Raw genomic sequence first — 144,179 nt, forward strand, 5'->3', positions numbered from 1 at the left:
CTGTTAAATATTGAGGTGCTAACTGTGTTTGTGTACAGGGAATTCCAGCCAAGACAGTGTACAGCTACGGAGGAGTTTGTGCTCCATGCATCAGAGGCCATATGTTGCCATTTCACACCAAGGGAGGGATTAAGTAAAAGAGAGCGAGAGGGAGAGTGTGTGAATGCATGCATGCATACATACTGTATTTACATGCGTGTGTGTGTATTTGTATTTACTGTATTTGTGGGTGTGTGTGTGTATTTACTGTATGTGTGGGTGTGTGTGTGTGTGTGTGTGTATGTGTGTGTGTATGTGTGTATTTACTGTATGTGTGGGTGTGTGTGTATTTATACATGTGTGTCTGTGCACGCATGCTTGCATACTGTGTGGTTCTGTGTGTGTTCATCAGATAGGGGTCATTCATTATATAAGAGGCTGAGGAGCTGACTGCCAGATGGGAGAGGTCGGACCGGCCGTGGTGACTGAATGAGGATGTGGTCTGGATTGCCTCTGCCCCGTGTCTGCTTACAGTGGCTGAGGTTTCACTGAGCTGTAAGGCCCATGCTTTATTCATACAGCTCGTACACGCCAGCCACTCGCAGAGAGGAAGGGCTAGCTTGCTGCTGTTGGCTGGTCGGTTCTTAGAGGCCCTCTGGGGAGTCTGGACCTGGGCTATAGACCTTGGACCTGACTGCTGATGAGGATAGAGAGAAGTGATGGAGGGAGGGAAGGGTTTGGATCCACGTGTCAGGGGTAGTAATTCACCTCTTTATTTAATTGGAGTTAGCTGAGACGGATAGTGTGAGAATGGACAGGGCATGTTTGCTTGTCGTAAGGGGGAGGGGTTTGACAGATGATTGACAGGTGAGGATGTTAATGCCTGGGAATCGATCTCTCTTCACAGAGGTCAGGTAATGTTGAGTGGTTGTGAAGAGCAGATAGTATAGGCTAACAAAGGTAACACTTTATTTGGATAGTCCATCTGTAGACGTGCTACAGACTATCAGTAACATTTCAACTAACTATCTACTAACCCTTACCCTAACCCTTATTCTAACCCTAGCTCTAAAGCCCTTACCCTAACCCTAACCCTTATTCTAACCCTAGCTCTAAAGCCCTTACCCTAACCCTAACCCTTATTCTAACCCTAACCTTAGCAAGCAGTTGCGTTATCAACAGACAGTTTATTGACAGTATGACCATCTGTAGAGCATCTAGAGATGAAACATCCAGACTATCCAAATAAAGTAAGTGTAACAGGCTGACTACACCGTGTGCGCGAGCGTTGCAAAATACATTTCAAAATCGATTTTATTCAATTATTGCACCCACTGTTCTCGCGCGCCAAACGATCGTCTGCGTTGCCAAGGGCTAAAATAGAAGTCAGTTCTATTTCTGACGCAGATCATGCTGTAAGTCCTGCCTCTCCCATCTCCGCATTGGTTTATAGAAGCAGGTACCCACGTGCCATCCCCTCATTGGTTATACCCACGTGGGTGACTGAAAGACGAACGAGGTTGGTGGCGGTAGCGCACCTAATTTATGAAAGATGCCAATTGCAATATAAAGTCAAGAGAAGAAAAAGCCTAGAAGGAGGAGAGATGACTAGAAATGATTCAGCTGACAATTTTATGTGTGGATGAATTGTCAAAGTAGAGGACCTTGTGCATTTCAGGTAAAATAACAACTCCCAGGACAAATTAGCTAGCAACAGCAAGCTAGCAAAATAGGACAAATAAGCTAGCAAGTGCAAGCTAGCATGCAAAATTACCATAAATGTTTGATGCTTTTCGACCTGTCCACAAATGAATGTAATTGGTTACATTTGTTTTGATATTTTAACCTGCGTGTCGTGAACGTGTTTGGTGTGGGGGGACAAAATACATTTATGCACGATGGCGCACGCGCGCAGCCGGTTTGGGTTCCGTGTTACATACATGCTAATAAAAGCTAACACTAGTCCACTAACACATACTAATGGAATGGTTTACGTAACATGCAAAAAAATTGATTTTAATTATATTGTGACAAGAAAAAGTATGTGAACCCTTTATGAATTACCTGGATTTCTGCATAAATTGGTCATAAAATTTGATCTGACCATCATCTAAGTCACAACAATAGACACACATGGTGTGCTTAAACTAATAACACACAAATTGTCTATATTGAATACATAATAAAAAAATTCACAGTGTAGGTTGGAAAACATATATGAATCCCTAGACTAATGACTTCTCCAAAAGCTAATTGAAGTCAGGAGTCAGCTAACCTGGAGTCCAATCAATGAGATGAGATTGGAGATGTTGGTTAGAGTTGCCCTGCCCTATACAAAACACTCACAAAATTTGAGTTTGCTACTCACAAGAAGCATTGCCTGATGTGATCCATGCCTCAAACAAAATAGATCTCAGAAGACCTAAGATTAAGAATTGTTGACCTGCATAAAACTGGAAATGGTTACAAAGTATCTCTAAAAGCCTTGATGTTCATCAGTCCAAGGTAAAATAAATTGTCTATAAATGGAGAAAGTTCAGCACTGTTGCTACTCTCCCTAGGACTGGCCATCCTGCAAAGATGACTGCAAGAGCACAGTGCAGAATGCTCAATGAGGTTAAGAAGAATCCTAGAGTGTCAGCTAAAGACTTCCAGAAATCTCTGGAACATGCTAACATCTCTGTTGACAAGTCTAAGATACGTAAAACACTAAACAAGAATGGTGTTCATGGGAGAACACCACGGAAGAAGCCACTGCTGTCTGAAGTTTGCAAAAGAGCACCTGGATGTTCCACAGCGCTACTGGCAAAATATTTTGTGGACAGATTAAACTAAAGTGGAGTTGTTTGCAAAGGAACACACAACACTATGTGTGGAGAAAAAAAGGCACAGCACACCAACATGAAAACCTCATCCCAACTGTGAAGTATGGTGGAGGGAGCATTATGGTTTGGGTCTGCTTTGCTGCCTCAGGGCCTGGACAGTTTGCAATCATCGACGGAAAAATGAATTCCCAAGTTTATCCAGACTTTTTACAGGAGAATGTAAGGCTATCTGTCTGCCAATTGAAGGTCAACAGAAGTTGGGTGATGCAACAGGACAACGACCCAAAACACAGAAGTAAATCAACAACAGAATGGCTTCAACAGAAGAAAATACACCTTCTGGTCTGGCCCAGTCAGAGTCCTGACCTCAACCCGATTGAGATGCAGTGGCATGACCTCAAGAGAGCAGTTCACACCAGACATCACAAGAATATTTCTGAACTGAAACAGTTTTGTAAAGAGGAATGTTCAAAAATTCCTCCTGACCGTTGTGCAGGTCTGAGCCGCAACTACAGAAAACATTTGGTTGAGGTTATTGCTTCCAAAGGAGGGTCAACCAGTTATTAAATCCAAGGGATCGAATACTTTTTCCACCCTGCACTGTGAATGTTTACACGTTGTGTTCAATAAAGACATGAAAATGTATAATTGTATAATAATAATAATGTATAATAATAATTGTATAATTGTTTAAGCACACTGTGTGTGTCTATTGTTGTGACTGAGATGAGGGTCAGATCTAATTTGATTACTAATTTATGCAGAAATCCAGGTCATTCCAAAGGGTTCACATACTTCTCCTTGCCACTGTAATCATTGTCATTCTAATTTCTCCTCGATACATCTTCAATACGTTTTAATTTAATCTAGATCCTGAACATACAAATGAAAACAGCCATTAATTAACCCAGTCCAATTGCAAAAAACTCTAGCCATATCAATCTCCCTCATCTGGAAAAGTAAGAATAAAGGGACAGAAAGGTCAAGAGGCATAACACTGAAATGACCCTTTATCCTCTAACAGTGTGGTCTGAAATGACTCCTCATCCTCTAACAGCGTGGTCTGAAATGGCTCTTCATCCTCTAACAGTGTGGTCTGAAATGACTCTTCATCCTCTAACAGGGTGGTCTGAAATGACTTTTCATCCTCTAACAGCGTGGTCTGAAATGACTCTTTATCCTCAAACAGTGTGGTCTGAAATGACTCTTCATCCTCTAACAGTGTGGTCTGAAATTACTCTTTATCGTCTAACAGCGTGGTCTGAAATGACTCTTTATCCTCTAACAGCGTGGTCTGAAATGACTCTTTATCCTCTCTAAGAGCGTGGTCTGAAATGACTCTTTATCCTCTAACAGCGTGGTCTGAAATGACTCTTTATCCTCTAACAGCGTGGTCTGAAATGACTCTTTATCCTCTCTAAGAGCGTGGTCTGAAATGACTCTTTATCCTCTCTAAGAGCGTGGTCTGAAATGACTCTTTCTCCTCTAACAGCGTAGTCTGAAATGACTCTTCATCCTCTAACAGCGTGGTCTGAAATTACTCTTTATCCTCTAACAGCGTGGTCTGAAATGACTCTTTATCCTCTAACAGCGTGGTCTGAAATTACTCTTTATCCTCTAACAGCGTGGTCTGAAATGACTCTTTATCCTCTCTAAGAGCACTACTGCTCTCCTATTCTAAACCTGGCTGCCCGACCTGGCCTATCACCTGTCTGTCAGAGCCCCAGGACAGCTAACAGAGCCAGTCGGAGCGGAGAGCGGGAGATAAGCCACATCCACACTGAGTATTAATCCTGCCCTGTTTTACATTGTCAAAGCCCTCGTGTTTGAACAGTGCTGTTGTCTTCCTGTGTTTGCTCATTTAGGAACAAACATTTGCCTGCCGCCGCAAACAAGCTCTCACAGGGAACGGAGGTTATTAATAGGATAATTAAGCAGACGGTAATGAGCTGGATTACGGCTAATTATGACAAGATTTGTTTTGGCATTTGTCTGAGCGAGGAGCCCAGTGAAGTGTTAAAGTCAACGTAGGAGTTCATTACGCCCATGTGTGTGCACCTGAGTGATCACAGGAGGAGGAGGGGGGGGGGGGGGGCAGTGTGTGAGCAGAGATAACAGGACGTGGATACTGGCAGGGGCATGGGTGACACCCTGGGGGGACAGTGCCAGGCCAGAGACCGAGGTCCTCGTGCCATCCAGCTCCAACCTGGGGCGCTGCCATTGTGTGAGGCTGCCAGTACTGCCACGCAGTTCTACCTTTTACATCTGTGCCCTGTTTGTCACATTCAATTACAGTTTGACTCATTGGACTGGACAAAGTGGACTGATTACCTACTACTGACTGCCAAGACACAGTAGCATTACTTGGTATGATGATTTACAATCAGGAGTGAGGTGAAGTATTGCCACTGCTTTACTGACTGTGCCAATGAGTTTGATAGGCTTTCTCTGAATGACACTCTGGATGATCAGATCATTGTAATGGATGTCCATTAATACCTCTGCTTTTCTTAAACCCTCTCAAATGGACCTCTGACCGTTAACCTCTTTGATAGATGGTAAACAGATTATACATCTGCCTTTATAAAGTGGAAGGACCTAATGTGTTGCTCCACTCTGGCTTCTATTTCCCTCTACATCAAGTGGCTGTGTTTTAATGGGATCCGTGTAAACAGCTAATTTGAAGGAGATTAAATTGAAATCATTTACCATCTGACGTGTTCGGCGCAATCTGGAGCGAGGAGGGTTGTGTCAGGAAGCGTTTCCGTCAAGTAAACAAACAGGCAGTCAGGGAATTATTGGAGCAGCTTTACTCTGCAGCTGCTCGCCCCCCACTGCGCTACCAAATAGATATTTCTCCGTTACTTGACACTGCAGCCAAAACTTTAACGGCAAAAAAAATCCCCCTAAATGGATTTGTCGAGTGGTTTTTGCTTTCAGCCCCCCCCCCCCCCCCCCCCCCCCCCCCCCCTCCCATAGAAATCATTGATATGGCATCTCGCAAAGAAGAAGACACTAACTACAGTAGATGAATGCAGTACAGGGCTAAATACATCTACTGTATATCTGCTACTGACGGGTTTCTCTGCCCTGAAATATGACCCGTGACATCACAGCGACGGCATGTCGTCAATCTCATTTATTAGGAGCTGAAAGTGTAATTCTGTAGGAGAAAAAATGCTTTAAGCTGAAATATGTGATGGTGGAAAATGTGCCAGCGCAGTAGGGAAGGAATCTTAATGCATTTGCAGTTAAATCCCAGACGACACACACATCCCCCATTAAAGCGCTCTGTTCGCTCCTGCAGCTCTCGATAAGACAGCTAAGTCTGGGATTTAAAGCTTTGGCTTATCGTCATCTTTGCACCGCGCGCTCTCTCCGCAAAGTGCAGTGAACATGGGCCAGAAATGTGCAGTATTTGGAAGGGTTGGAGGAAGAAGGGAGGTGGAGAAGGGAGGTGGAGAAGGGCAGATGAGAATAAATACATTAATCTGAAGCCCGTCTGTTCCAAAACAGGTGGATTTAAATCCAGCTCAATCAAAGACTGGTTTGCATGTAAAACCTGAGGTATTTACCAACAAATCCCACAGTGTGTGTGTGTGTGTGTGATTGTCTGTGACAATACACTAACAAACACACACACATGTTGTCATTCATGCGTTCTTGGACACACACAAACAGAACAGGAGCCGCGTTATATAACAGGACTTTTCATTTACTTAAAAAAGAAAAAGATGAGATTATGGAGAAAGCTCATTTCCTGCTAAACTTGGACTCCGGTTTCCCAAATAAAATTGCTTTTATTCTTCGCAACATGTGTTCCTGAAGATTAAGGGCTGTAATCTTACAAGGCTTAATAAGACTGTGTGTGTAGAGTTCAGGCTGAAACAGAACATGTGGAACGAGCCTCGCTCCGCTCTAACCGACGACTATAATCCTGTTTATTAAATTATAAAGAACCTTAAAGGATAAAGAATATTGAGCAGAGGATTTAAATGATTCAGGCTCTTTTTTCTTCCTTATTGCGAGTTATTTGATGGCACTGGATGATGTTCACGTATCACAGCGGCGAGGGACTGTGACAGAGTAGATGTTTTTACACAAATGGAGCTCTCTTCTAACACAAACATGCATTACGTTTGGGATCAGGCTGCACTTGATCAAATGCTTAGGAATTAAGGGTAAAGCATAGCGGGTGTCTGCTAGCAATCCTCTGAAGTGTCACTGATCCTGATGTTATAATGACTCTTACAGTGCAACATAAGAAGCGAAATAACTATGTGACATGATCCCCGTCGTACTCACCAATGATAGAGCATTTTAAAGAGATGTAAAAAAAAATAATAATTCAATGTCACTTCAGAAGGAGACATGTATTTTGGGGCTAAATGATGTTTTATGTAATAAATGATCACTAAAGGAGTAATAGATCAACATTAGTGGGAAATGATGGTTCATTGAAAATCCTCCCTCTCCCACAGCTACCTCATTATCATAATTCAACTATGCAAATCTAAACCTTATACTGAATGTGGAGAATATTAAAAATAGATTTTTTTTAGTTTTTGGTAGTATTAACATGTCTCTTTTCTTGATGTTTAGCATATCAGTCATGCCTGAGTGATGTACTACAAAGCAGAATCAATTAGTGAGACAACTAACTTGCCTGAATATTCAGATTTTTTTGTTGTTGCTTTATCTTGGGAAAGATAAACTTGAAATGGGCAAGTTCTAATTGACTCAACAACCAGAAACACATACAGTGCCTTTGCAAAGTATTCAGATCCCATGACTTTTTCCACATTTTGTTACGTTACAGCCTTATTCTAAATAAATAAAAATCCTCAGCATTATACACACAATACCGCATAATGACAAAGCAAAAACAGTTTTAAAAAAACAACATTTTTGCAACTCTATTAAAAAAAAGAAGATAAATACCCTATTAACATAAGTATTCAGACCCTTTGCTATGAGACTTGAAATTGAGCTCAGGTACATCCTGTATCCAGGGATAATCCTTGAGATGTTTCTACAACTTGATTGGAGTCCATCTGTGGTAAATTCAATTGATTGGACATGATTTAGAAAGAAACACACCTGTCTATATAAGGTTCCACAGTTGACACTGCATGTCAGAGCAAAAACCATGCCATGAGGTTGAAGGAATTGTCCTAAGAGCTCAGAGATAGGATTGTGTCGAGGCACTGATATGGGGAAGGGTACCAAACCATTTATGCAACATTGCAAGTCCCCTAGAACACAGTGGCCTCCATCATTCTTAAATGGAAGAAGTTTGGAACCACCAAGACAATTCCTAGTGTTCGGCCAAACTCAGGGAGGTGACCAAGAACCCAATGGTCACTCTGACAGAGCTCCAGAGTTCCTCTGTGGAGATGGGACAACCTTCCAGAAGGACAACCATCTCTAAAGCAATCCACCAATCAGGCCTTTATGGTAGAATGGCCAGACAGAAGCCACTCCTCAGTAAAAGGCATATGACAGCCCGCTGGGAGTTTGCCTAAAGGCAACTAAAGACTCTGACCATGAAAAACAATTCTCTGGTCTGATGAAACCAAGATTCAACTCTTTGGCCTGAATGCCAAGTGTCACGTCTGGAGGAAACCTGGCACCATCGCTACGGTGAAGCATGGTGGTAGCAGCATCATGCTGTGGGGATGTTTTTCAGTGGCAAGGGACTGGGAGACTAGTCTAGATCAAGGCTAAGATGAACGGAGCAAAGTACAGAAAGATCCTTGATGAAAACCTGCTCCAGAGCGCTCAGGACCGCAGACTGGGGCGAAGGATCACCTTCCAGGACAAAGGACCCTAAGCACACAGCCAAGACAACGCAGGACTGGCTTCGGGACAAGGCTCTGAATGTCCATGAGTGACCCAGCCAGAGCCCGGACTTAAACCCAATCTAACATCTCTGGAGAGACTTTAAAATAGCTCTGCAGCAAAGCTCCCCATCCAACCTGACAGAGCTTGAGAGGATCTGCAGAGAAGGATAGGAGAAACTCCCCAAATACAGGTGTGCCAAGCTTGTAGCATCATACCCAAGAAGAAACGAGGCTGTAATCGCTGCCAAAGGTGCTTCAACTAAGTACTGAGTAAAGGGTTTGAATACTTATATTTCAGGTTATTTTGCTAGGTCATTAAGGAGTATTACGTGTAGATTGATGACATAAAAAATGTAATAAATCATTTTTAGATTACGGCTGTAACCTACCAAAGTGTAGAAAAAGTCAAGGGGTCTGAATACTTTCCGAAGGCAATGTATCTAAGTTAAACTTTCTTAACGCACCAGAAATTCAATAGTTATTTCCGGTTGTTCATTAAAGTTAGCTTGCTAACTAATTGATCCTGCTTTGTAGTATACCCCTCTCTAGTCCGTTAGTCACACCCATCTGCATTAGCCCAACACAAACAACCAACACCTAGCAGTAGCATCTTTAGCATACCCTGAACAAGGTCTCTGGGACATCTTTTCACCCAAGGATCTCATGTGTGAACTAACTTCATCATGGGGTTGTTAAACTTGTCTCCCTAGCAGATAGTATGTAGTTTAAAAGTCTAAAACACAGATTTAAACAGATTAGCATTACTACGAGTTAGTGGTGTGGAGTTGTGAACTGCCGTGTCACCAAAAAGTTATACTGAGCTATTGGCTAAGAGGATTTGGCTAGCTAATCCACATCAAAAGACATACCATGTGAATTACATCCTGACACAGATTATTTTAGCCCGGATTAGGACTCCGACTGGGGGGGCTGAATCTTGTAATGTCTTGCCTAAGGCGAGGTTGAATATGCACACAAAAACATAATATGAAATCAGTCAACCTTGTTAATTTAATCTGTTGGCATGTTTGTGCCCCTGTGGTATAACCTATATTGGAAGCATCTTTTCCTATAGAAAGACCTGAGGGACGTATCATATTTTACATCAACAGTACACACTATGATTAACAAGAGCAGACAGCCTGTTCAAAACAGAGAGAGGCAGCCAGAGAGATACACAACTCCCCCGTACACACAACAACCACCAGCACTCCCAAACACAGAGTCAGCATTAGGGTGCTGCTATTCCCTTTCAGAGTCTGTCCCCCTCTAGTCCTCAGCTTTGCTTTTATGTTTTCACCGTCAAGACAAGTGTGCCTCTGAGGCAGCAGCTGCTACCAGTAAGAGTTGTAATACCCAGCTTTGTGTTGAGATGTCAGAGCATGGTGCTGTCTGTCCTATTGGTATGGGAGGGGGGGCACTAGCCTACATTTTTAAAGAGTTTTTCTCCCTGCATGTTCTAAACAAACTGGTCTGTATGTGTCCCTGGCCCAGAAAGGCTTCAAAGAGCTGGGGTCTTCAGGGAGTAACAGCAGGATGGAGACCAGCAGTAGTTATTTAGCCCTGCATTTCAGACCAGCGCTAGGCGGGCTGCTTGTAGAGTCTGCACGTGTTCCTGTCTATACTGTATGGAATACAAAATGAATGGAGTGTCTCTGTTCAGAATACAAAGCAGTTGCCATGTCTTTCTCCTAATGTTTCGTGGACTGTGATATTCGTACAGGCATCAACTCCTGACTACTATGGGAATGAAAGCAGAATGCTGTATAGAGGGTTTCAGGCCATTTTGGATATCCACAGCACTACATGGTAATGTAGTGTAATCAGCATCTTCTACCCTGCATACTGTACAGATGTAGGATCATAATCTGACCCGTATTGTCCTAGATAATCCGGCAGCAACAGGACTAGAACGTTTAGTCCAAAACGTTGCATGATTGGTGGTTACGCTATCAGTTGGCCAAAAGTAGGCAACATGAAAAGTGTGGTACATTTAACGACACCTGCGAAGGTAAAAAAAAACACGCCCTGTTAAGAACTCTTTTTATTTTTTAAAAATATTTTATTATATATATTGACTTTCAATGTTAGTGCAGGTTTTCAGTGAATTTATGTAAATCGTGGAGCTCATCTGTATTTCCTGCGGCGCAGAAAAATTCTCAGCAAACAAATGAAGACCCTACACCGGCGTAGGTATCTAAACCTTAGAAGCGCTATATATTATATTATATACTGTATGTATATCTCGGTATTGGCATAAACATACACACCTACTTCCAACTCACAACAACCCCCATGTTCACCCAGTAGGAGCATATCAATGTCCTATTTCCATTGTAACCCACATCCATCTTGGAGGAGAGCGACTGCGTGCGGAGATGTTCAGTGCTGACTGAGCATGGGAGACAAAAGGACAGGTAATCCTCCAGGATGATTCACTCACTCGTTCTTTTCCTCCTTCTCTAGCTCCCTGGAAAAACACAAGAGAGGGAGACTTGGAAGAGAGAACATCAAAGAGAAGAACAAGTGGCCCGGGATTTTGTGTGCGTTTTATAGACAGACTGTTTTATATAGGAGCGAGAAAGAGAGAGCTGATTAACGAGAGCGAGAGAGAGAAACAGAGAGATTGTGTTTGAGAGAGAAAGAGAGAGAGGAGAGAGAGAGAGAGAGAGAGGAGAGAGAAAGAGAGAGAGGAGAGAGAGAGAGAGGAGAGAGAAAGAGAGGAGAGAGAGAGAGAGCTAAGAGAGAAGAGAGAGAGAGTGAGAAGAGAGAGAGAAGATAGGAGAGAGAGAGAGATAGAGCAAGGAGATAGAGAGAGAGAGGAGAGAGAGAAAGAGAGGAGAGAGAGATAGAGCAAGGAGATAGAGAGAGAGGAGAAAGAAAGAGAGGAGAGAGAGAGGAGAGAGAGAAAGAGAGGAGAGAGAGCAAAGAGAGAGAGCGAGGAGATATATATATATATGAGAGAGAGAAATAAAGAGAGAAGGAACAGGCCAGATACAGTAGCACCATTGAAGTGTATCAGACTGGCAGGGCTCGGTGAGCTGCAGTGGGTCCACAGGAACTACCAATCATCACACGGTTCCAACCCTGCTGCCTCAGGTGTACTGCCTCTTCCTGTTTGAAGGAGCTGGCTGGGTTTAGTGAGTGGCTGACCGCGGGAGGCTACCTAGCATTAGCGATGAGCCTTGACAGTGGCAAGCCTAGGTAAATGACTGACATGTGGTGTGGGAGCTGTGGAGATGATAGGGTCTGTTGGAAAACGCACACATTTAAATACATACATGCACACATACCGCGCACAAACAGACACCCGTTTGTACAAGTAATCAAGTTGAAATCAGGATAAAAATAAATAATTATGCATGATAAATCCCACAGCCCCCCCACCTCCCTGAAGGAGAAAAAAATGTATATCACCCTACCATACTTTTTTTTCGCTAGCCCCCTTTGCCTTTACATTACTCACACGGACTTTGGGGATAGCTGATTTATTGAGGAAAGGTTTACTTACTGTGACTGTGAGCTGTGGTTATCGTACGTAGCTATCTGAAGATGAATCCTGTAAGTCACTCAGGATAAGAGTGTAGACCTGCTAAATGACTAGAACGTTGTTTTTAATTACACATGCATGTGCACACACCCGCATCTGAACACACGCCAACCCACCTACCCCCACACACACAGAGACACACACAGACACACACTCCCACCTCGGTACAAAGCAGGCTGGTGAGTGACAGTTCAATTCTTCCTTGAGGAGTTTGGCAAACTACTCTGCACACTGTGCTGTCAAACTCCATTAAACATGGGCTCAGGAAGAGAGGCACAAAAAAAGGGGATTTGAAGAAAAGTATGATTTGTGACCAGAGTGGTGTCGTGATAAATGAGTTTCAAATTGCACTTGATCTTTTAGGCAGGTTAGCGTTTTTCATCATGAATGTTGTTCTGGAGGCGGCTCTGCAGAGTGGTCACTAGCTGACAGACACAGTCATAAAATCTGATTTCAAACTTAACCCTAAACCTAACCTTAATCACACTGCTAACCAGCATGCCTAACCCTTACCTTAAAAAGCAGAGAGGGGGTTTTCCTCAGGTTAGAAGCTGAGGGGTTTGAGGCAGAGAGGTGGTTTTTTTCAGGATAGAAGCTGAGTGGTGTGAGGCAGAGAGGTGGTTTTCCTCAGGTTAGAAGATGAGTGGTTTGAGGCAGAGAGGGGGTTTTCCTCAGGCTAGAAGCTGAGTGGTTTGAGGCAGAGAGGGGGTTTTCCTCAGGTTAGAAGATGAGTGGTTTGAGGCAGAGAGGTGGTTTTCCTCAGGCTAGAAGATGAGTGGTTTGAGGCAGAGAGGTGGTTTTCCTCAGGTTAGAAGATGAGTGGTTTGAGGCAGAGAGGTGGTTTTCCTCAGGTTAGAAGATGAGTGGTTTGAGGCAGAGAGGGGGTTTTCCTCAGGTTAGAAGATGAGTGGTTTGAGGCAGAGAGGTGGTTTTCTTCAGGTTAGAAGCTGAGTGGTTTGAGGCAGAGATGTGTTTTTTTTCAGGCTAGAAGCTGAGTGGTTTGAGGTGTGCTACTGCCATACCTCTCGTTGAGGTGATCCCTAGACACGATGCAGTCTAACACCTTGCCATCTCACCCCCAACACACTTACACACACAAACACACACATTGCGTTGAGAGACTGCCAGACACTCTGACACATGCGCACGGACACATACGCACCCACAACCAGAAACACACCTTTAATTGCTTTGCAGTGGGTGTTCCAGTGAGGTCTGTCAAGGCGTCAGACAGGTGTTGTAGCACAGGGATCAAAGCTTCAGACAACCAGGGAATTACCACCAGGCTGCTCACACACACACACACATACATACACACACCTACACACCTACACACACACCGGACCAACCAGCCTAAGCTCCTGAGAAGCCTCTGTCAATAGAAGATAAAGAACTCTCTCACCTCTGTGTGTGTGTGTGTGTGTGTGTGTGTGTGTGTGTGTGTGTGTGTGTGTGTGTGTGTGTGTGTGTGTGTGTGTGTGTGTAGGTGTCTGTGTAGGTGTGTGTGTGTGTGTGTGTGTGTGTGTAGGTGTAGGTGTAGGTGTGCGTGCGTGTGTGTGTGAGAGAGAGCGTAAAGGAGAGAGAGCAAAAGAAAGAGCTAGAGTAAACTTCTCCTCCACCTGTCCACACACCACACATCTATTCAAATCCAGCCAACTCCTCTCTTGTGGGGGAGAAAACCCCATGTCTGGCAATAGAACAGCAAATGTCTGGGTGGTGTACTGTACAAACAATCTGTTGTTCATCTCCGGCTTCCTAGTTTAAACGGTCTCTTGGAGCTTTGCATCCCAATACCATTCTCCCTCCCCACTCCTCCTCTCCTCTCCTCTCCTCTCCTCTCCTCTCCTCTCCTCTCCTCTCCCCTCCGCTCCCCTCCTCCTCCTCTCTCTCCTCTCCTCTCCTCTCCTCTCCTCTCCTCTCCTCTCCTCTCCCCTCCCCTCTCCTCCTTCTCCCTCTCCCTGCTGGACACTCTTGGCCCGCATCCCAAGAGGAAGTCGGTAAGATGTAAATATGTTCTTCCACAGATGGAACAGTAGTAGGAACAAGGACCGTCTAAGTGCTCTTATGGGCCTAGGTTGTGTTCTGACTCCCACGGCTCCCCAAGTTCTGCTACCCCAGCTGGTTTTCTATTGTGTTTCTGGGATCTTCACGATCCTCTGACGGAGAATGGAAGCTTGGCGCTGAATGATATACTCAACTCAACCTCCAAAGCAAATGGCGATATTTACAGCGGCTGCAGGCAGAAAATTATAGAGTGCAGTGGACGGCTCATAATAATGGCTTGAACGGAGAAAATGGCACTTCATATACCATTCGACTTATGCCACTCCAGCCATTACCACGAGCCAGTCCTCCCCAATTAAGGTTTAGAACCAGGAACAGATATACCCCTTGGTTCACAACAGACCTGACTGCCATTGACCAGCACAAAAACATCCTGTGGCGTTTTGCATTAGCATCAAATAGCCCCTGTGATATACAACTTTTCAGGGAAGTTAGGAACCAATATACACAGGCAGTTAGGAAAGCAAAGGCTAGCTATTTCAAACAGAAATTTGCATCCTGTAGCACAAACTCTAAAACGTTTCAATAAGCATTTTTCTACAGCTGGCCATGCTTTCCACCTGGCTAACCCTACCCCGGTCAACAGCCCTGCACCCCCCACAGCAACTTGCCCAAGCCTCCCCCATTTCTCTTTCACCCAAATCCAGATATCTGATGTTCTGAAAGAGCTGCAAAATCTGGAGCCCTACAAATCAGCCGGGCTAGACAATCTCAACCCTCTCTTTTTAAAATTATCCACCGAAATTGTTGCAACCCCTATTACTAGCCTGTTCAACCTCTCTTTTGTGTCGTCTGAGATGCCCAAAGATTGGAAAGCTGCCGCGGTCATCCCCCTCTTCAAAGGGGGAGACAGTCTAGACGCAAACTGCTACAGACCTTTGAAAGCCAAGTTAACAAACCGATCACCGACCATTTCAAATCCCACCGTACCTTCTCCGCTATGCAATCTGGTTTCCGAGCTGGTCATGGGTGCACCTCAGCAACGCTCAAGGTCCTAAACGATATCAGAACCGCCATCGATAAGAGACATTACTGTGCAGCTGTATTCATCAATCTGGCCAAGGCCTTCGACTCTGTCAATCACCACATTCTTATCGGCAGACTCAACAGCCTTGGTTTCTCAAATGACTGCCTCACCTGGTTCACCAACTACTTCTCTGATAGAGTTCAGTGTGTCAAATCGGAGGGCATGTTGTCCGGACCTCTGACAGTCTCTATGGGTGTGCCACAGGATTCAATTCTCTGGCCGACTCTTTTTTCTGTATACATCAATGATGTTGCTCTTGCTGCTGTTGAGTCTCTGATCCACCTCTACGCAGACAACACCATTTTGTATACCTCTGGCCCTTCGTTGGACCCTGTGTTAACTAACCTCCAGACAAGCTTCAATGCCATACAAGTCTCCTTCCATGGCCTCCAACTGCTCTTAAATGCGAGTAAAACTAAATGCATGCTCTTCAACCGATCACTGCCCACACCTGCTCGCCCGTCCAGCATCACTACTCTGGACTGTTCTCACTTGGAATGTGTGGACAACTACAAATACCTGGGTGTCTGGTTAGACTGTAAACTCTCCTTCCAAACTCACATTAAGCATCTCAGATCCAAAACTAAATCTAGAATCGGTTTCCTATATCGCAACAAAGCATCCTTCACTCATGCTGCCAAACATTCCTTCATAAAACTGACTATCCTACCGACTATCCTCGACTTCGGAGATGTCATCTACAAAATAGCCTCCAACACTCTACTCAGCAAATTGGATGCAGTCTATCACAGTGCCATCCGTTTTGTCACCAAGGCCCCATATACCACCCACCACTGCAACCTGTATGCTCTCGTTGGCTGGCCATCGCTTCATATTCGTCGACAAACCCACTGGCTCCAGGACATCTATGTCTTTGCTAGGTAAAGCCCTGCCTTATCTCAGCTCCCTGTTCACCAAAGCAGCACCCACCCGTAGCACTACGAGTGGGTGCTGCAATGGTGACCAGTGAGTTGAGATAAGGCGGGGCTTTACCTAGCAGAGACTTGGTCAGGTCGCAGTTGTAAACGAGAACTTGTTCTCAACTAGCCTACCTGGTTAAATAAAGGTGAAATAAATACAAATAAATAAAATAAGGTGCCACCAACCTCCTGTGATGGAGTGTGTTGCCCTTTTATTTAGAGATTATTGGGTCTGTATATACAGCTCATGGGGTCTTGGTAAATATCATGTCTATCGTCCTCACAGTAACAGGTACAGCACTAGTTAAGTTGGGAGGCACAGAGAGAAAAGAAGACAGAGGGAGAGATAAAGAGATGAAAAGGAGAGAGGGAGAGAGAGTGACATTGGATCCTGATTAGATGTATTGTGTTGGAGTCATTCACTACCTGATGATTCCGTTATGACGTTGGTGATGTTGTTTGATCTGTGGGATCTAGAATGCAAACTGAAAAGGTGCTGGTCTGTCTCATTTGCATAGATAGCAGATGACAGATGGTTCCGAAGAGAGTGGTGCGTAAACGGTTACTAAACACCCTGGGAGATATCTGACACAGACATCTGTTATAGACACACACACTTCCTTCTCTTCTCTTCTCTTCTCTCACACACACACACACACACACACTCCGACAGACTGCCCCCCCCAGCCCCCACACACACCTTCCCCACCCCTCACGTCCAATCTCTCCCCTCTGGTTTCCATGGCTGCCGCCTGCTCCCACCGGGACACATCAATCATCTGTAAATTAGCCCCGTTCTCATGAGACGGGAGACCATAATGACATCATCACCCCCACTGCTACCACACAGAGACATTATCTCCATTGGTAGGAGCTGTGTTGTTAGGGGTATGAGAAAGGGAGATGTCATCCTCCTTAGATACATTGTCTAAATGTTGCACAAAGGTTGTCTGAAGGTTGTTAAAAGTGCATAGTCACTTCAGCATGCCTTTATCTACCTCAAATAACTTGTATCCCTGCACATTGATCTGGTACTGGTACTCCTTGTATATGGCTCCACATTGATCTGGTACTGGTACTCCCTGAATATAGCTCCACATTAATCTGGTACTGGTACTCCCTGTATATAGCTCCATATTGATCTGGTACTGGTACTCCCTGTATATAGCTCCACATTGATCTGGTACTGGTACTCCTTGTATATGGCTCCACATTAATCTGGTACTGGTACTCCCTGTATATAGCTCCATATTGATCTGGTACTGGTACTCCCTGTATATAGCTCCATATTGATCTGGTACTGGTACTCCCTGTATATAGCTCCACATTGATCTGGTACTGGTACTCCCTGTATATAGCTCCACATTGATCTGGTACTGGTACTCCTTGTATATGGCTCCACATTAATCTGGTACTGGTACTCCCTGTATATAGCTCCACATTGACCTGGTACTGGTAATTCCTGTATATAGACTCACATTGATCTGGTACTGGTACTCCCTGTATATAGCTCCACATTGATCTGGTACTGGTACTCCTTGTATATGGCTCCACATTGATCTGGTACTGGTACTCCCTGTATATAGCTCCACATTGATCTGGTACTGGTACTCCCTGTATATGGCTCCACATTGATCTGGTACTGGTACTCCCTGTATATGGCTCCACATTGATCTGGTACTGGTACTCCCTGTATATGGCTCCACATTGATCTGGTACTGGTACTCCCTGTATATGGCTCCACATTGATCTGGTACTGGTACTCCCTGTATATGGCTCCACATTGATCTGGTACTGGTACTCCCTGTATATAGCTCCACATTGATCTGGTACTGGTACTCCCTGTATATGGCTCCACATTGATCTGGTACTGGTACTCCCTGTATATGGCTCCACATTGATCTGGTACTGGTACTCCCTGTATACAGCTCCACATTGATCTGGTACTGGTACTTCCTGTATATACCTCCACATTGATCTGGTACTGGTACTCCCTGTATATGGCTCCACATTGATCTGGTACTGGTACTCCCTGTATATAGCTCCACATTGATCTGGTACTGGTACTTCCTGTATATACCTCCACATTGATCTGGTACTGGTACTCCCTGTATATGGCTCCACATTGATCTGGTACTGGTACTCCTTGTATATGGCTCCACATTGATCTGGTACTGGTACTCCCTGTATATGGCTCCACATTGATCTGGTACTGGTACTTCCTGTATATAGCCTCACATTGATCTGATACTGGTACTCCCTGTATATGGCTCCACATTGATCTGGTACTGGTACTTCCTGTATATGGCTCAACATTGATCTGGTACTGGTAATTCCTGTATATGGCTCCACATTGATCTGGTACTGGTACTTCCTGTATATGGCTCAACATTGATCTGGTACTGGTACTTCCTGTATATAGCTCCACATTGATCTGATACTGGTACTCCCTGTATATGGCTCCACATTGATCTGGTACTGGTACTTCCTGTATATGGCTCAACATTGATCTGGTACTGGTAATTCCTGTATATGGCTCCACATTGATCTGGTACTGGTACTTCATGTATATAGCTCCACATTGATCTGGTACTGGTACTTCCTGTATATAGTTCCACATTGATCTAGTACTTCCTGTATATGGCTCAACATTGATCTGGTACTGGTACTTCATGTATATAGCTCCACATTGATCTGATACTGGTACTTCATGTATATAGCCTCACATTGATCTGGTACTGGTACTTCCTGTATATGGCTCCACATTGATCTGGTACTGGTACTTCATGTATATAGCCTCACATTGATCTGGTACTGGTACTTCCTGTATATGGCTCCACATTGATCTGGTACTGGTACTCACTGTATATGGCTCCACATTGATCTGGTACTGGTCCTTCCTGTATATGGCTTCACATTGATCTGGTACTGGTACTCCCTGTATATAGCTCCACATTGATCTGGTACTGGTACTTCCTGTATATAGCTGCACATTGATCTGGTACTGGTACTTCCTGTATGTAGCTCCATATTGATCTGGTACTGGTACTTCCTGTATATAGTTCCACATTGGTCTGGTACAGGTACTTCCTGTATATAGCTCCACATTGATCGGGTACTGGTACTCCCTGTATATACTGTAGCTCCAGTCTTGTGTATTTCATTCCTGTTGTGTCACTATTTTTATTGCGTCGTTGGGAAGGGCTCGTTAGTAAGCATTTCATGGTAAAGTCTACACCTGTTGCATTAATTACATGTTATTGGTGTTCCCGTAAGGCCTTTGAATATGTGATTGGTGTGAGACCATAAAAGTGTTGCTTTTGTGGTTTGGGTGCAGCAGACATTGGGACGGTGACATCACTGTAAGAGACAAGGCTACTACTAGCAAGGGATAGCTAACCCCGCCTACACTAGGGTCCATAGGGCTAGCTAGCCTCATCTACACTAGGGTCTATATGGCTAACTAGCCCCATCTACACTAGGGTCTATACGGCTAGCTAGCCCCATCTACACTAGGGTCTATACGGCTAGCTAGCCCCATCTACACTAGGGTCTATACGGCTAGCTAGCCCCATCTACACTGGGGTCTATATGGCTAGCTAGCCCCATCTACACTGGGGTCTATATGGCTAGCTAGCCCCATCTACACTGGGGTCTATATGGCTAGCTAGCCCCAATTACACTAGGGTCTATATGGCTAGCTAGCCCCATCTACACTAGGGTCTATATGGCTAACTAGCCCCATCTACACTAGGGTCTATATGGCTAGCTAGCCCCATCTACACTGGGGTCTATATGGCTAGCTAGCCCCATCTACACTAGGGTCCATAGAAGGGTCCATAGAATATCATAGGAGGTGTAGATAGAGGTGGAGGTAGGTTAAGGGTACTGGGGTGAAAAGGTTACAGTATGATAGGTGATGGTAGACTAGACAGGGTAGGGCCGTCCATCTCCTAACACAACTCCAATCAGGCCTGGAAATCACAAAGCACATTAGCTGAATGGGGTCATAATGGGGTCATAATGGTGTCATGAGAGGTAGATACGCATAATCACTCATGACTTACACATACACAGGAATGCTGCCATGAATCCATCCATACAAATGTGCACACACATAAACAGATGTACACACATGAATGCACGCAAATACACACACACCCGCGTAACCACGTGCACATACACAGACATGCATACAGTATGCAATAAACACACATACATGCACACACCAATTCCAGTGACTGTTCAGTGGTGAATGGATGACCTTTCACCTCTAACCATCCAATTCCCCCCACTCAAAGAAACTGTCCCAGTTCCAGCAAGGCCCTTTCCCATCCCACATCTGTCTGTCACCATGCTCCTCTTTCCTGCACTAAAACCCTGAGCTGGAGCCACTCCACCAGACAGACGGTCTTACTGGCAGATTATCAGGCCAGTCTAGGCTGGGGACGTTTGAAAGGGCATTTCAGTCTGCTCATCAGGTCCAGAGTATCATCCGGGATTGGTGAGTACTAAACTCTGGGTATTAGTGCAGGACTGGGCTCTAAATACAGGCTGCTAGTCTCGCTAGCGCTACCTATTGAATGCTGTAGTAAACTGTAGTACATATATACTGTAGAGTACTATATTTTATCAAAATGACTAAACAATTTTGATAAACGTGTCTGCAACGAATTCCTAAGCATATTTCAGTCCAATTGAATTTCCTCTGGACATTTCCCTCTCTGACAAGGCTGTGGTGGACAAGGCCGCTGGTGTTACACTACATTTGGTTCCACCTTGATTCGTTTAATTACAGGACCCTGCAGACGGTCCAGAGAGGTGCCATCTGTGGGGAGGCTAGGGAAGCAGAGCTGCTCTCTGGAGGGGGGGGGGGGGGACAGAACCAGGGATTTGGCCAGTTCTCTGGTTCTCTTTTTCATCACAAAGTCTTTGTTTATGTAGAAACAGTGGTGAGCCCTTTACCCCCAGATTACACCCTACTGGGTGGATAGAGAGAGCTGGCCAGAACCAGGCTGGGAATGGGCCTGGGGCCAGCTAGACTATACTCAGGTCAGAGAGGGGAGGAATGAGAGGAGGGAGAGGGGAGGAAGGGAAAGAGGAGAGAGAGAGAGAGAGTGAGAGTGAGAGTGAGAGGAGAGAGAGAGGACTATAGTTTGACCTATAGGTGCAGGCCCAGTCCCTCCAGACAAAAGGCTTGAATTAATGGGTCAGTGTTGTTATTGCTGGTTTGACACTGACTAGGTCTAACTCTAAAATGCAGGCCCGGTATGAATGTAATTCATTGATGAAAATAATTTAATCATCACACACACATTGCTATTCATTATGTGGAAAGCATTGTGTACACACAAACACACACACTCTCTCCCATCCAAAACTTCAGTCTGGGACTGTGGTTGCAGACGTTAATCCGAATCCATCTCATAACTGACATTTTCAATTACATCACAAACAAACTAATTGATGGCCCATAGATTTCCCGACCAATAGCTCCACTAAAAAGAGTAGTCTGTCTCGGTGGAACGCCTGCCAGGGAGAAGAACACTAGATCAGACACGTCAAGGTCGGGATTTGGTTAATGAGGAATGCCTGGCTGCATAATTGAATGGGCTGAGGGCTATTGACTGCTGGAGCAAATGGGCTTAAAGAGCAGCCCATCATTTTGAAAAATCCTCCCCCGGTACATAATCACACGCCGCTGCCACCGCTGTGCTTTCTGGGTAATTTATACATAGGCGTCTGATACCCTTCACTTTCCAATGCAGTGCGCTAATCTAAAGCGTCAATGGAGAGGGGGCTATCTGTGTGCGCGTGCGTGCGTGTGAGCCTTTCAAACCTGCAGCCATGCATGTGTGTGTGTGTGTGTGTGTGAGAGAGAGAGAGCCTTTTAAACCTGCAGCCATGCGTGTGTGTGTGTGTGTGTGTGTGAGCCTTTCAAACCTGCAGCCATGCGTGTGTGCGTGTGTGTGTGTGTGCGTGCGTGTGTGTGTGTGTGTGCGTGGTGTGTGTGTGTGTGTGTGTGTGTGTGTGTGTGTGCGGTGTGTGTGTGTGTGTGCGGTGTGTGCGTGTGCGTGTGCGTGTGTGTGAGAGAGAGAGAGCCTTTTAAACCTGCAGCCATGTGTGAAAAGGATTTCTCTGGGTGAGATGATGACTCCACTCCTCCATATGCATTGAAATCAAACATTTCCCCCAAACCTGCTTTTACACAGCGGTCATGGCTTCACGCTATACAGACGTTTCTTCAAGAAAACGCTTTCTTCGTGTCTGAATGTACCCAGGAATACCGTTTCTCTGTCTGTTTTATCTGTTTGCCTGGAGCAGCTCGACAGACCTGACACAAGACTAACATGTCTGTGTTCATTTCACACATTACGCTGTCTTATCTAAGGCACGGCTTCTCCAGTTGTTTTCATATAGCTGCACAGAGCGAGAGAGGGGATAAGACGGTCGACCAAGGGTGGTGTTCCTTAGATTCCTCTACTGATGTCACTGTCTCATTTCAGCATCAAGGTGTGGGGGGGGGGGGGTGTAAATGGAACATAATTCCCTTTTTTCTGCACTTTTCTCTCCACCCGTATTCTGACCTTGAATTTAAGCACGTTTGGGGGCGGAGATTGAATAAATTAAAGTGTGGCGGAGGTGTGTCTACAGATACGCCCTATTCTGACCTTGACTTAATTCCCTCATAATTCCAGCACTTTTACTCTCCAGGACACTATGAATAAGGTCTAGCGAACCTGCCTGTTCCAAGTGGGGGAAAGCAACTACTTCATTTATTTCTATAGACATAACACCATTCTGCACTGTAATTTACAACTTGATAAGAGCGATTGATAAGAGCTGGGTAAATGAGTCATCTGTATGGATAAGGGAATTGTAAATATAAATGACAATTGTTTTATTTTACATTATAATCGCTGGAGACAAATGTGAAACCAGTCATATGGCCGCAAACTGAAGCATATCAACATATCAACTTTCCCACAGTAAAGTTCATGAAATGCTATGCCATTATGCAGTATTTAAATTGCACGGCCTTTTAACCTGCAGGGATGGGCACTCTCGAATGTCTTAATTATAGGCCACCCCGACTTTCTCTAATTCCTATCATGTTAAATATTAGTCACTATCAGTATCGACCGTCAGTAGCCCTAGTAACCACACATATTAGTTCCCTTCACTTGGTATAGCCTACATTATCATTCCATTTAAATACATTGTTTGCTTACCTTCATTTGCTTCCTCTGTAAACACCGTCACGGCCATGTGGTTGTTGCTGAGGATCATTAGTAACAGTTGATAATATATACTTTTTAATTACAGGAAGACTAATTAAATCATTATGGAGCTGAACGCAGACCAAGCTTTAACAGTTTGAACCAATACTTGGCCATGTCATCACACAGTTCCATGGTTAGTGGAGGCAATAGATGAGAGTACTGGTGTACTATTGTACACTGTTTTCCCTGTTATAAACCAGTGGCGATTTTAACATTTAAATCTTGGTGGGGCAAACTCCCCCCAACATTTTTTGTTATTGATGCATGCCAGCAAATTCACTACACAATACAACACTCAACAATACATGAATTGCACTGTAATGGTGACAAACAGTGGCCACAAGCTGTTAGGCCTACATGAAGCTGTATCCAGCAGCATACAAGACATTTTTGGACTCATCCTGTTATGTCGTGTTCAATTTAACAGGAAGGTGGCGCAGGGGGCCTTCATGGGCAAATTTTGTCATCAAACTTTGTCATCAAAGTCTGTCATTCTCTGGATTTATGGTGCTTTCAAGACAACTGGGAACTCAGAACAAAAGAAGGTTGAATCGTGACGTTAGTGATCTTCAGGTCGGAGCTCTAGAAAGAGGACCGAGTTCCCAAATTGTTATTCTGAGTTGGATGATTGTTCAAAGTGTATTTTCCCAGTTGGAGCTTGTTTTTTTCAGAGTTCACAGTTGTCTTGAACTCACTGAAGTCTGAGATTTCCCAGTTCCGAGTTTCCAGTTGTTTTGAAAGCGACAGAAGTCATGCTGGATTGACAGCATGGCCAATGTTGAATGTTTATCCTTTTAAGCTTGGAAAAGAGACCCTTAAACCCAGACTTGGACCACACATCCACTCCACTAAATAGCAGGCTAGTGATTGCTTTGCAATGTTTGCAGTTAGTCACTGATTCCTTCTTAACCACTCATTTGCAATTTACAACTTGTTGTGTAATGTTTATTTCCAATGGCCGATGAGCACCGATGTGATTAATCTATAATTTCTCTTCATGACAAGGATTTGCCAGTAGATTGTCGACTTGATTCATGATGATGACTGCTGGCTTGCTAGCTAAGATTATGAAAGTATGATGTTGGCATTATCAGTCCAATCAAAACTACTGTAGATATATCGTGATTTGACGTCATTTTATCTGTGGTCAATCACTTTGAGCCTTCTTGGATGGGCACTTCTTATGTAACTCTATGGCAGCACCCAAGGGGCTTGAATTTTTTAGCTCTCCCCATAGATTTTGCGGCAACGTAGTGTCCCCCTGAGTGACAGAACACTGAGCCAATCACGGCACAACCAGAGAAAATGACCAACCCCTACTCTCCGTATTTTCCGCAGGCTGCTCCACCACCACAGAAAGCACTGAGCTAGGCTGAAACACCTGCATTTTGGAGCTTCCTTACTCAAGAAAACAAAAAAGAGACCATGTTGGTATACAGCTTTATTAACGCAATTATACAGAATATATATATTTTTTTACATAGTTTGCAAACTGATATGTGACATGCATTAAATTTAGGGATAGCCCCCTTTTTTCAATTTGCACCTAAAATGACATACCCAAATCTAATTGCCTGTAGCTCAGGCCCTGAAGCAAGGATATGCATATACAGTCATGGCCAAAAGTTTTGAGAATGACAAATATTAATTTCCAAAGTTTGCTGCTTCAGTGTCTTTAGATATTTTTGTCAGATGTTACTATGGAATACTGAAGTATAATTACAAGCATTTCATAAGTGTCCAAAGCTTTTATTGACAATTACATGAAGTTGATGCAAAGAGTCAATATCTGCAGTGTTGACCCTTCTTTTTCAAGATCCTGACTGATGGCAGCCCATTCTTGCATAATCAATGCTTGGAGTTTGTCAGAATTTGTGGGTTTTTGTTTGTCCACCCGCCTCTTGAGGATTGACCACAAGTTCTCAATGGGATTAAGGTCTGGGGAATTTCCTGGCCATGGACCCAAAATATCGATGTTTTGTTCCCCGAGCCACTTAGTTATCACTTTTGCCTTATGGCAATGTGCTCCATCATGCTGGAAAAGGCATTGTCCGTCACCAAACTGTTCCTGAATGGTTTGGAGAAGTTGCTCTGTGTTGGTACCATTCTTTATTCATGGATGTGTTCTTAGGCAAAATTGTGAGTGAGCCCACTCCCTTGGCTGAGAAGCAACCCCACACATGAATGGTCTCAGGATGCTTTACTGTTGGCATGACACAGGACTGATGGTAGCGCTCACCTTGTCTTCTCCTCACAAGCTTTTTTCCAGATGACCCAAACAATCAGAAAGGGGATTCATCAGAGAAAATGACTTTACCCCAGTCCTCAGCAGTCCAATCCCTGTACCTTTTGCAGAATATCAGTCTGTCCCTGATGTTTTTCCTGGAGAGAATAGGCTTCTTTGCTGCCCTTCTTGACACCAGGCCATCCTCCAAAAGTCTTCTCCTCACACCTGCCTGCTGCCATTCCTGAGCAAGCTCTGTACTGGTGGTGCCCTGTCCCGCAGCTGAATCAACTTTAGGAGATGGTCCTGGCACTTGCTGGACTTTCTTGGGCGCCCTGAAGCCTTCTTCACAACAATTGAACCGCTCTCCTTGAAGTTCTTGATGATCCGATAAATGGTTGATTTAGGTGCCATCTTACTGGCAGCATCTTTGAAATGCAACAGAAAGGTCCCGAATCTAGCCATTGTAATTCCGATGGTGTCCACAAGCAGTGTATGTGCAAAGTTTCAGACGGATAACTTGAAGTATGAGCAAACTACATGACATTTAGTATGAAGTCACACAGGTACATTTGGGCAAATCTTGAAGGAGACATTACATTCACATTACATTTTTCTGCAAGAATATTGTCAAATCTGTATACTTGGACTTTGATTTAGCTTTCCAGTATTAGTAGCCATATTATAAGTTCAACATTTGCAAAACACCCAGTTTTCATAATTTCATAACTTTCCATATTCTTATAAATTTGGTCCAAAAGGAAAAGGCTTGCTGTCGCACAAGGTTAGCAGCTACATTTTGCGACAGATACAGGGAACTCCAGCTTTACTCCTGTAAAGCCCATCTCATTGGCTATCTAGCTAGCTTTGTTTGACCCCGATTGGTGGTTATTTGACAAAGTTACAGTTGATCAAGTGAAGACCGCCCACGTTATCGGCGTGCCATGAAGGCATCGCTCTCTGACCAAATTTGGTGTCCTATAGGATATACTACACCCCTAATGATATAGTGATGTCTGGTTACGTTCTAGGATCTCTGAGGAAAACATATGAACGTGATTTTACTGGTTGAAACAATGTTTAGGGTTAGATTTCAGATTCCTTTCATTGCAAATTGAACGAGTGGAAATACAAAATCGATTGTGAATGCTATAGGGACCTTTTTAGGATATGAAAAGGATTTTATCTAACAAAACGACACTTTATGTTATCTCTGGGACCCTTTGGATGATAAATCAGAGCAAGATTTCAGAATGTAAGTACACATTTCAACTTCAGAGGTGAATTTATCAAACCTATCGCTGTGAAAAAGTGTTTTGTTGGAGCTCTCCTCAAACAATAGCATGGCATTTTTCACAGTAATAGCTACTGTAAATTGGACAGTGCAGTTATATTAACAAGAATTTAAGCTTTCAGACGAAGAATAAGTTACAGGTCTGTGAGAGCCAGATATCTTGCTTGTTTGTAGGTAACCAAAACTTATTTTCCACCATAATTTGCAAATAAATTAATTAATAATCCTACAATGTGATTTTCTGGAAGAAAAAAAATCTCATTTTGTCTGTCATAGTTGAAGTGTACCTATGATGAAAATTACAGGCCTCTCATCTTAAGTGGGAGAACTTGCACAATTGGTGGCTGACTAAATACTTTTTTTGCCCCACTGTATATTCTAGTGTCTGTCTACAAAATTCGAAGAAAATTGTATACCATATTTAATGGGATGGCTTGAGATAAATGTACAGGGCAGAGGTAGCCTAGCATTTAAAACAAGACTCCCTAAATTCTATCAGGATAAAGATTGTGCTACCAGGGCTGGTAAAACCCTGGATCATTGTTATTCTAACTTCCGCGACGCATATAAGGCCCTCCCCCGCCCTCCTTTCAGAAAAGCTGACCACGACTCCATTTTGTTGCTTCCAGCCTACAGACAGAAACTAAAACAAGAAGCTCCCGCGCTTAGGTCTGTTCAATGCTGGTCCGAGCAATCTGATTCCACACTTCAAGACTGCTTTGATCACGTGGATTGGGATATGTTCCGCATTGCGTCCAACAACAACATTGACGAATACGCTGATTCGGTGAGCGAGGTCAGTAGAAAGTGCATCGGCGATGCTATACCCACAGCAACGATTAAAACATTCCCAAACCAGAAACCGTGGATTGATGGCAGCATTCGCGCGAAACTGAAAGCGCGAACCACTGCTTTTAATCAGGTCAAGGTGACCGGAAACATGACCGAATACAAACAGTGTAGCTATTCCCTCCGCATGGCAATCAAACAAGCTAAGTGTCCGTATGGGGAAAAAGAAGAGTCACAATTCAACGGCTCAGACACAAGAGGTATGTGGCAGGGTCTACAGTCAATCACGGATTACAAAAAGAAAACCAGCCCCGTCGCAGACCAGGATGTCTTGCTCCCAGACAGACTAAATAACTTTTTTGCTCGCTTTGAGGACAATACAGTGCTACTGACACGGCCCGCTACCAAAACGTGCGGGCTCTCCTTCACTGCAGCCGACTTGAGTAAAACATTTAACCCTCACAAGGCTGCAGGCCCAGACAGCTTCCCCAGCCGCGTCCTCAGAGCATGCGCAGACCAGCTGGCTGGTGTGTTATCGGACATATTCAATCAATCCTTATCCCAGTCTGCTGTTCCCGCATGCTTCAAGAGGGCCACCATTGTCCCTGTTCCCAAGAAAGCGAAGGTAACTGAGCTAAACGACTACCGCCCCGTAGCACTCACTTCCATCATCATGAAGTGCTTTGAGAGACTAGTCAAGGACCATATCACCTCCACCCTACCTGACACCCTAGACCCACTCCAATTTGCTTAGCGCCCCAATAGGTCCAGACGACGCAATCTCAACCACACTGCACACTGCCCTAACCCATCTGGACAAGAGGAATACCTATGTGAGAATGCTGTTCATTGACAACAGCTCAGCATTTAACACCATAGTACCCTCCAAACTCATCATCAAGCTCGAGACCCTGGGTCTCGACCCTGCCCTGTGCAACTGGGTACTGGAATTCCTGACGGGCCGCACCCAGGTGGTGAGGGTAGGTAACATCTCCACCCCGCTGATCCTCAAAACTGGGGGCCCCACAAGGGTGCGTTCTGAGCCCTCTCCTGTACTCCCTGTTCACCCACGACTGCGTGGCCATGCACGCCTCCAACTCAATCATCCAGTTTGCGGACGACACTACAGTGGTAGGCTTGATTACCAACAACGACGAGACGGCCTACAGGGAGGAGGTGAGGGCCCTCGGAGTGTGGTGTCAGGAAAATAACCTCACACTCAATGTCAACAAAACAAAGGAGAAGATTGTGGACTTCAGGAAACAGCAGAGGGAACACCCCCCTATCCACATCGACGGGACAGTAGTGAAGAGAGTAGTAAGTCTTAAGTTCCTCGGCGTACACATCACGGACAAACTGAACCTCAGGAGGCTGAAGAAATTTGGCTCGTCACCAAAAGCACTCAAAAACTTCTACAGATGCACAATTGAGAGCATCCTGTCGGGCTGTATCACCGCCTGGTATGGCAACTGCTCCGCCCACAACCGTAAGGCTCTCCAGAGTGTAGTGAGGTCTGCACAACGCATCACCAGGGGCAAACTACCTGCCCTCCAGGACCCCTACACCACCCGATGTCACAGGAAGGCCATAAAGATCATCAAGGACAACAACCTCCCGAGCCACTGCGTGTTCACCCCGCTATCATCCAGAAGGCGAGGTCAGTACAGGTGCATCAAAGCAGGGACCATAAGACTGTTAAACAGCCACCACTAATATTGAGTGGCTGCTGCCAACATACTGACTCAACTCCAGCCACTTTAATAATGGAAATTGATGTAAAAATGTATCACTAGCCACTTTAAACAATGCCACTTAATATAATGTTTACATACCCTACATTACTCATCTCATATGTATATACTGTACTCTATCATCTACTGCATCTTGCCATCTTTATGTAATACATGTATCACTAGCCACTTTAAACTCATCTCATATGTCAGCATCGCCTACACATGGACCCAGACTGGGTCTCATATGTATATACTGTACTTTATACCATCTACTGTATATTGCCTATGCCATTCTGTACCATCACTCATTCATATATCTTTATGTACATATTCTTTATGCTTTTACACTTGTGTATAAGGTAGTAGTTGTGGAATTGTTAGGTTAGATTACTCGTTGGTTATTACTGCATTGTCGGAACTAGAAGCACAAGCATTTCACTAGACTCGCATTAACATCTGTTAACCATGTGTATGTGACAAATCAAATTTGATTTGATTTGAAGATAAACGAAAAGTCTCTGGTTAAAATAAAATAATCTGGTTCGAATCCCCGAGCCGACTAAGCAAAAAATAAAATAATAATTAAATATATATATATATATCTATATTTTTTTTAATCGGTCAATGTGCCCTTGAGCAGGGCTCTTAACCCTAATTGCTCCTGTCAGTCACTCTGGATCAGAGCATCTGCTAAATGACTAACATGAAGATGTACTGTAAACCCTAATTAATGAAAATGTGGTTGAATAAAATGTATTCAGAGCAGCAGGTAGCCACACCTGCAGAACATATTATGCGACTGAATAAGGTCTGAATACCAAATACTGAGTCCGTAGGAAAGTCTGAATTGGCCCCCAATTGATCAGGAGCAAAGACTATTTTTTAGCTGCATCGTCTTCATAAGATCCTCAAAAGGTTTTACAGCTGCACCATCGAGAGCATCCTGACGGGTTGCATCACTGCCTGGTATGGCAACTGCTCGGCCTACGACCGCAAGGCACTACAGAGAGTAATGCGTACGGCCCAGTACATTACCGGGGCCAAGATTTCTGCCATCCAGGACCTCTATACCAGGCGGTGTCAGAGGAAGGCCCTAAAAATTGTCAGACTCTAGCCACCCTAGTCATAGACTATTCTCTCTGCTTCAGCAAGCGGTACCAGAGCGCCAAGTCTAGGCCCAAGAGGCTTCTAAACACCTTCTACCCCCAAGCCATAAGACTCCTGAACAGCTAATCAAATGGCTACCCAAACTATTTTCAACCCCCCCCCCTCCACACTGCTGCTACTCTCTGTTATTAACTATGCATAGCCACCTTAATAACCCTACCTGCATGTACATAATATTACCTCAATTACCGGTAATTACCTCAATGCACATCGACTCTCTTCCGGTACACCCTGTATATAGCCCCACTGTTGCTAATTACTGCTGCTCCTTAATTATTTGTTTTTCTTATCTCTTACTTTTTGTGGTGTATTTTCTTAAAACTGCATTGTTGGTTAAGGGCTTCATAATAATGACACCAGGTGTAGATAGCAATGATATGCTATCTGCATCTGGTGTTGAGAGTAGTATCATACTATTTGCCTTGAATAGAATATGTTTCAGTGTTAGTAATGTAATGTTGAGTTTCTTGGGCAGCCATTAAAATGTATGTAGGTCGAGAAAGATTTATGTCGTCTCGGAGATGAAGGCTGTGTCAGGTGACCACGTATCATTAGGTGAAAGGTGAGACACTTGCTTGACACGACTCCAAAATGGCGTCTGTATGTCCTACTACTCTTGCTCTACGCACCACGAGAGATTGTATCTCAACACGATCAACAATCTAGAAATATCCTTCCCAGAAAATGATGGAAACATTAGGATGGCACAGGACAGTACAGGATGCCTGTCTAGAAACATAAGTACCACACAACTGAAAGTAAAACAACAGGATAGCTATGTGCTAATTTACTGGCCGGTTTAGCAATTAGCTTCAGTGATATTGATACACATAACATGAAGCCTCTTTCACAAGGCCTACATTGCAGTATTCTTACTGGACCCTATGATCACTCGGCTACGCATGCCTCTCCCTAATGTCAATATGCCTTGTCTATTGCTGTTTTGGTTAGTCATTTTTGTCTTATTTCACTGTAGAGCCTCCAGCCCTGCTCAATATGCCTTAGCTAGCCCTTATGTTCCACCCCCCACACCGCAACTGGCTTAAATGGGGCCTCTAGAGACAAAATCTCTCTCATCATCACTCAATGCCTAGGCTTACCTCCACTGGGCTCACATCCTACCATACCCATGTCTGTACATTGTGCCTTGAATCTATTCTTCCGCGCCCAGAAACCTGCTCCTTTTACTCCCTGTTCCAAACGCACTAGACGACCAGTTCTTTTAGCCGTACTCTTATCCTACTCCTCCTCTGTTCCTCTGGTGGTGTAGTGGCTAACCCAGGCCCTGTAGCCCCCAGCATTACTCCCATTCCCCAGGGGCTCTCATTGGTTGACTTCTGTAACCGTAAAAGCATTGGTTTCATGCATGTTAACATTAGAAGCCTCCTCCCTAAATTAGTTTTATTCACTGCTTTAGCACGCTCCGCCAACCCGGATGTCCTAGCTGTGTCTGAATCCTGGCTTTGGAAGGCCACCAAAAATCTTGACATTTCCATCCCTAACTATGACATTTTCCGACAAAATAGAACTGCCAAAGGGGGCGGAGTTGCAATCTACTGCAGAGATAGCCTGCAGAATTCTGTCATACTATCCAGGTCTGTGCCCAAACAATTTGAGCTTCTACTTTTAAAAACCCACCTTTCCAATATGAATTGATCGAACGTTTTGGGACACTGTAAAGTTCATGGAGAATAAGAGCACCTCCTCCCAGCTGCCCACTGCACTGAGGACAGGAAACACTGTCACCACCGATAAATCAACTATAATCAATCATTTCAATAAGCATTGAACCGCCATTGATAAAAGACAGTACTGTGCAGCCATCTTCATCGACCTGGCAAAGGCCTTCGACTCTATCAATCACCACATTCTTATCGACAGACTCAATAGTTGGCTTCTCAAATGACTGCCTCGTCTGGTTCACCAACTACTTCGTAGACAGAGTTCAGTGTGTCAAATCGGAGGGCCTGTTGTCCAGACCTCTGGCAGTCTCTATGGGGGTGCCACAGGGTTCAATTCTCGGGGCAACTCTTATCTCTGTATATATCAATGATGTCGCTCTTGCTGCTGGTGATTCTCTGATCCACCTCTACGCAGACGACACCATTATTTATACATCTGGCCCTTCTTTGGACACCGTGCTAACAAACCTCCAAACAAGCTTCAACGCCATACAACTCTCCTTCCGTGGCCTCCAACTGCTTTTAAATGCTAGTAAAACTAAGTGAATGCTCTTCAACCGATCGCTGCACGCACCCGCCCGTCTAGCATTACTCCTCTGGACGGTTCTGACTTAGAATATGTGGACAACTACAAATACCTAGGTGTCTGGTTAGACTGTAAACTCTCCTTCCAGACTCACATTAAACATCTCCAATCCAAAATGAAATCTAGAATCGGCTTCCTATTTCGCAACAAAGCCTCTTTCACTCATGCCGCCTAACATACCCTCATAAATCTGACTATCCTACCGATCCTTGACTTCGGCGATGTCATTTACAAAATGGCCCCCAACACTCTACTCAGCAAACTGGATGTAGTCGATCACAGTGCCATCCATTTTATCACCAAAGTCCCATATGCTACCCACCACTGCGAACTGTATGCTCTCGTTGGCTGGCCCTCACTACATATCTGTCGCCAAACACACTGGCTCCAGGACATCTATAAGTCTTTGCTAGGTAAAGCCCTGCCTTATCTCAGCTCACTGGTCACCATAGCAACACCCACCCTTAGAACACGCTCCAGCAGGTATATTGCACTGGTCATCCCCAACACTTCATTTGGCCGCCTTTCCTTCCAGTTCTCTGCTGCCAATGACTGGAAGGAATTGCAAAAATCTCTGAAGCTGGAGTCTCATATCTCCCTCTCTAAATTTAAGGATCAGCTGTCTGAGCAGCTTACTTACTACAGCTTACACTGTACCTGAACACAGCGAATCTGTAAATAGTACACCCAACTACCTCATCCCTATAGTGTTACTTACCCTCTTGCTCTTTTGCACTCCAGTATCTCTACTTACACATCATCATCTGCATATCTACCACTCCAGTATTAATGCTAAATTGCAATTATTTTCGACTCTAGGGCCTATTTATTGCCTACCTCCCTACTCTTCTACATTTGCACACACTGTACATATATTTTTATTTTATTTTGTGTTATTGACTGTACGTTTGTTTATGTGTAACTCTGTTGTTTTTGTCGCACTGCTTTGCTTAATCTTGGCCAGGTCGCAGTTGTAAATAAGAACTTGTTCTTAACTGGCCTACCTGGTTAAATAAAGGTGAAATAAATAAATATCATGAATCATAACTGTTCCTATCAGTGTATTGAGACTACATAGTAAAGACAACCTTTTGTTTAGTGTCATGATAGTTCATGTCATATCTCATGTCATTGTGATGTAGGCCTCATGACCAATATCTGCAATAACGCACCAACCCTTATTCCCTTAGCAATAACTTTCAGATTACTGCCTCACAAAACCTCACAACAATTGCCATATTGATGTAGACACATAGAAAGTCTCTGAGCTGGTGTTGAAAGCTAGCTCTACCTTTCCTCACCTCTTCATCTCCTCTGCTACCTAATCTAAGGGGCTAAGTCTCTCGCTCCACTCCGCCTGGCCCTTAATGCCCAGGGGAGAGAGAGAGAGGTGGCACACCCCTGCTCCGACCGCTGCCCTCCCCACTTCTCAGACACAGCAAAGCAACTCCAAGTGGCCTGTAGCCCCCTAATCCTCCTATGTAATTACAGCCAGCTCCTTCAGACAGTGGGCAATCTCCTGTTGGGTGAGGGAAGGGAGGGATGGAGGGAGGAAGGGAGAGGAATTAGATTAGAAGGCCTATCAGTTTTATGAAGTGTTTCCTTATCTGGGCTAAAGACGGCTAAACAGTGCGGGCGGGATTGAGGAAAGGTGCATGCATGCACATGTACACACACAAGCATACACTACTACCACTGCTGCTACTACTACTACTGATAGTATTGGTAGTACTACTGCTGCTACTACTACTACTACTGATAGTATTAGTAGTACTAATACTAATCATACTACTACTACTGGTACTACTACTACTACTGATAGTATTGGTAGTACTACTACTAATCATACTACTACTACTACTGGTACTGCTACTGCTACTATTGGTTCTACTACTACTGCTGCTACTATTGGTACTATTACAATTGGCACTACTACTACTATTGGTACCACTACTACTACTACTACTACTATTGGTACCACTACTACTAGTAATTGGTACTACTACTGCTACTACTACTACAACTACTACTACTACTGGTATTACTACTACTACTCCTACTACTATTACTACTCCTATTACTCCTCCTCCTCTTCCTCCTACTACTACTACTATTGGTACTACTACTACTCCTACGACTACTACTACTCCTACTACTATTGGTATTACTACTACTCCTACTATTGGTACTACTACTACTCCTACTACTATTGGTATTACTACTACTCCTACTATTGGTACTACTACTACTCCTACTACTATTGGTATTACTACTACTCCTACTACTATTGGTATTACTACTACTCCTACTATTGGTATTACTACTACTCCTATTGGTACTACTACTACTACTATTGGTACTGCTAACCATACTTCTACTACTACTGGTACTACTACTACTGGTACTATTGGTACTACTACCACTACTATTGATACTACTGCTACGACCACTACTACTATTGGTACTACTACTACTACAAGTGGTATTACTACTACTACTCCTACTCTTGGTATTACTACTACTACTACTACTACTACTACTACTACTGGTACTACTCCTACTACTACTGGTAGTAGGACTCCTACTGGTAGTACTACTCCTACAATCACTACTACCAACTACTACTACTACACAAACACAACTACACAGACACCATAACTCAGACATAACTGCCACTTATAGAAAAAAAAAACTGATGAGAATAAAGATGAAAATCAATTAAATGACAGGAATGAAGCGCTTGGCCGCTAGTGGAAGGCAGAATGCTTTCAATGACTCTGATTGACCGATAACGGCTGTAAATCAAAACCTTTTCATCTCCCACCATTTATTCTTCCATTTATCTGCTTCACTCGTGGGGCGTCCCATTGGTCCCAATCACCCACCCATCCCTGAAGACTCCAGTGGGAATAGAAAAGGGCTTAAGTAAACAGAGGGAACAAATGAGGTCTGTGACGGCTCGACAGTCGCTGCCTCCCTCCGCCTAATCAGCCAGGACCCACGGCTGCCCGTCTGAATGCCTGGCCTTTGTCACCGCCTGAATAGGGGCTAAATATCCCCTGAAATCAGAGCTTGGCGGCTCACTGAATGTATACACCGAAGCTAAGGGGCCTTTCACATGCAAATGGCAGTTGGTTTGGATTTTTTTTCTCCCTCTATGGCCGCTGTCGAACAATGGCTCCACACCAAGGGTCAGCAGATGAAAAAAGGTGAAATGAGGCATTATTTGGGCTTCTCGTCTCTTTGGTCCTTTATTTGGCCTTAATTGTCAACAGGTTTTTAGTCCTCAATCCTTCCTGCTTGTTTCTTCTGCCTCTGTGTGTTTTTGAAGGGATGAGAACCAGATGGTGTCCCTTGAACTGGTGTGTAGCGCCACAGAGAGGGGCTTAGCCAGGGAGTAATGCTCCGTCGGTTGTTTGTTTCTGTTGACGAGGCCTGTGCTCCTCCGCTGCCGTCTCATTAGGCCTAAAGCACCAATTAATTTCCCTTTGTTCTAGTTAAATGGCTGACTCCTGAAACACAGCCTGGCTGACAGGGTGGCTGATGGTATACTCCCTGCCTCTGTAACCCCCCCCCCCCCCCCACCACCACCACCACCCCCGCTCACTCCAGCGACATGGATTAAAGTGCCAATCGAGCAGCCCTTGAACAAAGAGCGAGAAAGTGAGGTAGGGAAAAATAGAGCGAATGAGGGAGGGCTAGTGGGAAAGCGAGAAACAGAAAGAGAAGGAGGTAAAGTGGGAGAGTTCTTCAGAGTGAGAAAGAGAGAGAGAGAGAGAGAGCTCCCTGACAAAAGCCTCTATTAATTTGGAGCCGGCCCCTTTTCAGCAGGCATGGAAAGCAGCTCATTAACTACTCGCAAACTTGGAGGCCTCAAGGCCAGCAGGCCCCAGCGTCAAGGGCCCTTCAACCAGCAAAGGTTGCAATCACCCAGAGCAACAGACACAGGCAGACTGAAAGCACACCACTTCACCCCCTGATAATCATAATAAAAACAATGGAAGAAGAAATCAAATAGACAAATAAGACAGGGGAAAATAAGACTAGAAAAAAACTCTATAAAAGACCAGGAACCGAAGACAGCAATTTTCTATTGAAGTGTGCTCAAAGAACGAAAAAACGAAAGAAGCCATTTTGCTCTGGCAGCACTCCATTATATGGGAGCAAACTGCCATTACAAGCAGGTTTGTATGGGAAGCTCATAATATCCTGAGATTGGTAGTTTGCTCGGGGAAAAGGAGGCTATACAATTTGCTGCAGCCTTGAAGAATCCTTGACTACCTCTTGACGATTTACAAGGGAATTGTCAGAACATTGGCTTTTGTCTGGCTGAGACACGGGGGCAATTACCTGGGCCTGCCGCAATGCTTCCCTTCGCTTTAGTCTCAGCGCTGAGAGGTTGAGAGCACAATGTCGAAGGTTATTCCATTCCTAGGCTCTATCAAGGCGGAATCTTTATTTTTGTTTCGTCAAAGCGATAGAGACTAGACCATGGTCTGACAGCTAGTTTCTTTCTCTCCAAGACTGGCTGTCAGAATGACAATTATGTCTTGTAATGTCATTTTTATGAAAGAGATCCATTTGAGAGAACGGTTCTCTTTCACTGTCATCGGGGGCAGGTTTTTGTCGTCTTGACCCGAGGAAAGAAAGAAAATGTGATCGACAGACAGGCTTTTAAAGGACTTAGCTAGCTCTTTAGAAAAAGTCTTACAATTAGACAAAGTCTTGACTTGAGTTCAGCACTTTACAAGGCTTATAGCATGCACAACTCTCCGTAACAATAGCTCCATTGTAAATGGAGATACTTCTCAATCTCAGTGTATTATAGTAGATTATTGTCAACATATCCTTGAGGTATTGATACAGAAAGTATGTCTCTGTTGTCCACTGAGGAGAGGCATTTCAATTTACTCTCTTCAATAGACTTCCTTCGCCAGTTGTAAAGCTGCACTATACACACATTTACTGAGAGGGACGAACTCTTCAATCACTGCTACTGAAAAGATACACATCATCATATATAGCTGCAAATAACAAAATAAGATAACACTTTATTAATAGGAATCTGACAAAATGTCTGTCTTGATGATGGTGGAAGATAACAAGGATACCAGTAAGAACACAGCAAGATGATGAGGGTTTTCATCATGAAACTGACTGACAGCCATGACACTTCAAGTCTCTTGGAGCCGGTTGCACCAGTGGGTTGTACGTGGGTTGTACGTGGGTTGTACGTGGTTTGTAAGTGGGTTGTATGTGGGTTGTAAGTGGGTTGTACGTGGGTTGTAAGTGGGTTGTAAGTGGGTTGTACGTGGGTTGTACGTGGGTTGCACCAGTGGGTTGCACCAGTAGGTTGTAAGTGGGTTGTAAGTGGGTTGTAAGTGGGTTGTAAGTGGGTTGTAAGTGGGTTGTAAGCCTACGTCCGACGTCTGTGCTCTGCGCCGGACCTGAAAAGAATAGCTGTTGCATCAGCAGGGAGTTAGCCCTTCGATGAGCGACGACGGGGCCTAGATTCTACGCCAAGTAGGGAGCAGGTATACGGTGTTAAATTAGCATGATATGCAGAGAAAATAATAGCAATCTATATTTTCAAAGGGATGCGAGTCTCGCGTTCATATTTCACAACCTCCGTGGGGTTTTCGAGTTACCTATGCGCGAGTCAATAGCGAAATAAAACAAGTGATTTATGCTACATTATAGCACGCTAAATGTGTCGGATAGGATAATATCAGCTACATGATAGCATGCTAAATGTGTCGGATCGGATAATATCAGCTACATGATAGCATGCTAAATGTGTCTGATCGGATAATATCAGCTACATGATAGCATGCTAAATGTGTCTGATCGGATAATATCAGCTACATTATAGCACGCTAAATGTGTCTGATCGAATAATATCAGCTACATGATAGCATGCTAAATGTGTCTGATCGGATAATATCAGCTACATGATAGCATGCTAAATGTGTCGGATCGGATAATATCAGCTACATGATAACATGCTAAATGTGTCTGATCGGATAATATCAGCTACATGATAGCATGCTAAATGTGTCTGATCGAATAATATCAGCTACATGATAGCATGCTAAATGTGTCTGATCGGATAATATCAGCTACATGATAGCATGCTAATAAATGTGTCGGATCGGATATTAGCAGCTACACTTCTAGCACGCTAAGCATCACATCTCATGACTTATGCTCATGCTTATGTCGGACTTTGCTACGAGTAGTCTTAGTTTTGGTTGGTGCAAAGTCGGACGTAGCTACACCCAACCTAGAGTTTAAGACCAACTTTTTTACACCCAACTGTTGCAACCGGCTCCTGGGTTGCTATGTTGTCTACATGTTGTAAGGATGTTTATAGTTTGTTACAGTATTGTTGCCAGCTCAAAGCACGGTTAGAGGGGGTGCTTCTGATGACGACTCCACTCTGTATCTTTCAATTGTTCAAGGACACAGCTCGGATAACACTTGGGAGAAAAGCACACACACACACGCACACACACACACACACACACACACACACACATTAGCCATCAGCACCTTCCCAGTCTACCCAGATCCTCCACCATCAGCACCTTCCCAGTCTACCCAGATTCTCCACCATCAGCACCTTCTCAGTCTACCCAGATTCTCCACCATCAGCACCTGTGTGCACACAGACACACGGTGGTTTAATTGAGTGTGTAAATAGTGTTTCTTCTCTAATTCTCTCTAACGATCTAGGCAGTCTAAAGCAAGCGAGCACAGAGGAATATCTCCAGGGGACAGACTTGATCCATTGACAACGATCCAGAACCTTTACTATTGATTTGTAATGAGCCACTGGTTTTCACTCTACTCGCTCTACTTCAGTTTAAATGTGCTGAGTTTGTGTTATGCGTGTGTGTGTGTGCGCGCGCTTGTGTGTGTGTGTGTGTGTGTGTGCACGCTTGTGTGTGTGTGCGCTTGTGTTGTGTGTGTGTGTGTGTGTGCACGCTTGTGTGTGTGTTTGTCTGCCGTTCTCTCATATCCAAATACTTAATTGCTGCACCAGGGGCAGGAAGTCATTAAAACATTTCGGTTTGTTGCCATGGCTGACGGCTGACGCTTATGCCTAATTGGATGAGAGCTGAGTGGCACATTTGAATGTGTTTGCTCTCATTTGCATATTTAGCTAGGGAAATGGGACTGGGAGAAAACCACAAGTTGTGGCAAGATGACAATCAACACATCCTTGTAGCCAATCAGACCCACAGTGCTTTCCCTATGCACGCATATATTTCCACATTATTCCGTGTCTAACTCATCACATAGTAAAATAAGCACCACCCGAGAGCTCTATTTCCATACTATAGAAAGTTATGGCAATGGCTGATATTGAAAAGGAACCTATTCAACGACAGAAATGGCAAACACAACAGAAAACAAATCTACCTATAGGAGAAAGCATTTCCCCCCTTAGCTAGAACCAAGTAGTTTTCCCAACCACATAATCTGAACAGGACAGACTCCAGGCCTGTACACCTAGTGTCTAAAGTTAGTCTGTACAGCTAGTGTCTAGAATTATAGTCTATACAGCTAGTGTCTAGAATTATAGTCTGTACAGCTAGTGTCTACAATTATAGTCTGTACAGCTAGTGTCTAGAATTATAGTCTATACAGCTAGTGTCTAGAGTTATAGTCTGTACAGCTAGTGTCTAGAATTATAGTCTATACAGCTAGTGTCTAGAATTATAGTCTGTACAGCTAGTGTCTAGAGTTATAGTCTGCACAGCTAGGGTCTAGAGTTATAGTCTGTAAAGCTAGTGTCTATTTATAGTCTGTAAAGCTAGTGTCTAGTTATAGTCTGTACAGCTAGTGTCTATTTATAGTCTGTAAAGCTAGTGTCTAGTTATAGTCTGTACAGCTAGGGTCTAGAGTTATAGTCTGTACAGCTAGTGTCTAGAATTATAGTCTGCACAGCTAGGGTCTAGAATTATAGTCTGTACAGCTAGTGTCTATTTATAGTCTGTACAGCTAGGGTATAGATATAGTCTGTACAGCTAGTGTCTAGTTATAGTCTGTACAGCAAGTGTCTAGTTATAGTCTGTACAGCTAGTGTCTAGTTATAGTCTGTACAGCTAGTGTCTAGTTATAGTCTGTACAGCTAGTGTCTAGAGTTATAGTCTGTACAGCTAGTGTCTAGAGTTATAGTCTGTACAGCTAGGGTCTAGTTATAGTCTGTACAACGAGGGTCTAGAGTTATAGTCTGTACAGCTAGTGTCTAGAGTTATAGTCTGTACAGCTAGGGTCTAGTTATAGTCTGTACAACTAGGGTCTAGTTATATTCTGTACAACTAGGGTCTAGTTATAGTCTTTACCGTTAGGGCCCAAAGTTTTTCCTGGTCAGGTCACATGACAGCTAACTCACTCCCTTCACTTATGGGTGACCTCTTATGAGCTGACTCCAGAGCAGTCTCACCCAAACTCAGGTCTCATTAGCATAGGGGGATTTTCCATTGTTCGATTCTGATCCTAGATCAGCCTTCGCTGCCTCCCGAGCCATCCAGCATTAGAGTTAATCCAGCCTTATTTGTCCCTGCTTCAGAGTCACAATGTTGTCTTATTAGCCTTCCTATAGTGGATCTGTACACCAGCTGGGCTTGTGTACTGGGAGCAAATGGCTCATATGGATGAGCCACAGCTTGTATCCACAACAGCCTCCCGATCACACAATGACAATGGAGCATATTAGCTTTTAGCTGCTAGCTGGCTTCTGTGGGGCATGTATTGAAGTTAGTCAAATAGAAGAGGATTATTCCCTCTTGGTTGGAGGAGATGTTGAACACGGCCATGTATTACTGTGGCTGGATATTGGCTTTGAATAATAAATTGGATGTGGAGAATCCTGCGGCTATGGAATCCTGACCTGTTCACCGGACGTGCTACCTGTCCCAGACGTATTATTTGACCATGCTGGTCATTTATGAACATTTGAACATCTTGGCCATGTTCTGTTATAATTTCCACCCGGCACAGCCAGAAGAGGACTGGCCACCCCTCATAGCCTGGTCCTTCTCTAGGTTTCTTCCTAGGTTTTGGCCTTTCTAGGGAGTTTTTCCTAACCAACGTGCTTCAACTGTATTGCTTACTGTTTGAGGTTTTAGGCTGTTTTTTCTCTCTCTCTCTCGCTCTCTGCCTCTATCTTTCTGCCTCTCTCTCTCTCTTCTGCCTCTCTCTCTCTTCTGCCTCTCTCTCTCCTAATTCAATTGACTTTATTGACATGGCAAGTTCATTATTACTTACATTGTCAAAGTATACATATCGAAAAATAAAAATATATATTTATACATATACATAATATATGAAAAACTTTGGGCCCATACAGTGGGGCAAAAAAGTATTTAGTCAGCCACCAATTGTGCAAGTTCTCCCACTTAAAAAGATGAGAGAGGCCTGTAATTTTCATCATAGGTACACTTCAACTATGACAGACAAAATGAGAAAAAAAATCCAGAAAATCACATTGTAGGATTTTTTATGAATTTATTTGCAAATTATGGTGGAAAATAAGTATTTGGTCAATAACAAAAGTTTATCTCAATACTTTGTTATATACCCTTTGTTGGCAATGACAGAGGTCAAACGTTTTCTGTAAGTCTTCACAAGGTTTTCACACACTATAGCTGGTATTTTGGCCCATTCCTCCATGCAGATCTCCTCTAGAGCAGTGATATTTTGGGGCTGTTGCTGGGCAACACGGACTTTCAACTCCCTCCAAAGACTTTCTATGGGGTTGAGATCTGGAGACTGGCTAGGCCACTCCAGGACCTTGAAATGCTTCTTACGTAGCCACTCCTTCGTTGCCCGGGCGGTGTGTTTGTGATCATTGTCATGCTGAAAGACCCAGCCACGTTTCATCTTCAATGCCCTTGCTGATGGAAGGAGGTTTTCACTCAAAATGTCACGATACATGGCCCCATTCATTCTTTCCTTTACACGGATCAGTCATCCTGGTCCCTTTGCAGAAAAACAGCCCCAAAGCATTATGTTTCCACCCCCATGCTTCACAGTAGGTATGGTGTTCTTTGGATGCAACTCAGCATTCTTTGTCCTCCAAACACGACGAGTTGAGTTTTTACCAAAAAGTTATATTTTGGTTTCATCTGACTATATGACATTCTCCCAATCTTCTTCTGGATCATCCAAATGCTCTCTAGCAAACTTCAGGCGGGCCTGGACATGTACTGGCTTAAGCAGGGGGACACGTCTGGCACTGCAGGATTTGAGTCCCTGGCGGCGTAGTGTGTACTTTGGTCCCAGCTCTCTGCAGGTCATTCACTAGGTCCCCCCGTGTGGTTTTGGGATTTTTTTGTGATCCTTTTGACCCCACGGGGTGAGATCTTGCGTGGAGCCCCAGATCGAGGGAGATTATCAGTGGTCTTCTATATCTTCCATTTCCTAATACTTGCTCCCACAGTTGATTTCTTCAAACCAAGCTGCTTACCTATTGCAGATTCAGTCTTCCCAGACTGGTGCAGGTCTACAATTTTGTTTCTGGTGTCCTTTGACAGCTCTTCGGTCTTGGCCATAGTGGAGTTTGGAGTGTGACTGTTTGAGGTTGTGGACAGGTGTCTTTTATACTGATAACATGTTCAAACAGGTGCCATTAATACATGTAACGAGTGGAGAACAGAGGAGGTCTGTGAGTTACAGGTCTGTGAGAGCCAGAAATCTTGCTTGTTTGTAGGTGACCAAATACTTATTTTCCACCATAATTTGCAAATAAATTCATTAATAATCCTACAATGTGATTTTCTGGATTTTTTTTCTTCTCATTTTGTCTGTCATAGTTGAAGTGTACCTATGGTGAAAATTCCAGGCCTCTCATCTTTTTAAGTGGAAGAATTTGCACAATTGGTGGCTGACTAAATACTTTTTTGCCCCACTGTATATATATATATATATAAAAATATATATAACTAAATGGTGGGACCGAAAGCTATAATAATAGTAGTAGTGGACATGGGATTACCATTAAAAACAACTACAACAACAATATATTAAAGCTCTCTCGCTCCCTCTTCCGCCTCTCTCTCCCTCTCCCGCCTCTCTCTCGCTCTCTCCCGCCTCTCTCTCGCTCTCTCCCGCCTCTCTCTCGCTCTCTCCCGCCTCTCTCTCGCTCTCTCCCGCTTCTCTCTCCCTCTTCCGCCTGCCTCTCGCTCTCTCCCTCTCCCGCCTCTCGCTCTCTCCCTCTCCCTCCTGCCTCTCGCTGTCTCCCTCTCCCTCCTGCCTCTCGCACTCTCCCTCTCCCGCCTCTCGCTCTCTCCCTCTCCCGCCTCTCGCTCTCTCCCTCTCCAGCCTCTCGCTCTCCCGCCTCTCGCTCTCTCCCTCTCCCGCCTCTCGCTCTCTCCCTCTCCCGCCTCTCGCTCTCTCCCTCTCCCGCCTCTCGCTCTCTCCCTCTCCCGCCTCTCGCTCTCTCCCTCTCCCGCCTCTCGCTCTCTCCCTCTCTCGCTCTCTCCCTCTCCCGCCTCTCGCTCTCTCCCACTCCCTCTCCCGCCTCTCGCTCTCTCCCTCTCCCGCCTCTCGCTCTCTCCCTCTCCCGCCTCTCGCTCTCTCCCTCTCCCGCCTCTCGCTCTCTCCCTCTCCCGCCTCTCGCTCTCTCCCTCTCCCGCCTCTCGCTCTCTCCCTCTCGCTCTCTCCCTCTCCCGCCTCTCGCTCTCTCCCTCTCCCGCCTCTCGCTCTCTCCCTCTCCCGCCTCTCGCTCTCTCCCTCTCCCGCCTCTCGCTCTCTCCCTCTCCCGCCTCTCGCTCTCTCCATCTCCCGCCTCTCTCTCTCTCCCTCTCCCGCCTCTCGTTCGCTCCCTCTCCCGCCTCTCGTTCGCTCCCTCTCCCGCCTCTGCCTCTCGCTCTCTCCCGCCTCTGCCTCTCTCTCTCTCTTCTGCCTCTCGCTCTCTCCCGCCTCTGCCTCTCGCTCTCTCCCGCCTCTGCCTCTCGCTCTCTCCCGCCTCTGCCTCTCGCTCTCTCCCGCCTCTGCCTCTCGCTCTCTCCCGCCTCTGCCTCTCGCTCTCTCCCGCCTCTGCCTCTCGCTCTCTCCCGCCTCTGCCTCTCGCTCTCTCCCGCCTCTGCCTCTCGCTCTCTCCCGCCTCTGCCTCTCGCTCTCTCCCGCCTCTGCCTCTCGCTCTCTCCCGCCTCTGCCTCTCGCTCTCTCCCGCCTCTGCCTCTCGCTCTCTCCCGCCTCTGCCTCTCGCTCTCTCCCGCCTCTGCCTCTCGCTCTCTCCCGCCTCTGCCTCTCGCTCTCTCCCGCCTCTGCCTCTCGCTCTCTCCCGCCTCTGCCTCTCGCTCTCTCCCGCCTCTGCCTCTCGCTCTCTGCCGCCTCTGCCTCTCGCTCTCTGCCGCCTCTGCCTCTCGCTCTCTGCCGCCTCTGCCTCTCGCTCTCTGCCGCCTCTGCCTCTCGCTCTCTGCCGCCTCTGCCTCTCGCTCTCTGCCGCCTCTGCCTCTCGCTCTCTCCCGCCTCTCGCTCTCTCCCGCCTCTCGCTCTCTCCCGCCTCTCGCTCTCTCCCGCCTCTCGCTCTCTCCCGCCTCTCGCTCTCTCCCGCCTCTCGCTCTCTCCCGCCTCTCGCTCTCTCCCGCCTCTCGCTCTCTCCCGCCTCTCGCTCTCTCCCGCCTCTCGCTCTCTCCCGCCTCTCGCTCTCTCCCGCCTCTCGCTCTCTCCCGCCTCTCGCTCTCTCCCGCCTCTCGCTCTCTCCCGCCTCTCGCTCTCTCCCGCCTCTCGCTCTCTCCCGCCTCTCGCTCTCTCCCGCCTCTGCCTCTCGCTCTCTCCCGCCTCTGCCTCTCGCTCTCTCCCGCCTCTCGCTCTCTCCCTCTCCCGCCTCTCGCTCTCTCCCTCTCCCGCCTCTCCCTCTCCCGCCTCTCGCTCTCTCCCTCTCCCGCCTCTCGCTCTCTCCCTCTCCCGCCTCTCGCTCTCTCCCTCTCCCGCCTCTCGCTCTCTCCCTCTCCCGCCTCTCGCTCTCTCCCGCCTCTCGCTCTCTCCCGCCTCTCGCTCTCTCCCTCTCCCGCCTCTCGCTCTCTCCCGCCTCTCGCTCTCCCCTCTCCCGCCTCTCGCTCTCTCCCTCTCCCTCTCCCGCCTCTCTCCCTCTCCCTCTCCCGCCTCTCGCTCTCTCCCTCTCCCGCTCTCTCCCTCTCCCGCCTCTCTCCCTCTCCCTCTCCCTCCCTCTCCCTCTCCCTCTCCCTCTCTCTCTCCCGCCTCTCCCTCTCCCGCCTCTCTCTCTCTCCCTCTCCCGCCTCTCGCTCTCTCCCTCTCCCGCCTCTCGCTCTCTCCCTCTCCCGCCTCTCGCTCTCTCCCGCCTCCCGCCTCTCCCTCTCCCTCTCCCTCTCCCGCCTCTCGCCTCTCCCTCTCCCGCCTCTCGCTCTCTCCCTCTCCCTCTCCCGCCTCTCGCTCTCTCCCTCTCCCGCCTCTCGCTCTCTCGCTCTCCCTCTCCCGCCTCTCCCTCTCCCTCTCCCTCTCCCGCTCTCTCCCTCTCCCGCCTCTCGCTCTCTCCCTCTCCCTCTCCAGCCTCTCGCTCTCTCCCGCCTCTCGCTCTCTCCCGCCTCTCGCTCTCCCGCCTCTCGCTCTCTCGCCTCTTGCTCTCTCCCTCTCCCGCCTCTCTCCCTCTCCCGCCTCTCGCTCTCCCTCTCCCGCCTCTCCCTCTCCCGCCTCTCGCTCTCTCCCTCTCCCGCCTCTCGCTCTTTCCCTCTCCCGCCTCTCGCTCTCTCCCTCTCCCGCCTCTCGCTCTCCCTCTCCCGCCTCCCGCCTCTCGCTCTCTCCCTCTCCCTCTCCCGCCTCTCGCTCTCTCCCTCTCCCTCTCCCGCCTCTCGCTCTCTCCCTCTCCCTCTCCCGCCTCTCGCTCTCCCTCTCCGCCTCTCGCTCTCTCCCTCTCCCGCCTCTCTCTCTCCCCCTCTCGCTCTCTCCCTCTCCCGCCTCTCGCTCTCTCCCTCTCCCGCCTCTCGCTCTCTCCCTCTCCCGCCTCTCGCTCTCTCCCTCTCCCGCCTCTCGCTCTCTCCCTCTCCCGCCTCTCGCTCTCTCCCTCTCCCGCCTCGCTCTCCCGCCTCTCCCGCCTCTCGCTCTCTCCCTCTCCCGCCTCTCGCTCTCTCCCGCCTCTCTCCCTCTCCCTCTCCCGCCTCTCGCTCTCTCGCCCTCTCCCTCTCCCTCTCTCTCCCTCTCCCGCCTCTCGCTCTCTCCCTCTCCCTCTCCCGCCTCTCGCTCTCCCTCTCCCTCCCTCTCCCTCTCCCTCTCCCGCCTCTCTCCCCCTCTCCCTCTCCCTCTCTCTCCCTCTCCCGCCTCTCGCTCTCTCGCCCTCTCCCTCTCCCTCTCGCTCTCTCCCTCTCCCTCTCGCTCTCTCCCTCTCCCTCTCCCTCTCCCGCCTCTCTCCTCTCCCTCTCCCTCTCCCGCCTCTCGCTCTCTCCCTCTCCCTCTCCCTCTCCCTCTCCCGCCTCTCGCTCTCCCGCTCCCTCCCTCTCCCTCTCCCTCTCCCGCCTCTCGCTCTCTCCCTCGCTCTCTCCCGCCTCTCGCTCTCTCCCTCGCTCTCTCCCGCCTCTCGCTCTCTCCCTCTCCCGCCTCTCGCTCTCTCCCTCTCCCGCCTCTCGCTCTCTCCCTCTCCCGCCTCTCGCTCTCTCCCTCTCCCGCCTCTCGCTCTCTCCCTCTCCCGCCTCTCGCCCTCTCCCTCTCCCGCCTCTCGCCCTCTCCCTCTCCCGCCTCTCGCCCTCTCCCGCCTCTCCCCCTCTCCCTCTCCCGCCTCTCGCCCTCTCCCGCCTCTCGCCCTCTCCCTCTCCCGCCTCTCGCCCTCTCCCTCTCCCGCCTCTCGCCCTCTCCCTCTCCCGCCTCTCGCCCTCTCCCTCTCCCGCCTCTCGCTCTCTCCCGCCTCTCGCTCTCTCCCGCCTCTCGCTCTCTCCCGCCTCTCGCTCTCTCCCGCCTCTCGCTCTCTCACGCCTCTCGCTCTCTCCCGCCTCTCGCTCTCTCCCGCCTCTCGCTCTCTCCCGCCTCTCGCTCTCTCCCGCCTCTCGCTCTCTCCCGCCTCTCGCTCTCTCCCGCCTCTCGCTCTCTCCCGCCTCTCGCTCTCTCCCGCCTCTCGCTCTCTCCCGCCTCTCGCTCTCTCCCGCCTCTCGCTCTCTCCCGCCTCTCGCTCTCTCCCGCCTCTCGCTCTCTCCCGCCTCTCGCTCTCTCCCGCCTCTCGCTCTCTCCCGCCTCTGCCTCTCGCTCTCTCCCGCCTCTGCCTCTCGCTCTCTCCCGCCTCTGCCTCTCGCTCTCTCCCGCCTCTGCCTCTCGCTCTCTCCCGCCTCTGCCTCTCGCTCTCTCCCGCCTCTCGCTCTCTATTCTGCCTCTCTCTCTCTCTTCTGCCTCTCTCTCTCTCTTCTGCCTCTCTCTCTCTTCTGCCTCTCTCTCTCTCTTCTGCCTCTCTCTCTCTCTTCTGCCTCTCTCTCTCTCTTCTGCCTCTCTCTCTCTCTTCTGCCTCTCTCTCTCTCTTCTGCCTCTCTCTCTCTCTTCTGCCTCTCTCTCTCTCTTCTGCCTCTCTCTCTCTCTTCTGCCTCTCTCTCTCTCTTCTGCCTCTCTCTCTCTCTTCTGCCTCTCTCTCTCTCTTCTGCCTCTCTCTCTCTCTCTCTTCTGCCTCTCTCTCTCTTCTGCCTCTCTCTCTCTTCTGCCTCTCTCTCTCTCTTCTGCCTCTCTCTCTCTCTTCTGCCTCTCTCTCTCTCTTCTGCCTCTCTCTCTCTCTTCTGCCTCTCTCTCTCTCTTCTGCCTCTCTCTCTCTCTTCTGCCTCTCTCTCTCTCTTCTGCCTCTCTCTCTCTCTTCTGCCTCTCTCTCTCTCTTCTGCCTCTCTCTCTCTCAAGCAGTTATCCCAATAGGTTAGTATTGATGGCTCCCCTCTCTCCTGCCTCTCTCCCTCTCAAGCAGTTATTCCAGTAGGTTAGCATTGATGGCTCTCTCTCTCTCCCTCTCTTTCTCTCTCCTAACAGAGGACTCTTTGTGTTTGGGTGGAGGTGGGGGACATTGGTGGGCATAGCACTGTCAGGCCACATACAGATGTCTCAGGACACAGGCTGTACTTTGGACATGTGTCCGGAGACATTACCCCTGACGGGCCCTCTACTCTTCCATCCCTCTACACCCTCATCTATCCCTCCATCCCCTCATTTATCCCTCCACCCCCTTGTCCATCCCTCCCTCCCCCTCCATCCCCTGCCTGGCGCTGTCTCCTCTCTTCACAGGGGTAATGATGTGTGAGACAGGTCGGGGGACCAGGGGGAGCGAGGCCAGATACTAGGCTTGGAACACACTGCTTTGTGTGAGACTCAATGGAAGGGAGATGGTGCCAGGAATAGACTGTGTGGGGTTTGTTAGTGTAGGCTGTGGGGGGGTTATTAGTGTAGGCTGTGGGGGGGTTGTTAGTGTAGGCTGTGGGAGGGGTATTAGTGTAGGCTGTGGGGGGGGGGGGTGTTAGTGTAGGCTGTGGGGGGGGGTTGTTAGTGTAGGCTGTGGGGGGGGGGTATTAGTGTAGACTGTGGGGGGGGTTATTAGTGTAGGATGTGGGGGGGGGGGGGTTGTTAGTGTAGGCTGTGGGGGGGATTGTTAGTGTAGGCTGTGGGGGGGGGGGTTATTAGTGTAGGATGTGGGGGGGTTGTTAGTGTAGGCTGTGGGGGGGTTGTTAGTGTAGGCTGTGGGGGGGTTGTTAGTGTAGGCTGTGGGGGGTTGATAGTGTAGGCTGTGGGGGGGTTATTAGTGTAGGCTGTGGGGGGTTGATAGTGTAGGCTGTGGGGGGGTTGTTAGTGTAGGCTGTGGGGGGGGGGGTTATTAGTGTAGGCTGTGGGGGGGGTTATTAGTGTAGGCTGTGGGGGGGAGTTATTAGTGTAGGCTGTGGGGGGGGTTATTAGTGTAGGCTGTGGGGGGGGTTATTAGTGTAGGCTGTGGGGGGGTTGTTAGTGTAGGCTTTGGCGGGGTTATTAGTGTAGCCTGTGGGGGGGTTGTTAGTGTAGGCTTTGGCGGGGTTATTAGTGTAGGCTTTGGCGTGGTTATTAGTGTAGGCTGTGGGGGGTTGATAGTGTAGGCTGTGGGGGGGTTGTTAGTGTAGGCTGTGGGGGGGTTGTTAGTGTAGGTTGTGGGGGGGTTGTTAGTGTAGGCTGTGGGGGGTTGTTAGTGTAGGCTGTGGGGGGTTGATAGTGTAGGCTGTGGGGGGGTTGTTAGTGTAGGCTGTGGGGGGGTTGTTAGTGTAGGCTGTGGGGGGGTTGATAGTGTAGGCTGTGGGGGGGTTGTTAGTGTAGGTTGTGGGGGGGTTGTTAGTGTAGGTTGTGGGGGGGTTGTTAGTGTAGGTTGTGGGGGGGGGTTGTTAGTGTAGGCTGTGGGGGGGTTGATAGTGTAGGCTGTGGGGGGTTGATAGTGTAGGCTGTGGGGGGGGGGTTGTTAGTGTAGGTTGTGGGGGGGGTTGTTAGTGTAGGCTGTGGGTGGAGAATTGCCCACATGATCTCATCCTTGGGGTAGTTACACTGTGATTTCAGGGTGCAGTCAAACGGAGAGCAAGTTTGCACAGATCCACATTGATGGGACTAATTATAAACATAATTGTGTTTGTGTGTGTGTCCCTGCATGCATGAACGAGAGAGTGAGATTGAGTGTGTGTGTGTGTGTGTGTGTGTGTGTGTGTGTGTGTGTGATCCAAGCCTCCAGTCATGCAGAAACTATGCTGCCTGGGTTTCTGTCACTGTGACTAATGGTGAACATGCATGTGAATAATGCAGTGTGTGTGTGTGTGTGTGGCTTCACCTGTATCAATGTGTGTGCGCATGAGCGTTTGCTTACTGGTGCAAATATGCCAATGTCTTGCTGTGAGCCGTCAGGTCCTATAGCCCAGAACAGATCACTGTACAGCAACAGCACAACATAACACAGTATCCCTGCACACACTCACTAACGCTATCGGACCGTCTCCAGCAGAGTTGATTCTTCAGATATCACTGCAACACGGTCTCATTACAATATGTCAAAATGGTGACGTCAAACCATTGTAGTTTTACATCACCTATGCTGACACATTATGTTAATGTACATTTCATGATCCGATTCTAAACTCTGCTGTTACAAAATAGTAGGGGGAGTGTGTTCTGATGTAGTTAAACTGTATGTAGCCTAGTGTTAAAGAGCGTTGGGTAACCAAAAGTTTGCCGGTTCGAATCCCTGAGCCGTCTAGGTAAAAAAAAAAAAAAAATCTGTCGATGTGCCATAGGTACAAATTACTGACAACACAGCTCTTAGCTCCCTCAGTAGAGGCCTACTGGACAACACAGCTCTTAGCTCCCTCAGTAGATGTCTACTGGACAACACAGCTCTTAGCTCCCTCAGTAGAGGCCTACTGGACAACACAGCTCTTAGCTCCCTCAGTAGAGGCCTACTGGACAACACAGCTCTTAGCTCCCTCAGTAGAGGCCTACTGGACAACACAGCTCTTAGCTCCCTCAGTAGAGGCCTACTGGACAACACAGCTCTTAGCACCCTCAGTAGAGGCCTACTGGACAACACAGCTCTTAGCTCCCTCAGTAGAGGCCTACTGGACAACACAGCTCTTAGCTCCCTCAGTAGAGGCCTACTGGACAACACAGCTCTTAGCTCCCTCAGTAGAGGCCTACTGGACAACACAGCTCTTAGCTCCCTCAGTAGAGGCCTACTGGACAACACAGCTCTTAGCTCCCTCAGTAGAGGCCTACTGGACAACACAGCTCTTAGCTCCCTCAGTAGCTGTCTACTGGACAACACAGCTCTTAGCTCCCTCAGTAGAGGCCTACTGGACAACACAGCTCTTAGCTCCCTCAGTAGAGGCCTACTGGACAACACAGCTCTTAGCTCCCTCAGTAGAGGCCTACTGGACAACACAGCTCTTAGCTCCCTCAGTAGAGGTCTACTGGACAACACAGCTCTTAGCTCCCTCAGTAGATGTCTACTGGACAACACAGCTCTTAGCTCCCTCAGTAGAGGCCTACTGGACAACACAGCTCTTAGCTCCCTCAGTAGAGGCCTACTGGACAACACAGCTCTTAGCTCCCTCAGTAGAGGCCTACTGGACAACACAGCTCTTAGCTCCCTCAGTAGATGTCTACTGGACAACACAGCTCTTAGCTCCCTCAGTAGAGGCCTACTGGACAACACAGCTCTTAGCTCCCTCAGTAGAGGCCTACTGGACAACACAGCTCTTAGCTCCCTCAGTAGAGGCCTACTGGACAACACAGCTCTTAGCTCCCTCAGTAGAGGCCTACTGGACAACACAGCTCTTAGCTCCCTCAGTAGATGTCTACTGGACAACACAGCTCTTAGCTCCCTCAGTAGAGGCCTACTGGACAACACAGCTCTTAGCTCCCTCAGTAGATGTCTACTGGACAACACAGCTCTTAGCTCCCTCAGTAGAGGCCTACTGGACAACACAGCTCTTAGCTCCCTCAGTAGAGGCCTACTGGACAACACAGCTCTTAGCTCCCTCAGTAGATGTCTACTGGACAACACAGCTCTTAGCTCCCTCAGTAGAGGCCTACTGGACAACACAGCTCTTAGCTCCCTCAGTAGAGGCCTACTGGACAACACAGCTCTTAGCTCCCTCAGTAGAGGCCTACTGGACAACACAGCTCTTAGCTCCCTCAGTAGAGGTCTACTGGACAACACAGCTCTTAGCTCCCTCAGTAGAGGCCTACTGGACAACACAGCTCTTAGCTCCCTCAGTAGAGGCCTACTGGACAACACAGCTCTTAGCTCCCTCAGTAGAGGCCTACTGGACAACACAGCTCTTAGCTCCCTCAGTAGAGGCCTACTGGACAACACAGCTCTTAGCTCCCTCAGTAGATGTCTACTGGACAACACAGCTCTTAGCTCCCTCAGTAGAGGCCTACTGGACAACACAGCTCTTAGCTCCCTCAGTAGATGTCTACTGGACAACACAGCTCTTAGCTCCCTCAGTAGAGGCCTACTGGACAACACAGCTCTTAGCTCCCTCAGTAGAGGCCTACTGGACAACACAGCTCTTAGCTCCCTCAGTAGATGTCTACTGGACAACACAGCTCTTAGCTCCCTCAGTAGAGGCCTACTGGACAACACAGCTCTTAGCTCCCTCAGTAGAGGCCTACTGGACAACACAGCTCTTAGCTCCCTCAGTAGATGTCTACTGGACAACACAGCTCTTAGCTCCCTCAGTAGAGGCCTACTGGACAACACAGCTCTTAGCTCCCTCAGTAGAGGCCTACTGGACAACACAGCTCTTAGCTCCCTCAGTAGATGTCTACTGGACAACACAGCTCTTAGCTCCCTCAGTAGAGGCCTACTGGACAACACAGCTCTTAGCTCCCTCAGTAGAGGCCTACTGGACAACACAGCTCTTAGCTCCCTCAGTAGATGTTTACTGGACAACACAGCTCTTAGCTCCCTCAGTAGAGGCCTACTGGACAACACAGCTCTTAGCTCCCTCAGTAGAGGCCTACTGGACAACACAGCTCTTAGCTCCCTCAGTAGAGGCCTACTGGACAACACAGCTCTTAGCTCCCTCAGTAGAGGCCTACTGGACAACACAGCTCTTAGCTCCCTCAGTAGATGTCTACTGGACAACACAGCTCTTAGCTCCCTCAGTAGAGGCCTACTGGACAACACAGCTCTTAGCTCCCTCAGTAGAGGCCTACTGGACAACACAGCTCTTAGCTCCCTCAGTAGATGTTTACTGGACAACACAGCTCTTAGCTCCCTCAGTAGAGGCCTACTGGACAACACAGCTCTTAGCTCCCTCAGTAGAGGCCTACTGGACAACACAGCTCTTAGCTCCCTCAGTAGAGGCCTACTGGACAACACAGCTCTTAGCTCCCTCAGTAGAGGCCTACTGGACAACACAGCTCTTAGCTCCCTCAGTAGATGCCTACTGTATAACTTATTTCTATTGTTTTTAATCTTTTTAATGAATTTATCTTATTAACACTGTGTTCTAGCTAGCTATTTGTGTAGGTAAGCTATCAAGTAAACACAATGATATGTAACCCCATGTACCTTGATGCAACAGCATCTGCTAAAATATATCTAAGATGACATTGTTCACGAGAGAGATGACATTACTTGTCGTCCATTTCATTATCTAGAATGTCCCAGTCCAAAACACTGTAGTAGCCTGCATCAGAACACCAGAGTAGACTAACTCTGAAGTTACTTGTCAGCCACTGGCCTCAAGGCTTCTAAATTCTAGTTTTTTTCTACCGTTTCCTGGTTGCCTCTTTGCATACGCTATTGAGGTGTCCAAAATGTAGTCACGCCGATTTGCCTGTCACATTAACAGTGGCACAGTGGCACCTCGCTTTTACCACCACGACCCTAGAAACAAATGAGCTGTTTATACACAAAGAGATCCTTCCTCTTCGCTCCACCAGCCTCCGTTTCTCCTCTCCTCCCCTCTCCCTCCATCCCTCCCTCTTTGTCTCTCTCTCCCCAGGGTAAATGTTATTCAACCTCTCAAGATTTGAATGATGTGATATAAATATCAGTTATTTACGATCAGTTCCTTTAATGTGACATGGAGTCAACAAAGCATTAGGGGTTATCATCTTTGTGTAAATAATCTATAGTATAAACTATATCAATATCACCGCGATACGAAACATACAGACAAACAGCTAGTTAGTCTTCAGAAAACGAGCACGGCCAAAACACCACAACCTACAGTTCCACAGCTACATGAACTTCTCTACTCTAGTCTTAGTCAGTGTTTTGTTAGCATCCAGAGTATGACAACTCAATCAACAACGTGTCTCTGTACTTGAACACGGGAATCATTAGCATCCATGCAGCACCGTAAGACCAGAAAAAAAAAAGAACAACACAATTATCTGAGATGTGAGAGGTACTTGTTAGTATTCAGTCTGAAGACTGGGTGGTAGGATGGGGCTTCTAGGTTGATGTCTCGTCTGTTTACTCTTAGTAATCAGTGGCTGTGTAAGACGTGGGAGGTAGCAAACACAAGAGCTGGGGGTGGAAGGAGAGACGTTGGGAATTGGCTTTCCACTCCAAGACACACACACACACACACACAACGCCATCTGCTCCTGAGCAAAGAGCACCCATCGCGGGGGCAAGTTGAGCTCACAGGGGGAGTGTTCTGTTTACTGTGATGATGAGTGTGTGTTTTAAGAGGGGGGGGGGGGGGGGGGGGTTCCAGCGGTGACATATCAACGATCACAAATAAAGGGCAAGCAAACACACTAAAGAGCCCAGCTCCCCTGTCAACACACACACACACACACACACACACACCCTCGCTGCTGTTCTGATTCCTTCAAGATATTATCAGAGAAAGAGACAAGGGGGAGGGAGGGAGGGGACAGGAGGAGACCAGTGCGCTTCCTATCAAGCCACAGAGGCTTGATGTGATGTCATCAAGAGGAGCTTCAAAACAGCAGTGTGCCCCATCTGTTCCCTTCCCCCTCCTCTCTCACTCACTCACACACACAATTTAAAAAAAAAACGTTCATATAGAAATGTGACAGTTTATGTACTGTATGACATGTATATATAGCATAGAGTAAGAGAGGCTTTATTAACCAATCAGACGTGAGGGGGTGTGGTACACGGCCAATATACCACGGCTAAGGGCTGCTCTTACGCACAACGCAACGCGGAGTGCCTGGATACTGCCCTTAGCCGTGGTATACTGCCCTTAGCCGTGGTATACTGCCCTTAGCCGTGGTATACAGCCCTTAGCCGTGGTATACAGCCCTTAGCCGTGGTATACAGCCCTTAGCCGTGGTATACAGCCCTTAGCCGTGGTATACTGCCCTTAGCCGTGGTATACTGCCCTTAGCCGTGGTATACTGCCCTTAGCCGTGGTATACTGCCCTTAGCCGTGGTATACAGCCCTTAGCCGTGGTATACTGCCCTTAGCCGTGGTATACTGCCCTTAGCCGTGGTATACAGCCCTTAGCCGTGGTATACTGCCCTTAGCCGTGGTATACTGCCCTTAGCCGTGGTATACTGCCCTTAGCCGTGGTATACTGCCCTTAGCCGTGGTATACTGCCCTTAGCCGTGGTATACAGCCCTTAGCCGTGGTATACTGCCCTTAGCCGTGGTATACTTCCCATTTACCACAAACTCCCGAGGTGCCTTATTGCTATTATGAACTGGTTACCAACATAATTGGAATAGTAAAAACAAAGTTTTCTGTTTTTTTGTCTTAATTCTTGTTTGATTCACAATAAACAATATTTTGCATGCCCACGGTGGGCATGTTGTGTAAATCAAATGATACAACCCCCCCAAAAAATCCATTGTAATTCCAGGTTGTAAGGCAACAAAGTAGGAAAAATACCAAGGGGGGTGAATACTTTCACAAGCCACTGTACATATGTTTGTAAGCATATACACACACACACATCTGACAATCTATTCGTTGAATCATTATCCAATCTACAGTGAAACCCTGCGACACTCAGAACCTTGCCAAACACGCTACCATTACCCGCTGGTCCTAATTACCAATAAGGGCTTCCTCATTGCAGCTCAATTTGATGGAGTAGGAAAGAGAAAAGTTCATAATCATGTTAAATTAGCGCTCCTTCACATTCAATCTCAGCCCTTCTAACGTCCTTAATGACTTATTTGTACCAATTATTCGCTTTGCTGAACTCATTAAACCCCTATTCACCTCCTGAGTTAACTGATTGCTTCGACAAGTAGGCCTGCATCGAGTACCTCCTCCGATCCGGCTGCGGCGAGTACCTCCTCCGGCTGCGGCGAGAACGTACAGTTACGTCAACCTCGGAGCGAGAGGATTGGCTTTTTTGGTTTCTTAAATGGAAGGATGAGAGACTTGTAGAGATGTGAGATGTTTATGGTAAGAAAACGGTAACGTCAACAATCCTGTTTGTTATTAACAATTCTTCTGGATGTAGGCAGTCGGACGCCGTCTCTCTCGGTCAGAGAGTAAATGAACGTCAGATCTTTATAAGCAGTCAGCATCGGACAGATAAAGCTCCTTAGTCACTGACTGTTTACAATTATCTGACAATCATTTTGATGAATAAAATGGGTTGAATGCTGGTAGTCCAGCATTTTAAATCTTTATGAAGAAAACATTTAGCAATAATATTAGATGAATGCTATATAATATGCTTCATTGGGTTTTGTCAATGAGGCTAATTAAATCCATTTCAAATCCTGATTCATTTGTTTCTTCCTGAAGGACATCATTATTTACTTGTTGTTGACACTGCAGCTGTCCACCATTAGCTTGCTGTGCTCAATGCTTACTTGGCTAATTGCCTGGTTTCTATGAGTGGCAGAACAGTCCTACATATAAGCACACACACACACACACACACACACACACATCCAGACCCCACACACACACACACACACACACACACACATCCAGACCCCACACACACACATCCAGACACACACGGACACACCGAGGTCATTGAGAGGGCTGTTGCAGGTTGTGTGTGAGTGTGCGTGTGTGTCTGGACGCGTGTGTATGTCTGTGTGTGTCGATGCATGTGTGTGTGCGTGCGTGTGTCTGTGTGTGTCTGGATGCGTCTGTCTGTATGAGCGTTCTTCTTCCATTTGTGGCTGCTAACAAGCTGTGCCCACAGACAGACAGTGACACACACACACTCTCTCTCGCTCTGTTGGAAAGAGACGGTGATCTCTGCCACAGGCTGTCTCCACACTGACTGTCCCAGGAAGTGAGTCATCATCTAGCTGTTCCTCTATGTGTCATTACTTGTCTTGGTGCACCGATGCATAGCTAATGTTACAACACACACTGCTTCTGCAATGAAAGCCTTCTCACAGGCACTGTAACCACTAAACCACTAAACCTCTGGTGACTTCAACATCCCCTTTTGTAAATCTAGCTACTTACCGTAAATTATTTGTGACACTGTTGTGATGTACAGTTCAAATAAAGTGTCACAGATCAGTTGACAAATGTTGGGTGTTAAAAAACTGTTCTAAATCTAATCAAGCCTTGGTTGGATCAGGTTAATGGATGATAAGCCTTGGTTGGATCAGGTTAATGGATGTGGATGATAAGCCTTGGTTGGATCAGGTTAATGGATGATAAGCCTTGGTTGGATCAGGTTAATGGATAATAAGCCTTGGTTGGATCAGGTTAATGGATGATAAGCCTTGGTTGGATCAGGTTAATGGATGATAAGCCTTGGTTGGATCAGGGTAATGGATAATAAGCCTTGGTTGGATCAGGTTAATGGATGTGGATGATAAGCCTTGGTTGGATCAGGTTAATGGATGATAAGCCTTGGTTGGATCAGGTTAATGGATGTGGATAATAAGCCTTGGTTGGATCAGGTTAATGGATGATAAGCCTTGGTTGGATCAGGTTAATGGATGATAAGCCTTGGTTGGATCAGGTGAATGGATGTGGATAATAAGCCTTGGTTGGATCAGGTTAATGGATGTGGATAAGCCTCGGTTGGATCAGGTTAATGGATGATAAGCCATGGTTGGATCAGGTTAATGGATGATAAGCCTTGGTTGGATCAGGTTAATGGATGTGGACAATAAGACGGCCTCAGTGATCCTGATACACTGGTGATGATATCTCAGATCAGATAAACCAACCCATATCAGTTCTCCTCCCATTAAAAAAAAAATCACTCAGATACACACACACACGCACTCACACACAAACATACACACACACCTCTGCTCTGACTGAGGAAAGCAGTGTTTGCATTCCTGTGAACTTATATGACACCAGTGTGGGATGACTATGCAGTTGAATCACTTAGTGGAATCCCAACACAGAACCAGTCCTATATTGTGAAATGACTAACATCGTCCCCCCCAACACACACACACCATCCTCAGCATTCCATGGATAAGAAGTAAGGGTGCCTCACTATTGGGTGAAGCTCACCACAGAAAAAGTCCAGACTCTCAAAGAACCTTCTATCCCTTCTACCTCCCTCTCTCTTCAATGCCCACTCCCACCAACCCTCAACCCCCCACAGCACCCTGTATTCCCCCACTCCAAATATGTTAAGCAGGGTTGCATTGGCAGTCAGGTGGTATTAGTGTTAGCTGGCAGGCTATGCTGTGACCCCCCCCCCCTCCTCAACTCCTTCTCCATGCTTTGTGATGACAGTGTTTGATCAGGGTAATAATGTCTCCACTGTGGAGGAGAGAGAGACTGGTCTGGACCGGCTGGGCATAGAAGCAGGCAGAGAAACTCTAATCCATAACACTGCATTCCTACTGCCCCAATCGCCTTACACAAGGACCACCCAGGACACACTATGTTCTCTCTCTTTCTCTATTTTCACTGCCCCTCTCCCTCTTTCTGTCTGTGTGTGTGTGTGTGCGTGAGTGAGCTCATTGGTCATCAGAGAGAGAGCGGTGAGAGAGGGAATGTGAGAGCATGAGAGAGAAAAGATGGCAAGGGAACAAGAGACTGACTCACCATTTCATCACCCTTCCTCTCCACTCTTCTCTCCCAGTCCCCCTCTCTAATTTGGGACCCGGCTCTGAAGTGGCCACTTGTGTCCGTGTGTCCGATGGCCCTGTGATGAAAGCACTCTAGTCAAGGGTCAGAGTTAGAGGAAGCTATCAGAAACTCACTCTCACAAAGATGACCTCTCAGAACCCACCGTGGCCGTGCTGAAGGAGAACAGATGACCTCTCAGAACCCACCGTGGCCGTGCTGAAGGAGAACAGATGACCTCTCAGAACCCACCGTGGCCGTGCTGAAGGAGAACAGATGACCTCCCAGAACCCACCGTGGCCGTGCTGAAGGAGAACAGATGACCTCCCAGAACCCACCGTGGCCGTGCTGAAGGAGAACAGATGACCTCCCAGAACCCACCGTGGCCGTGCTGAAGGAGAACAGATGACCTCCCAGAACCCACCCTGGCCGTGCTGAAGGAGAACAGCCCTCCACTGTCTTCCTTTAATCTGCAGCTATTCTCCCAGACTACTATATTAATAAAGTGAGGAATACAGAGTCTTTCTCTCAGACACACACACACCCACACACACACACCCACACCCACACCCGCACACACTTAAAAAGAAACAAACGTACACAAGCATACACACAGTGAACTCAGCCTGGGTACTCAAGAGCTGCCTACTTCAGCGGTACAAAGGGGAAGAGAGAGTTTGAGAGGGATAGTACTGCTGAGTGGGAGTGGGTGTGTGTTACAGTGAAATGCCCTTCTTGCAAATTCAAATCCCAGCAACCAATAAATGATTAAAAAAAATTATGAATAGGAAGAATAAGAAATATACAATTAAGTGAGAATACTGTTTACAGGAAAGATTTCAAAAGAGATGGAGGTAGATATCTAAAACATTAAGGGAACACTAAAATAACACATCCTAGATCTGAATGAATGAAATATTCTTATTAAATACTTTTTTCTTTACATATTTGAATGTGCTGACAACAAAATCACACAAAAATTATCAATTGACATATTTATCAACCCATGGAGGTCTGGATTTGGAGTCACACTCAAAATTAAAGTGGAAAACCACACTACAGGCTGATCCAACTTTGATGTGATGTCCTTAAAACAAGTCAAAATGATGCTCAGTAGTGTGTGTGGCCTCCACGTGCCTGTATGACCTCCCTACAACGCCTGGGCATGCTCCTGATGAGGTGGCGGATGGTCTCCTGAGGGATCTCCTCCCAGACCTGGACTAAAGCATCCGCCAACTCCTGGACAGTCTGTGGTGCAACGTGGCGTTGGTGGATGGAGCGAGACATGATGTCCCAGATGTGCTCAATTGGATTCAGGTCTGGGGAACGGGCGGGCCCGTCCATAGCATCAATGCCTTCCTCTTGCAGGAACTGCTGACACACTCCAGCCACATGAGGTCTAGCATTGTCTTGCATTAGGAGGAACCCAGGGCCAACCGCACCAGCATATGGTCTCACAAGGGGTCTGAGGATCTCATCTCGGTACCTAATGGCAGTCAGGCTACCTCTGGCGAGCACATGGAGGCTGTGCGGCCCCCCAAAGAAATGCCACCCCACACCATGACTGACCCACCGCCAAACCGGTCATGCTGGAGGATGGTGCAGGCAGCAGAACGTTCTCCACGGCATCTCCAGACTGTCACATGTGCTCAGTGTGAACCTGCTTTCATCTGTGAAGAGCACAGGGCGCCAGTGGCGAATTTGCCAATCTTGGTGTTCTCTGGCAAATGCCAAACATCCTGCACGGTGTTGGGCTGTAAGCTCAACCCCCACCTGTGGACGTCGGGCCCTCATACCACCCTCATGGAGTCTGTTTCTGACCGTTTGAGCAGACACATGCACATTTGTGGCCTGCTGGAGGTCATTTTGCAAGGCTCTGGCAGTGCTCCTCCTGCTCCTCCTTGCACAAAGGTGGAGGTAGCGGTCCTGCTGCTGGGTTGTTGCCCTCCTACGGCCTCCTCCACGTCTCCTGATGTACTGGCCTGTCTCCTGGTAGCGCCTCCATGCTCTGGACACTACGCTGACAGACACAGCAAACCTTCTTGCCACAGCTCGCATTGATGTGTCATCCTGGATGAGCTGCACTAAGTGAGCCACTTGTGTGGGTTGTAGCCTCCGTCTCATGCTACCACTAGAGTGAAAGCACCGCCAGCATTCAAAAGTGACCAAAACATCAGCCAGGAAGCATAGGAACTGAGTAGTGGTCTGTGGTCAACCACTCCTTTATTGGGGGTGTCTTGCTAATTGCCTATAATTTCTACCTGTTGTGTATTCCATTTGCACATCAGCATGTGAAATTTATTGTCAATCAGTGTTGCTTCCTAAGTGGACAGTTTGATTTCACAGAAGTGTGATTGACTTGGAGTTACATTGTGTTGTTTAAGTGTTCCCTTTATTTTATTTAGTTTCAGTTGAAAGGTCTGTCTATTCACCTGTGATCAGACAGTACGAAGAAAAACCAACCCAATGTTAATGGTCGCCTCAGAAAAGGACTTGTATCATTTCCTGTTTGAAGGTGAAATGGGAACCAGACGCCCTGCAGTGAGTTTGCAGCTCTCCCCACGATATTCTAACAATGAGAACCAGACGCCCTGCAGTGAGACTGCAGCTCTCCCCAGGATATTCTAACAATGAGAACCAGACGCTCTGCAGTGAGTCTCTCCTCAGGATATTCTAACAATGGGAACCAGACGCCCTGCAGTGAGTTTGCAGCTCTCCCCAGGATATAACAATGGGAACCAGACGACCTGCAGTGAGTTTGCAGCTCTCCCCAGGATATTCTAACAATGAGAACCAGATGTCCTGCAGTGAGTCTCTCCCCAGGATATTCTAACAATGGGAACCAGATGTCCTGCAGTGAGTTTGCAGCTCTCCCCAGGATATTCTAACAATGAGAATCAGACGGCCTGCAGTGAGTTATTAGCTCTCCCCAGGATATTCTAACAATGAGAACCAGACGCCCTGCAGTGAGTTTGCAGCTCTCCCCAGGATATAACAATGGGAACCAGACGCCCTGCAGTGAGTTTGCAGCTCTCCCCAGGATATAACAATGGGAACCAGACGCCCTGCAGTGAGTTTGCAGCTCTCCCCAGTATATTCTAACAATGGGAACCAGACGGTCTGCAGTGAGTTATTAGCTCTCCCCAGGATATTCTAACAATGAGAACCAGATGTCCTGCAGTGAGTCTCTCCCCAGGATATTCTAACAATGAGAACCAGACGCCCTGCAGTGAGTTTGCAGCTCTCTCCAGGACATAACAATGGGAACCAGACGACCTGCAGTGAGTTTGCAGCTCTCCCCAGGATATTCTAACAATGAGAACCAGACGCCCTTCAGTGAGATTGCAGCTCTCCCCAGGATATTCTAACAATGAGAACCAGACGCCCTGCAGTGAGTTTGCAGCTCTCCCCAGGATATTCTAACAATGAGAACCAGACGCCCTGCAGTGAGATTGCAGCTCTCCCCAGGATATTCTAACAATGGGAACCAGATACCCTGCAGTGAGTTTGCAGCTCTCCCCAGGATATTCTAACAATGGGAACCAGATACCCTGCAGTGAGTTTGCAGCTCTCCCCCGTATATTCTAACAATGAGGACCAGACGCCCTGCAGTGAGATTGCAGCTCTTCCCAGGATATTCTAACAATGAGAACCAGACGCCCTGCAGTGAGTTTGCAGCTCTCCCCAGGATATTCTAACAATGAGAGCCAGACGCCCTGCAGTGAGTTTGCAGCTCTCCCCAGGATATAACAATGAGAACCAGACGTCCTGCAGTGAGTTTGTAGCTCTCCCCAGGATATAACAATTGGAACCAGATACTCTGCAGTGAGTTTGCAGCTCTCCCCAGGACATAACAATGGGAACCAGACGACCTGCAGTGAGTCTCTCCCCAGGACATTCTAACAATGGGAACCAGACGCCCTGCAGTGAGTTTGCAGCTCTCCCCAGTATATAACAATGAGAACCAGACGCCCTGCAGTGAGTTTGCAGATCTCCCCAGGATATAACAATTGGAACCAGATACCCTGCAGTGAGTTTGCAGCTCTCCCCAGGACATAACAATGGGAACCAGATACCCTGCAGTGAGTTTGCAGCTCTCCCCAGGATATAACAATGAGAACCAGACGTCCTGCAGTGAGTTTGTAGCTCTCCCCAGGATATAACAATGAGAACCAGACGTCCTGCAGTGAGTTTGCAGTTCTCCCCAGGATATAACAATGGGAACCAGATACCCTGCAGTGAGTTTGCAGCTCTCCCCAGGATATAACAATGAGAGCCAGACGCCCTGCAGTGAGTTTGCAGCTCTCCCCAGGACATAACAATGGGAACCAGACGTCCTGCAGTGAGTTTGCAGATCTCCCCAGGATATAACAATGAGAACCAGACGTCCTGCAGTGAGTTTGCAGCTCTCCCCAGGACATAACAATGAGAGCCAGACGCCCTGCAGTGAGTTTGCAGCTCTCCCCAGGACATAACAATGAGAGCCAGACGCCCTGCAGTGAGTTTGCAGCTCTCCCCAGGACATAACAATGAGAACCAGACGCCCTGCAGTGAGTTTGCAGCTCTCCCCAGGACATAACAATGAGAACCAGACGTCCTGCAGTGAGTTTGCAGCTCTCCCCAGGACATAACAATGAGAGCCAGACGCCCTGCAGTGAGTTTGCAGCTCTCCCCAGGACATAACAATGAGAGCCAGACGCCCTGCAGTGAGTTTGCAGATCTCCCCAGGACATAACAATGGGAACCAGACGTCCTGCAGTGAGTTATTAGCTCTCCCCAGGATATAACAATGAGAACCAGACGTCCTGCAGTGAGTTTGCAGCTCTCCCCAGGATATAACAATGAGAACCAGACGCCCTGCAGTGAGTTTGCAGATCTCCCCAGGATATAACAATGAGAACCAGATGCCCTGCAGTGAGTCTCTCCCCAGGATATAACAATGGGAACCAGACGTCCTGCAGTGAGTTTGCAGCTCTCCCCAGGATATTCTAACAATGAGAACCAGATGCCCTGCAGTGAGTTTGCAGATCTCCCCAGGATATTCTTATAATGGGAATCAGCTGCTGAAGACAAGTGTCACTTTACTCCCAAAATGACAAATTCCTCACATTTTCTGGATATCAAGGATTTGAAGTAACTGCCAGTTCCAGTACTAACCCCAAGTTAACCATTAGCATTAAGTGCAGAACAATGGGATTTTCTAGGACCAGTTCCAGTACTAACCCCAAGTTAACCATTAGCATTAAGTGCAGAACAATGGGATTTTCTAGGACCAGTTCCAGTACTAACCCCAAGTTAACCATTAGCTATTAAGTGCAGAACAATGGGATTTTCTAGGACCAGTTCCAGTACTAACCCCAAGTTAATGCTAATGGTTAAGTGCAGAACAATGGGATTTTCTAGGACCAGTTCCAGTACTAACCCCAAGTTAACCATTAGCATTAAGTGCAGAACAATGGGATTTTCTAGGACCAGTTCCAGTACTAACCCCAAGTTAACCATTAGCTATTAAGTGCAGAACAATGGGATTTTCTAGGACCAGTTCCAGTACTAACCCCAAGTTAATGCTAATGGTTAAGTGCAGAACAATGGGATTTTCTAGGACCAGTTCCAGTACTAACCCCAAGTTAACTATTAGCATTAAGTGCAGAACAATGGGATTTTCTAGGACCATGCGAACACGTTCCAACTGCAGCTCAGACAGAGGTGTAGCAGCAACACATGAAGCAATGGGAAAAGCCCAATCATTCCTAAAGAGGTGAGACTGGCTCATTTGCTTCAGTTTCCTTCTACGGCTCCCAAGTGAGTCATCAGAGCTCAATGCAGCCTGGAACTCTTCTCTCCACACATACTGCTCACTTAATGCTGCATTCAATGGAGACAAAGAGAAGCAGCACTAGTTTAACATGTCACCAATGACGCAAAGTAAAAGGTCCTGTTGTCCCTCCTATGACCTGGTCACTGTCCCTCCTCTGACCTGGTCACTGTCCCTCCTATGACCTGGTCACTGTCCCTCCTCTGACCTGGTCACTGTCCCTCCTCTGACCTGGTCACTGTCCCTCCTCTGACCTGGTCACTGTCCCTCCTCTGACCTGGTCACTGTCCCTCCTCTGACCTGGTCACTGTCCCTCCTCTGACCTGGTCACTGTCCCTCCTCTGACCTGGTCACTGTCCCTCCTCTGACCTGGTCACTGTCCCTCCTATGACCTGGTCACTGTCCCTCCTATGATGGAGGAGGACATGTACGTACACAGTACACACACTGTATACCGTTAACACATGGGTCCATATTTACACACACCGTATACCGTTAACGCACGGGGCCATATTTACACACACCGTATATCGTTAACGCATGGGCCCATATTTACACACACTGTATACCGTTAACGCATGGGCCCATATTTACACACACCGTATATCGTTAACGCACGGGTCCATATTTACACACACACACAGTTGCTTGGAATAGAATCGCTCTTTGTCCCGCTATAGTCACCATCACACACACCAGTATCACGACCTGACAGCCAGAACCCCCGCTCAAGTGCAAATTAGTACTGTGGCCACTTGTGGTGGAAGCAGAGAAAGAGGGGGAACCATTGACACTAGAGCAAGAGAGAGGGGCTTTAGGATCCAATAACTACATGTTGTTTCCTATCCAGGAGAGAGAGGCTTTAGGATCCAATAACTACATGTTGTTTACTATCTCAGAGAGAAGAGAGAGAGAGACTTTAGGACCCAATAACTACATGTTGTTTCCTATCTCAGAGAGAAGAGAGAGAGAGACTTTAGGACCCAATAACTACATGTTGTTTCCTATCCAGGAGAGAGAGGCTTTAGGATCCAATAACTACATGTTGTTTACTATCTCAGAGAGAAGAGAGAGACTTTAGGACCCAATAACTACATGTTGTTTCCTATCTAGGAGAGAGAGAGGGAGGGGCTTTAGGACCCAATAACTACATGTTGTTTCCTATCCAGGAGAGAGAGGGAGGGGCTTTAGGATCCAATAACTACATGTTGTTTCCTATCCAGGACAGGAGAGAGTATTTAGGACCCAATAACTACATGTTGTTTCCTATCCAGGAGAGAGAGGCTTTAGGACCCAATAACTACATGTTGTTTCCTATCTCAGAGAGAAGAGAGAGAGAGGCTTTAGGACCCAATAACTACATGTTGTTTCCTATCCAGGACAGGAGAGAGTATTTAGGACCCAATAACTACATGTTGTTTCCTATCTCAGAGAGAAGAGAGAGAGGCTTTAGGATCCAATAACTACATGTTGTTTCCTATCCAGGACAGGAGAGAGTATTTAGGACCCAATAACTACATGTTGTTTCCTATCCAGGAGAGAGAGAGGGAGGGCTTTAGGACCCAATAACTACATGTTGTTTCCTATCCAGGAGAGAGAGGGAGGGGCTTTAGTACCCAATAAATACATGTTGTTTCCTATCCAGGACAGGAGAGAGTATTTAGTACCCAATAAATACATGTTGTTTCCTATCCAGGAGAGAGAGAGGGAGGGCTTTAGTACCCAATAAATACATGTTGTTTCCTATCCAGGAGAGAGAGAGGGAGGGCTTTAGAACCCAATAACTACATGTTGTTTCCTATCCAGGAGAGAGAGAGAGGGAGGGGCTTTAGGACCCAATAACTACATGTTGTTTCCTATCCAGGACAGGAGAGAGTATTTAGTACCCAATAAATACATGTTGTTTCCTATCCAGGAGAGAGAGAGGGAGGGCTTTAGTACCCAATAAATACATGTTGTTTCCTATCCAGGAGAGAGAGAGGGAGGGCTTTAGAACCCAATAACTACATGTTGTTTCCTATCCAGGAGAGAGAGAGGGAGGGCTTTAGGACCCAATAAATACATGTTGTTTCCTATCCAGGAGAGAGAGAGAGGGAGGGCTTTAGGACCCAATAACTACATGTTGTTTCCTATCCAGGAGAGAGAGAGAGGGAGGGCTTTAGGACCCAATAACTACATGTTGTTTCCTATCCAGGAGAGAGAGAGAGAGGGCTTTAGGACCCAATAACTACATGTTGTTTCCTATCCAGGACAGGAGAGAGGGGCTTTAGGACCCAATAACTACATGTTGTTTCCTATCCAGGACAGGAGAGAGGGGCTTTAGGACCCAATAACTACATGTTGTTTCCTATCCAGGAGAGAGAGAGGGCTTTAGGACCCAATAACTACATGTTGTTTCCTATCCAGGAGAGAGGGAGGGGCTTTAGGACCCAATAACTACATGTTGTTTCCTATCCAGGAGAGAGAGAGAGGGAGGGGCTTTAGTACCCAATAAATACATGTTGTTTCCTATCCAGGAGAGAGAGAGGGAGGGCTTTAGGACCCAATAAATACATGTTTCCTATCCAGGAGAGAGAGAGGGAGGGCTTTAGGACCCAATAAATACATGTTGTTTCCTATCCAGGAGAGAGAGAGGGAGGGCTTTAGGACCCAATAACTACATGTTGTTTCCTATCCAGGAGAGAGGGAGGGGCTTTAGGACCCAATAAATACATGTTGTTTCCTATCCAGGAGAGAGGGAGGGGCTTTAGGACCCAATAACTACATGTTGTTTCCTATCCAGGAGAGAGGGAGGGGCTTTAGGACCCAATAACTACATGTTGTTTCCTATCCAGGACAGGAGAGAGGGGCTTTAGGACCCAATAACTACATGATTTAAGAACATAACGTATCCATACTCCACTGCAGCTGATCAGGTGTGGATAGTCCTGTAGTCTCGTCTTCGCTCTCTTCCACGAAATTCGGAGGAAACCATTAAACAACTGGAGGGTCTCAACTAACAGACAACTGAAAACATTGGCTTGACACACTGCCATCTTGAGTAGACTAGTTTCATCAGGTCCAGCCCTATGCACAGACCCCATAATCCAGTAGTAAGTCTGTGGCAGCTACTGTGACTGGGCGTGTGTGTGTGTGTCGTGCCTGTGGTTTCAGCGAGGCGCTGAGGCAGCAGTGTGTGACACTCTTAAGTCACACGGGTGGTTTGGCAACACACCCAGATCCTCAGCAATGCGTCTCCTCTCCCAGCATTAGTCTGTTGAACAGCCTGCGACCACAACGACAAGCCTGGACAGCAGCCTACTGACTCCACTGCTATTCAACAGGCTCCCACACACACACACACACCTCATATACAGCATCCAGTTAACTACAAGGAATCACCAGGCATATGTTTGAGGTTAGGTATTCATTATGAAACAGTTAAAAGTGTTTAAGTATCACATCAAGTGTGGGGTATAAGTGGAAGACTCCAGTGGTTTAGACTCTACACTCAAACGTATCTACTTTCAAACCTATTAAGAGGAAGTTAATGTCAGGGCAGACACAGACACCCACGGCTCTCGTAGAAGTACTGAAAACGCTCTTTGCTACAACGACTGCGCGCTTCCTCAACAATATGTTGCATTGAAATGAACTGGGAAGTCTTTCTACAAAAACAAACTGTTTATTGGATGATCATCAACTGTACATTATGTTCAGTGCTGACACAGTTTTGCTACATACTTTGGTTGTGAATTGGAGACGCTCACATTTCACCCCTCGTTATGACTGAAGGAAAGGAGGGTATTGGGGGCGCAGTGAACAATTTGAGTGTTCACCCCAACAGCTGAACGGTGAAGGAAGATATTCCCCTTAGACACAGAGCATCTTACCCTCAGCACCATTTGGGTACCAAACAGATCCGTGTCTAGAGGCACCTTCATCCTACTCGGTACTGAACATTATGTAGATGCTGGTCACAATGCTAACTTCTGTTTTACATTTTGAAAGATCGTAATAGCCAACCCTAGCACTTAACAGGCACTGTATATCGACTGGAATCCAAGTCCGGTTATGATGATGTACTGATAAATGAGGATAGAGGATCAAATCAATGGATTCCATAGAAGCATGTTCTCCTTAACCCCCCATCTAGATGACCCTGTGGGTTGTTCTACATCAGATTTAGGTCCAGACTCAATGTTCAGGTTGTGTCCGGCCAGCCATATGAACTGGGGACGCGGCCGATAAGCCCAGTCCGTCAGCCCGTACTAGTAATAATCCAGTAGAATTGAAGTCCATTGCTCAACACCAACCAGACCACCCAAAACACCATCCAAGACGTAAGAGACGGGTCATAAAAGGGCACAGAGAAAGTAGTACAGTTAGTTTCTTTAATATGGTTTTAATTTACATTGTTCTCCTCCTCTCGCCGATCCCCCAGTCTCCTCTGATAGGCCGGTCCAAGCGGGGGTCCTGTGGTATTCCACGGAGTTCCGTGGCTCTGCCTGAGCCGGCAGGCTCCACTTCCCAGACATTTTCGTAGCTCCCCAAAAAAAAGGGCACCATCCCAAAACTCACATTTGAATCTCCACAAACGTGTTCCGGTTGACCATTTAGTTTTTGGAGAGACATTTCCATTTGATTTGGAAAAAGGTCAGCCTGGAGAACGTGCTTCAACACCCTCAACAACAAAAAATCCTTAAAAACAAAATGCTTATTCTACTTTCTGTTCTCCCTTGGATATCAAGCAGAAGGGAGAGGCCGAAAGCAAAAACGTCACAAGTACACCAGGACATGAAAATAGATATATATATTTAGAATATATATATATAAAATGTCTTTATTACTCCATTATGTACAATTTTCACAAGACGTCCAGGGAGCAACTGTTGTAAAGACAAAGCACTGCTTCATCCAGTCACATTACAGAAACATTCATCACCTTCAAAAATAAACCCTCCAAAAACAGGCCCAGGAACAGATCAAAAAACAGCAAGACAATTTACATCTTCAGTGCCCATTGGGTTACAGTCTGCACCGATAGCCAATCATAGCCAGGCCAACTGCCAAGCGCAGTTCATGGTGCCTTCTGAGCACCAATCCCGGAGCGGTATCGGCCGACATGGTCTGTAGTCCAATCCCTGGTGGTCTTTGAGGTTAGGGGATGTGGTGAGTGAAGTAAGAGGAGGAGGAGGGTCTAGCAGCTCCCCTCGTCAGGCCACTAGGAGGGGTCAAACTGGTGTTCCTAGTAGATCACCTCGTACACTGTGGCCTTCTTGTCTCCGGAGCCTGTCACAATGTACTTGTCGTCTGCAGAGATGTCGCAGCTCAGGACGGAAGAGGACTCCTTTGACTGTTGATGTAAAGGGTAAAAAAACACTATTAAAACTATGCCACTTTGTTTACATACCCTACATTACTCATCTCATATGTATATACTGTACTCGATACCATCTACTGCATCTTGCCTATGCCGCTCTGTACCATCACTCATTCATATATCTTTATGTACATATTCTTTATCCCTTTACACTTAGTAGTTTTGGAATTGTTAGGTTAGATTACTCGTTGTTATTACTGCATTGTCGGAACTAGAAGCACAAGCATTTCGCTACACTCGCATTAACATCTGCAAACCATGTGTATGTGACAAATTTGATTTGATTAGTTTGCTTCTGATTTCCAGATTACAACTGACAGTGGTAGCTGGGGTTTCCATGCTGCTGGTCATGTCCCAGGACTGTGAGCATCTATGCGTGTTTGAGAGTGTGTGTGTTATTGATTGGAGTACCTGGAATATGCTGGCACCGTACGGAGTCCTCCAGGCATTCAAGAGGTTGTCCTTCCCCGTGCTCACAAACCATTTACCTTCAAACACAGGACATAAATACATGAGCTCAGAGTCCAGGTTGTCCTCACCAAGCAGGACAGGCCTGCACACGACTCTCCAAGCACCAAAATCCACATGGTTTAAGATTTAGTAGCTAACCCAATACAACGGATGTGGGGCAGTTGGTATTACTTGTTGGTACAGTGGAAATACCAACTAAACAATGTGGTTCAATTCCTTGAGAAAAAAGGTTTCTACACGTGAACTACATAAATACAGGTTATAAATGACTTCTAGCACCCTGGACATGTTTCTTACCACAGTAGGCGAACTTCAGCGAGAGGACGCAGCTCTCATGCAAGTGGAGCTGGTACTTGTCCGGCTTGGTGTGATGGAGAACCTCCACATTGCTGCTCTCCATGCCCACTGCCAGCCACTCCCCTGTGGGGCAGTAGCCTAGAGAGAAGATCTGGGAGGAGACGGGAGGTGGGGGTGAACTAGGGCAAAATAGAGTGTGTGCGTGTGTGGGATGCAACGGTACACTGTATGTTGTCGAACCGTTCGGTACGCCCCCTACGGTTCAATATGCACACGTGAACGGCGGAATTACGATACGCCTGTCATTTTCCGGTCATTTCCCACGCGTGCTCATTGCGCTGCAGACTACAGGCACGTGGTACATTCAGATCCGCAGAACCAGACACGCAGCTTGTGGCCGTTAAGGGGCTACTGATGGCCGACAAAACTTCACTCAACAGCTATGTCTCAAAATGTGGCAACCGCAGTGACAGCAACCCCCCTCCCCCTTAAACAACCAATGGACGATTTGCACTGACATCTCAGTAGGAAACCTCCCTAAAGGGGGCCCCATGAAGAGAGAGGAAACTAAAAACAAATACTCTCTCAGCTCCCAACGTGACAATGGGGAGACAGAGAGACGCACATTTGAAGAGACACCGGCGTCTTTCAAATCCGCTGCGGGGGAACATTCTGGATTCAGCGTTCAATACAATGACGAGGGTAAGAAGACCGTAAACAAACAAAGTACAGTCTGCAAGCATTGCTCTGCCCCTGTCGGCTACTCCAGTGGAAACACTTCTAACACGATGTGTCATTTGCGTGGCCATCACTCAGCCGCATCCCTTGCAGCAGGAGCAAGGAGAGTCCACTCGTTAGCCAAAACACAATAATCTCTCATTGCTGCCTTCAACAACTATTTGTGACAAATTCAGAAAAACTAAGAAATAACGAAAGCAGTGGGAGTATTAATCATAGCCAAAGATTTGCAGGCCTATTCGGTGGTTACTGACTCGGGATTTCGTCACCTGATTATAAAACAATTGAACCGCATTACAATGTCCCCTCCCGCACACATTTCAGCAGCAAAGTAATTCCCAAACTCTATGAAACATCACAGAGAGACATTTAAAAGGAATTGACACAGACACCCTATCTAGCTCTCTCCACTGATAGTTGGACCTCCAGAGCAACTCAAAGCTACCTCACTGACGGTTCACTATGTACTGGAAGCTACCTCACTGACGGTTCACTATGTACTGGAAGCTACCTCACTGACGGTTCACTATGTCCTGGAAGCTACCTCACTGACGGTTCACTATGTACTGGAAGCTACCTCACTGACGGTTCACTATGTACTGGAAGCTACCTCACTGACGGTTCACTATGCACTGGTCTGGGAGATCTATGTGTTGCAAACTCGGCCCCTGTATGAGAGTCATACAAGCGCACACTTAGCCCTAGAATTAATGAATGCTGTGACTGAGTGGACGCTAGAGAGACCAAATATCACAATCCCAGCCACTACAGATAACGCACAAAACATAGTGAACGCCATCCGTGAAGCTGATGGGTCTGGGCCCCACATTGGCAAAGCACCTACAGCTTGTCAAAGCTAAGAAGCCCTTTTCATTGTATTCTCCCCTTGCTGTCATACAGTAGAGACAGAAACCAGGCAGTCAGTCATGTTGACATTTTTCTGAATGGAACGTTTCAGGCTAAATAAAATAGTTAAAGGGTTTAAAGGGTGAATATGTAAATATCCCCAAACCGAACCGAACCGTGGGCCCACTGTACCGTTGCATCCCCTGTGTGTGTGTGTGTATGCGTATAAGCATAAATACGAGCGTACCTGGGAGGTGAAGTCATGCTGCTGGAGCTGGCGACCCTCCCTCAGGTCCCATGAGCGGACGGTGTTGTCCAGACCTCCGGTCCACAGCTTGGTCCCATCGTGGGAGATGTCGATACAGCTGGCGCCGTCCGTGTGGCCCTGGAACTGCCTACAACACCCAACAAACACAGTGGAACTTAGCCAAGTGATTCCACTCACGCTGTGGACATTTCAATGTAATCCCCCTCCAATCATTACTGCTAAAATCACATGGGTAGTAGAACATCCCTCCCAGCCCCAACCAGTCCTCTACTCTCTTCAGATGGATCACTCACCTGACCAGGGTCTGGTTGTGCAGGTCCCAGACGGCGATGTTCCCGTCACTGCAGCAGGAGAAGCAGACTTTGGCGTCGGGGGAGATGGCCAGTGCGTAGCAGGCGGGGGCCGAGGAGGTGAGCTCCGCCTTGATACGTGGCGTCGGAGAGGCCAGGTCCCAGATGGTCAGCGTGCTGGCCTCACCGCCCACAATCAGGGTGCGGCCATCAGGGAGGAGCTTACAGGAGCGGATGTAGTTGTCCCTGTTCTGGAGACAGAGAGGGAGACAGTTAACATTTGGGCTTCAGACAGTTATGGTGATAATAGCAGGTATCGTGAGACACACAAATGTATTGCTAAATATTGCTATACTGTTGGAGCTAGGAACACTAGCGAGAGAGAGCCGTGGCCCTAGCGAGAGAGAGCCGTGGCCCTAGCGAGAGAGAGCCGTGGCCCTAGCGAGAGAGAGCCGTGGCCCTAGCGAGAGAGAGCCGTGGCCCTAGCGAGAGAGAGCCGTGACCCTAGCGAGAGAGAGCCGTGGCCCTAGCGAGAGAGAGCCGTGGCCCTAGCGAGAGAGAGCCGTGACCCTAGCGAGAGAGAGCCGTGGCCCTAGCGAGAGAAGTGACCCTAGCGAGAGAGAGCCGTGGCCCTAGCGAGAGAGAGCCGTGGCCCTAGCGAGAGAGAGCCGTGACCCTAGCGAGAGAGAGCCGTGGCCCTAGCGAGAGAGAGCCGTGGCCCTAGCGAGAGAGAGCGGTGGCCCTAGCGAGAGAGAGCCATGGCCCTAGCGAGAGAAGTGACCCTAGCGAGAGAGAGCCGTGACCCTAGCGAGAGAGAGCCGCGGCCGTAGCGAGAGAGAGCCGTGGCCCTAGCGAGAGAGAGCCGTGACCCTAGCGAGAGAGAGCCGTGGCCCTAGCGAGAGAGAGCCGTGGCCCTAGCGAGAGAGAGCCGTGACCCTAGCGAGAGAGAGCCGTGGCCCTAGCGAGAGAGAGCCGTGGCCCTAGCGAGAGAAGTGACCATAGCGAGAGAGAGCCGTGACCCTAGCGAGAGAGAGCCGCGGCCGTAGCGAGAGAGAGCCATGGCCCTAGCGAGAGAAGTGACCCTAGCGAGAGAGAGCCGTGACCCTAGCGAGAGAGAGCCGTGACCCTAGCGAGAGAGAGCCGTGGCCCTAGCGAGAGAGAGCGGTGGCCCTAGCGAGAGAGAGCCATGGCCCTAGCGAGAGAAGTGACCCTAGCGAGAGAGAGCCGTGACCCTAGCGAGAGAGAGCCGCGGCCCTAGCGAGAGAGAGCCGTGACCCTAGCGAGAGAGAGCCGTGACCCTAGCGAGAGAGAGCCGTGGCCCTAGCGAGAGAGAGCCGTGGCCCTAGCGAGAGAAGTGACCCTAGCGAGAGAGAGCCATGGCCCTAGCGAGAGAGAGCCGTGGCCCTAGCGAGAGAGAGCCGTGGCCCTAGCGAGAGAGAGCGGTGGCCCTAGCGAGAGAGAGCCATGGCCCTAGCGAGAGAGAGCCATGGCCCTAGCGAGAGAAGTGACCCTAGCGAGAGAGAGCCGCGGCCCTAGCGAGAGCCGTTGCCGCGACCCTAGCGAGAGAGAGCCATGGCCCTAGCGAGAGAAGTGACCCTAGCGAGAGAGAGCCATGGCCCTAGCGAGAGAAGTGACCCTAGCGAGAGAGAGCCATGGCCCTAGCGAGAGAAGTGACCCTAGCGAGAGAGAGCCGTGACCCTAGCGAGAGAGAGCCGTTGCCGCGACCCTAGCGAGAGCCGTGGCGAGAGCCGCAGCCGTAGCGAGAGCCGTGGCCGTAGCCCCAGCGAGAGCCGCGACCCCAGCGAGAGCCGCGACCCCAGCGAGAGCCGCGACCCAATTCGAGAGCCGCGACCCAATTCGAGAGCCGTGTGCAGGTTTCTTCTTTTTCTCATCTTATTCAACTGTTAAAATGCACCTGCAACAAAGACAGCTCAGATGTGCCTTTGGAAGCAGGTGTGAGGAGAAAAGCATCAGAGTGTGTTTGAGTATGGCTTCCCTCGGCTGTGGTGTGTGGAGCGAGACTCATTTTCAGCTTTAACAAGGGCAGAAGAGTGTTAGCTGGACTGGGTCCATGAGGCGGGTGATGTGAATGACAGATCAATAGAGGGCCGGGGCTCTCAGATGAATTAAACAGCTTGCTGATGACTATATAAGACCTGGTCACAAAGCCAGCACTCTCCCTCTGCTCCTTCCCCCTCTCCAAAGTGGCCAGGAGACAGTATCAAACTGATGAATGGGGAGGATGGGAGAATGACTAATGGGGTGGGTAATGGCAAACCGGGGCAGGACGATCAGAAGATCATTACTTTAGGTCTTTTTCAAAAACGTCACACACAGGGCCGACGAACAAGACGCTGTGCCTTGAATTATTACATTCACAAGAGCAGATGGAGGGAGAGGGTGGATGTGGGGTTCAGAGGGCTGGTTCAGAGGGTGGTAGTGGGGTTCAGGGGGTGGTAGTGGGGTTCAGGGGGTGGTAGTGGGGTTCAGGGGGTGGTAGTGGGGTTCAGGGGGCTGAAGGCAGCGGGGTTCAGAGGGCTGAAGGCAGCGGGGTTCAGAGGGCTGAAGGCAGCGGGGTTCAGAGGGCTGAAGGCAGCGGGGTTCAGAGGGCTGAAGGCAGCGGGGTTCAGAGGGCTGAAGGCAGCGGGGTTCAGAGGGCTGAAGGCAGCGGGGTTCAGAGGGCTGAAGGCAGCGGGGTTCAGAGGGCTGAAGGCAGCGGGGTTCAGAGGGCTGAAGGCAGCGGGGTTCAGAGGGCTGAAGGCAGCGGGGTTCAGAGGGCTGAAGGCAGCGGGGTTCAGAGGGCTGAAGGCAGCGGGGTTCAGAGGGCTGAAGGCAGCGGTGTAAAGTACTTAAGTAAAACATACTTTGAAGTACTACTTAAGTTGTCTGGGGGCATCTGTACTTTACTATTTATATTCTTTACAACTTCTACTCCACTATATCCCCAATGAAAATAATGTACTTTCTACTCCATACATTTTCCATGACACCCAAAAGTACGAAACATTTTGAATGCTTAGCAGGACAGGAAAATGGTCTAATTCAAGCACAGAGAAAATCCCTGGTCATACATCAGCCCTATGAAGAGCATCCTCTGTGCCCATCGGTGGGCTTGATATCTCAGTCCATGTCTAATGATAACCGTCACAGTATCATCTCAGATACAAGGCTAGCTTGTTCAGCTTGGCTATCCTGTTAGCTAGCATACAGCCCAGCCAACCTAAGTTATAGCCTTCGTCCCACATTGTCTGTTGTTATGCCTTACACCATTATAACAATGATATGATCATTCAGCAGATGGCTTTATCCACAGTGACAGTCATCCAGTTGAAACAGCACCAGTCTAAAGTCTGGACACACCTACTCATTACAGGGGTTCTTTATTTTCACTATTTTCTACATTGTAGAATAATAGTGAAGACATCAACATTATGAAATAACACATATGGAATCATGTAGTAACCAAAAAACCCTTGAATGAGTAGGTGTGTCCAAACGCTAACGGCTCCTTACCAGGCAGTCCAGTTGGGACACGGGACTCTTGCTGCCCGGCTGGCTGATGTCCCAGATCTTAACGCAGCCCTTGCCACCGGTGTAGACGTGGCGCGTGGGGTTGCTGATGGTGACGGCGCACACCACCTCGCCGTGGCTCAGCGTGTTGATCTGGCGAGCGTGGCGTGGGATGCCCGGGCCTATGAGAGCGTCCGGGGGAAAGGGCACCGGCTGCATCTGGCCGTCGGCGCTCACATGAAAGGAGTAGGCACTACCGTGGGGGGAAAGGGCAGTTGTTTTGAGACTAAATGAAACCTGGAACCAAAAATGTTGGACTTGACCTGTGACTTTCAGGCTCTCGTGATAAACAGTTTAAACAAAGAGTGGGTTTGGAGACTTACGGTTTCCCTCCAGAGATGGATGTGAGACTGGCTTGCAGGCCTGGTCTCATGTGGGAGTGAGGGTCAAACCCCACCTGGGAAAACAGACCGTTAGCATGTTAACATGTCAAACAGTGGAAAGCCTATCCATGCAGCCAACTAGAATAAATGTTCAAACAGGAAACTTAGCATCACTGCCTCTGTAGTGTCAAATAAGACAGGGGCACTTTAGTACCATTTCAGAAGGTCCGATCACACAAATGTCCTATGTGGCAAAACCCCCAGCTCACAACCCAATGCCACCCAAAACAGTTCACAACCATCTTGTTGGCAGAGAGAGAGTTTTGCAGTTTTAAGTTACATTGTTTGCAATACTATACATGTTGCATTGGGCAGAGATTTTTGTTTCTGTTTTAAAGCTTTAAAGGTATTTTTCCAGGCCTGGTTTACGTTTATAAACTAGGTGGTTCAGACCGTATACAACGGTTATGACAACACATGTTTTTACTGCTCTAATTACGTTGGTAACCAGTTTCTAATAGCAATAAGGCACCTTGGGGGTTTGTGATATATGGCCAATATACCGCGGCTAAGGGCTGTGTCCAGGCACTCCTCGTTGCGTCGTTCATAAGAACAGCCCTAAGCCGTGGTATATTGGCCACATACCACACCCTCTTGGCTCTTATTGCTTAATTAAACGATACCAGGGGCCGAAGCCTGACCTAGTTCAGTAGTACTAGTAGAGACGTGCGGTCCGTATTGAATCAGTTATGAGTATGTGGGACACAAGGGGAATTCTTACTATCATTTCATACGGTGCTGTGTATTCTACATTCCTTCGCCCAGGTTTGTGGTAACGGTGTGAAAGGGGAGCTTACTAATGCTAATGAGAGCCTGGGAGATTCACACACACAGAGAAGTGTTTTGACAGAGTTGTTATTCCCCTCCCTTGTAGCACCAGACATCAAAGCAGTGGAGTTAGGCAATAGAAACCTTGGAGTTAGCTAACAATTTACACAGAGAGGAGAGAAATTATTTTTTATGTATTTCTAAAGAAATATTAAAAAAGTGAACTATTGAAATAGGAAATTCATTGTAAATTGGCTGCTAGTCATATTAGCATAAGTCTTCTAGCCGACAGCCGTGTTGGCTAACTCAACGGTGGAGCTGCTGAGACATGTAATATATAGTGAGACGTGACTCTGATGTACGTTTGCATGTGTGTGTGTTTGAGTGAACACCTTTTATTTCCTCTTCCTGTATTGTATTAGTAACTGTATCCTGTGTTGTATTAGTAACTGTAGCCTGTGTTGTATTAGTGACTGTATCCTGTGTGACTGTGTCGTATTAGTAACTGTAGCCTGTGTGACTGTGTCGTATTAGTAACTGTAGCCTGTGTGACTGTGTCGTATTAGTAACTGTAGCCTGTGTGACTGTGTTGTATTAGTAACTGTAGCCTGTGTGACTGTGTCGTATTAGTAACTGTAGCCTGTGTGACTGTGTCGTATTAGTAACTGTAGCCTGTGTGACTGTGTCGTATTAGTAACTGTAGCCTGTGTGACTGTGTTGTATTAGTAACTGTAGCCTGTGTGACTGTGTCGTATTAGTAACTGTAGCCTGTGTGACTGTGTCGTATTAGTAACTGTAGCCTGTGTGACTGTGTCGTATTAGTAACTGTAGCCTGTGTGACTGTGTCGTATTAGTAACTGTAGCCTGTGTGACTGTGTCGTATTAGTAACTGTAGCCTGTGTGACTGTGTCGTATTAGTAACTGTAGCCTGTGTCGTATTAGTAACTGTAGCCTGTGTCGTATTAGTAACTGTAGCCTGTGTCGTATTAGTAACTGTAGCCTGTGTCGTATTAGTAACTGTAGCCTGTGTCGTATTAGTAACTGTAGCCTGTGTCGTATTAGTAACTGTAGCCTGTGTCGTATTAGTAACTGTAGCCTGCGTTGTATTAGTGACTGTATCCTGTGTTGTATTAGTGACTGTATCCTGTGTTGTATTAGTGACTGTAGCCTGTGTCGTATTAGTAACTGTAGCCTGTGTCGTATTAGTAACTGTAGCCTGTGTGACTGTGTTGTATTAGTAACTGTAGCCTGTGTCGTATTAGTAACTGTAGCCTGTGTCGTATTAGTAACTGTAGCCTGTGTCGTATTAGTAACTGTAGCGTGTGTCGTATTAGTAACTGTAGCCTGTGTGACTGTGTTGTATTAGTAACTGTAGCCTGTGTTGTATTAGTAACTGTAGCCTGTGTCGTATTAGTAACTGTAGCCTGTGTGACTGTGTTGTATTAGTAACTGTAGCCTGTGTCGTATTAGTAACTGTAGCCTGTGTCGTATTAGTAACTGTAGCCTGTGTCGTATTAGTAACTGTAGCCTGTGTCGTATTAGTAACTGTAGCCTGTGTCGTATTAGAACCTGTAGCCTGTGTCGTATTAGTAACTGTAGCCTGTGTCGTATTAGTAACTGTAGCCTGTGTCGTATTAGTAACTGTAGCCTGTGTCGTATTAGTAACTGTAGCCTGTGTCGTATTAGAACCTGTAGCCTGTGTCGTATTAGTAACTGTAGCCTGTGTCGTATTAGTAACTGTAGCCTGTGTCGTATTAGTAACTGTAGCCTGTGTTGTATTAGTGACTGTATCCTGTGTTGTATTAGTGACTGTAGCCTGTGTCGTATTAGTAACTGTAGCCTGTGTCGTATTAGTAACTGTAGCCTGTGTCGTATTAGTAACTGTAGCCTGTGTTGTATTAGTGACTGTATCCTGTGTTGTATTAGTGACTGTAGCCTGTGTCGTATTAGTAACTGTAGCCTGTGTCGTATTAGTAACTGTAGCCTGTGTTGTATTAGTAACTGTAGCCTGTGTTGTATTAGTGACTGTAGCCTGTGTCGTATTAGTAACTGTAGCCTGTGTCGTATTAGTAACTGTAGCCTGTGTTGTATTAGTAACTGTAGCCTGTGTTGTATTAGTAACTGTAGCCTGTGTTGTATTAGTAACTGATAGCCTGTGTGACTGTGTTGTATTAGTAACTGTAGCCTGTGTTGTATTAGTAACTGTAGCCTGTGTTGTATTAGTGACTGTATCCTGTGTTGTATTAGTGACTGTAGCCTGTGTCGTATTAGTAACTGTAGCCTGTGTCGTATTAGTAACTGTAGCCTGTGTTGTATTAGTAACTGTAGCCTGTGTTGTATTAGTGACTGTATCCTGTGTTGTATTAGTGACTGTAGCCTGTGTCGTATTAGTAACTGTAGCCTGTGTCGTATTAGTAACTGTAGCCTGTGTTGTATTAGTAACTGTAGCCTGTGTTGTATTAGTAACTGATAGCCTGTGTGACTGTGTTGTATTAGTAACTGTAGCCTGTGTCGTATTAGTAACTGTAGCCTGTGTCGTATTAGTAACTGTAGCCTGTGTCGTATTAGTAACTGTAGCCTGTGTCGTATTAGTAACTGTAGCCTGTATCGTATTAGTAACTGTAGCCTGTGTCGTATTAGTAACTGTAGCCTGTGTGACTGTGTCGTATTGGTAACTGTAGCCTGTGTTGTATTAGTAACTGTAGCCTGTGTGACTGTGTCGTATTAGTAACTGTAGCCTGTGTGACTGTGTCGTATTAGTAACTGTAGCCTGTGTGACTGTGTCGTATTAGTAAATGTAGCCTGTGTGACTGTGTCGTATTAGTAACTGTAGCCTGTGTGACTGTGTCGTATTAGTAACTGTAGCCTGTGTGACTGTGTTGTATTAGTAAATGTAGCCTGTGTGACTGTGTTGTATTAGTAACTGTAGCCTGTGTGACTGTTGTATTAGTAACTGTAGCCTGTGTGACTGTGTTGTATTAGTAAATGTAGCCTGTGACTGTGTTGTATTAGTAACTGTAGCCTGTGTGACTGTTGTATTAGTAACTGTATCCTGTGTGACTGTGTTGTATTAGTAAATGTAGCCTGTGTGACTGTGTTGTATTAGTAACTGTAGCCTGTGTGACTGTGTCGTATTAGTAACTGTAGCCTGTGTGACTGTGTTGTATTAGTAACTGTAGCCTGTGTGACTGTGTCGTATTAGTAACTGTAGCCTGTGTCGTATTAGTAACTGTAGCCTGTGTCGTATTAGTAACTGTAGCCTGTGTCGTATTAGTAACTGTAGCCTGTGTCGTATTAGTAACTGTAGCCTGTGTCGTATTAGTAACTGTAGCCTGTGTCGTATTAGTAACTGTAGCCTGTGTCGTATTAGTAACTGTAGCCTGTGTCGTATTAGTAACTGTAGCCTGTGTCGTATTAGTAACTGTAGCCTGTGTCGTATTAGTAACTGTAGCCTGTGTTGTATTAGTGACTGTATCCTGTGTTGTATTAGTGACTGTAGCCTGTGTCGTATTAGTAACTGTAGCCTGTGTTGTATTAGTAACTGTAGCCTGTGTCGTATTAGTAACTGTAGCCTGTGTGACTGTGTTGTATTAGTAACTGTAGCCTGTGTCGTATTAGTAACTGTAGCCTGTGTTGTATTAGTAACTGTAGCCTGTGTCGTATTAGTAACTGTAGCCTGTGTCGTATTAGTAACTGTAGCCTGTGTCGTATTAGTAACTGTAGCCTGTGTCGTATTAGTAACTGTAGCCTGTGTCGTATTAGTAACTGTAGCCTGTGTCGTATTAGTAACTGTAGCCTGTGTCGTATTAGTAACTGTAGCCTGTGTCGTATTAGTAACTGTAGCCTGTGTCGTATTAGTAACTGTAGCCTGTGTCGTATTAGTAACTGTAGCCTGTGTCGTATTAGTAACTGTAGCCTGTGTCGTATTAGTAACTGTAGCCTGTGTCGTATTAGTAACTGTAGCCTGTGTTGTATTAGTGACTGTATCCTGTGTTGTATTAGTGACTGTAGCCTGTGTCGTATTAGTAACTGTAGCCTGTGTTGTATTAGTAACTGTAGCCTGTGTTGTATTAGTGACTGTAGCCTGTGTCGTATTAGTAACTGTAGCCTGTGTTGTATTAGTAACTGTAGCCTGTGTCGTATTAGTAACTGTAGCCTGTGTGACTGTGTTGTATTAGTAACTGTAGCCTGTGTTGTATTAGTAACTGTAGCCTGTGTTGTATTAGTAACTGTAGCCTGTGTCGTATTAGTAACTGTAGCCTGTGTCGTATTAGTAACTGTAGCCTGTGTCGTATTAGTAACTGTAGCCTGTGTTGTATTAGTAACTGTAGCCTGTGTTGTATTAGTGACTGTATCCTGTGTTGTATTAGTGACTGTAGCCTGTGTCGTATTAGTAACTGTAGCCTGTGTTGTATTAGTAACTGTAGCCTGTGTTGTATTAGTAACTGTAGCCTGTGTTGTATTAGTGACTGTATCCTGTGTTGTATTAGTGACTGTAGCCTGTGTCGTATTAGTAACTGTAGCCTGTGTTGTATTAGTAACTGATAGCCTGTGTGACTGTGTTGTATTAGTAACTGTAGCCTGTGTTGTATTAGTAACTGTAGCCTGTGTTGTATTAGTAACTGTAGCCTGTGTCGTATTAGTAACTGTAGCCTGTGTTGTATTAGTAACTGTAGCCTGTGTTGTATTAGTAACTGATAGCCTGTGTGACTGTGTTGTATTAGTAACTGTAGCCTGTGTTGTATTAGTAACTGTAGCCTGTGTTGTATTAGTAACTGTAGCCTGTGTCGTATTAGTAACTGTAGCCTGTGTCGTATTAGTAACTGTAGCCTGTGTCGTATTAGTAACTGTAGCCTGTATCGTATTAGTAACTGTAGCCTGTGTCGTATTAGTAACTGTAGCCTGTGTGACTGTGTCGTATTGGTAACTGTAGCCTGTGTTGTATTAGTAACTGTAGCCTGTGTGACTGTGTCGTATTAGTAACTGTAGCCTGTGTGACTGTGTTGTATTAGTAAATGTAGCCTGTGTGACTGTCGTATTAGTAACTGTAGCCTGTGTGACTGTGTCGTATTAGTAACTGTAGCCTGTGTGACTGTGTTGTATTAGTAAATGTAGCCTGTGTGACTGTGTCGTATTAGTAACTGTAGCCTGTGTGACTGTGTTGTATTAGTAACTGTAGCCTGTGTGACTGTTGTATTAGTAACTGTAGCCTGTGTGACTGTGTTGTATTAGTAACTGTAGCCTGTGTCGTATTAGTAACTGTAGCCTGTATCGTATTAGTTACTGTAGCCTGTGTCGTATTAGTAACTGTAGCCTGTGTCGTATTAGTAACTGTAGCCTGTGTTGTATTAGTGACTGTATCCTGTGTTGTATTAGTGACTGTAGCCTGTGTCGTATTAGTAACTGTAGCCTGTGTTGTATTAGTAACTGTAGCCTGTGTTGTATTAGTAACTGTAGCCTGTGTTGTATTAGTAACTGTAGCCTGTGTTGTATTAGTAACTGATAGCCTGTGTGACTGTGTTGTATTAGTAACTGTAGCCTGTGTTGTATTAGTAACTGTAGCCTGTGTTGTATTAGTAACTGTAGCCTGTGTCGTATTAGTAACTGTAGCCTGTGTCGTATTAGTAACTGTAGCCTGTGTCGTATTAGTAACTGTAGGCTGTGTCGTATTAGTAACTGTAGCCTGTGTCGTATTAGTAACTGTAGCCTGTGTGACTGTGTCGTATTGGTAACTGTAGCCTGTGTTGTATTAGTAACTGTAGCCTGTGTGACTGTGTCGTATTAGTAACTGTAGCCTGTGTGACTGTGTCGTATTAGTAACTGTAGCCTGTGTGACTGTGTTGTATTAGTAAATGTAGCCTGTGTGACTGTGTCGTATTAGTAACTGTAGCCTGTGTGACTGTGTTGTATTAGTAACTGTAGCCTGTGTGACTGTGTTGTATTAGTAAATGTAGCCTGTGTGACTGTGTTGTATTAGTAACTGTAGCCTGTGTGACTGTTGTATTAGTAACTGTAGCCTGTGTGACTGTGTTGTATTAGTAACTGTAGCCTGTGTGACTGTGTTGTATTAGTAACTGTAGCCTGTGTGACTGTGTTGTATTAGTAACTGTAGCCTGTGTGACTGTGTTGTATTAGTAACTGTAGCCTGTGTGACTGTGTTGTATTAGTAACTGTAGCCTGTGTGACTGTGTTGTATTAGTAAATGTAGCCTGTGTGACTGTGTTGTTTTAGTAACTGTAGCCTGTGTGACTGTGTTGTATTAGTAACTGTATCCTGTGTGACTGTGTTGTATTAGTAAATGTAGCCTGTGTGACTGTGTTGTATTAGTAACTGTAGCCTGTGTGACTGTGTTGTATTAGTAACTGTATCCTGTGTGACTGTGTTGTATTAGTAACTGTATTCTGTGTGACTGTTGTATTAGTAACTGTATTCTGTGTGACTGTGTTGTATTAGTAACTGTAGCCTGTGTGACTGTGTTGTATTAGTAACTGTAGCCTGTGTGACTGTGTATAGTAACGGTAGCCTGTGTGACTGTGTATAGTAACGGTGTATAGGGAAAGGAGGCTGAATGTGAGTATGTGAGGTGAAGGGGGAGTTTTAGGGGAGCGTACCATGGGCGAGCGTCCGTACGCAGCAGCGGCCACGCTCATCTGGGGGGAGATGTGGAGGCCGGCGTAGACCCCGGGGCTGGTCAGGGAGCCGTTCATCTCGTGGTGGCCCATCATGGCGAAGGGCGTGGCGTAGGAGCCAGCTATGGACAAAGGAGTACGCAGGGCTGGAGCAGCTAGAGAGAGGGAGGAGAGAGACCGTAAGAACAACTGATTCAGTCATAGGCAAATGGGCAGACCTACAAGGAAGTTATTTTCATGTTAATCTATTTGTGGTTAGCGGGCGAGTGTGTTTGTATACATGTGGGTATGAGTGTGTGTGTGAGGACTTACCCAGTGCCTCCATGCCCGAGGGCTTGCCCATGATGGGCCGTAGACCAGGGGTGGTGCTGGTGCCTGGTGTGGGGGCATCGTTACGAGGTGTGGGGGTGTTAGACTTCAGGCCCGGCGTGGATGACTTATCATTCTGACAGAGAGAGACTTGGTGTGATTAATGTTGCTTTATTCCAGCGTGTTCCATTTTAATTCTAAATGATGCCGATCACAAAGCAATAGAACCCCAATTCACCCAACCAGATCACTGGCAACCCACCCAACCAGATCACTGGCAACCCACCCAACCAGATCACTGGCAACCCACCCAACCAGATCACTGGCAACCCACCCACCTAGATCACTGGCAACCCACCCACCTAGACCACTGGCAACCCACCCACCTAGACCACTGGCAACCCACCCACCTAGACCACTGGCAACCCACCCACCTAGATCACTGGCAACCCACCCACCAAGATCACATCACGGGCAACCCACCCACCTAGATCGCTGGCAACCCACCCAACCAGATCGCTGGCAAGCCCCCCCCCCCCCCCGCAAAACAAAATGAAATCAACTGGCAACCCACCCAAACAAACTTGCGACCCCCCCCACTCCCCCCAAACAAACTGAAATCAACTTGCATCGCCCCAACAAACTGAAATCAACTTGCAAACCCCCCCCCCACCTCCCCAAACAAAATGAAATTAACTGGCAACCCCACCCAAGCAGCTACCAAGAGACAGGGAAATAAGGACAATGAAAAAAAGACCAATAACATGTATGAGAGAGACGGGGAGAGAGACAGGAAGAGAGAGACCGGGAAAGAGAGAGAGACAAATAGAACATGTGTGAGAGAGACAAATAGAACATGTGTGAGAGAGACAGGGGGCGAGAGGGACAAACAACAACCAAATCCCAAAATAACTGAACCGCTTTCCCCAAAACTCCAGTGACAATTTGAGTGTTGAGCTGAACATAATCCAATCGACTAGTGCCAGCTCATTCGAACCCTGTGGGGCCACATACACCTCTATTAAAGACTGGCCTAAACATGAGTCCTGACTAGTTAAACACATTATCACATCCAAGATCTCTGTAGTTTGCTCCCTGACTAGACCAGTAATTAAGCACATTGACATGGGGACTGGTAAGGGAAGGAGGGATGAGTGAGACAGAGAGAGAGACGGAGACAGAGACACAGAGAGAGAGACACAGAGAGAGAGACACAGAGAGAGAGACACAGAGAGAGAGACACAGAGAGAGAGACACAGAGAGAGAGACAGAGATGGAGGGTGGGACAGAGCGAGAGACAGAGATGGAGGGTGGGACAGAGCGAGAGAGATGGAGGGTGGGACAGAGCGAGAGAGATGGAGGGTGGGACAGAGCGAGAGAGATGGAGGGTGGGACAGAGCGAGAGAGATGGATGGTGGGACAGAGCGAGAGAGATGGAGGGTGGGACAGAGCGAGAGAGATGGAGGGTGGGACAGAGCGAGAGAGATGGAGGGTGGGACAGACCGAGAGAGAGAGAGAGAGAGAGAGAGATGGAGGGTGGGACAGGCCGAGAGAGAGCGAGAGAGAGATGGAGGGTGGGACAGACCGAGACAGAGAGAGAGAGAGAGAGAGATGGAGGGTGGGACAGACCGAGACAGAGAGAGAGAGATGGAGGGTGGGACAGAGCGATCTCCCCGTCATTACCCCGGTTTATTTACGATCCGGGGCTGGGAAAGCAATGAACATTTATTCTGCCTGCCATAAAGGATATTGAAAGGAGCAGAGCACTGTGTGTCTCCTCTCCAGCCCCCCAACCCTCATTCAGCAATTTAATCGCTACACTTCCTCCCATGTAGGAGCCGCTCACACTCCCTTGTCTATTGTTTTCCCCTACCCCCTCCTTTCCCGTTTCTCACACACACTCACGTGGGCATGGTCCTTGGCTTTGGAGGAGGGCGTGCTGCCGGAGGAGGCCACGGAGGCGGGGCTGTTGGGGGCGTCCTTCTTTAGGGCCCGTGATTTGTCCAGACCGTTTTCTGGAGGAGAATGGGCGGGGCTGGCCCTGGGAGTGGCTGGGTCCTAGAGAGAAAACAAGAGAAAAACGGTGAGTGAGAGGAAGAGAGCGAGAGAATGAGGAAATGGAGGAGTGGAAACACGCTGGAACATGTACATGAAGGTCAAACAAACGCAGGCCACATGTGCAAACACAGATACACTTAGTTTCTCCTCTGTCTCCGTCACCCTAGGGGTTCCATCCCCTCTAGGTTTCTGTGAAAAGCATTTCTTTGTATAAGCATGTCTCTGTACAATAAAGGTTTTCTTTGGTACACATACACACAAGTGGATGTTACACACAACCACACAGCTCCGTTTTCCTTCTTTATGTTAGGGAGGTTACCCTGGTGACCTTAGTGAGGGTGTGACAGCTGTTAAGGTCTCTGTCAGCTCTGGTTCCTCAACAAAGACACCAGTGTTCAGTTACTAGCTACCAGAGAGACCGGGTGGAATGTGGCTCTGCAACTCAACCACACTAACATACCAACACACTCAACCACACTAACATACCAACACACTCACCCACACTAACATACCAACACACACAACCACACTAACATACCAACACACTCAACCACACTAACATACCAACACACTCAACCACACTAACATACCAACACACTCAACCACACTAACATACCAACACACTCAACCACACTAACATACCAACACACTCAACCACACTAACATACCAACACACTCAACCACACTAACATACCAACACACTCAACCACACTAACATACCAACACACTCAACCACACTAACATACCAACACACTCAACCACACTAACATACCAACACACTCAACCACACTAACATACCAACACACTCAACCACACTAACATACCAACACACTCACCCACACTAACATACCAACACACTCAACCACACTAACATACCAACACACTCAACCACACTAACATACCAACACACTCAACCACACTAACATACCAACACACTCAACCACACTAACATACCAACACACTCAACCACACTAACATACCAACACACTCAACCACACTAACATACCAACACACTCAACCACACTAACATACCAACACACTCATACGCGGCCACTCAAACACACTCATGCAAGGGACCAGCTGCTCTCACCTCATTGGACACATCCACGACCAGGTCGTCACTTTTGTCTCCATCGCTGTCCTGTTGAGAGACAGTGTTAGACAGTGACCACACTTATATCAGAGTGTGTGAGCAGTACTTCTCCTGATTAAAAGGTGATGTATGTATGTGTGTATGTATGTGTGTATGTATGTGTGTATGTATGTGTGTATGTATGTGTGTATGTATGTATGTATGTGTGTATGTATGTGTGTATGTATGTGTGTATGTATGTGTGTATGTATGTATGTGTGTGTGTGTATGTGTGTGCGCTCCCACTCACGTATCTGCTCATAGCGTCCTTCTCCTCCACCTTGCGTTTCTTGGAGTCCATGCTATAATCAGAGGAACTGCGGTGTTTGTCGCTGGCTGCACGCAGGCTGTCCGACGGAGACACAGAGTTATTCTGGAACAACAGACAGACAGACAGACGAGGAACCATGTCAGTCACAGGAGTCTTCCCATGTAACAAAACGTCTAGGAGAAAAGTGCTCCGTTAGTTTGGGTCTTGTAGTGTGTCTTTGTGATTTCGAGACAGACATCTTAGAGGGGAGAGCTGCCAGGCCACCGATGGGGCTTTACCAAAAGTCCTTCAAACACACACCCCTTGACAGAGCCAAACCTCCCCTCAGAGTAGAAGATATTAACAAGCACCATGATGCATTAGTGAGGGACAGGGAGTGAGCATGACTGAGTGTGCCCAGGAGACAAACTGCACAGACTCATCTTCTCCCAGCCTTCCATTGACTGAGGCTGTTGACACACAATGCAAACAATGCAGAACTTGTTTTCCTGTCCTCCTCCTGCTATCCCTCCAAAACACACACACACACACACCATCAGAAAGGAAAACACCAGGTGAACAGTGCTTCTTTCTCCAGAGCTGCTGGGCTGAACGGATGACTGCTGGAGAGTGGACTGGTGTGGTGAGTTCTGACCTCACACAGGTCAGCACCTTGCCAGGACCACTCAGTGGTTATACAGTACAAAAACAAGTAGCGAGGGAGGGACAGGAAACTGACTAAACCACAGGGATTGAATGACAGGAGAGACTCAATGAGTGAGTGAGAGCACAGAAGGAACGTTGACAAAGAGCAAACAGAAACCGTTGAGAAAATAGTAGAGCAGGAAAGTTGTTGAAAAAGAGAGGGAGTGAAAGAGAAAAAAGGCAGCTGGCATCCAATGAGAGGCCAGTAGTGAGGCAGCTGGCATCCAATGAGAGGCCAGTAGTGAGGAAGCTGGCATCCAATGAGAGGCCAGTAGTGAGGCAGCTGGCATCCAATGAGAGGCCAGTAGTGAGGAAGCTGGCATCCAATGAGAGGCCAGTAGTGAGGAAGCTGGCATCCAATGAGAGGCCAGTAGTGAGGAAGCTGGCATCCAATGAGAGGCCAGTAGTGAGGCAGCTGGCATCCAATGAGAGGCCAGTAGTGAGGAAGCTGGCATCCAATGAGAGGCCAGTAGTGAGGAAGCTGGCATCCAATGAGAGGCCAGTAGTGAGGCAGCAGGCATCCAATGAGAGACCAGCAGTAAGGCAGCTGGCATCCAATGAGAGGCCAGTAGTGAGGAAGCTGGCATCCAATGAGAGGCCAGTAGTGAGGAAGCTGGCATCCAATGAGAGGCCAGTAGTGAGGAAGCTGGCATCCAATGAGAGGCCAGTAGTGAGGCAGCTGGCATCCAATGAGAGGCCAGTAGTGAGGAAGCTGGCATCCAATGAGAGACCAGCAGTAAGGCAGCTGGCATCCAATGAGAGACCAGTAGTGAGGCAGCTGGCATCCAATGAGAGACCAGTCGTGAGGCAGCTGGCATCCAATGAGAAGCCAGTAGTTAGGCTGGCACTGCCAGGGTGGCACTGGGCCCTCCATGCCAAGCCCACACACTCAGTCAGCCTTTCCTTACCCACAGAGACGACAAGAGCTGCCCATTTTAACCCCTCACCCATGTCCACTGAGAAAGAAGAAACGAACGACAGCGAGAGTAAAGAAATAAAAGTAGTGAGAGAGAAGAAAAAAGAGACAGGGCCTTGTGGTTGGCAGACAGAACGAGAGAGAGAGGAGGATGTGGTTGGGCAGCGTTGGGGTGCCCCCTTCAGAAGGGCTTTCTAGGCAACATGCCCTCGTCTTGGCTGCTGCACAAAGGAATCTGCCTCTTCGTGACCAAGCCAAACCCTCCATTCTCCCCCTCCCCTTTCCCCCATCCCGGCTCTAAATATGTACATGAATGTTGCCATTGTGGCTCCAAAATGCGCAGCTTCTCTTTTGGAGAGGATAAAAGGAGAGAGACAAATAGAGGAGGATTGGCCTGAGGGGTGGAAAGAGGGGTGGTGGGCTGGGTAACTAGCTAGCTACCTCCCTCCCAGGCCCCCTCTCTCTGAGGTTGTGTGTGTTTTTGGTTTTACTATCCATGTAGGTATCAGAAGTCCTTAAGGTGTCAGCATGCTTCAGTTCGGCTGGCGGATAGCTGAAGTCGACTAGGCGAACGGAACGAGTGTGTTTGCATACTCCCTTAAAGACATTCCCTTGAAAAAAAAATAGGAAAAAAGGGCAATAGTACAGCTTGTCCATTCCTCAAGTCAGAATTAACAGGCCTCGAGAAAAAAATGTGCCCAAAAAGCCCCCAAATGTTGTCATAGTACATGTATAAACTCTCCTGAAGTGTTCCGTCTGGGAAGCATGCGGACACCTTTACAAGGAGAGTAAAAACAAGGACAATTCTGACAATTGGGGACATTTCGCTGGCCCCCACAAGGGAGGGGTTAGGTTTACGGTTAGGATTCCCTTTAAGGTTAGAATTAGGTTTAGGGTAAATATAATTTGAAAGGGAATACATCGTTTGGTCCCAACAAGGATAGTAAAACAACTGTGTGTGTCTGTCTGTCTAATACACAGTGGCTTTTTAAGGCCTGATTAACAGACTGGATAACCTCAGACGCCTCCTATCAGGTGACCTGAGACAACAGGACAGGAAGGGAGGAAGCGACGGAGGGAGATGAGGGAGGGGAGTGGAGTTAGCATTAGCACTGCTAATCGCAGGGGCCCAGTTTCATTCCCTTCAGACATGACTGCACCCATTCACGCTGCCCAGTCATTGGGAACCCAATCCCTGCGTTGTCACAGCCGCCACCGAGTCGCTATCCCTGGCTATCAGAGAGATTTAATCTAGTCTAATAAACAGAGGCTTTAACAAGAGAAGAAGCCCGGGGGCAGGAGGGAGGAAAAAATTCACTATCTGTGTTCAGAAATATTTACTGGAAGTAGGCAGAGAGAGAGAGACAGAGACACAGAGAGACAGAGAGAGAGACAGAGAGAGAGAGAGAGAGAGAGAGAGAGAGAGAGAGAGAGAGAGAGAGAGAGAGAGAGACAGAGACAGAGAGACAAAACAATTGAGTATGAACAGAAAGGAGAGAGAGAGAGAGAGAGAGAGAGACAAAACAATTGAGTATGAAGAGAAAGGAGAGAGAGACAGAGACAGAGAGACAGAGACAGAGAGACAGAGAGACAGAGAGACAGAGACAGAGAGACAGAGACAGAGAGACAGAGACAGAGACAGAGAGAGAGACAGAGACAAAACGATTGAGTATGAACAGAAAGGAGAGAGAGACAGAGAGACAAAACGATTGAGTATGAACAGAAAGGAGAGAGAGACAGAGAGAGACAAAACGATTGAGTATGAACAGAAAGGAGAGAGAGACAGAGACAAAACGATTGAGTATGAACAGAAAGGAGAGAGAGACAGAGACAAAACGATTGAGTATGAACAGAAAGGAGAGAGAGAGACAAAAGGATTGAGTATGAACAGAAAGGAGAGAGAGACAGAGAGAGACAAAAGGATTGAGTATGAACAGAAAGGAGAGAGAGACAGAGAGAGAGAGACAAAACGATTGAGTATGAACAGAAAGGAGAGAGAGACAGAGAGAGACAAAAGGATTGAGTATGAACAGAAAGGAGAGAGAGACAGAGAGAGACAGAGACAGAGAGACAGAGAGACAGAGACAGAGAGACAGAGACAGAGAGACAGAGAGAGACAGAGACAGAGACAGAGAGAGAGACAGAGAGACAAAACGATTGAGTATGAACAGAAAGGAGAGAGAGACAGAGAGACAAAACGATTGAGTATGAACAGAAAGGAGAGAGAGACAGACAAAACGATTGAGTATGAACAGAAAGGAGAGAGAGAGACAAAAGGATTGAGTATGAACAGAAAGGAGAGAGAGAGAGAGAGACAAAACGATTGAGTATGAACAGAAAGGAGAGAGAGACAGAGAGAGACAAAAGGATTGAGTATGAACAGAAAGGAGAGAGAGACAGAGAGAGAGAGACAAAAGGATTGAGTATGAACAGAAAGGAGAGAGAGAGAGAGACAAAACGATTGAGTATGAACAGAAAGGAGAGAGAGACAGAGAGAGACAGAGACAGAGAGACAGAGACAGAGAGACAGAGACAGAGAGACAGAGAGAGACAGAGACAGAGACAGAGAGAGACAGAGAGACAAAACGATTGAGTATGAACAGAAAGGAGAGAGAGACAGACAAAACGATTGAGTATGAACAGAAAGGAGAGAGAGACAGACAAAACGATTGAGTATGAACAGAAAGGAGAGAGAGAGACAAAAGGATTGAGTATGAACAGAAAGGAGAGAGAGAGAGAGAGACAAAACGATTGAGTATGAACAGAAAGGAGAGAGAGACAGAGAGAGACAAAAGGATTGAGTATGAACAGAAAGGAGAGAGAGACAGAGAGACAAAACGATTGAGTATGAACAGAAAGGAGAGAGAGAGAGACAAAAGGATTGAGTATGAACAGAAAGGAGAGAGAGACAGAGAGAGACAAAAGGATTGAGTATGAACAGAAAGGAGAGAGAGACAGAGAGAGAGAGACAAAAGGATTGAGTATGAACAGAAAGGAGAGAGAGAGAGAGACAAAACGATTGAGTATGAACAGAAAGGAGAGAGAGAGACAAAACGATTGAGTATGAACAGAAAGGAGAGAGAGACAGAGACAAAAGGATTGAGTATGAACAGAAAGGAGAGAGAGAGAGAGAGAGAGAGACAAAAGGATTGAGTATGAAGAGAAAGGAGAGAGAGAATGATTACAACAAACCAACAAAAGGAAAAGGAGCGCATTAGAAAACAAAGAAGCAGAATGAGGCTGGAGAGAAAGATGGAGGAGAGGAGGGAGGAGGGGTGGATAGATGGAAGGAGTAAAAGGCAGAGAGGAGGGAGGAGGGGTGGAGAGATGGAAGGAGTAAAGGCAGAGAGGAGGGAGGAGGGGTGGAGAGATGGGAGTAAAAGGCAGAGAGGAGGGGGGAGGGGTGGATAGATGGAAGGAGTAAAAGGCAGAGAGGAGGGAGGAGGGGTGGAGAGATGGGCGACAGTAAATCCTCTTAGGAGAGACGAGAGTCAAAGTCTCTTTTAATTGTGATGAAATGATAGAGCGGGCTAATCCTCGCCTGCTGACTGGAGTCATTTTCCACCTGGATTAGATAGTGTAGAGGAGGAAGCAGCTCCAGCTCTATGAGCCAGACTCGGCTCCCCCAGTCATTATTTGATTGCAGAATAGCTTATACCAGACAAAACGTGTGTGTTCTACTGCAGGGATCAGGAATTTTACATTTCTAACAAGGCGTGGTGTTTAAAGTCTATGCAAAGTGCCTTAGTCACCAAACAGACTGGCTCAATGTCAATGTCAAGGGAGAACAAGGTGGGTGAGAGAGAGGGTGAGAGAGAGGGTGAGAGAGAGAGGGCTGTGGAGATGGGGGGGGCTCAGAAGAATAAAGGAGAACTTACCGTGCTCGACTCTCGTTCTTTTACCAGAGGGATCGCCAGGGGGGAGTGAAAGGATGACAGGCCAAGAGGGAGAAAGTGAAAAGAACGTTAGTACGAATGGCAACATGTATTGTGACTTAATGTGTTGCAGTCACGAGAAAAATACATTTTTAAATACGTTGGTTTCACAGTCAGACAAGTTAATTTCATGAGTGTTTACAGCCACTATGGTATGAGAGTACATGGACATCAGGCCACCCAACTCATACTCAAACAAAATTAGCACAGAACCAAAATGGCTGTAATTTAGAGCCGCAAATGCCCACTGAGCAGGGACAAAATGGCCGCAATATCAAACCACAATGCCTATTGTAGGGATCCAAAATGGCCGCAATGCAGTGACACTGCACATTGAGCAGAACCACATAACTATCCACACCCTTAAGCGCCTCACCTCTGTGCTCCAGGTCGTGGTTGTTCTTCTCGTCCTTGACGGAGGGCAGGTGGGCCTGGCTGCCCAGAGCACCCAGCGCCAGCAGACCGGAGCCTGCCACACCAGGGATGGGGGGTATGCCGGGGGGCTGTAGGCCCGAGGGGTGCGGGGGCATCTGGATGGGTGGCCCACCGTGGGCAGCGTGGGACAGGTGCTGAGCCTGGAGCTGCTGTTGCTGTTGGGGAACAAGACATAGGACAAGTGGGTCGGCTGGGAAGAGACCGGGGGACTGGATATACAACACATGGAGGGGGCTTAGTTCAGGTGGGCACAACGTTACACAAACTCTCAGAAATATGTAGTCTAGAGCTGATGTCAATGCCACATTCCTATCTGCAGAGGTCTAAACGTGGCACTCCACTGGATAACAAGCCCTGGTACTGTGGTTCTCAAATCTCCTCTCCAGGAACCCTATGTTACTATTGTGTTTTAGAACAGAACTAGTTCACCAAGTCAAGGGCTTGATGATTAGTTGACAAGATGAATCAGGTGTGCTAGTTCTGGAAGAGATCAAATATATTAACTGGCTGGGGGTCCCCGAGGAGAGGTTTGGACCGGCTGGGGGTCCCCGAGGAGAGGTTTGAGAACCATTGTCCTAGTACATAAAGTTGTTAGTCTCCCTCCCCAATAACAGTCCTAAACCATGGGAAGGAGGGAGTTGGGGAGTTGAATTAAACTGCAGTCCTCATGTTTGTTAAAGATTAGTAGGTAACAACCATCCTTAGCAATAAGGACATCTTCCTCAGAAATACCTCAGACTTATGAGGATGGGCCCCCCCCATCCTTCACACACACCCCTCGTATCCTTCACACACACACACAACCCCCCCCGTATCCTTCACACACACCCCCAGTATCCTCCCCCCCCCCCCCCCCGTATCCTTCACACACACCCCCAGTATCCTTCACCCCCCCCCCCCCCCGTATCCTTCTCACACACACACAAACCCCTCGTATCCTTCACACAGACACCCCCCCATATCCTTCACACATGTCGTACTAAAGAAAGTCCACCTCATTTTATGAGCAGGCTACACTTGATAGATACTGGATGAACTGCGCCCAAACACCAGCTGTCTGCAGCAATTAGTGAGAAGCAGCCGGCAACACAACAACTGCTAGTTACCCGTCCAGGCTTCCTACTCGAAGATCTCTATTCTATGTGGACTGTTTTAGCAGACACTACAGACAAGAACATGGACGGGGATGTATTCCCAGAGGGTTGCACATGGGGTTAATTTCACACACGGCATGACCGCAGGTGAAAATAAAAACTGCAAACCCTTCAACACCCAACAAGCAAAGCCAGCCGCCCACCTCCTGGCCCTCTGGCAAAGCCTGTTAACAGGCAGAGAGGGCGGGACACAGACACTTAGCCCTCCCAAGAGCCTGTCAACGTCAGAGAGAGAGAGAGAGCGCGAGAGAAAGAGAGGGCAGAGAGAGAGTGAGAGAGACAGAGAGGGAGAGCGAGACGAGATCGACTCAGGGATCCAGACTAACAGGCGGGAGTTAAATAGCCACTCAGCTGAAAAGGGGAAGCGAGTGCTTTAAAACCAGGTTAAATAACACTTAGCACATCCATCATTTGTCAGTCCCAAACCAATCTATTGACCTTCCTGATAGCTAGCTGGGAGTATTATACCCCTGACCCATACTCCTCATTAGAAGGAGAGGAGGGGGAAACACATACACACAGCTTGTAAGCCGTTTAACAGTAAAGGTTGATCAAGTCTGGTCTCTTAACAATAGGCCTATTATCCAGTAGGCTCATTATCTGGAGCTGAGGGGCTGGCGGTATAGAATGGATGGAACCCACTTAGACAGGCAGGATTGTTAATCAATATTGTGCTGGTGGTGTGTGGAGCAGAGGCCTATGTGTGTTAGGGAGGGAGGAAAAGGATAGAGCAGAGAAGTCCCTGTTGAGGGTGCCTAATGAGGGAAGCATGCAGAGAAGCATCATCAAGAAGTCTCATTAAGGGGCCACCGAGGCGGACGAGGAGAAGAGTGAGGGATAGGGGAAATAAACTGCCCCCGATTCAATATTCCTGGATAAAGAGGTGACCGACTTCCTTTCACACTTATCTGTTTTCATCTGTGTAAATGACTCCAAATCTTAGCCGGGTTTTGTCAGGAGGGGATGAGCAGAGAAGAGACTATTAAAGCTAACGGGGCAAATCACAGCTCCCACAGACAGACTGTTAGTGTTGATTCCAGCTGACTCTATGACAGAATAACTGGCTGGCAGACTGCCTGACTAAAGAGCATAGAAACAAACGAGGCTGGGTTCCAATACTTTAAAGTGCTTCCTTTCCTGCACTGACCTTTTTTTGGATCAAGGAAAGCGAACAAAGGGAAGGAAGCCAATTTTCAGTATCGAGACATCCAATGCATGCTTTAGTTCCCGACTTCCTACCACACAGTGGTTATCTGTTGTTACAAAACCACTTGACATGCTAACAGTGGCAGCAATTCAAACAAACGTCAACCACATCTCTTCTCATTCCCTCCATCCATCCCACTCCCAAACACTGACCATGAAGGCTGGGTAGACAGCATGTTGCTGTTGCTGTAGGAGTCAAAGAAAAAGGGTGGTAAGAGGAGGTAGCTGTGGCTAGGGAAGATCTCAATTGCACACTCAAGTCCTCTCTTCTTCTCAAAACACATTGAGGAGGTCAGAGGTGTGGGACCTCTGGCTTTCTCATCCAATGGGTTTTAAGGAGATGAGGAGAGAGGACGCAAAGAGTACGCAATTGAGATATTCCTTAGTTCTAGCTCAGTAATAATGCTTGCTATAGCTCCATGCTTGCTAATGCTAGCTATAGCTCCATGCTTGCTAATGCTAGCTATAGCTCCATGCTTGCTAATGCTAGCTATAGCTCCATGCTTGCTAATGCTAGCTATAGCTCCATGCTTGCTAATGCTAGCTATAGCTCCATGCTTGCTAATGCTAGCTATAGCTCCATGCTTGCTAATGCTAGCTATAGCTCCATGCTTGCTAATGCTAGCTATAGCTCCATGCTTGCTAATGCTAGCTATAGCTCCATGCTTGCTAATGCTAGCTATAGCTCCATGCTTGCTAATGCTAGCTATAGCTCCATGCTTGCTAATGCTAGCTATAGCTCCATGCCTGCTAATGCTAGCTATAGCTCCATGCTTGATAATGCTAGCTATAGCTCCATGTTAGCTACTGCTAGCTATAGCTCCATGCTTGCTAATGCTAGGAGGCTTACCACAGGTGCATGCAATGCAGTACAGTTTGAGTGGTAAGGCTACGATAACACAATGTCCAAAGTGAAATGGACTGTGAGAACACATTGTTGGTCAGCAGTATGAGAGTCCTTCAAGGGGGCTGAGGTACCTGCAATGGCTGAGGTTCTTATGCCAGTCACACAGTGGCGTGTATTAATTTGTTTTCAGGTGTTGAGTAGAAATATCTATATTTTTTAAATACTCATTAAATAGAGAGATAGGCCTACACATACTGACGTATAGGGCAATATAAAAGTATGGTCTTTACTAGCAGTCTAATTTCTGTATTCTTTAGACTGTGTAGTGTCCATTTAGCCAGTTTGCTACGCTCCACCTAGATGAAAACCAAAGCCATATCTACGAGACATCTAATATGTAAATAATGAGGTACTAAAATGTACACAGAGGTTTGAGCCAATGTGACTGCAGACAAATGCCCTCTGTGTGAAAAAAGGGACACACTCAAACCAAATGGAAATGTGAATTTGACACTCAAATCTGCAGCAAAAAAACCCCATGCAAAGTGAAGGAGTGGGTCCTCCAATTAGAAAATGTTTGGCCCAGAACAACAAAACGGGCGCTGGAATACATGTTTTACATGAATCGTGTGTCCAACAGATGACCATTTACATAGGGTTTACTAGATCAGATATGCAAAACACCAACAGTAACCCATCTGTTAACCATTGATGTTGCCTTTAGGTACAAATCTGGAATCAGCTTTCCCTGCCCGAATCCCAACTTTAACCATTGGGGTGGAAACTTGTTAAACTGGTCTTAGATCAGTGTCTGGGGGAAACTTCATCCTGCCCTGTTAACCTTGATCTAAGAACAAGGCGGTGCTAAAAAAAAGCTAGTAGCTTCACACACGACCTAAATGAATGGGCACCTAGTTTGTCTACTTGGTAAGATTAACAATGAACAGACCCGTGATTACTTCGGAATGGGTTAACGTTCTGGAACACCATGTGCAAACTGTTTGTACACCAACTGTGCTGGTTGTCTGGAGAGCTAGATTAGTGCACCTGTGTTATGGGAAGCAATGGGAAACAGTATGTAAACTGTTGTCTGTCCAGAGCTATATTACTGTATGAAACCATATAAACAGTTTGTATACAAACTGGCAGGTATGCAGTGTTGTAGTGGGGGTTGTAAAACCCTGTTAGAATATGCTGTTTAGTGGAGAGCCCTCTCTCTCAGGTCACTCTGTGCCTGGGGAAGAGGACAGATTAGCAGGTAGTATATCTCCTGAGATAACACTGGCCTGGCCTGGGGAGGGGAGACTGACTGACTACTGGGAAAAAAAATCTGACCCGGTCAGGGTGATTCGGTCAGGGTGCACTCTGTGTGTGTCACTCCCTTTCTGGAGGACTGGGTGTGTGTCGCTCAAGTTTTTCCACACCAATCTCGACCAACCATTTCTGCATGGACCTCGTTTTGTGCACGGGGGCATTGTCATGCTGAAACAGGAAATGGACTTCTCTAAAGTGTTGCCAAAAAGTTGGAAGCACAGAATCGTCTAGAATGTCATTGTATGATGTAGCAATTTGATTTCCCTTCACTGTAACTAAGGGTCCTGAAACATGAAAAACAGCCCCAGACCATTATTCCTCCTCCATCTAACTTTACAGTTGGCACTATGCATTCGGGCAGGTAGCATTCTCCTGGCATCCACCAAATCCAGATTCGTCCATCAGACTGCCAGATGGTGAAGCGTGATTCATATTTCCATTTGTCCAGACTCCAATGGCGGCAAGCTTTACACCACTCCAGCTGATGCTTGGCACTGCGAATGTTGATCTTAGGCTTGTGTGCGGCTGCTTGGCCATGGAACCCCATTTCATGAAGCTCCCAACAAACAGTTATTGTGCTGAAGTTGCTTCCAGGGGCAGTTTGGAACTCTGTAGTGAGTGTTGCAACCGAGGACAGACGATTTTTACACTCTACAGCACACGGTGGTCCCATTCTGTGAGCTTGTGTGGCCTACGCCTTCGCGGCTGAGCCTGTGTTGCTCCTAGACCTTTCCACTTCACAACAACAGCACTTACAGTTGAACGGGGCAGCTCAAGTAGGGCAGAAATGAGACGACTTGTTGGAAAGGTGGCATCCTATGACAGTGCCACATTGAAAGTCACTGAGCTCTTTAGTAAGGCTACTGCCAATGTTTGTCTATGGAGATTGCATGGCTGCATGCTCGATTTTATACACCTGTCAGTAACAGGTGTGGCTGAAATAGCCAAATCCACTGATTTGAAGGGGTGTCCACATATACTTGTGTCTGTGTGTGTGTCTGTGTGTGTGTGTCTGTGTGTGTGTGTGTCTGTGTATATATATGCGTCTCTCTTCCTCTTCATCAGGGCTGAGTTAAGTCTATGGATCTTCTTTCTCAGACAAATTACTCTGCATTTGTGTCCCTCAGTGCAAAGATGACATAGTCGAGTCCCTTAGGTTGAAAGAAAACAGGGTTAAATGTAAACTTCTGTCACTCTCCCTGTCAATTTAGTTTCTCCCTCTGATAGAAGTGTGTGTGTGACTGTGTGTATTGTGCCTCCGTTTGACACTGGACATCGTTTAGTCAGACAGGCACATCAACTAGCCAAACCCTGCTGGCTTCTGATTACCGTCAGATATTTAATGACCTCCCTCTTCCATCCCTCTATCCCTTGCTCTCTCCCCCACACAGTGGCAGCACGGAAATTGATTTCCTGCCATCTCTTCCTCCAACAAATAAAAGCCTGTTTTCATAGTGTTTGTGTGCCAAGCTGCCGAGCTCAACAGCCCTGCCCCTGCTTAATGGCAAAGGCGTGTCTGTCTGTCTGTCCGCTGGACAGTAAAATTAAACCACCTGGTGGCTGGAAGGAGAGGAGGAAGTAATTACCTTGGAAACGGGGGTCACAGTCTTGGCTCATTGCCTTAATTGAATTCCAATATCTGCCTCTGGCCGGCTTGACCCCACCTATGGGGCTGGCTAACTGCTAGCTAAGCGCTAAGGTCTTCAGGATAGCTACTGACAGCTAGGGGGTCAGCTAGCTAACCACTAAGGGCTTCAGGATAGCTACTGACAGCTAGGGGGTCAGCTAGCTAACCGCTAAGGGCTTCAGGATAGCTAACCGCTAAGGGCTTCAGGATAGCTACTGACAGCTAGGGGGTCAGCTAGCTAACCGCTAAGGGCTTCAGGATAGCTAACCGCTAAGGGCTTCAGGATAGCTACTGACAGCTAGGGGGTCAGCTAGCTAACCGCTAAGGGCTTCAGGATAGCTACGGATCTTCTAGCTCGAACTAGTAAAAACAGCTAGCATGTTAGCTTTATATAATAGGGCGGAAGGAACAATAGATGTTCTAGGAACTTAGGAAGACGAGGTGTTGTCATTTCAGAGTGTTCAGATTCCCAGATGGGTCCGACTGCTCCTAGAAACACACTGGGCTTCTGGCCACCTCATCAGCAAGCCCCTGGTTAACTGGATCAGGTGTGCACGACTGGAATAGATCAAATAAGTGGAATGAGGAGAGCTTTGACTTTCAGGGTTAAGGGATTACTAGGTACAGCCTTATTACGATACAGCCACAACATGGTTAAGTTCTATAGCCTAGTTTCCATAGAGCTCTAAGATGGTGTGTGTGTGGGGGGTGGGGAGAGGCTATAACAGTAAGTGTAATCTCAGCTTCAGGACACTACTGGTGAGCCTATAGAGGAATGAGAAGGCTGAGAGGTAGCGATGAAGACTGCACTGGCTGGAGCCCCTTATCCAATTAAAAACATCCTTACTGGCAAAGTGGAATCAGAGCAAAGCCCCATGATCTGATCAGTGTTACCGCTCTAATCTCAGCCAGGTCTTTACGTTACCCTCTCTGTGAACATCTTAGTTCACAACCAACACCAGCCAGCCACTCTCTCAGTTCACAACCAACACCAGCCAGCCACTCTCTCAGCCCACAACCAACACCAGCCAGCCACTCTCTCAGTTCACAACCAACACCAGCCAGCCACTCTCTCAGTTCACAACCAACACCAGCCAGCCACTCTCTCAGCCCACAACCAACACCAGCCAGCCACTCTCTCAGTTCACAACCAACACCAGCCAGCCACTCTCTCGGTTCACAACCAACACCAGCCACTCTCTCGGCTCACAACCAACACCAGCCACTCTCTCGGTTCACAACCAACACCAGCCACTCTCTCGGTTCACAACCAACACCAGCCACTCTCTCGGTTCACAACCAACACCAGCCACTCTCGGTTCACAACCAACACCAGCCACTCTCTCGGTTCACAACCAACACCAGCCACTCTCTCGGTTCACAACCAACACCAGCCACTCTCTCGGTTCACAACCAACACCAGCCACTCTCTCGGTTCACAACCAACACCAGCCACTCTCTCGGTTCACAACCAACACCAGCCACTCTCTCGGTTCACAACCAACACCAGCCACTCTCTCGGTTCACAACCAACACCAGCCACTCTCTCGGTTCACAACCAACACCAGCCATTGCAGGAGGGGGGCCCTTGAAGGACTGCTTGCTGACTGAGTGACATACTGCTGACCAGTTGGGATAGTATGTATAATTGAAGATAAATTAATCAAAACCACCATGGTAACTGGTAAATCAAAGACAGTGCATCACATAAGGTACATCAACTCATAATGAAAAACCAGTGGTGACAGGGGCAACGCTGCACGTGGGAGGGGTATGGTGGTGACAGGGGCAACGCTGCACGTGGGAGGGGTATGGTGGTGACATAGTGTGGCAAGCTAGTGCCCCCCTCCAAAGATCCTCTACCAGGACGCTCCAGTAACCATCCTCTAACAGAGAGAGAGAGGACTACATCAGCAGCCATATATATATATATATATATCAAACAACATGTAGTGTACTTTGAACAAGAGAGAGAGATCTATGGGATAGCTGGGCCTAAATCTTTGTGAAATGAGAGTTGAGACAGTATATTGCTAGTGGACTACAGGGCCCCTCCGTACATGCAGGTTTACCCCCATCTCTGGCTGAATGAAGTAAAGTAAGAGGGGTACACACGGTGAGAGGCAGATTGGGAAGTCCACGTACCCCGATGATGGCATTGAGCTCAGTCATCGTGACCTGCTTGGCACGCTCAACAGCCTGAGCAACCTGCTGCTGGTGCTGGTGGGGAGAAACAGAGACCAGGTTTAGTCAACTTTAGCTAGGGTACTGTACAGCAAGTCTCCATGGTTAGAGAGCCTGCTTCATAGACACAGATTTATTAAGACAGAATTAGGCTCATCGTGGGTTAAACTTATCAAAACCGTAACATGTGAACAGGGATTAAGCGTCAATAATATAGGGCCTGAAAAGAGGCTCTATACAACAGGCCTATAAAAACCTTCTGGTGTTCCCATGGTTGTATGTTAAGACTGCATTAGGATGGATGTGTGGGGGACTCACCTCTTGTGACAGGAAAGGCATGATCTGTGCGAGAATTGCGTTGAGACGTTTAGCAATCTCAGTCTGGAAGAGAGAGGAGAGAGGAACATGGTGAGGACTACATCAGCAGCCAGCTGGGATTACTAACAGAGAGAGAGAGGACTACATCAGCAGCCAGCTGGGATTACTAACAGAGAGAGAGAGAGGACTACATCAGCAGCCATCTGGGATTACTAATAGAGAGAGAGAGGACTACATCAGCAGCCATCTGGGATTACTAATAGAGAGAGAGAGGACTACATCAGCAGCCATCTGGGATTACTAACAGAGAGAGAGAGAGAGGACTACATCAGCAGCTATCTGGGATTACTAACAGAGAGAGAGAGGACTACATCAGCAGCCAACTGGGATTACTAACAGAGAGAGAGATAGGACTACATCAGCAGCCAGCTGGGATTACTAACAGAGAGAGAGAGAGAGAGGACTACATCAGCAGCCAGATGGGATTACTAACAGAGAGAGAGAGGACTACATCAGCAGCCAACTGGGATTACTAACAGAGAGAGAGATAGGACTACATCAGCAGCCAGCTGGGATTACTAACAGAGAGAGAGAGGACTACATCAGCAGCCAGATGGGATTACTAACAGAGAGAGAGAGAGGACTACATCAGCAGCCAGCTGGGATTACTAACAGAGAGAGAGAGGACTACATCAGCAGCCAGCTGGGATTACTAACAGAGAGAGAGAGAGGACTACATCAGCAGCCAGATGGGATTACTAACAGAGAGAGAGAGAGAGAGGACTACATCAGCAGCCAGCTTGGATTACTAACAGAGAGAGAGAGGACTACATCAGCAGCCAGATGGGATTACTAACAGACAGAGAAGATGACAATGTCAATGTTTACACCTCTACCGCACCTTCCAAGAAACCATTTCAGTGTTGGTTGGTTGAACACAGACACACACACCCCCCCCCCCCCCCCCCCCACACACCTAAATCCCTCAGTCCACTCCAGAGTCCACCTAGACCCCGGTGTCCCATTGCTCTTAACTGAAATGAATGGGGGGGGGGGAAGCTCTCCTTAAAACAAACCAACTCTGGTCTCCCTCTATCCCACATCCATTAGACAGCTGGCCTTATTTCATTAGCCGTTTGAAATATGATAATACCATTTGGGAGGAGGAAGACAAACCAGGGTAATACTTCACAATTACTACGCAGCCATTTCACAGAAGACAGGGAAAGAAAGGAGAGGGGAGGCTGGCTGACTAGCAATATCTATCACCAACATCATTGGTATAGAGCGGGGGGGGGGGGGACAATACCTTGGGCCTGACTCAGACAGCACTTTAGAGCCCCACATTTGGAGGGCTGGACCCAGTTCTGCTGCTCTTGAATATCCACAGACATAGTCGCCAAAACACAATCCTTTTCCTCCCAACTTATTTCCAGAGAGGAACAGAGGATAGACTTGAAGCTAATCTAATTTGACTGTGTTGGGGAGAGAAGAACTAATGGATTGTGGGGCAGATGGCCCAGCAGGTGTATGTGAGCGTGGGACAGAGAGCCGGGGGCTTTCTCCTTGGTTTCTTCACACATTCCTCTCATTTTACCTTGTTTAATGGTAAAGAGGGGATGGAAGAAAGAGGGGGTGGTAGTGGCCTTTTGCCCTGCTGTGGTGTCACTTCTGTTTTACTCTGAGGAAGGGAGGAAGGAAGGAAGGGAGGAAGGAGTGAGGGGGGAGAGAGACCTATTCTGACCTGTCAGGAACTCACAACCCCCTTAACCCCAGGCAGACTCCCCTCATATTTTTCATTCCCCTCCTCCAATCCCTCCATCTACATCCTCCCCCTTCCATTCCTGTCCCCTCTCTCTCCTGTTGCCAGGGCAACGGCGGCCCAGCAGGCCCTGTCTGGCGGTGGTGATCATTATGTAAATTGGGCCTGGGCTTGACCATAGCAGGCTGTAAAATCATATTACGCGCAGAGGCAGGTCATTAAATAGAATTTTTCTGGGCTGTCGATCAGATCAGAGGGAGACATTAATGGGGGATAAGAGGGAGGAGGAGGGGAACGCGGGGGGTGACTAGTCTTCATCTCTGGAAACAAGAAGAGACACACAGCTAGATCTGTAGAGGCTGGACTCAACCTAAGAACCAAATATCCTCAGTGTTTCAACCACACTACACATAACATGCACAATAGACAACAAAACAGCCACCATTTTCAATCGTTCATTCACTATTCCTCGTATAAGGGGACTTGCATGGATTGGAATTGGAACGTGTTCGGAGTTGAGTTTACACGTCGTTCTTTCTGGATGAGCGGCTCGCTGGCACAAGCCGAGCTGGAACACCAGGTGCTCAGACAGCCGTGACCTCACCAACGGCGTGTTGCCTTTAGGGTTGATCCAGGTTACAACATTCCTGGAACGTTCTCCCAACCTTAACGTGGACTCTGGAGGACCTGCTTTGGTCAGCTGGTGAGGTGCTCCTGGCTCTGACCAGGATGTATAGAAAGTGCTCTAGAAATACTCACACACAAACCAGGAGTTAGAAATCCTTTAGCAGAAACTGTCACTAATCTTGTCTTTTCTCCTCAGAGGCAGGCATCCTCTCTCCTTTGAAAAGGCCTAAGATACCGACTGACCAAAAGCATCCAGGGAACTCCATTCTAAAGCATCCAGGGAACTCCATTCAAAAGCACCCAGGGAACTCCATTCAAAAGCACCCAGGGAACTCCATTCAAAAGCATCCAGGGAACTCCATTCAAAAGCATCCAGGGAACTCCATTCTAAAGCATCCAGGGAACTCCATTCTAAAGCATCCAGGGAACTCCATTCTAAAGCATCCAGGGAACTCCATTCTAAAGCATCCAGGGAACTCCATTCTAAAGCATCCAGGGAACTCCATTCTAAAGCATCCAGGGAACTCCATTCTAAAGCATCCAGGGAACTCCATTCTAAAGCATCCAGGGAACTCCATTCTAAAGCATCCAGGGAACTCCATTCTAAAGCATCCAGGGAACTCCATTCTAAAGCATCCAGGGAACTCCATTCTAAAGCATCCAGGGAACTCCATTCTAAAGCATCCAGGGAACTCCATTCTAAAGCATCCAGGGAACTCCATTCTAAAGCATCCAGGGAACTCCATTCTAAAGCATCCAGGGAACTCCATTCTAAAGCATCCAGGGAACTCCATTCTAAAGCATCCAGGGAACTCCATTCTAAAGCATCCAGGGAACTCCATTCTAAAGCATCCAGGGAACTCCATTCTAAAGCATCCAGGGAACTCCATTCTAAAGCATCCAGGGAACTCCATTCTAAAGCATCCAGGGAACTCCATTCTAAAGCATCCAGGGAACTCCATTCTAAAGCATCCAGGGAACTCCATTCTAAAGCATCCAGGGAACTCCATTCTAAAGCATCCAGGGAACTCCATTCTAAAGCATCCAGGGAACTCCATTCTAAAGCATCCAGGGAACTCCATTCTAAAGCATCCAGGGAACTCCATTCTAAAGCATCCAGGGAACTCCATTCTAAATCATCCAGGGAACTCCATTCTAAAGCATCCAGGGTACTCCATTCAAAAGAGCCAGAAAGAAACAGTTATATCGGCTGTCAAAAGGACAAAACTACTCAGATGTCAGGAGCGAATCACTAGCCAGTAAACATAGAGGGGACAAGTAGCAGAGTTTCAGTAGAATACTAGTCAGATGTCATTTCATGGACACTTGCCGAAGAGCTACTTTCACTACACTCATTCAGTAAATAATACTACCTCATAACACCTGTCAATTACCAGGGACCTTATAATAGAATATTACCCCAATACATAACTGTATAGATCCCCCCATCACATTCATGTTGGAGACCAGAGAAACAAAATGGTGCCAACGAGTGTGGACGACAGTGTACGCACACACGGCGTCGACTCAACGCCATCAGCTTTTAGGCCAGGAGGCGGATAAAATAAGGTATTGTCACTTTAAGCCAATGAAAACCAAGCCCTTGAGCGGCGTGGCAGTAAAGGCTGTTCACTCCGGCTCCACAATTACAGGTACTCAGTGGCTCGGAGCTGTCTGGTGCTGCTAGTATAGAGGCCTCTCAGAGGATGGCCTTGTCAACAGCTCTGTGTTGAAAACCATTTGCCTGTTTGTCGCTGGAAGCCGCTAGCCGAGTGGAGAGGACGAGACTGATGAGGTTTCAATTGGCAGGAAAACCACCGGTGACGGGGAGTCACAGTGTCACACGCTGAACGAGAGACACACAGTGGTTTATGATCCACACACATTTCCCTCTCCGGCTCAAAGACGTCACGCTATCATTGCAATCCTCTGCCTCACTAGCAGCACCTCATTGTTCATGTGCAGCAGATCCCTCCTCCCAGCACCTCATTGTTCATTTGCAGCAGATCCCTCCTCCCGGCCCCTCATTGTTCATGTGCAGCAGATCCCTCCTCCCGGCACCTCATCAGCAGATCCCTCCTCCCGGCCCCTCATTGTTCATGTGCAGCAGATCACTCCTCCCAGCACCTCATTGTTCATGTGCAGCAGATCCCTCCTCCCGGCCCCTCATTGTTCATGTGCAGCAGATCCCTCATCCCGGCCCCTCATTGTTCATGAGCAGCAGATCCCTCCTCCCGGCCCCTCATTGTTCATGTGCAGCAGATCCCTCATCCCGGCCCCTCATTGTTCATGAGCAGCAGATCCCTCCTCCCGGCCCCTCATTGTTCATGCGCAGCAGATCCCTCCTCCCAGACGCTCATTGTTCATGTGCAGCAGATCCCTCCTCCCGGCCCCTCATTGTTCATGTGCAGCAGATCCCTCATCCCGGCCCCTCATTGTTCATGTGCAGCAGATCCCTCCTCCCGGCCCCTCATTGTTCATGTGCAGCAGATCCCTCCTCCCGGCCCCTCATTGTTCATGTGCAGCAGATCCCTCCTCCCAGACGCTCATTGTTCATTTGCAGCAGATCCCTCCTCCCGGCCCCTCATTGTTCATGTGCAGCAGATCCCTCCTCCCAGACGCTCATTGTTCATGTGCAGCAGATCCCTCCTCCCGGCCCCTCATTGTTCATGTGCAGCAGATCGGGGTCTAACAGTTTATTGATGTATGCATTTACCTCCCTGTTGATTGGCTGGGAGCTAGGCCAGGGGCCACTCCTAATAGGCAGGGACACACTACTGAGACAGATGCTACTGGAACCTGACACACACACACCCAGGAGGGAGGGCTAACACACACCATCCTCAATCCTGTAACAAGGAGCATAGAAAACTGTTTTTCTATGATTTCTACAAATCACTAAGTTCATTAGGGGCCTGGAGAACGGACAGACACACAATATTTCCTTCAATTATCCCTGCAACCAGATACTTGTCCATTCCACTGGATCAGCATTCTGACTGACACATAAAACCCAGTGGGGTGGTTGTGTAACACAAAACGGCTTCAACAAGACCTTCATCGTCTTGTGGGACTGTAGCAGCAGATCCAGGCTGACCAGAATGATGAAGCACGTTTCACAGACACCAGTAACCTCCATCCATGTGTGTGTTCTCCCAGGCCGTTTGTTTTGGCTCACAGACAAGTCGACTATCATCACCTTGGCAAACAATTCCTAGAATCCTGTGGAAATGATTCATTTGAACAAGCTCTCTCACTCACACACACACACACACACACACACACACACCTCTCCCTCCCACTCAGGCCACAAACAGGACTTCCCTAAATAAAGCTCCCTCTCTGTGAAGCCTCGTTATCGACAAGCAGGGGAGGAATTGAGCAAACACACAGTGGAAAAACAGAGCGCCTGAGGAAGAAAGCCCAGGTTTTCAATCAGAGCAACAGAGAGAGAAAGAAAATATGACAGAGAAACTAAGCAGCGAATAAGATGGAGTACCCTCTGAACTCCTCACACTGACACACAGAGCTCAGAGGGCCTCGTTGCCGTGGCAGCCTAATGAGCTGCGCTAATTAAAATCACTTATTGACAGCGAAGCGAGGATGATTATCTCCGCCCCGCACCACCCTTGACACCCCACGCCGCCGCATCATCATAAGAGCTCTGTCAAAACACCCCCCCCCCATGGCTGCCAGAGCCCTGCGCTGCCGACCCCCCATAGAGCCCTGCGCTGCCGACCCACCCGGGACACCGCCAGGATGTGTTGGACTAGAAGTATGTTTATATTATGTACATGCAGCTTTGTATATACGCATATCCATGTGTGTTTGAAGGGAGCGCACACACACACAGGAAGGAGATGCTCACTGTTTACACCTCCTCTCCCCTCCCTTCACCACTAGTAACCTGGATAAGAGGAGAGATGCTCACTGTTTACACCTCCTCTCCCCTCCCTTCACCACTAGTAACCTGGATAAGAGGAGAGATGCTCACTGTTTACACCTCCTCTCCCCTCCCTTTACCACTAGTAACCTGGATAAGAGGAGAGATGCTCACTGTTTACACCTCCTCTCCCCTCCCTTCCCTTCACCACTAGTAACCTGGATAAGAGGAGAGATGCTCACTGTTTACACCTCCTCTCCCCTCCCTTCACCACTAGTAACCTGGATAAGAGGAGAGATGCTCACTGTTTACACCTCCTCTCCCCTCCCTTCACCACTAGTAACCTGGATAAGAGGAGAGATGCTCACTGTTTACACCTCCTCTCCCCTCCCTTCACCACTAGTAACCTGGATAAGAGGAGAGATGCTCACTGTTTACACCTCCTCTCCCCTCCCTTCACCACTAGTAACCTAGATAAGAGGAGAGATGCTGACTGTTTACACCTCCTCTCCCCTCCCTTCACCACTAGTAACCTGGATAAGAGGAGAGATGCTGACTGTTTACACCTCCTCTCCCCTCCCTTCACCACTAGTAACCTGGATAAGAGGAGAGATGCTCACTGTTTACGCCTCCTCTCCCCTCCCTTCACCACTAGTAACCTGGATAAGAGGAGAGATGCTCACTGTTTACACCTCCTCTCCCCTCCCTTCACCACTAGTAACCTGGATAAGAGGAGAGATGCTCACTGTTTACGCCAGACTGATGTCATCATAAACACTAGTGTTCAGTGGGGAGCGATCATTCATTATTCACACCACTCACTAGACTCCATTGGTCTTATTGATAAAGAAAAGTCGAGCGAGGGAGAGGGCCAGTCCATTAACATGTTTACACAGCAGTTCCATCCTCCCATCCTCCCTCGCTCTTCCCACCTCCCATCCTCCCTCGCTCTTCCCACCTCCCATCCTCCCTCGCTCTTCCCACCTCCCATCCTCCCTCGCTCTTCCCACCTCCCATCCTCCCTCGCTCTTCCCACCTCCCATCCTCTTCCCACCACCCATCCTTCCTCGCTCGTCCACCTCCCATCCTCCCTCGTCCACCTCCCATCCTCCCTCCCTCGTTCCAACTCCTGTCAGTGATAAGAGCCTGACAGAACCTTCTAGGGGATCTAGTTCCCCGTGGGACACATTTGGCACACACACACACAAAAATATGCAGACGCACATACGCACGCACACACTTCTCATCCTGATAAATCAGCCATGCTGCTCCAATCCACCATCCTCCCACTGATGCCATTAACCTTGCAAGACAGCCAGTTCCCCTCTCCCCTCCTCGACCAGCCCGCCTATAGCCCATCCCCTCCTCGACCAGCCTGCCTAAAGCCCCTCCCCTCCTCCTCGACCAGCCTGCCTAAAGCTCATCCCCTCCTCCTCGACCAGCCTGCCTATAGACCATCCCCCCCTCCTCGACCAGCCTGCCTTAAACCCATCCCCTCCTCCTCGACCAGCCTGCCTAAAGCCCATCCCCTCCTCCTCGACCAGCCTGCCTAAAGCCCATGTTCATACATCATATTTCAGTGCTAATGACACACAGGCACAGCCCATCTCTCACTTCACATCACACTGAGAAGGGGGTGGGGGGTAAAGAGGAGGAAAATAAACAAGGAAAGAGCGAGAAGCCAGGAAAGACAGAAGAGAGATGAAAGGAACCAGAGGGAGACTAGAGAAGACTGCGTGTGATAGATGCCACAAATCACCTCGCCACTAAAAAGCCCGCTTCACGGCCCGGTGGATATTGACAGACTGTTTGACTGAGCAGCGTTCCCACTTCCGCTCTCTAAGGCGGCCATTTTGTCTGTTTCTCCAGTAGTGAGGCAGGTCTAATGTCTCCTCCACTCACAGCCAGGCTGAGGCTGAGGGAGCCCTCTGGTTGGCTTCTACTGCTGATGAATACTTTCTGCTGAGAGGCAGCGGACCTAATGAGGTTTTAGACTGGCTGGCTCTGCATGCTGCCTTTAGTTGAGTCAGACTCGTCACTGGGAGAAACACACACACACTCAGTCCTCGCCAGACTTCACTTTAATCTTATCAAAGCAGCCCCATCAGGCCGCCTGCCCCGCTCGCTGTTTAGCCCGTCAGCGTTTTCACAGACAGGAAGGGAGTCGGTGTGTGTTTGTGTGTGTGTTACTTGAGTGTTTATGACTGAGGGCATAGACTAAGGTCTCGTATGTGTGTGTGCGTTTTTCAGGAGGCAATGAGAATGTGAGGTGTGTGTCTGTGCCTGTGTGACTGAGAAGCATTTAAAGCATTTAAGACTGAGGGCATCGACTAAGGTTGTGTGTCTGTGTCATTGAACAATCATAGCTCTTGCTTTCCAATCCCCTACAAAACAGACACACCACAATGTGTCAGACATAATGAGTACGTTACATGCACACAGTGTGATTATTTGTGAATAATCAGATTAATATAATAGTTTGATTAAAACATTTACATTATTTACAAGAAAAACAAATTTCCCTAATAATAATAATCCTGTTTCCATGGAGCCATCTGAAATCAGGCTACCTGATGGCACTCTGATAAATGCAGAAAACCACCCATCAAAATAAACGTTCTACCACAGCGACTGTTATTTCTGGGAAGCCGATTTGATTCTCAGTTTGGACATATAAAGTTTGTAAGGGAAAACTATTTCTAGGAGACATGCATTCAGTTGTTCAGAACTTGTCTGGCGCTAAAGAGAGAGGCTCTCGGCTGGTGCCAGCACAGGCGCAGATCAAATACACCACTGGAACAAGAGGGAGGCTCTCGGCTGGTGCCAGCACAGGCGCAGATCAAATACACCACTGGAACAAGAGGGAGGCTCTCGGCTGGTGCCAGCACAGACACAGATCAAATACACCACTGGAACAAGAGGGAGGCTCTCGGCTGGTGTCAGCACAGGCACAGATCAAATACACCACTGGAACAAGAGGGAGGCTCTCGGCTGGTGCCAGCACAGGCACAGATCAAATACACCACTGGAACAAGAGGGAGGCTCTCGGCTGGTGCCAGCACAGGCACAGATCAAATACACCACTGGAACACCGGTGTTTACATGTCCTAACCCGCTGGACAGATAGAGAACCCATACGCTGGACGGATAGAGAACCCATACGCTGGACAGATAGAGAACCCATACGCTGGACAGATAGAGAACCCATACGCTGGACAGATAGAGAACCCATACGCTGGACAGATAGAGAACCCATACGCTGGACAGATAGAGAACCCATACGCTGGACAGATAGAGAACCCATACGCTGGACAGATAGAGAACCCATACGCTGGACAGATAGAGAACCCATACGCTGGACAGATAGAGAACCCATACGCTGGACAGATAGAGAACCCATACGCTGGACAGATAGAGAACCCATACGCTGGACGGATAGAGAACCCATACGCTGGACGGATAGAGAACCCATACGCTGGACGGATAGAGAACCCATACGCTGGACGGATAGAGAACCCATACGCTGGACGGATAGAGAACCCATACGCTGGACGGATAGAGAACCCATACGCTGGACAGATAGAGAACCCATACGCTGGACAGATAGAGAACCCATACGCTGGACAGATAGAGAACCCATACGCTGGACAGATAGAGAACCCATACGCTGGACAGATAGAGAACCCATACACTGGACGGATAGAGAACCCATACGCTGGACGGATAGAGAACCCATACGCTGGAAGGATAGAGAACCCATACGCTGGACAGATAGAGAACCCATACACTGGACAGATAGAGAACCCATACGCTGGACAGATAGAGAACCCATACACTGGACGGATAGAGAACCCATACGCTGGACGGATAGAGAACCCATACGCTGGACGGATAGAGAACCCATACGCTGGACGGATAGAGAGCCCATATACTAACAACCACTCTTTCAAAGTAGAGAGATGAGGATAATGCTACATACCTGTTTGTGCATCTCAATGTTCAGCCCATAGGACATCTCATAGTACTGGAAAAGACAAGAGTCACACAATGAAACATTCACATCCCATTCATTTACTAGTTAGAATATCAAAAAAAGGAATATAGTGGACAAGTGACAACCAGCTTTTCCATGGGAAGCAGTCTGCATGTCAGAATGCTGGACTCCTAAGCATGGCTTAAGGGAGAGAACTAGCTGTCGTAGCCCTTTACTGATTAACACTTGAAATCCTCCACCCAGGCCGGCTCAAAGGCTGTAGTGATCCCTCTACTTCTCCCTCTATTTCTATCCTTTTCTTTGTTCTACGAGCTCTTTTTGGGAGTCTAGGGGGTGAGCGAGGTGAACCGTGTCTGAGTGGATAGGGTAAATGCTAAGCTACAGGACTCCAATCCACTTCTTTTGAGCACAGTCCGATTTTAAAATGCTACGTCGCTAACTCAATCAGTCTGGCGAAATACGAGTCTTTCAAAACAAATAGATTGTTGTCAATCGTAGATTAGACATCCATAGCGATACTCACTATCAGGGCGTCAACTGGCGGCTGCCAGATGAGGCCTAGTTAGTCCATCCTGTTTATCTAACAACCCCCCTCTCACACACTACCGCTAAACCGGTGCATGCATTTCCTCAGAATAAAAAAATAATGTTTAACTAAAGTACCAGTGCGTTTGGTTAAAGTCAATCCTGGCGTGGACAAATAAGATAAGAGGAGTTTATATGCACGGGGCCTCAGCTCAGAGTTTGGCCTCTGTTACATCATGTCTAGGGACTGACTGGTTATTTTCCATTCATTCACCAGCCCTTTTTGTGTTACCCAGAACCTCAGCTAGGCTCTTTGAGTTGGATCAATGTTGTAGCTTGACAGTAAATACTCAGTAAATAGAAATAACGTTGTACCATCTACACTTACAATTTCTATTTGATCATGGGGGGCTTTGAAAATGATTTTATTTTATTTTAAAGGGAACGTTTGAACATGGATCAGTTGGAGCTGTTGTTTTGGAGTTAAGTCACATTCTAAAATGGCAAAAATGTAAAGGTTAATAGTGCTATATATTTTTTTTTATGGTAATACTTCACTTGACTATGTCCTCTACTTGATGAGGTCATTCAGCCATAGGCCACAGTATTGTCTGCAAGTCATCCCGGATAAGAGGCCACCGCTAAACAGCTAGGCTAAAATATAAAATGCCATACTCCACCGTGACTAACTAGTTGTCTACCTGGCCAGGGGGTCCCTTCTATCCCCCTCCCAAACTCTCTCCATCCTTAATGAGAGCCCTGGGTGTCTTAGAAGGCCCTGGATGTGTCAGGAAGGCCCTGGGTATGTGAAGGCCCATAGGCCATAGCTCACCCTGGGAGAATACTGCCCTAAATAATCAGCTTCACACACAAAGCCAGCAGGCCAGTCATTAACCCTTAGGGGGTCAGAGGCATAAAAGAGGCCACGGAGCCATTATGACCCCCCCCCCCCATCATCACAAAGCCCCGTCCGTCACGCCCTGTTATCAACGGCCGGACATTTGACCTCTGGTGGAGATTCACAACAACCCCCACCCACTCCTTCTCTATAGGCGCACACACACACACTTCCTCCAATCACAGGAGGCCCCAATGCCCCTTTCTGGACAATCACCACACAGGGATGATCATGAGTCAACAATCTCAAATAGACCCAAAAATGTAACTCAAATTGCCTCTGCAAACAACCACGGTTGTTACCGTTTCATCGGAGGGAAAATAATAACACATCTTACTAACCATCACATGCAGGGTTTTAGTACCAGGAAGTGATTGTACTTGTGTGTAGTGTGATATTCTTACCATGACATAGTGACGCTGCATCTCTGTCTTCTCATTGGCCAGTTTGTCGTACTCCACTTTGAGACTGAAAGAGGAGAAATATGGTCCATTATTATTAGCCAATATTGATGTTTTATTACATAATTAATACATGTTAGTCCATTTCACAGAAATCTTTGGTTAGAAACACAATACACCATAATCACTCAACATAGTTGTACCATGTGAAAAATCTCAATTCTACATACCCAAAATCAACTTGATATTACCAGTGTTAGCCCAGTGTTAGCAGACATCTCTAAATAGATTGATCATGAGTAGCCTAGCCTGGTTCTTTCAGCTGAAGTACATCCTGTAAAAATGGATGCCATTACCTGTGGTACTGGGCCTGCAGGAACTGAAACTCGTCTTTGATCCTGTCGCAGGACTCGGCCACGGTGAACTTGAAGCCAGGCTGCCCTGGTTGGTGTGGTGCCTAGAGAAAAGCAATGTTGATATCAATAACCCCAATGAAGTGGTAGTGCAGCCACACCTATTACATCACGCCCAGATCTCAGCCCATTTATATAACATAACAGACAATAACACATCACGTCCATATCTCAGCCCATTTATATACCATAACAGACTATAACACATCACGCCCAGATCTCAACCCATTTCTATAACATAACAGACTACAACAACACCTAGATCTCAGCCCATTTCTATAACATAACAGACTACAACACATCACACCTAGATCAGATCGCATCCCATTTATATAACATAACAGACTATAACACATAACACCTAGATCTCAACCCATTTCTATAACAGGCTACAACACATAACGCCTAGATCTCAACCCATTTCTATAACATAAGTCTATTTATAATCAATAGCAACAGAAAGATGGCAAAATAGTATCATCATCCTTCATCATGCTTTCTTAGCCTCCTTCTCCTATAGGCCTCTCTCTCTCTTCCGTGTAAAATTATTTTTGCTGCTGCTGAATGGTGGTTTGTCAGTGTGGTACCCAAACGTTCCCTTGAGCCCTGCCTGGTGGCCGCTTTTATAATGGTGGGAAGAACCACTATCACTCAAGAGTGCGATGACAGAGGCGGGTCAGTGCGCCCGTCCTCAAAGAGCACGGGAAGGGGGGTGAGCGGAGAGAGAGAGGGAGGGGAAATCACAACCTGATTTGTGAGGAATTCAATGCATGCCAATGATGCCGTGCAGTAAGCTCGATAATTACAGCATATCCGCTACTGCTTCAATGCAGCAGCTTGGAGAAATTTAGAGGGGAAAAAAATATTCGCTCTGAAAATATTTTTTTCCCCTCTTACATATTGGCCGTCTTTCGTTATTAAAACTGCTCATAAGAATCTTATACGTGAATCGATTGTTTATTTTCAGTTTCCTGTCGAAACGTGTTGTCGAGCGCCATAAACAGAGGGACTAGGCTACTCGACGTGCAGACCATAAATAGTAAGGTGCAGATCACGAGCTCGTGTCTGACAAGCTAATTATTTTGAAGGCGGTACATTTGCATGAATTCGCATAATAATCTCAAGAGCTGGGATACTTACCGGATGCCGGCCCTGTGGATACATCTTGAATGTATCCTTTTTTGAGGGAAATCGGGGGATACTTCAGTAATCCGAGTAGATGTGCGATAGTCCGCCACCCCTCCCTGTGCGCACAAGCGGTCGGACAATGCCAATCCTCCGCGGCGGAGAACACACTTCCACCCTCCGATCTCTCGATCTTTATTGTTGATTTTAAGCCCCTTTCCTTTCACCATCACAAACAAACATAACAAAAAAGCAGAACAGAATGGATATTAGCTAAATGAACGGAGTATGCAATCGGAACACGCACACAGCTTCAAAATATGCTCGTGACGACAGCAAGGAAATACTTGCTGAATTTAGTCAATGGCATATGCAGATTTTAGCCTCTATAATTTAACTCACTATCATCGCCTGGTCCGTCTCTCAAAAAATACATGTCATAATAAACCGCTATTCTCGATTTGCACATATTTATCCGACATGTTGGGAAATTGTGATATCTAAATGGGTTTGCTTGACAGGTTTGTTGGCGTGTCAAGCCTTCACGCTAGAGTGATAATAGGCTACACTAGCAGACGAAAAAAACTACAATAGGCGCGTAGCACGGGTAACAATTTATCCAAAACCAAAAAGACCAGCCTCGCTACAATCAAAGTTGATATATAAACACGATACAATGTATTATCTGCATTCGCAACAAATGTAACAATTTGCTGTTCGCCGAGCTGCAGTGTTCGAGCGCAACTGGAAAACAGAATATACGACAAAGCGGGCTGCGTGATTATGACATTCAGTCCACCAAGCTTGGTTATAAAACACACTGCTGTTTTCAAAGTAGCCCAGCCATGAAAGCTACCCGTCTTGTTAGCGGGCTCTTCTCGGGTCTTCTTCTTTACCTTTGTCTCGATTGATTCCCCTCCCCTACGACGGCAATAATCCCTCTGTTGAACGAATTTTCACAATCCTCGGCTGGTAACCTTCCTTATGAGAATGAAAAAATGATCCAAAAGTAATCGCTGGTTACATGGAATCCTTGTCCCAGCCGAGCCTTGGAACTTCGGTGATCTCGTGGCGCCGCACGACCTGCCTCGACAATGCCTTTCCGATCCGACGTCGGAGAGCCGTCGATTACACGAGTTGTTGACCGCATAAAACTTCCAAGAAAGCCTTTCTTGGATAAATGCAATTATTGACGAGTCTTCTAGTAAATCCAAATACAATTTTGTAATTTAAAAGAGGTTAAATCGTAGAAAAGTTGGATGTTGTAACGAAGCAATTGCTTGCATTCGATGTACCCAGTTTTTCCAACGCTTGCTGTACCACACACAGACTGTGCACTGACACGAGGACTCAACTGCCGCGAGAGGGCCTCTCACAAGCCAATCGGATTCTCCGAATGAGTTTAGCTGCATTAGCCTATCAGAGAGGGATATCCCCACGTGGGGTACATAGTACCCTTGTGTTCCCATTGGACTGTGATATATGACCTCATATCTTCGCCATTTTGGATCTAAACTGGTATTCAACTGACGAACTTGTAATAAACAAAGGTAATTATAAATGTTTCTGCCACAAATGTCAGAATATACTGTTTGACTTTTAATCATTGATATATTAAATCCCTCATGTGATGCAGACATGGGCATGTGCAGCATGGTACACATGGTTAAATCTCATATAATGTTAGATACAATGTAAAAATCAAATTTGAATGCTGAGCATGCCTGTGTTTCTGGACTAAAAAGTGTCCTAGCAATTAAGCAACTCTTTTTCTATATCAGCTAATTACTTGCCTCATTTAAACGTTTAGAATAGGCTACACTGCAGTTTATGAAATCTGAAACTCACAAGCACATTAAATGTGCTCTGAAGAAAGTATGTGTTCTATAATTTGCTATCTTAGAAGATCCAGCCTACAAATAGCTTAATCATTTAGGACTGTAGTGTTTAATGAATTATTTGCTCCATCACGTAGTTTTGAAAGCCTTTAAATAAGAATGATTGAATTTACTAAGCATAGCCCTTGCATAAATCTAACACGAATACTAGAAATTGGGGATTAAATGTATTCATTGATCAGACTGATTTGATCGACCTACATTTTTAATAAGACCTTAACCATCAACAAGCTTTCATATCGGCAACGCTGAAAGGTACAACATGTCTGCGCCCGAGGAAGTCAGCCTATCACGTGTTGCTCGCTATACTCAGCCCCACGTGGGGCTCCCCTTCCCGTCACTGTTCGTTATCCAATGGCTGTGCAGCTGTCTTACCTCCTCGCTTACAATTGGCCAGAGGCAGCAAAGGCTGTCAGTCAGGATCCCATGCTGTCAATCAATACCACGCGGGGCTCAGCGCTGACAAATGCCTGTGCTTCTCTCCCTCCTGCCTGCAAATAGTCCCTGGAATGGCTGCTTAATTAGCTTCGAATGGCTTTTCCTTCCAGCTCAAACAATCTGTCACTACCATGTGGTAAAAAGAGCCTTGCATAAAACAAAAGAGGGGGGGGGGGTGGAGTTAGTAGGGGCTAAATATCAGTTTGATTCCCCCCTCCTCCACCGAATACATTTGTATTACCGCAAAACAAAGCATTTACCTCGCTCTAACATTGGCTCATTGCAGCCAACAGTTTCTGTCTTCATTGGGGTTTGTTTTTTTTCCTCCGTAGAACAAAAATGTGCGATTTATATGCATTTTTAATCCCTTGTTTTTGGAAAGCTAGCCTTATAAGCAAGCAGGATGAGGTCGTGATAGTGTTCTTCATGGCCTTATAGAAAAGTAAATATAGGGTACATGCATGTTTAATCCCTTGTTTTTGGAAAGCTAGCCTTATAAACAAGCAGGATGAGGTCGTGATAGTGTTCTTCATGGCCTTATAGAAAAGTAAATATAGGGTACATGCATGTTTAATCCCTTGTTTTTGGAAAGCTAGCCTTATAAGCAAGCAGGATGAGGTTGTGATAGTGTTCTTCATGGCCTTATAGAAAAGTAAATATAGGGTACATGCATGTTTAATCCCTTGTTTTTGGAAAGCTAGCCTTATAAGCAAGCAGGATGAGGTTGTGATAGTGTTCTTCATGGCCTTATAGAAAAGTAAATATAGGGTATATGCATGTTTGCTAAATAAAGGTAATGATTTATTACCAAAGTCGACATCATGTCTGTGAACCTAATTATTGCTCCTGTTTACTCAACATCACTAAATTATTCATCGCGCTAGAGAGTAGTGCGAATTATGCTAGAAGTCAAATATGGAATGGGCCTATATTTTTCATCACTAAAACGACCTAGTTTTATACATGGTTAACAAACTAATATTTCATTCTGACTTTTCCACTATGTGAAAAATCTTTCTTTTTGTTTTTACCACAACATCTGTGCAGACCTGAAAGCAGAAACAAATAAACATGGTATACGTTTTAAAGTGTAAACTATGTGTAAATTATAAGTTAACGGCATTTGCTTCAGATGAACCTTCAAACGCCTGAAGATATCACCACTTTAATTGGATGCCTCTCAGATGTTTACGCTCAGGGAGGCTAGCAGGGTCATTCGCTCAAAGGAGGGAGAAAATGACCACTCCTCATTGGCTACCTCATTGTAAACTTTGGACTGGCCCACGTGGGCTAGTTGAGGGCTGGAATAAAGACTCTGGGCTGAGGTCGAATGCATAATAAAAGGCCCCAAATAGTACAGCTGGGCCAAAGGGCTGCTAGTCTACCAGTTTTACTAAAGTATGGGAAAGAAACTATGTAAATAACCCAGATCAGTTTCCATAAAAAAAAACACGATCAACAAAAACCATTACCTGGCCATAAGTGCGCTGTGGTTGGAGTTCAAAACATGGAGAAGACCTGAAAGTCTTGATCCCACACACACACACACACACACACACACACACACACACACACACACACACACACACGGTGGACCTTGCATTCTAATATCACACACAGAGACCCACTTTTCCCTCATCCTCAATAAAGAGTGGCCTGAATTAGGAGGCAACAAAGGCCAGGGTCTTCACCTCTGGGTGAAGAGGCCCTCCACCCTCGCAGACCTCTGCACTGTTTATTTACACTGGAACCTTGGACGCTGTGAAACTCCCACCCCGGGGCTCTACACACACTGGGGCTATTTGCAGAGGTGGTTTTAATTCTTTGCAGAGCGATGATCAGCCTCCATCTTTCACTCCATCTCCAGGCTTACAATCGGATTCCCACAGCCCTACCTGGCCCCCGCAAACCAGCCCCCAAATTAATAGAACAGATGTCTGTTTTCAGTGGTTTTAGTGGCCGCTAAAGACCAGAATCCCATTTGTTCTGCCTGCAGAATTACGCTCTCTACTCAAACAAACCTCCGGTGCCGAAACCACAGTCTCACGGCCAAGCCTACTGCTGGTTCCTTCCAGCCACTACTACCGTCATCTCAGAACTGATACTTCCTGAAATGAGGTCCAAAAGGTTTTTTACATTTTTTTATTGAGACCTCAGTTGTGAAGTGCAGAATGGGCTACGTTAACTCATGCAGGATTTCTCACAATTTTTATTACGTAACCAAATGGGGACTTTGGATCCATTTTTACAAGAGCACACACAATACACTCTCACATATTCATTTAGCTAAATGCTAGCATTATGCCGTTTTAGCTAGGCTATCGCCCCCCACCCAGAAGCAGGGATGGTGAGCTGGGGGTTTGATGTTTCGCGTTCATCCGTCTGCTCTCTCCTATCCAGCCAGCACTCTCCCCTTAGTGGAGCGGAAAATGAGGGCCTTATTTCCATGGCGAGTCGGGGTATTGTGGAGCACCGCTGTCTCAGGATTATTGACATGCTTTCATAGGCGGGCTCAGGCCCTGAAAGGAGACACATTCCTGGCCACAATGGGCCCAGTGTGCAGCGAGGCCGGCCTGAATAGGGCCCCGAGTGTATCAGGGTGACTCGTCAGCCAGTAATCAATGCAAACAGGATGAAAGGGTCTTATCAAAAGGGACAAATGCAGACATGAGCAGTGTCGCCAAACAAAAAAAAAAGTGAGCGAGGGAGGGAGGGGAAAAAATAAAGATGGAGGCTTTTGGCAGAAGCCCCAGGCCCGCATTGGTTTGAATGCTGCTGTCGAGCGAACTAGGGGAACGGAGCCAATTACCATTCTGCAATTCTCATTCTCTGACATCAACAGCCACTTAGCCATATCTTAAAAACACAAGGAGTAGCATTATCAAAGCCCTCGCTGCCAAAAATGTTTTACAAAGGCTGTGCACTGTGCGGATTGTATCAAATCCCTATATAAAAAAACAACCTCCAGAGAGACTCTATTTGTTCATCTCACACGGCCAGATTTCACAAACAGACGCCGCAGAAAGTGAAGCCAGTTCTTGAGGAATTTCCCTTCAGAGAATCCTATCTGGGGCTGATGGGTTTGCCTCTAATCCTGCCATGAAAGAGGCCGTCCTCTCCAAAGAAACCTGTGGCGTGTAAGCCTTTTGAAAACACAGCTGCCTATCAGGCCAATTCGTTAAGGCACTAAAGGTAAACGGGGACAAGAGGCTCCTGGAAAAACTCTGTCACAATGAGCTCTTTCCCACATCGTTAGAGGAATCAATAGCTGCCCTCGGTTCAGATGGGGCCTGCTGCTTCGGGAGACACACAGAGCAAGAGAAGACTCTCGATTCTAGCTGGTATAGGGGGTCGGCTCACTCGGATGTTCATTTTTCTCTCAGCGAGCCACTTTTTCAGATTGCAATAACATTCTCCAATGAGAGGTCAAAGTGCAACGTCTCACACGTTCAAGATGCCCAGATACAATTGACCTCTTTTTTTTGTTTTACTAATGAATCCCTTTGTCAGTTATTTTTTATAAACTGTCAAATTGTGTGATAGAGTAGAATTGGGGCCTATCATGGGGTTTGTCACTTCAACACAATGTCATTGATATGGGGATGAGTTTTATATTTCAATAGTTCTATTGGCACTGCAGAGGCTTGGGCGGCCATATTTGAGTTATTTGCACGCCATTGTTTACCCCCTCCTCTGGTTTGATATCGAAACACACAGGGCCCCGGCGCCAGGTCGTTCAATGACTTTTTAGCATAATGCAGTTGAATATGTATGTTTTCAAAAGGGTCCACCTCTGTTGTTGCTGGTGATTAATACAGTCATTCTGGGACTGCTGGTTGTGTGACTCGATTCACAGGCCAATGGGCGTTAGGCTCTTTAGAGCGCCGGTGTTATTTTTGGTGATTACTGTCCAAGTGGTGGGGCTTTAAAAGCAGGTCAACAAAGTGACCCTCCTGTCCTCCAGCTGGAGTGTGAAAGGGAGCTGGTGTGTGACGGTGGTGGAGCACCTCACCCACTTGCCAGGGACGATACCGGAGTGCCAACCCCTGCTATCGCCGCCGGCAACGCAGAGAGCGAGGGGGCGGGGGTACGGGTGCTGGAGAGCCGACACATTCTCACTCGACACCCACACATCCACTTTAGAATGCGGCCGCTTTTCCAACGCCTGGTGCACACCGTTGTTGCAAAACGTCTTTACATTGAAAGCTTCGGGCGTTCAATAGCTTTGGCTTTCATTTTTATGGATCCTACTCAAAGGAATGCTAATCACGGGGTGGTTGAGCAGGACTGAGGGTGTGTTTGGGACATGTCTGTCACCACCCCCTCTCCTCTCAGCACACGGCTTGCTCTCTTTCTTTCCCTTTCTCTACCTCCTTGGCTCACCTGATCTCTTCCTGTTTTTCCAGCATGTCCCCCTGGGTCCCATCCAGCCTGGCAGGCAGTTCAATAGCCCCTGCGGTGAACGCGTAACAATCCCCACACCTGTGGAACAAGGCCCATTGTAAAGACTCCCCTCTTTCTCCCTTTCCCAATCCCCTTAAGGCACAGACACACCGGTAGCGTTTGTCGGCCGAGAGTACTTAGCACTTCTGAACAGAGTGCTGTCTGTAATTTGCAAACCGAATTCTAACTGTAGAATCTCGTGAAAATTTCAGTAGACAGACGAGCGAACGAACAGCAGACGAGCGACAGAGGAACGGCAGACTAACATTCGGTAAGTTGTCCCTTACATCTATCTGTATGTGAAAGACACCCCCCCCCCCCCCATCTGTATGTGAAAGACAGATGAGGCCTCCCTTTACTGTCCTTACACCCCCCCCACCGTCTGTATGTGAAAGACAGATGAGGCCTCCCTTTACTGTCCTTACACCCCCCCCCCCTTCTGTATGTGAAAGACAGATGAGGCCTCCCTTTACTGTCCTTACACCCCCCCCCCCCCTTCTGTATGTGAAAGACAGATGAGGCCTCCCTTTACTGTCCTTACACCCCCCCCCCCCCCCCCGTCTGTATGTGAAAGACAGATGAGGCCTCCCTTTACTGTCCTTACACCCCCCCCCCCCGTCTGTATGTGAAAGACAGATGAGGCCTCCCTTTACTGTCCTTACACCCCCCCCCCCTTCTGTATGTGAAAGACAGATGAGGCCTCCCTTTACTGTCCTTACACCCCCCCCCCCCCCCGTCTGTATGTGAAAGACAGATGAGGCCTCCCTTTACTGTCCTTACACCCCCCCCCCCTTCTGTATGTGAAAGACAGATGAGGCCTCCCTTTACTGTCCTTACACCCCCCCCCCCCTTCTGTATGTGAAAGACAGATGAGGCCTCCCTTTACTGTCCTTACACCCCCCCCCCCCCCCCCGTCTGTATGTGAAAGACAGATGAGGCCTCCCTTTACTGTCCTTACACCCCCCCCCCCCCCCCCCCGTCTGTATGTGAAAGACAGATGAGGCCTCCCTTTACTGTCCTTACACCCCCCCCCCCTTCTGTATGTGAAAGACAGATGAGGCCTCCCTTTACTGTCCTTACACCCCCCCCCCCCTTCTGTATGTGAAAGACAGATGAGGCCTCCCTTTACTGTCCTTACACCCCCCCCCCCCCCCCCCCGTCTGTATGTGAAAGACAGATGAGGCCTCCCTTTACTGTCCTTACACCCCCCCCCCCCCCCCCCCCCCCCCCCGTCTGTTGTATGTGAAAGACAGATGAGGCCTCCCTTTACTGTCCTTACACCCCCCCCCTCTGTCTTGCCTGTCATTGGAACACCCTGGTGTGAGCCAGCAGGTGTTGTCTCCCTCCCAGACGAGTCATTGTGGAGTCAAGCAATGTTGAGAAGAGCTTAACTCCACGGCCTCGGGGATCAATTAGGCCTCAATGCAGCGCAAACAGGTTATCTCACCCCCCATTTGACAGCCCCCGGTGACACGGTAGGGGGCACAGCTAAAAAGAGGAGGCAGAAGTTCCATAGACACACAAAGCCAAAGGCAGTCTATATGCTGAAGGATTGATGGAGCTAATCTGTGTGTGAGCGAGAGAGAGAGTGTGTAGAAACACGTACCCAAACAAATACTCCCACTCAGAAACACACACATAAAATGATTATACTCACAAACACACACACAGATACACAAATGGATACATACACACGTACACACACCCTGTTGTTTACCATCCCATATTTTGGCAATCATATTATCTCTGTTTATCCAGCTTTGTCCCTAGAAAACATGACTAATACATCTGGATCAGTCAAATGGTATTAGATATTGAGTGATCTTCTCAGTATTTGGGTACAGCTTGACATATCACTGGTATCTCTGTCTCTTTCCCTGGTCTCATCTTCAGATTACTCTCTCTCTCTCTCCACAGGTCACCAGACTGGTGAGGTCATTACCAGGGGTTTCCAAGGGAACAAGCCCCAGCACCAATTCCCCTAAGGCCTGGGGGGGGGGGGAGGGGGGCTAGAAAATGGAGATGTGTGAGTTTTGCAGGGGAGAGATAAAGGAGAAGAGAACTTCACCTGGGGTAAAAACAACTGGTCCGGCAGTTCACGGGTCATCAGTTAACGTCCAGACTTGCCAGGCACATGACCCCCGGCCCAACGAGAAGGCTATCATTTGTGTCGATCAATAGCGACTAATGACCAACTATTCCATGCGGTAATCTCAGACCGCCCAAGCATCTCCAGGGAGTTGGGATCACAAATGAGGAAGATCTGTAATGCACAAGGATAATGACTGTAGCTATTGTTATCACCACTAATATCTGGTGAGGCGATCAAAGACCTAGCATTTATCATGTAGACCACCCACAAGCATAGTGCAGTACACACACACACACACACACACTAGTGCTGTTGATACGGCTCAATCAGAGCAGTGCCCCACTCCCCCAGTAGCCTGTTAGTTAGAGGAAGCTTCCTCTACACCCCTTCTTCTTGTCCCATCATTGACAACTCAAGCCCGCTGACACACACACACACACAGCCAACGGCCTCTAGCTCTGATAATTTCAAGCTGCCCTCTTAAAAGCAATGCTGTTGTCAGGGGTTTATTTTTGTTGTTGCATGTTGACTTCATTGAGTGCTTCCATCCTGCTATCAGGTTTTTTTCACACCCCTCCTAACTTCATGGTCCACTTATCGCTGGTCTGGAGAGCTGCACCAAGGCCCATTCTCTCTCTCTCGCTCTCTCTCTCTCTCTCACTCTCTCACACACATCTCTCTCCTATCTCTTCCACATGGTTGGTGCCCAACTCAAACAGCAGACCAGCCGCCACCCTCTTAAGCCCCTCTCCTGTGTGGTGGCAGCCCACTTAGCGCATTCGACAGCAAGGCCTAATCAGAAGACAGAAGGGTCTCTACTGTGTGTGTGTGTGTGTGTGTGTGTGTAACAGCGCTGCCGGAGAGTATCGTGTAGGACACTTGGACAGACCGCCACTCCAAAGTGTCGTCACTCCGCAGTCCATCATGTCATAAAAGCCCAGATGAGGTTAAACACTCCTTAATTACCTCTCAGAGTTGGGGTCGTCTCATCACAGGAACGGGAAGTGTGTGTGGAGTGTCTCTCTCCATGCGCCGCTGAAGGTCTTTGGCTATGCTGCCACCATGCTGATACCCGGCGCTAATGCAAGGGGCGAAACGTGTTTGCACATGCTTATCAACTGGCCATGGGCCAGTTCAGCTGTTCAGCTCACAGTGGTGACCGATTAGAAGTAGGGTGGCCGAGAACTGACCCTCAATCAGTTGTTGACAACGGAGAGTTAACGGAGTGGAGTGCGGAGGCTGTCAGGATTTGATGATGTCACGGGTGGAATGCATTGGCCCCGGCAACACTTCTCTTTAGCTCCCCCCTGGAGAGGCAGCTGATAACCCCATCCAGGGCTTAGTGGGGGTTAGTGGGGGTTACACAGTTTCATCACACGGCCCGCTGAGAGGAAACTGAAACCATGCAAACATCCAGCAGCACCACCACCAAACAAGCTCTGAGAGTCCGAGGGGATACTGTCTGTCCAGTTTCAGGGGGAGAAACGATGTGTTCCCATACTGTAAACTGGTTTCCTTGTTCTGATCTCCTTGTTCTGATCCTTGTCTCCTTTCATAATCTCAGAGATGACTGGCTCTGCATCCAGCATCCATTATTTACACTGCTTCTATCTGGCTCTGCATCCAGCATCCAGCATATACACTGCATCTATCTGGCTCTGCATCCAGCATCCATTATTTACACTGCATCTATCTGGCTCTGCATCCAGCATCCATTATGTACACTGCATCTGAATATACACTGCTTCTATCTGTCTCTGCATCCAGCATCCATTATGTACACTGCATCTATGTGTCTCTGCATCCAGCATATACACTGCATCTATCTGGCTCTGCATCCAGCATCCATTATGTACACTGCATCTATCTGGCTCTGCATCCAGCATCCATTATTTACACTGCTTCTATCTGGCTCTGCATCCAGCATCCAGCATATACACTGCATCTATCTGGCTCTGCATCCAGCATCCACCATGTACACTGCATCTATCTGTCTCTGCATCCAGCATCCACCATGTACACTGCATATATCTGGCTCTGCATCCAGCATCCACCATGTACACTGCATCTATCTGGCTCTGCATCCAGCATCCACCATGTACACTGCATCTATGTGTCTCTGCATCCAGCATCCATTATGCACACTGCATCTATCTGGCTCTGCATCCAGCATCCACCATGTACACTGCATCTATCTGGCTCTGCATCCAGCATCCATTATGCACACTGCATCTATCTGGCTCTGCATCCAGCATCCACCATGTACACTGCATCTATCTGGCTCTGCATCCAGCATCCACCATGTACACTGCATCTATCTGGCTCTGCATCCAGCATCCATTATGTACACTGCATCTATCTGGCTCTGCATCCAGCATCCATTATGTACACCGCATCTATCTGGCTCTGCATCCAGCATCCATTATGTACACTGCATCTATCTGGCTCTGCATCCAGCATGTACACTGCATCTATCTGGCTCTGCATCCAGCATCCATTATGTACACTGCATCTATCTGGCTCTGCATCCAGCATCCATTATGTACACCGCATCTATCTGGCTTTGCATCCACCATGTACACTGCATCTATCAAGTTCCTCAATGCGGAAGACACATTTCATTTGAAAGGCATTCAGTTGTACAACTGACTAGGTCTCTCCCGTTCAATTAGTGGTCTTGATGAAACGGAAGGGAGACACGTAATGTAAGCTGTTCTGTTTTCTGTGGGAGAATCAGGAATAGAAAGAGCAAACATGCTTGTAGGTGTCCCACCACTGTAGGGAAGCACTGAGCACCTGGTGAGACCTGCCATGTCGAGTGCTTTCTGAAACTTCTCAAATAACCCCGGCTTCTTGATTGCTTTTCCCCCGGCCGACCAAGTCCCCCTCTCCCAACAATGAGTAGAGGCCCAATGCAGCCATTTTTCTATCGATATCAAATCATTTCTGGGTAACAATTAAGTACCTTACTGTAATAGATTTCCATTAAAATAGGCAAAAGTAGTTTTTTAGGGGAAAAAACTATTTCTCAAGAATTTTGCTCAGTCTGTCTGGGAGGGGTCTGAGTGGGCAGGAGAAAACTGAAAGCTAGCTGACGTTGGTCTAGCAACCAATTTACCACATGGTGATGTTCCCACCCAAACAAACCTGCTGATTAGAAGGCCCTGTGTAGATTGTATTTTCAACCAGCAACTATCAGGACATAAAACTGATTTATGTTTTTTTTCACACTTTTACAGTGTTAGTTTCATCAGCTGTTGAAACAATATGATATAAAACACAGGAAAAATATAATTGTGACTGCACCTAATAGTTTTCTCGTCTTTCATCTTTTCGACAAAAGGTCCCCTGTTCCGCTCTGCCATCTACCTCTTTGCACTCTCAGGAGAGGCTTTTAGGAACCTCATGTATATGAGGGGGAAAGGCTGCAAGGCTTTGAATAGAAATGAGCAGAACCCTAACCTGTTGCAAAATGTATTTCTCCCATTTGCATTATTTATGCAGGAGAAATGCTTTCAGCCCCCTTTTTTTTTGAAGGCGGCATTATGTTAACAAGAGGAGAATTCACTGACGCTGCGCGCTTCGCACACAATGACCAAATGGTCACCTTTTCATCCTCATTCACTTTGAAAAGCCTCCCTATAATGCGTCTTTCTTCCACCATTGCCGCCCTGTCTTAATTTATTTACCCAGCATGCCCTGCGATTTAATAATGGCCCATACTGTCAGGTCCGGAACGCAAAGTCCCGGGAACGTTGCATCAGAGCCGACCCTCAATTGGCGTGAAATCCACCACAAGCTCCACTCTGAGACACCAACGTGGCGAACGGGATGGACAAAGCAATCAGGCTAGAGATGAGAGCTTTGGTCTGAGCTCAGACGGCACCTCTGTGAACCGCACATGAGCAGGGACTGGGGAATCATCCACATCCATCATCTCAGCCGCCACTGTAGCAAACTAGGCTAGGCTAGCTTCTTGACTACAACACATCAGCCACCACTGTAGCATGCTAGGCTAGGCTATCTCAATGTCTACAACACATCAGCCACCACTGTAGCATGCTAGGCTAGGCTATCTCCTTGTCTACAACACATCAGCCACCACTGTAGCATGCTAGGCTATCTCCTTGTCTACAACACATCAGCCACCACTGTAGCATGCTAGGCTAGGCTATCTCCTTGTCTACAACACATCAGCCACCACTGTAGCAGGCTAGGCTAGCTCCTTGACTACAACACATCATGCACTCTACCTCAGCCAGCACTGTAGCATGCTAGGCTAGGCTAGCTCCTCGATTACCACACATGGGCTGACTGGCGTTCATCCATGGGCCTTTTGATATGCTACTTTAAGATGGTGTGCATGATCTACTGCTGGAGATGGGGATGTTGAAATGTGTTGTTTTTTTCCCCCAAGTGTCCTGGAGACAATTTCCTCACACACTGCTGAATCTGCAGAAGTCAGACAGAGAGCCAGCAGGAAGAACAGCAGCCCACTGTACAGATATCGCAGGCCTTAATAAAGGTCATATTTGATCGCAGTCCTTAGAAATGACTGTGGAAGAGAGGGAGGGAAAATTACACAGACACGTAATTCATTAGACATGAAAACATGCATGCATCTCTTCTCAGAATAGCCACAGCTGCACGAAATCATATTAATCCCGCTCCAGATGTCCTATACTATGCATAGACATAGTAATGATATGCAGTATGATAAACTACAATGGTTCCAATGTATGATGGTTTCTACTGAATACAGAGACACTAATGAGCGTTGTACATGTAATGGAGCAGGGTACCTCCACATAGGATGTGCCTCCGCCTGTCACACCGTCGCATTTACATGACCCAGTGGTCACAACGGGCTTAAATGAAGACGAGGGTCCGTGTAGGATAGCTCTCTACTGGGAGTGACAAGATAAAGTATAGAGACATACATGACATGAAGCACGGCTGTTCCTCTCTGCGCAATAATGGACCTAGAGAGTATTAACCCCGAGGTCACGTCCCTCAAGAGTAAATACAGATTTATATAACAGATGTGTATTAAATCCTCTACCACCGGGTTTTCCTCCCGCGGTTCTAACTGTCCATTCGAGCAGTAGGTTCTACACAGGTCGCATCAAGGCCTCTTTATCCTCGCTACCTGATAATGTACAGAGGCTCGGAACAGAACAGATGTTCCACTATACCTCAGACCTGAGAGGTAAATTTAATATGCCAAACACCTTTCAGTTCAATCAGAAGTGCAGGGGGCCGTTGAACGGGGAAGGTTGTTGCCAGGGGGCTTGTGGGAGATTACAATTAAGCCGTCACAGGCAGAGTCAAGGGCACCCACTTCAAACCTTTCCCTCATTAATTGGGATTTTTCTTTGTGTGCGGGGGGGGGGGGGGGGGGGGGGGGGGGCGGACCTCTGTCTACGCGGCAGCCTCAGGTTCAAGTGTTGTCAGTGAATGACAGAGGTACTCCACGGCCTCTCCAGCGCCCCGGCTGAGAAGATGAGTTTGTGACAAAACGTGATCAACAGTCCAGGGGTCATGACAAAGAGGCTACTCACTCACATACTCCTCTCCAACCCCATCCAACCACACACACAGAAACACACTACACAGCACACACACATACTCCTCTCCAACCCCATCCAACCACACACACAGAAACACACTACACAGCACACACACATACTCCTCTCCAACCCCATCCAACCACACACACACAGAAACACACTACACAGCACACACACTCTTCTCCAACCCCATCCAACGACCGCACTATCAGCGCACACACACAGAAACACATTCCCACATAGTCTCTTATTCAGAGAGCACACACAAAACACCCCATCCATTCTGATTCCATATTAATCAGTATGAGAGGGGCATTAGCAGCCACTGCTGTATTCATGTGCAGGGGGAAATGATGGTCTGTGATGTGCTGTTCTGGATGAAGACAGAGATGTGGAAAAGGATGAGTTTCAAATGGATAAAAATGGATTTAAAAAGAACATGGAGGCAGACAACTCCGTTTGTTGGAGTATATCACTGTATGTTCAATGCCAAGTTCAGTGGCAATTTTTGGCATGTAAATCTTGGTGGGGCAAACCTAAAAAAAATTGAGGGGATGCATGTCAGCAAGCCACAACACAAACACTAAACAATACATTAATTGCACTATAACGGTGACGAGCTGTGCCGACAAACTACATAAAGCTGAGGCTACAGCAGTCCCAACAGCAGTCCCAACAGCAGACCCAACACCTTCCACTGCTACACCTGGCTATCTGCGGAGCCTTGTCTGGCAACGAAACAGTTCATTCAGCCTCATTTACTGACTTTTAAAAAAACCTAGCTGATATGGCTGACTTGTTTAAACAAATGTGGTTTCTACTGACAACTGAGGTGTACAAACTATGGCATAAGTGGACAACAAGCGGATAATCTGTAATTTCGATAAAGACATTAAATGGGTGAGCTAGGACGGACGTAGTCAATACAACTATTTGTTCAGCACTTTGAAATGTACAGCAACAGAATTCAGAACATGGGCCGTTCTTACGGTGTTCTCCCTGTACACCAAGTCAGAACCGTATGATAAAAAAAGGGGGCATATAGCACACAATGAAAGCTCTTACAATATTAGATGATGACATATCCCTAAAACAGGTTATAGGCTACATGTTCACCACCAAGTAAGAACAGCAGGCGAAATTAAGAGGTGAAAAATAGACCAAATAATTAGGGTGAGGCACATGGGCTACTAACAGCTATAGTATACATATCTCCCTGGCATTTTACAGAATTTATGCAGCAGTATACAATACATTTTTGGACTCACCTTGTTGTGCTGTGCTCACTTGAACAGGAAGGTGGCCCGGTGATCATTGGTGGGCAAATTTTGTCATCAAAGTCTGGCATTCTCTGGATTTATGGTGCTTTCAAGACAACTGGGAACTCAGAAAAAAACAAGGTTGAATCATGATGTCGTAAGTGATCTTCAGGTCATAGCTCTAGAAGAGGACCAAGTTCCCGACTTACAATTCTGAGTTGGATGACCGTTCAAAACGTATTTTCCTATTTGGAGCTAGTTTTTTCCTGATTTCCCAGTTGTCTTGAACTCACTGTCAGATTTCCCAGTTCTGAGTGAACAGTTGTTTTGAGCGCAGCATAAATCATGCTGGATTGACAGCATGGCCAATGAACTGGGACCAAATCAAATGTTATTTGTCACATACACATGGTTAGCAGATGTTAATGCGAGTGTAGCCAAATGCTTGTGCTTCTAGTTCCAACAATGCAGTAATAACCAACGAGTAATCTAACCTAACAATTTCACAACAACTACCTTATTCACACAAGTGTAAAGGGATGAAGAATATGTACATAAAAATATATGAATGAGTGATGGTACAGAATGGCATAGACAAGATGTAGTAGATGGTATAGAGTACAGTATATACATATGAGATGAGTAATGTAGGGTATGTAAACATAGTGGCATAGTTTAAAGTGGCTAGTGATATATGTAATACATAAAGATGCAGTAGATATAGAGTACAGTATATACATATACATATGAGATGAGTAATGTAGGGTATGTAAACATTATATTAAATGGCATTGTTTAAAGTGGCTAGTGAAACATTTTTTACATACATTTTTCCATTATTAAAGTGGCTGGAGCCACTCAATGTTAGTGGTGGCTGTTTAACAGTCTTATGGTCCCTGCTTTGATGCACCTGTACTGACCTCGCCTTCTGGATGATAGCGGGGTGAACAGGCAGTGGCTCGGGTGGTTGTTGAGGATCGAGCTTGATGACGAGTTTGGAGGGTACTATGGTGTTAAATGCTGAGCTGTAGTCGATGAACAGCATTCTCACATAGGTATTCCTCTTGTCCAGTTGGGTTGGGGCAGTGTGCAGTGTGGTTGCGATTGCGTCATCTGTGGACCTATTGGGGAGGTAAGCAAATTGGAGTGGGTCTAGGGTGTCAGGTAGGGTGGAGGTGATATGGTCCTTGACTAGTCTTTCAAAACACTTCATGATGAGGGAAGTGAGTGCTACGGGCGGTAGTCGTTTTAGCTCAGTTACCTTAGCTTTCTTGGGAACAGGAACAATGGGGGCCCTCTTGAAGCATGTGGGAACAGCAGACTGGGATAAGGATTGATTGAATATGTCCGTAAACACACCAGCCAGCTGGTCTGCGCATGCTCTGAGGACGCGACTGGGGATGCCGTCTGGGCCTGCAGCCTTGTGAGAGTTAACACGTTTAAATGTTTTACTCATGTCGGCTGCAGTGAAGGAGAGCCCGCAGGTTTTGGTAGCGGGCCGTGTCAGTGGCACTGTATTATCCTCAAAGCGAGCAAAGAAGTTGTTTAGTCTGTCTGGGAGGAATACATCCTGGTCCGCCACGGGCTGGTTTTGTTTTTGTAATCCGTGATTGACTGTAGACCCTGCCACATACCTCTTGTGTCTGAGCGGTTGAATTGCGACTATTTTGTCTCTATACTGACGCTTAGCTTGTTTGATTGCCTTGCGGAGGGAAAAGCTACACTGTTTGTATTCGGTCATGTTTCCGGTCACTTTGCCCTGGTTAAAAGCAGTGGTTCGCGCTTTCAGTTTTGCACGAATGCTGCCATCAATCCATGGTTTCTGGTTTGGGAATGTTTTAATAGTTGCTGTGGGTACGACATTGTTGATGCACTTGCTAATAAACTCGCTCACCGAATCAGCGTATTCGTCAATTTTGTTGTTTGACGGAGTGCGGAACATATCCCAATCCACGTGATCGAAGCAATCTTGAAGCGTGGAATCCGATTGGTCGGACCAGCGTTGAACAGACCTGAGCGTGGGAGCTTCCTATTTTAGTCTCTGTCTATAGGCAGGAAGCAACAAAATAGAGTCGTTGGTCAGCTTTTCCGAAAAGAGGGTGGGGGAGGGCCTTATAGGCGTCGCGGAAGTTAGAATAACAATGATCCAGGGTTTTACCAGCCCTGGTAGCACCCCACACTCCCACTCCACTGAATATCAGGCTAGGGATTGCTTTGCAATGCTTGCAGTTAGCCACTGATTCCTTCCAAACCATTCATTGTTGAATTTGCGATTTCCAACTTGTTTTGTTTATGTCCAATGGCCGATAACCACCTATACGTTTTATCCATAATTTCTCTTCATTATTTCTCTCCATATGACAAGGATTGAAAAGGATTTGCCAGTAGACTGTCGACTTGATTCATGATGATGACTGCTAGCTAAGATTTTGAAAGTATGATCTGGACAAACAAAATTACTGTAGATATACAATGTGGTTTGATGTCATTTTATCTGTGGCCAATGACCTTGAGCCTTCTTGGATGGGCACTTCTAATTTAACTCTTTGGCAGCACCCAAGGGGCTTGAATTTGTGAGCTCTATCCTTAGATTTGGCAATGTCGTAGTGTCCCCATGAGTGACAGAACACTGAGCCAATCACAGCGCAACTAGAGGACATTACCAACCCCTACGCTCCTTATTATCTGCTGCCTGCCCCACCGCCACAGAAAGCACTGAGCTAGGCTGAAACACCTGCATTTTGGAGCCTACTTACTCAAGAAAGCAAAAAAGAGACCATGTTTGTATGGAGGCTTTATTAACTCAATTTTTGTCTTTCTTTACATTGTTTGCAAACTGATATGTGACACATATTAATGCCAAAATAACATGCAAAACAGGAAGCCCCCCCAAAAATGAAATGTTTTGCTAAAAATGTGGGGCTCAATGACGGGTCGCCACTGGCCAAGTTGTATGAACTTGTAGCAAATATTTTGTTGCTCAGTTTTGTCAACTAGATTTTTAAAATCTAACATAACTCAAAAAATGAAGGCAGCGTGAAGTGGCCATTTAAAGGGGAAGTACATGTGCGGTCATGTGGAATCCATAGATTAGGACCTAATTAATTAATTTCAATTTACTGATTTCCTTATATGAACTATAACTCAGTAAAAGCTTTGAAATTGTTCCATGTTGAGTTTTATATTTTTGTTCGGTATATTTTCAAAGAGTGAAGTGGTCGTTTAAAGGGAAAGTCTTGGCCTCTGCATGGATACAGCACTTGCTGGGGAGAACAACTTAAAGAAATTGCCTTTTGCCGTGACTTAAAGTTCCTTGGCCTTGTCCCAAAAGGTAAGCGATTAATGAGATTCAGATTGCCTGAGCTGGCGCTGAGTTTAGCCAGCCATCACACAGCACTGCAACTCCCATGCTCCTGTGCAATAGAGCAAGAAGTAGGACACAAGCCTTTAATACCACGAGGAGAAATGATTGTGAAACAAAGAAGTGATGATTTATTGAAGATGAATGTGGACAACTGAAACTGAATGTCAAATTATGCAACCCCCTCCCAAGTCGGCCATTGTTCAGTAAAGAACAAACAGGGCTTTCTCTCATACTACTTTGTGTTAAATTTAAATTGTTCAATGAGAGCCAACTGGAGTCCTGACAAGTATATTGTAATGGTCTACTGCTAGACTAAGATACAGCTCACCGCTTACAAGGGAGAGAGTGAGAGAGAGAACATTGACTACTTCCACATGTTAAAATAGAGGACCAAAAGACTTCACCTTAATAAGGTCGTCTCCTGGAACCCGATACGGCTTGAAGAAATGCAGTCCGCCTTTAGTGATGACATACAGACTGAGCCTTACCTTTTTAGGGTATCAAATCTGTATTTTCTTACCTCCAGAGAGTGTACACATGGCCCCCTGGAACACAATCCTACGTTCCTCAAAATAAGTTTGGAAGAAAACAAACGCCTTAAGGTATTACACTTTAACCAATCAGATTCCAGTTCTCACAGCTTCTTGTCTCACAATATTACTGTTTCCAGCTTTGAACTTTTAAAATTAGATTGTTATTTTCCTCCCACTTTCTCTAGACCGTTTTGGTATGTCCGCACCCTCAACTGAACCCCACAGCGAAGACAAGAGGAGAGGCAGCAATACAGACCATTCTAATCCATCATGTTTCCACCTATAGCAACCAACAACAAAGGCTATATGTCGATCTAGGCACTCCTATGATTCATTTTGATTCATTTCTGAATGTTAATTCCATGACCTCCTCCTGACATAAAGACAACTTATTTTTCTCCTCCGCTGCTACAGAGATACAGAAGCACTGGCCCTCCAGGCACAAATTGACTTCACACAAGCACTTCCAGGCTCGGTGACTGACATGGGGCCTGTTAAAAATAACCCCCTCTATCAGTGATGGAACGCTTTAGAGCAGAAGCGTCCTGTCAGCGAGCATTCCCAGGCACAGAGGGAAGGAGTGAAAGGAGGAACGAGAGAAAACAGTTACACACTGAAAAACATGGAGATATCAAACAGACGAGGGTTGGGTTTCAACGGCCCAACATGAAGTGCCAGAGGCGGATTTCCCAGAAGGCTGTGCTTCTCGCCCACAGATCTCTTTCTCTCCCCATCACTGGTCAGAAGGCAAAGCAGGGGTGTCCGTCTCTTTGCCCGCTCGATAAATATTGACGTGTGTGGACCCTGCTCGGCCGGATCATTCCCAGATGTGCATTCTGCCAATTCCTGATTGATGACTCATTGATTGCAGCGCTGCCCCATTCCTTATTTAACCTCATTAAGCATCCGGGCGCTCCGGCTATGATTATCCGGCTTCGGAATTACAATAACATCTCTGTTTGCCAAGCACGGAGGCCATAAACATCTCCCTATAATCTGGGCTTGACAGAGACCGACGATGATTAACCGAATCAACACAAATGAATGGAACTAATACATCTCTGTGTGAGAAAGGAAAATAGTCTCATTTGTCTATGCCAATGAAGATTTCAAATGGGCTCTCTTTTTAATGCTCTAATTATGAGCTTTTCGCCTTGCAAATGAGCCTCAAACAAGCCTGTAGCTCCCCATTCCCAATTACCATAAACAGCCCTGATGGCAAGCTTGAAACAAATTGTTAAATTTAGTCCCCTACTAATAGGATTAAGTCATGTGAAATTCTCTTGAAGAAGTTCACAGCTCCAGAACTCCGTTTCTGATATCATCTTCCATTCCCTGGCAGTTTGTTTTCTTCTTCCTCATCCACTACTTGCCCTGAATTCAGATCCAAACTTCTGGAAAATCCTAAATGTTTTTTTTTTTTAAATGACACCAATCTTTTAGAAGAGCTGGAACCTGGCCAGCACCAATAAACACAGGCAGAAATAATGATTGGCCATCTGTGCTCCACATTTTCAGCAAAGGTTGAGAAAGCCAAGAGTATTCCTGGTGATGTTCCTTGTGTTCTTCGAGGCACATGGGGGACATGAAAGGATTGGGTGAAAAGGTGCAGGCGCAATCTGGACGCTTTTTCACGAGATAGTTTCCATTAAAAGAGGCAGTCAACAAAACGAACAAGCCAAGAGAATCAGCGTCATGCTTCAGATCTCGACCCGGCGATAGACGACCGACTAGGAGTATAATTGGACATGCAACTGATTACATTCACAGCTGAGAGACAGCGCGCCAGAAAAGGAAATGATGTCATGAAAGTTTACCCTGTGCGGTTTCATAAATCATTACTCCGAAACAGCGAGATCAGATTTTCTGGAAACGACGCTGATCGGGGAAGGCCAAACATCACGTTTGGGATGCATAAACTCCATCCACAACCAGGAATTCATATTAGACGGAGCTGGATCTTGTTAAGTCATTGTGCAGTTTATGGGCAGTTTGTGAGGTAGAAAGGAGTAAAGAGAGTGAACAGACCTCCATGATGAGAAAACAATCATGACGTGGAAGAACTCAGGCATTAGGCTCCTGAGGGTTGGAGCGGTGTGGGTTGCTAGCTTCCACTCGGGTGTCCTTAGATAAAGCTATAATTTGGTCTCCTTGGAGGACCCCTTAGCCCCGTTGCCAAGGCTCAGCGAGCTACTCCCCTGTCGAAGATCTTAATAAGATCCATGCAGGTGTCGCCACGGTTACACAGCTGCCTAGAGAGGCTAGGACAAATGAGCAGGGGAGTGTCATACACATCGAGAGAGAGAGAGAGAGAGAGAGAGAGAGAGAGAGAGAGAGAGAGAGAGAGAGAGAGAGAGAGAGAGAGAGAGAGAGAGAGAGAGAGAGAGAGAGAGAGAGAGAGAGAGAGAGAGAGAGAGAGAGAGAGAGAGAGAGAGAGAGAGAGAGAGAGAGAGAGAGAGAGAGAGAGAGAGAGAGAGAGAGAGAGAGAGAGAGAGAGAGAGAGAGAGAGAGAGAGACTGGCAGAGAGACAGCGAGAGACTGGCAGAGAGACAGCAAGAGACTGGCAGAGAGACAGAGAGAGACTGGCAGAGAGACAGAGAGAGACTGGCAGAGAGACAGAGAGAGACTGGCAGAGAGACAGCGAGAGACTGGCAGAGAGACAGAGAGAGACTGGCAGAGAGACAGAGAGAGACTGGCAGAGAGACAGAGAGAGACTGGCAGAGAGACAGCGAGAGACTGGCAGAGAGACAGAGAGAGACTGGCAGAGAGACAGAGAGAGACTGGCAGAGAGACAATGATAGGGAGAGAGATAGACAGAGCGAGAGAGAGAGGTTTCTGCTCATCTAACATGTACAGTAATAGAAAACAGGAGCACAAAATTATTGCTGTAAGTAGTGTCTTTCACTAAGCTGTAAGTAGTCTTTCACTAAGCTGTAAGAGATATACGAGATAGCATAAGAAGATATACATCTAGATCTGATATGAGATCTGAGATATTCAGAATAATGTAGAAAATCCATTTCTCTATTCTCATGAACACCGTTTCAAATTACAGCCTTTCCAGCTCCCTCTCAAACCCTAGTCATGTAAGCCCTGAATAGGCCTATACAAGAACAAGAAAAACAATTATTTTCAAGGCACATATTCAAGGCCGAATTTGAGTAAAGTGGTTTTAAAAGATGAACAGCATTAACTTTGATACTCAAAATAACATGTCCTTTGAAAATAGCAGATTCATCTCAATGTCAGCAGTAGGCTGAGCCTTCAAACTGAATGACCCACCACAGGACTTCCAAATATGTTGAACAACTATTGATTTTCTTATTCCCCGTGGTTAAATCTCAATGTCAACTATTGATTTTCTTATTCCCCGTGGTTAAATCTCAATGTCAACTATTGATTTTCTTATTCCCCGTGGTTAAATCTCAATGTCAACTATTGATTTTCTTATTCCCCGTGGTTAAATCTCAATGTCAACTATTGATTTTCTTATTCCCCGTGGTTAAATCTCAATGTCAACTATTGATTTTCTTATTCCCCGTGGTTAAATCTCAATGTCAACTATTGATTTTCTTATTCCCCGTGGTTAAATCTCAATGTCAACTATTGATTTTCTTATTCCCCGTGGTTAAATCTCAATGTCAACTATTGATTTTCTTATTCCCTGTGGTTAAATCTCAATGTCAACTATTGATTTTCTTATTCCCCGTGGTTAAATCTCAATGTCAACTATTGATTTTCTTATTCCCCGTGGTTAAATCTCAATGTCAACTATTGATTGTCTTATTCCCCGTGGTTAAATCTCAATGTCAACTATTGATTGTCTTATTCCCCGTGGTTAAATCTCAATGTCAACTATTGATTTTCTTATTCCCCGTGGTTAAATCTCAATGTCATCTATTGATTTTCTTATTCCCCGTGGTTAAATCTCAATGTCAACTATTGATTTTCTTATTCCCCGTGGTTAAATCTCAATGTCAACTATTGATTTTCTTATTCCCTGTGGTTAAATCTCAATGTCAACTATTGATTTTCTTATTCCCTGTGGTTAAATCTCAATGTCAACTATTGATTTTCTTATTCCCCGTGGTTAAATCTCAATGTCAACTATTGATTTTCTTATTCCCTGTGGTTAAATCTCAATGTCAACTATTGATTTTCTTATTCCCCGTGGTTAAATCTCAATGTCAACTATTGATTTTCTTATTCCCTGTGGTTAAATCTCAATGTCAACTATTGATTTTCTTATTCCCTGTGGTTAAATCTCAATGTCAACTATTGATTTTCTTATTCCCTGTGGTTAAATCTCAATGTCAACTATTGATTTTCTTATTCCCTGTGGTTAAATCTCAATGTCAACTATTGATTTTCTTATTCCCTGTGGTTAAATCTCAATGTCAACTATTGATTTTCTTATTCCCCGTGGTTAAATCTCAATGTCAACTATTGATTTTCTTATTCCCCGTGGTTAAATCTCAATGTCAACTATTGATTTTCTTATTCCCCGTGGTTAAATCTCAATGTCAACTATTGATATTTTCTTTATCAAGATCCCTCATGGTATCTCATTTTGCCTTATCTCCAGCATTTTTCTCTCCTTCCCCAATGTGAGACTGGGAATGGCCAAATGCCCATAGGGTAAAATGTATATGGATTTGTTTATGCCCACTTTCCATTTATTGAGTCTATTGCGGGGGTGCATTCTGTTAAACACGGAAAACATGTGTCCTCTCTGAACAGGGTGGATCAGTTTGTTGTGAGTTTTGCTCAGGCAGTAGAGAGGCACCTATAAAATGAGGAAATGTGAACAGTGCAACACAACCATAGAGAAGGATAGAGGCCTCTAGTGGACAAAAGGATACATTAAGGCATCCCAGACGGAACAGTTCGGTGGAGTTTGTGCATATATTATAACGACATCTGACGTTTTTGTTCAGCTGTTTGGGCACACAACATTTTTTTCTGGATACAAGCCGACATTCAGAGCTGTAGCCAACGCCCCTTCGTCGGTGATTGGTCAACAGTAGGGAATCTTCAATGAGGAGAGACGACTCGTTTTCATCAAAAAAATACAAACATCTTAGTTAGATGTCAAATTGCGTGACTAAGTTCTCTTCAGCAAAATCGTCAAAATTAATGACAGATTTCTTGAGTTATCTTAGATTAATTCTGACTATTTTGAGGAAGTGTATACTGCCTACGGCATCTCAAAATGGACAAACGGTACTATTGCCCATTTTTTTTCTCTTGTTTTTCAAGAGAAGGACATTTAAGGGAGTATGCTAGCGCACTCATTCGGGAAGCCGAATTCGGCTAGGCACCAGCCAAACTGAAGCATGCTGAAACCTTTAGCATGGTCAACGCCACTGAGCGCTTCCACCATTTTAATGTAGTCAACTAGGTGGGACTTCCTACTTCATTGGCTGATCCTTCCTAGTGACCCTGTGGGAGTCATGTCCAACCAGGTCATCAGGAGGAATCAGCCAATCGTGAAGAAGAAAACTGACTCCATGCTGTCCCAGACGTTATAATGGTACAGAAACAAAGATGAGTCCCACCCTGTTCTAACATTGGTGTTGTGGTCCTGATGGTCTGTATAGATGAGTCCTCTATCTATCTCTATGGATACCACCCTGTTCTAACATTGGTGTTATGGTACCGTGATCCTGATGGTCTGAATAGATGAGTCCTCTATCTATCTCTATGGATACCACCCTGTTCTAACGTTGGTGTTGTGGTACCGTGGATCTGATGGTCCGTATAGATGAGTTCTCTATCTATCTCTATGGATACCACCCTGTTCTAACATTGGTGTTGTGGTACCGTGGACCTGATGGTCTGTATAGATGAGTTCTCTATCTAAATCTATGAGCACAACAGAGATGTTTGTGCTTCAGATGAGGAGTTAAAAACCTGTTAGTATCAGTTTATCCTCTGTTTGTTCTTAACAATACTACACAGTTTACTGTGTACTTTATAAGACACTACCAGATAAAAAGTGTATTGTAGTCGACGACAGGTTTTCAATAACCTTCTCAGACACCGTACCTGTCATAGCGAGCACGTTTACATTGTCATCAGACATCAGCTATTAACACTACTACAGCACCGCTAGTCTCATGTCTGTCTGTTGAGATGAGAGGGTTGATAGATAACATCTGACATATCCCCAGGGGGTAGCTACTAGACACAGTCAGCTAAACAAAGCACTGTGACAAACAAATCATTGGTGAATTGCATTAAAGTAAACGACCCGTGACATCATGTAACATGTTCTCCAAGATGATCCTAACCAGAATGACTTTCACTGTAGATGCCATTGGTATCATTTTCATATATTTTTTATATTTTATTTATTTAGGGTTAGGGTTAGATACATAGTATCTAACATACATAGTACTTTTATATACATACATAGTACTTTTATATACATACATAGTACTTTTATATACATACATAGTACTTTTATATATAACAACAATACATTACCAAACAAACTCTTTAATCTCAACCCTCAGCCACTCTCAGCCCATCCCACCTATCACCATAGACCACCCCTCAGCCACTCTCAGCCCATCCCACCTATCACCATAGACCAACCCTCAGCCACTCTCAGCCCATCCCACCTATCACCATAGACCAACCCTCAGCCACTCTCAGCCCATCCCACCTATCACCATAGACCAACCCTCAGCCACTCTCAGCCCATCCCACCTATCACCATAGACCAACCCTCAGCCACTCTCAGCCCATCCCACCTATCACCATAGACCAACCCTCAGCCACTCTCAGCCCATCCCACCTATCACCATAGACCAACCCTCAGCCACTCTCAGCCCATCCCACCTATCACCATAGACCACCCCTCAGCCACTCTCAGCCCATCCCACCTATCACCATAGACCAACCCTCAGCCACTCTCAGCCCATCCCACCTATCACCATAGACCAACCCTCAGCCACTCTCAGCCCATCCCACCTATCACCATAGACCAACCCTCAGCCACTCTCAGCCCATCCCACCTATCACCATAGACCATCCTCGTTTGGTTTCCATGTACCATATATTTTTCAATTGTGCTGTGATGTTTTACAAATTTTTTTAACCTTTCTAATCATATCCACAGATGGTGAGCTAAAGATGAAAACCTTTCCTACCAGTATTATTATATTATTTATTGACTATGCCTGTCCAGATCACCCAACACTGCTATTTGTAAGGTTCATTTTAAATGCATGTTATGATTTTTTAACCATTCCTGAACCTGTGACCAGAAACAAGGTACATAGGGGCAATTCCAGAATAAATGATCGATTGGTTCTGTCTCTTCACAGCAAAATCTACAGAGCTGAGATTGTTGTACGCCCCATATATATATATATAGCATTCTGTTGGTGGCAAGAATTTTATATAATAATTTAAATTGAAAAACTCTAATGGTTGAGTTAAGTGTAATTTTTTTGGAAATGGTACATCAAAAATCTCCTCCTATCTACTTTGCAACCTGTATGGCACAGCTGTCAACATTTTTGTCCTTAGATGAAACTGGTAAATTTTTCTATTTATGCCAGTTCCTTTCATCAAATTAGTATCTTTAATATATGACATGCTACGAGTGCTCTGAGTTGGGAAGCAAGTTCAGGGAGTGAGTGTTTTAATAAATAAGAGAAAAAATAACACGAAACACATCCGCACCGACATGAAAACAGA

General features: G+C 46.8%; 1 protein-coding gene across 7 annotated transcripts; it reads right to left on the reverse strand.

Annotated features, from left to right (window-relative positions):
* Positions 1–68,876: 68,876 nt before the first annotated feature.
* On the reverse strand, positions 68,877–118,263 carry tle3b (TLE family member 3, transcriptional corepressor b). Of its 7 annotated transcripts, none has more exons than XM_036963950.2 (22): positions 117,769–118,263; positions 116,888–117,092; positions 115,691–115,791; positions 115,338–115,401; positions 113,496–113,540; positions 103,245–103,307; positions 102,858–102,962; positions 97,108–97,140; positions 94,536–94,749; positions 94,103–94,119; positions 88,604–88,726; positions 88,312–88,362; positions 87,069–87,221; positions 85,167–85,299; positions 84,837–85,009; positions 77,398–77,471; positions 77,018–77,267; positions 73,508–73,755; positions 73,194–73,341; positions 71,363–71,513; positions 71,006–71,082; positions 68,877–70,567 (listed from the first exon to the last, which is right to left on the reverse strand). In XM_036963950.2, the coding sequence occupies exons 2-22, from the start codon at positions 116,909–116,911 to the stop codon at positions 70,460–70,462; spliced, it is 2,355 nt and encodes a 784-aa protein (XP_036819845.1). In that variant the 5' UTR covers positions 116,912–117,092; positions 117,769–118,263; the 3' UTR covers positions 68,877–70,459. The 7 variants fall into 7 exon arrangements, with proteins under 7 accessions (XP_036819845.1, XP_090079193.1, XP_090079194.1 ...); XM_090223067.1 differs by having other exon boundaries at positions 94,103–94,163; positions 94,535–94,749; XM_090223068.1 differs by having other exon boundaries at positions 94,103–94,163; positions 94,535–94,749; positions 102,888–102,962; positions 117,769–118,231.
* Positions 118,264–144,179: the final 25,916 nt, after the last annotated feature.

The sequence above is a fragment of the Oncorhynchus mykiss genome, chromosome 26 (assembly GCF_057628025.1).
Source record: "Oncorhynchus mykiss isolate SJ-2025 chromosome 26, ASM5762802v1, whole genome shotgun sequence".
NCBI lineage: Eukaryota > Metazoa > Chordata > Actinopteri > Salmoniformes > Salmonidae > Oncorhynchus > Oncorhynchus mykiss.

Coding starts and splice junctions, on each gene's coding strand:
- tle3b (XM_090223067.1), bottom strand. CDS start 116,911: ATGTATCCACAGGGCCGGCATCCG. Junction 113,541..115,337: donor TGCAGCGTCACTATGTCATG/GTAAGAATATCA, acceptor TGTCTTTTCCAG/TACTATGAGATGTCCTATGG. Junction 71,514..73,193: donor AGCATGACTTCACCTCCCAG/GTACGCTCGTAT, acceptor GTCTCCTCCCAG/ATCTTCTCTCTAGGCTACTG.